This window comes from Nerophis lumbriciformis, linkage group LG06, assembly GCF_033978685.3.
Source record: "Nerophis lumbriciformis linkage group LG06, RoL_Nlum_v2.1, whole genome shotgun sequence".
Classification (NCBI taxonomy): Eukaryota; Metazoa; Chordata; class Actinopteri; order Syngnathiformes; family Syngnathidae; genus Nerophis; species Nerophis lumbriciformis.
In genome coordinates this window covers 7,748,127-7,892,305 of record NC_084553.2, presented here as the reverse complement: position 1 = coordinate 7,892,305, position 144,179 = coordinate 7,748,127, and the positions used below count along the sequence as shown (strand labels likewise).

Below are 144,179 nucleotides of genomic sequence, written 5' to 3'. Positions count from 1 at the left end.
TTTGCCAAGTAAAATTCCGATTATTATGATGTTGCTAAAATTTCAAAGTTTTCTTATAAAATTGTGATTTTTTTACCCAGTACAATTGCGACTCTTTTCATAAAATTGCCCAAATTTTAAGCTTTTTTTGTAAAATTGCGACTGTTATTGAGTACAATTCCGACTTTATCTTATTGTTGCACACATGTTCAGTTTTTCTTGTAAAATCTTGACTCGTGTTGAGTCAAATTATAACTTTTATTATAATACTGCCAAAATTCCAAGTTTTTCTTGTGAAATTCCAACTCATTTTTCACAACAAGCTTTTTATATTTGCATAGTATGTATATGTTATTAATGTTGTAAATACACATCTTTATATATCTAGAAAGGCTGGTCCTAAAGAGGGAGGCATTTTTCAGAGGTCTCAAGAAGGTAACAAATACAGGAATGTGTGTGTGTGTGTGTGTGTGTGTGTGTGTGTTCTTGTATTTCTGCCTTTCTTGAGACATGAAGAAGGAAAATTAGCTTTCATATGAGGAGGTGTGAACAAGTGATGACATAAATCATGGTCCCAATAACATCGCATCTAATAGAGAATGTCTCATTTGCACCCCTGCTGGTGAAATACATCAAAATGAGGGTGGTCCCAAAAAAGGAGGGATTTTTAAAATTGACTCTGTGTCAGTTTTAGAAGTGCTCCCCCTCTGGTCAACATATGAAATAATTTTTTTGTAAAAATTTGAAGTGCTCCCCCTTTTGGTCAACATATGAAATAACAAGTGTGTGTAAGAAATTGAAATGCGCCCCCTTAAAACAAATACAATAAATATGCATATAGAGACATACTGTAATAACTTGAAGTAAATAATGAAGAATAAAAAACGATTACAAATAAAAATAAATAGATAAAAATGAAAAAATTAACTAAAAGCAGTCTTTTTCTCACAATGTGTCGACTTTTTTCTTATAAAATTGGGAACAATTTCTCGTATTCTTTCTGTTTCTGGAATATTTTCTCGTAAAATAATTACTTTTTTTAATTCTGACTTTTATCACAATATTGCCAATTTTTTGTTGTTTTTGTAAAATATGACATTTTTTTTAGTACAATTACGACTTTTGTCATCATTTTGCCGAGTAAAATTACGATTATTATAACATCGCTAAAATTTCAACGTTTTCTTAAAAAAAATTGAGACTTTTTTTCGAGTAAAATTGCGACTCTTTTCATAAAATTGCCCAAATTTTAAGCTTTTCTTGTAAAATTGCGACTGTTATTGAGTAAAATTCCAACTTTTATCTTATTATTGCACAAATGTTCAGTTTTTCTTGAATCATCTTTTTATTTTTTATTTTTCAAAACCTTTACTTATAATATTCAACATTTACATACAAAGAAATAATAATAATCAAAACAAAACAGTGCCAGGGTTTTTTTTTCTGTTTCTGTAATATTGAAAAAATAAAAATAAAAGAATATGTAAAATTATTACTTTTTAATGCAAAATGGTGACAGTTGTCATATAAAATTCTGACTTTTATCACAATATTGCCAATGTTTCTGTTTTTGTAAAATTTTAAATTTTTTGAGTAAAATTATGACTTTTGTCATTTTGCCAAGTAAAATTTCCGATTACTATTCTAATATTGCCAACATTTTAAAGTTTTCTTATAAAAATGTGACTTTTGTCGAGTAAAATTACAAATGTTTTTATAAAATTGCCAACATTTTAAGATTTTCTTGTAAAATTGCGACTGTTATTGAGGAAAATTCCAACTTTTATCTCATTATTGCACAAATGTTCAGTTTTTCTTGTAGAACTTTTGACTTGCGTTGAGTAAAATTACGACTTTTATTATAATACTGCCAAAATTCCAAGTTTTTCTTGTGAAATTCCAACTCATTTTTCACAACAAGCTTTTTATATTTGCATAGTATGTATATGTTATTAATGTTGTAAATACACATCTTTATATATCTAGAAAGGCTGGTCCTAAAGAGGGAGGCATTTTTCGGAGGTCTCAAGAAGGTAACAAATACAAGAATGTGTGTGTGTGTGTGTGTGTGTGTGTTCTTGTATTTCTACCTTTCTTGAGACATGAAGAAGGAAAAGTACCTTCCATATGAGGAGGTGTGAACAAGTGATGACATAAATTATGGTTCCAATAACATTGCATCTAATAGACAATGTCTCATTTGCACCCCTGCTGGTGAAATATATCAAAATGAAGGTGGTCCCAAAAAGGAGGAATTTTTTCAAATTGACCGTGTGTCGGTTTTAGAAGTGCTCCGCCTCTGGTCAACATATGAAACAACAAGTGTGTGTAAGAAATTGAAATGCGCACCCTTAAAACAAATAAAATAAATATGCATATAGAGGTTATTATTTACTGTAATAACTTGAAGTAAATAATGAAGAATAAAAACCGATTACAAACAAAAAAATAAAAATTTACTAAAATCAGCCTTTTTCTCACAATGTGTCGACTTTTTTCTTATAAAATTGGGAACATTTTCTCATATTCTTTCTGTTTCTGTAATATTTTCTCGTAAATTTATTACTTTTTTTTTTAATGTAAAATCGTTACTTTTTAATGCAAAATGGTGACATGTGTCATATGAAATTCTGACTTTTATCACAATATTGCCCATTTTTTTTGGTGTTTTTGTAAAATAGTGACATTTTTGGAGTAAAATTATGACTTTTGTCATCATTTTGCCAAGTAAAATTCCGATTATTATGATATTGCTAAAATTTCAAAGTTTTCTTATAAAATTGTGATTTTTTTACCCAGTACAATTGCGACTCTTTTCATAAAATTGCCCAAATTTTAAGCTTTTTTTGTAAAATTGCGACTGTTTTTGAGTACAATTCCGACTTTATCTTATTATTGCACACATGTTCAGTTTTTCTTGTAAAATCTTGACTTGTGTTGAGTCAAATTATAACTTTTATTATAATACTGCCAAAATTCTACGTTTTTCTTGTGAAATTGTGACCTTTTTCTTGTGAAATTCCAACAACAAGCTTTTTATATTTGCATAGTATGTATATATTATTAATGTTGTAAATACACATCGTTATATATCTAGAAAGGCTGGTCCTAAAGAGGGAGGCATTTTTCAGAGGTCTCAAGAAGAAGGGATTTTTCAAATTGACCGTGTGTCGGTTTTAGAAGTGCTCCGCCTCTGGTCAACATATGAAACAACAAGTGTGTGTAAGAAATTGAAATGCGCCCCCTTAAAACAAATAAAATAAATATGCATATAGAGGTTATTATTTACTGTAATAACTTGAAGTAAATAATGAAGAATAAAAACCGATTACAAACAAAAAATAAAAATTGATTAAAATCAGCCTTTTTCTCACAATGTGTCGACTTTTTTCTTATAAAATTGGGAACAATTTCTCATATTCTTTCTGTTTCTGTAATATTTTCTCGTAAATTTATTACTTTTTTTTTAATGTAAAATCGTTACTTTTTAATGCAAAATGGTGACATGTGTCATATAAAATTCTGACTTTTATCACAATATTGCCAATTTTTTTTGGTGTTTTTGTAAAATAGTGACATTTTTGGAGTAAAATTATGACTTTTGTCATCATTTTGCCAAGTAAAATTTCCAATTATTATAATATTGCTAAAATGTCAAAGTTTTCTTATAAGATTGTGACTTTTTTACCGAGTAGAATTGCGACTCTTTTCATAAAATTGCCCAAATTTTAAGCTTTTTTTGTAAAATTTCGACTGTTATTGGGTACAATTCCGACTTTTATCTTATTATTGCTCACATGTTCAGTTTTTCTTGTAAAATCTTGACTCGTGTTGAGTCAAATTATAACTTTTATTATAATACTGCCAAAATTCTATGTTTTTCTTGTGAAATTGTGACCTTTTTCTTGTGAAATTCCAACAACAAGCTTTTTATATTTGCATAGTATATATATGTTATTAATGTTGTAAATACACATCGTTATATATCTAGAAAGGGTGGTCCTAAAGAGGGAGGCATTTTTCAGAGGTCTCAAGAAGAAGGGATTTTTCAAATTGACCGTGTGTCGGTTTTAGAAGTGCTCCGCCTCTGGTCAACATATGAAACAACAAGTGTGCGTAAGAAATTGAAATGCGCCCCCTTAAAACAAATAAAATAAATATGCAATTAGAGGTTATTATTTACTGTAATAACTTGAAGTAAATAATGAAGAATAAAAACCGATTACAAACAAAAAAATAAAAATTGACTAAAATTAGCCTTTTTCTCACAATGTGTCGACTTTTTTCTTATAAAATTGGGAACAATTTCTCATATTCTTTCTGTTTCTGGAATATTTTCTCGTAAAATTATTACTTTTTTTTCAAATGTAAAATCGTTACTTTTTAATTCCAAATGTGTCATATAAAATTCAGACTTTTATCACAATATTGCCAATTTTTTTTGGTGTTTTTGTAAAATAGTGACATTTTTGCAGTAAAATTATGACTTTTGTCATCATTTTGCCAAGTAAAATTCCGATTATTATGATGTTGCTAAAATTTCAAAGTTTTCTTATAAAATTGTGATTTTTTTACCCAGTACAATTGCGACTCTTTTCATAAAATTGCCCAAATTTTAAGCTTTTTTTGTAAAATTGCGACTGTTATTGAGTACAATTCCGACTTTATCTTATTGTTGCACACATGTTCAGTTTTTCTTGTAAAATCTTGACTCGTGTTGAGTCAAATTATAACTTTTATTATAATACTGCCAAAATTCCAAGTTTTTCTTGTGAAATTCCAACTCATTTTTCACAACAAGCTTTTTATATTTGCATAGTATGTATATGTTATTAATGTTGTAAATACACATCTTTATATATCTAGAAAGGCTGGTCCTAAAGAGGGAGGCATTTTTCGGAGGTCTCAAGAAGGTAACAAATACAAGAATGTGTGTGTGTGTGTGTGTGTGTGTGTTCTTGTATTTCTACCTTTCTTGAGACATGAAGAAGGAAAAGTACCTTCCATATGAGGAGGTGTGAACAAGTGATGACATAAATTATGGTTCCAATAACATTGCATCTAATAGACAATGTCTCATTTGCACCCCTGCTGGTGAAATATATCAAAATGAAGGTGGTCCCAAAAAGGAGGAATTTTTTCAAATTGACCGTGTGTCGGTTTTAGAAGTGCTCCGCCTCTGGTCAACATATGAAACAACAAGTGTGTGTAAGAAATTGAAATGCGCACCCTTAAAACAAATAAAATAAATATGCATATAGAGGTTATTATTTACTGTAATAACTTGAAGTAAATAATGAAGAATAAAAACCGATTACAAACAAAAAAATAAAAATTTACTAAAATCAGCCTTTTTCTCACAATGTGTCGACTTTTTTCTTATAAAATTGGGAACATTTTCTCATATTCTTTCTGTTTCTGTAATATTTTCTCGTAAATTTATTACTTTTTTTTTTAATGTAAAATCGTTACTTTTTAATGCAAAATGGTGACATGTGTCATATGAAATTCTGACTTTTATCACAATATTGCCCATTTTTTTTGGTGTTTTTGTAAAATAGTGACATTTTTGGAGTAAAATTATGACTTTTGTCATCATTTTGCCAAGTAAAATTCCGATTATTATGATATTGCTAAAATTTCAAAGTTTTCTTATAAAATTGTGATTTTTTTACCCAGTACAATTGCGACTCTTTTCATAAAATTGCCCAAATTTTAAGCTTTTTTTGTAAAATTGCGACTGTTTTTGAGTACAATTCCGACTTTATCTTATTATTGCACACATGTTCAGTTTTTCTTGTAAAATCTTGACTTGTGTTGAGTCAAATTATAACTTTTATTATAATACTGCCAAAATTCTACGTTTTTCTTGTGAAATTGTGACCTTTTTCTTGTGAAATTCCAACAACAAGCTTTTTATATTTGCATAGTATGTATATATTATTAATGTTGTAAATACACATCGTTATATATCTAGAAAGGCTGGTCCTAAAGAGGGAGGCATTTTTCAGAGGTCTCAAGAAGAAGGGATTTTTCAAATTGACCGTGTGTCGGTTTTAGAAGTGCTCCGCCTCTGGTCAACATATGAAACAACAAGTGTGTGTAAGAAATTGAAATGCGCCCCCTTAAAACAAATAAAATAAATATGCATATAGAGGTTATTATTTACTGTAATAACTTGAAGTAAATAATGAAGAATAAAAACCGATTACAAACAAAAAATAAAAATTGATTAAAATCAGCCTTTTTCTCACAATGTGTCGACTTTTTTCTTATAAAATTGGGAACAATTTCTCATATTCTTTCTGTTTCTGTAATATTTTCTCGTAAATTTATTACTTTTTTTTTAATGTAAAATCGTTACTTTTTAATGCAAAATGGTGACATGTGTCATATAAAATTCTGACTTTTATCACAATATTGCCAATTTTTTTTGGTGTTTTTGTAAAATAGTGACATTTTTGGAGTAAAATTATGACTTTTGTCATCATTTTGCCAAGTAAAATTTCCAATTATTATAATATTGCTAAAATGTCAAAGTTTTCTTATAAGATTGTGACTTTTTTACCGAGTAGAATTGCGACTCTTTTCATAAAATTGCCCAAATTTTAAGCTTTTTTTGTAAAATTTCGACTGTTATTGGGTACAATTCCGACTTTTATCTTATTATTGCTCACATGTTCAGTTTTTCTTGTAAAATCTTGACTCGTGTTGAGTCAAATTATAACTTTTATTATAATACTGCCAAAATTCTATGTTTTTCTTGTGAAATTGTGACCTTTTTCTTGTGAAATTCCAACAACAAGCTTTTTATATTTGCATAGTATATATATGTTATTAATGTTGTAAATACACATCGTTATATATCTAGAAAGGGTGGTCCTAAAGAGGGAGGCATTTTTCAGAGGTCTCAAGAAGAAGGGATTTTTCAAATTGACCGTGTGTCGGTTTTAGAAGTGCTCCGCCTCTGGTCAACATATGAAACAACAAGTGTGCGTAAGAAATTGAAATGCGCCCCCTTAAAACAAATAAAATAAATATGCAATTAGAGGTTATTATTTACTGTAATAACTTGAAGTAAATAATGAAGAATAAAAACCGATTACAAACAAAAAAATAAAAATTGACTAAAATTAGCCTTTTTCTCACAATGTGTCGACTTTTTTCTTATAAAATTGGGAACAATTTCTCATATTCTTTCTGTTTCTGGAATATTTTCTCGTAAAATTATTACTTTTTTTTCAAATGTAAAATCGTTACTTTTTAATTCCAAATGTGTCATATAAAATTCAGACTTTTATCACAATATTGCCAATTTTTTTTGGTGTTTTTGTAAAATAGTGACATTTTTGCAGTAAAATTATGACTTTTGTCATCATTTTGCCAAGTAAAATTCCGATTATTATGATGTTGCTAAAATTTCAAAGTTTTCTTATAAAATTGTGATTTTTTTACCCAGTACAATTGCGACTCTTTTCATAAAATTGCCCAAATTTTAAGCTTTTTTTGTAAAATTGCGACTGTTATTGAGTACAATTCCGACTTTATCTTATTGTTGCACACATGTTCAGTTTTTCTTGTAAAATCTTGACTCGTGTTGAGTCAAATTATAACTTTTATTATAATACTGCCAAAATTCCAAGTTTTTCTTGTGAAATTCCAACTCATTTTTCACAACAAGCTTTTTATATTTGCATAGTATGTATATGTTATTAATGTTGTAAATACACATCTTTATATATCTAGAAAGGCTGGTCCTAAAGAGGGAGGCATTTTTCAGAGGTCTCAAGAAGGTAACAAATACAGGAATGTGTGTGTGTGTGTGTGTGTGTGTGTGTGTGTTCTTGTATTTCTGCCTTTCTTGAGACATGAAGAAGGAAAATTAGCTTTCATATGAGGAGGTGTGAACAAGTGATGACATAAATCATGGTCCCAATAACATCGCATCTAATAGAGAATGTCTCATTTGCACCCCTGCTGGTGAAATACATCAAAATGAGGGTGGTCCCAAAAAAGGAGGGATTTTTAAAATTGACTCTGTGTCAGTTTTAGAAGTGCTCCCCCTCTGGTCAACATATGAAATAATTTTTTTGTAAAAATTTGAAGTGCTCCCCCTTTTGGTCAACATATGAAATAACAAGTGTGTGTAAGAAATTGAAATGCGCCCCCTTAAAACAAATACAATAAATATGCATATAGAGACATACTGTAATAACTTGAAGTAAATAATGAAGAATAAAAAACGATTACAAATAAAAATAAATAGATAAAAATGAAAAAATTAACTAAAAGCAGTCTTTTTCTCACAATGTGTCGACTTTTTTCTTATAAAATTGGGAACAATTTCTCGTATTCTTTCTGTTTCTGGAATATTTTCTCGTAAAATAATTACTTTTTTTAATTCTGACTTTTATCACAATATTGCCAATTTTTTGTTGTTTTTGTAAAATATGACATTTTTTTTAGTACAATTACGACTTTTGTCATCATTTTGCCGAGTAAAATTACGATTATTATAACATCGCTAAAATTTCAACGTTTTCTTAAAAAAAATTGAGACTTTTTTTCGAGTAAAATTGCGACTCTTTTCATAAAATTGCCCAAATTTTAAGCTTTTCTTGTAAAATTGCGACTGTTATTGAGTAAAATTCCAACTTTTATCTTATTATTGCACAAATGTTCAGTTTTTCTTGAATCATCTTTTTATTTTTTATTTTTCAAAACCTTTACTTATAATATTCAACATTTACATACAAAGAAATAATAATAATCAAAACAAAACAGTGCCAGGGTTTTTTTTTCTGTTTCTGTAATATTGAAAAAATAAAAATAAAAGAATATGTAAAATTATTACTTTTTAATGCAAAATGGTGACAGTTGTCATATAAAATTCTGACTTTTATCACAATATTGCCAATGTTTCTGTTTTTGTAAAATTTTAAATTTTTTGAGTAAAATTATGACTTTTGTCATTTTGCCAAGTAAAATTTCCGATTACTATTCTAATATTGCCAACATTTTAAAGTTTTCTTATAAAAATGTGACTTTTGTCGAGTAAAATTACAAATGTTTTTATAAAATTGCCAACATTTTAAGATTTTCTTGTAAAATTGCGACTGTTATTGAGGAAAATTCCAACTTTTATCTCATTATTGCACAAATGTTCAGTTTTTCTTGTAGAACTTTTGACTTGCGTTGAGTAAAATTACGACTTTTATTATAATACTGCCAAAATTCCAAGTTTTTCTTGTGAAATTCCAACTCATTTTTCACAACAAGCTTTTTATATTTGCATAGTATGTATATGTTATTAATGTTGTAAATACACATCTTTATATATCTAGAAAGGCTGGTCCTAAAGAGGGAGGCATTTTTCGGAGGTCTCAAGAAGGTAACAAATACAAGAATGTGTGTGTGTGTGTGTGTGTGTGTGTTCTTGTATTTCTACCTTTCTTGAGACATGAAGAAGGAAAAGTACCTTCCATATGAGGAGGTGTGAACAAGTGATGACATAAATTATGGTTCCAATAACATTGCATCTAATAGACAATGTCTCATTTGCACCCCTGCTGGTGAAATATATCAAAATGAAGGTGGTCCCAAAAAGGAGGAATTTTTTCAAATTGACCGTGTGTCGGTTTTAGAAGTGCTCCGCCTCTGGTCAACATATGAAACAACAAGTGTGTGTAAGAAATTGAAATGCGCACCCTTAAAACAAATAAAATAAATATGCATATAGAGGTTATTATTTACTGTAATAACTTGAAGTAAATAATGAAGAATAAAAACCGATTACAAACAAAAAAATAAAAATTTACTAAAATCAGCCTTTTTCTCACAATGTGTCGACTTTTTTCTTATAAAATTGGGAACATTTTCTCATATTCTTTCTGTTTCTGTAATATTTTCTCGTAAATTTATTACTTTTTTTTTTAATGTAAAATCGTTACTTTTTAATGCAAAATGGTGACATGTGTCATATGAAATTCTGACTTTTATCACAATATTGCCCATTTTTTTTGGTGTTTTTGTAAAATAGTGACATTTTTGGAGTAAAATTATGACTTTTGTCATCATTTTGCCAAGTAAAATTCCGATTATTATGATATTGCTAAAATTTCAAAGTTTTCTTATAAAATTGTGATTTTTTTACCCAGTACAATTGCGACTCTTTTCATAAAATTGCCCAAATTTTAAGCTTTTTTTGTAAAATTGCGACTGTTTTTGAGTACAATTCCGACTTTATCTTATTATTGCACACATGTTCAGTTTTTCTTGTAAAATCTTGACTTGTGTTGAGTCAAATTATAACTTTTATTATAATACTGCCAAAATTCTACGTTTTTCTTGTGAAATTGTGACCTTTTTCTTGTGAAATTCCAACAACAAGCTTTTTATATTTGCATAGTATGTATATATTATTAATGTTGTAAATACACATCGTTATATATCTAGAAAGGCTGGTCCTAAAGAGGGAGGCATTTTTCAGAGGTCTCAAGAAGAAGGGATTTTTCAAATTGACCGTGTGTCGGTTTTAGAAGTGCTCCGCCTCTGGTCAACATATGAAACAACAAGTGTGTGTAAGAAATTGAAATGCGCCCCCTTAAAACAAATAAAATAAATATGCATATAGAGGTTATTATTTACTGTAATAACTTGAAGTAAATAATGAAGAATAAAAACCGATTACAAACAAAAAATAAAAATTGATTAAAATCAGCCTTTTTCTCACAATGTGTCGACTTTTTTCTTATAAAATTGGGAACAATTTCTCATATTCTTTCTGTTTCTGTAATATTTTCTCGTAAATTTATTACTTTTTTTTTAATGTAAAATCGTTACTTTTTAATGCAAAATGGTGACATGTGTCATATAAAATTCTGACTTTTATCACAATATTGCCAATTTTTTTTGGTGTTTTTGTAAAATAGTGACATTTTTGGAGTAAAATTATGACTTTTGTCATCATTTTGCCAAGTAAAATTTCCAATTATTATAATATTGCTAAAATGTCAAAGTTTTCTTATAAGATTGTGACTTTTTTACCGAGTAGAATTGCGACTCTTTTCATAAAATTGCCCAAATTTTAAGCTTTTTTTGTAAAATTTCGACTGTTATTGGGTACAATTCCGACTTTTATCTTATTATTGCTCACATGTTCAGTTTTTCTTGTAAAATCTTGACTCGTGTTGAGTCAAATTATAACTTTTATTATAATACTGCCAAAATTCTATGTTTTTCTTGTGAAATTGTGACCTTTTTCTTGTGAAATTCCAACAACAAGCTTTTTATATTTGCATAGTATATATATGTTATTAATGTTGTAAATACACATCGTTATATATCTAGAAAGGGTGGTCCTAAAGAGGGAGGCATTTTTCAGAGGTCTCAAGAAGAAGGGATTTTTCAAATTGACCGTGTGTCGGTTTTAGAAGTGCTCCGCCTCTGGTCAACATATGAAACAACAAGTGTGCGTAAGAAATTGAAATGCGCCCCCTTAAAACAAATAAAATAAATATGCAATTAGAGGTTATTATTTACTGTAATAACTTGAAGTAAATAATGAAGAATAAAAACCGATTACAAACAAAAAAATAAAAATTGACTAAAATTAGCCTTTTTCTCACAATGTGTCGACTTTTTTCTTATAAAATTGGGAACAATTTCTCATATTCTTTCTGTTTCTGGAATATTTTCTCGTAAAATTATTACTTTTTTTTCAAATGTAAAATCGTTACTTTTTAATTCCAAATGTGTCATATAAAATTCAGACTTTTATCACAATATTGCCAATTTTTTTTGGTGTTTTTGTAAAATAGTGACATTTTTGCAGTAAAATTATGACTTTTGTCATCATTTTGCCAAGTAAAATTCCGATTATTATGATGTTGCTAAAATTTCAAAGTTTTCTTATAAAATTGTGATTTTTTTACCCAGTACAATTGCGACTCTTTTCATAAAATTGCCCAAATTTTAAGCTTTTTTTGTAAAATTGCGACTGTTATTGAGTACAATTCCGACTTTATCTTATTGTTGCACACATGTTCAGTTTTTCTTGTAAAATCTTGACTCGTGTTGAGTCAAATTATAACTTTTATTATAATACTGCCAAAATTCTACGTTTTTCTTGTGAAATTGTGACCTTTTTCTTGTGAAATTCCAACAACAAGCTTTTTATATTTGCATAGTATGTATATATTATTAATGTTGTAAATACACATCGTTATATATCTAGAAAGGCTGGTCCTAAAGAGGGAGGCATTTTTCAGAGGTCTCAAGAAGAAGGGATTTTTCAAATTGACCGTGTGTCGGTTTTAGAAGTGCTCCGCCTCTGGTCAACATATGAAACAACAAGTGTGTGTAAGAAATTGAAATGCGCCCCCTTAAAACAAATAAAATAAATATGCATATAGAGGTTATTATTTACTGTAATAACTTGAAGTAAATAATGAAGAATAAAAACCGATTACAAACAAAAAAATAAAAATGTACTAAAATCAGCCTTTTTCTCACAATGTGTCGACTTTTTTCTTGTAAAATTGGGAACAATTTCTCATATTCTTTCTGTTTCTGTAATATTTTCTCGTAAAATAATTACTTTTTTTTAAAATGTAAAATCGTTACTTTTTAATGCAAAATGGTGACATATGTCATATACAATTCGGACTTTTATCACAATATTGCCAATTTTTTTTGGGTGTTTTTGTAAAATAATGACATTTTTGGAGTAAAATTATGACTTTTGTCATCATTTTGCCAAGTAAAATTTCCAATTATTATAATATTGCTAAAATGTCAAAGTTTTCTTATAAGATTGTGACTTTTTTACCGAGTAGAATTGCGACTCTTTTCATAAAATTGCCCAAATTTTAAGCTTTTTTTTGTAAAATTGCGACTGTTATTGAGTACAATTCCGACTTTTATCTTATTATTGCTCACATGTTCAGTTTTTCTTGTAAAATCTTGACTCGTGTTGAGTCAAATTATAACTTTTATTATAATACTGCCAAAATTCTACGTTTTTCTTGTGAAATTGTGACCTTTTTCTTGTGAAATTCCGACAACAAGCTTTTTATATTTGCATAGTATGTATATATTATTAATGTTGTAAATACACATCTTTATATATCTAAAAAGGGTGGTCCTAAAGAGGGAGGCATTTTTCGGCGGTCTCAAGAAGGTAACAAATACAAGAGTGTGTGTGTGTGTGTGTGTGTGTGTGTGAGAGACGGTTATCTGTGTCTTGACATAGGGAAATTGGAGGAGCAGGTGGAACGCTGCCGACGTTTCCTTCAGGGCTGGGAATAAATCAATAACGACACACAAAGGTCAGCATGTTGTGAGGCTTTCATTATCCTCATCTTCCCCCTTCTGGTGTGGCCTTAGGTGAGGGTCAGGCGGTTTAATTTGCCATCGGGGGGCTTTCTACTCCTCATTATGCAGAATTAAGTCAACACTCGGGGCGGGGAAGCGCACGCCCACTGCAATGTCGGCAGTTTAGAATAATACGTTAGGTTTATAGAATACTAAGGCTGGGCGATAAAACGGTATCAATACATACTGTATCACGATAGACACGATATCAATAAAGACGGAGGAAGTTACGAAGCAAGGTTAGTGGCATGAAAAAAAAGGCACTCGCCCTCTGGTTGCCAAGCAACGCAGGAAGTGATCACTGATCAATAAGAGCGATGCAACTACAACTACATCATGAAGAGGGCCTCGGTTCCAAGAGCCCAAGGGCTCAGGGGACGGACATTGAAATGTCCATGTTTCGTCAGGTTATACTCCTTTGAGACTGCGTTTACTTAAATGCAAAGTAAACACGGTCAATAACTTCATTATCCTGGAGGGGGGTGGGGGGGGGGGGGGGGGGGGGGGGTTTGGTGGTAGCAGGGGTGAATAATGTAGCCCGGAAGAGTCAGGGCTGCATGGGATTCTGGGTATTTGTTCTGTAAGCTGCTGAGCCGCATCAGAGTGATCAAAGAGCCGCATGCGGCTCCGGAGCCGCGGGTTGCCGACCCCTGACTTAGACAAACTTTAATGATCCACAAGGGAAATTGTGCCACACAGTAGGTCAGTTACAAAGGATGAGGATGGAAAGGATAACGCACACAAGGGCACAAAAAAAAAGCGAAAACAAAAGGTGTAAAGTACACTAAAAATGTACCATAGTAGCAATATAAATATGTAATATTTACATATCATATATACAGTATATAATATATATATATATATATATATATATATATATATATATATATATATATATATATATATATATATATATAAATAAAACAAATCCCAATTACCATGTACAATATTACAGTATATAAACATTACATGTTGTTATGAATGTTGCTAAATTACATTACAGCACAGGTGTCAAACTTAAGGCCCCAGGGCCAGTTCTGGCCCGCTACATCATTCTATGTGGCCCGTGAAAGCCTGGAAAAAATTTGTTTCAATATATATATATATATATATATATATATATATATATATATATATATGTATATATATATATATATATATATATATTTTACTGAATGCATTAGGTCTTTCAATTTTGACAGATAAAAATGCATATTTTAAACTTTAATATTATCTGATCATGCCAATTATATGATTATATACTGTATTGCAAAACTATTTTTGTGAGATAAAAACAAATAGTTAAATATCTGCTTGTCACCTTTATTTATGATTTTAAAGCAAAATTCAGTTTGTTAAAATACAGTGTTTTAAAATTAAGTGTGTAAAAAAATCCGTTTTTTAAAATAGTATTTGTTAAAACATAGTTTTTTTTAAATTAGGTGTGTAAAAATTCAATTTTGACAGAAAAAAATGCATATTTTAAACTTTAATATTATCTGATCATGCCAATTATATGATATTATATACTGTATTGCAAAACTATTTTTGTGAGATAAAAACAAATAGTTAAATATCTGCTTGTCACCTTTATTTATGATTTTAAAGCAAAATTCAGGTTGTTAAAATACAGTGTTTTAAAATTAAGTGTGGAAAAAAATCAGTTTTTTAAAATAGTATTTGTTAAAACATATATTTTTTTAAATTAGGTGTGTAAAAATTCAATTTTGACAGAAAAAAAATGCATATTTTCAACTTTAATATTATCTGATCATGCCAATTATATGATTATATACTGTAGTGCAAAACTATTTAGTGAGATAAAAACAAGTAGTTAAATATCTGCTTGTCACCTTTATATATGATTATAAAGCAAAATTCAGTTTGTTAAAATACAGTGTTTTAAAATTAAGTGTGTAAAAAAATAAGTTTTTTAAAATAGTATTTGTTAAAACATAGTTTTTTTTAAATTAGGTGTGTAAAAATTCAATTTTGACAGAAAAAAAATGCATATTTTAAACTTTAATATTATCTGATCATGCCAATTATATGATTATATACTGTATTGCAAAACTATTTTTGTGAGATAAAAACAAATAGTTAAATATCTGCTTGTCACCTTTATTTATGATTTTAAAGCAAAATTCAGGTTGTTAAAATACAGTGTTTTAAAATTAAGTGTGTAAAAAATCAGTTTTTTAAAATAGTATTTGTTAAAAAAAAAAAAAATTTTTAATTAGGTGTGTAAAAATTCAGTTTCTTAAAATAAAGTCTTTTAAAATTAAGTGTGTAAAAATTCAGTTTGTTAAAAATACAGTGTTTGTTAAAACACAAGTGTTTTCAAATTTAGTGCATCAAAATTCAGTTTGTGAAAATACAGTGTTTTAAAATTAAGTGTGGAAAAAATCAGTTTGTTAAAATAGTGTTTGTTAAAACATAGTTTTTTTTAAATTAGGTGTGTAAAAATTCAGTTTCTTAAAATAAAGTGTTTTAAAATTAAGTGTGTAAAAATTCAGTTTCTTAAAATTAAGTGTTTCAAAATTAAGTGTGTAAAAAATCAGTTTGTTAAAATAGTGTTTGTTAAAACATAGTTTTTTTAAATAAAGTGTGTAAAAATTTAGTTTGTTAAAATAAAGTGTTTTAAAATTAAGTTAGTAAAAAATCAGTTTGTTAAAATACAGTGTTTGTTTAAACATAGTGTTTTAAAATTAAGTGAGCAAAAATTCAGTGTATTAAAATGCAGTGCTTTAAAATTAAGTGTAAAAATTCAGTTCTTGAAAATACAGTGTTTTAAAATTAAGTGTGTAAAAAAAATCAGATTGTTAAAATACAGTTTTTGTTCAAACATAGTGTTTTAAAATTAAGTGAGCAAAAATTCAGTGTATTAAAATGCAGTGCTTTAAAATTAAGTGTGTAAAAATTCAGTTTGTGAAAATACAGTGTTTTAAAATTAAGTGTGTAAAAAAAATCAGATTGTTAAAATACAGTGTTTGTTTAAACATAGTGTTTTAAAATTAAGTGAGCAAAAATTCAGTGTATTAAAATGCAGTGCTTTAAAATTAAGTGTGTAAAAATTCAGTTTGTGAAAATACAGTGTTTTAAAATTAAGTGTGTAAAAAATCAGTTTGTTAAAATAGTGTTTGTTAAAACATAGTTTTTTTTAAATTAGGTGTGTAAAAATTCAGTTTGTTAAAATAAAGTGTTTCAAAATTAAGTGTGTAAAAAATCAGTTTGTTAAAATAGTGTTTGTTAAAACATTTTTTTTTGTTAAATTAAGTGTGTAAAAATTTAGTTTGTTAAAATAAAGTGTTTTAAAATTAAGTTAGTAAAAATTCAGTTTGTTAAAATACAGTGTTTTATTATATGATATTATATACTGTTTTGCAAAACTACTTTTGTGAGATAAAAACAAATAGTTAAATATCTGCTTGTCACCTTTATTTATGATTTTAAAGCAAAATTCAGTTTGTTAAAATACAGTGTTTTAAAATTAAGTGTGTAAAAAATCAGTTTTTTAAAATAGTATTTGTTAAAACATAGTTTTTTTTAATTAGGTGTGTAAAAATTCTATTTTGACAGAAAAAAAATGCATATTTTAAACTTTAATATTATCTGATCATGCCAATTATATGATTATATACTGTATTGCAAAACTATTTTTGTGAGATAAAAACAAATAGTTAAATATCTGCTTGTCACCTTTATTTATGATTTTAAAGCAAAATTCAGTTTGTTAAAATACAGTGTTTTAAAATTTAGTGTGTAAAAATGCAGTTTGTTAAAATACAGTGTTTTAAAATTAAGTGTCTAAAAAAATCATTTTGTTAAAATAATGTTTGTTAAAACACAGTCTTTTAAAAATTAACTGTGTAAAAATTCAGTTTGTTAAAATAAAGTGTTTTAAAATCAAGTGTGTAAAAATTAAGTTTGTTAAAATTCAGTGTTTGTTAAAACATAAGTGTTTTAAAATGGAGTGCACCAAAATTAAGTTTGTTAAAATACAGTGTTTTAAAATTAAGTGTGTAAAAAAATCAGTTTGTTAAAATAGTATTTGTTAAAACATAGTTTTTTTTAAATTAGGTGTGTAAAAATTCAGTTTCTTAAAATAAAGTGTTTCAAAATTAAGTGTGTAAAAAATCAGTTTGTTAAAATAGTGTTTGTTAAAACATAGTTTTTTTTAAATTAAGTGTGTAAAAATTTAGTTTGTTAAAATATATTGTTTTAAAATTAAGTGTGTAAAAATTCAGTTTGTGAATATACAGTGTTTTGAAATTAAGTGTGTAAAAAAAAAATCAGATTGTTAAAATACAGTTTTTGTTCAAACATAGTGTTTTAAAATTAAGTGAGCAAAAATTCAGTGTATTAAAATGCAGTGCTTTAAAATTAAGTGTGTAAAAATTCAGTTTGTGAAAATACAGTGTTTTAAAATTAAGTGTGTAAAAAAAAAATCAGATTGTTAAAATACAGTTTTTGTTCAAACATAGTGTTTTAAAATTAAGTGAGCAAAAATTCAGTGTATTAAAATGCAGTGCTTTAAAATTAAGTGTGTAAAAATTCAGTTTGTTAAAATACAGTGTTTTAAAATTAAGTGTGTAAAACATCAGTTTGTTAAAATAGTGTTTGTTAAAACATAGTTTTTTTAAATTAGGTGTGTAAAAATTCAGTTTCTTAAATTTAAGTGTTTCAAAATTAAGTGTGTAAAAAATCAGTTTGTTAAAATAGTGTTTGTCAAAACATAGTTTTTTTAAATTAAGTGTGTAAAAATTTGGTTTGTTAAAATAAAGTGTTAAGTTAGTAAAAAATCAGTTTGTTAAAATACAGTGTTTGTTTAAACATAGTTTTTTAAAATTAAGTGAGCAAAAATGTAGGGTATTAAAATGCAGTGTTTTAAAATTAAGTGTGTAAAAATTCAGTTTGTTAAAATACATTGTTTTAAAATTAAGTGTGTAAAAAATCAGATTGTTAAAATACAGTGTTTGTTTAAACATAGTGTTTTAAAATTAAGTGAGCAAAAATTCAGTGTATTAAAATGCAGTGCTTTAAAATTAAGTGTGTAAAAATTCAGTTTGTGAATATACAGTGTTTTAAAATTAAGTGTGTAAAAAAAATCAGATTGTTAAAATACAGTTTTTGTTCAAACATAGTGTTTTAAAATTAAGTGAGCAAAAATTCAGTGTATTAAAATGCAGTGCTTTAAAATTAAGTGTGTAAAAATTCAGTTTGTTAAAATACAGTGTTTCAAAATTAAGTGTGTAAAACATCAGTTTGTTAAAATAGTGTTTGTTAAAACATAGTTTTTTTAAATTAGGTGTGTAAAAATTCAGTTTCTTAAATTTAAGTGTTTCAAAATTAAGTGTGTAAAAAATCAGTTTGTTAAAATAGTGTTTGTCAAAACATAGTTTTTTTAAATTAAGTGTGTAAAGATTTGGTTTGTTAAAATAAAGTGTTAAGTTAGTAAAAAATCAGTTTGTTAAAATACAGTGTTTGTTTAAACATAGTTTTTTAAAATTAAGTGAGCAAAAATGTAGGGTATTAAAATGCAGTGTTTTAAAATTAAGTGTGTAAAAATTCAGTTTGTTAAAATACATTGTTTTAAAATTAAGTGTGTAAAAAATCAGATTGTTAAAATACAGTGTTTGTTTAAACATAGTGTTTTAAAATTAAGTGAGCAAAAATTCAGTGTATTAAAATGCAGTGCTTTAAAATTAAGTGTGTAAAAATTCAGTTTGTGAATATACAGTGTTTTAAAATTAAGTGTGTAAAAAAAATCAGATTGTTAAAATACAGTTTTTGTTCAAACATAGTGTTTTAAAATTAAGTGAGCAAAAATTCAGTGTATTAAAATGCAGTGCTTTAAAATTAAGTGTGTAAAAATTCAGTTTGTGAAAATACAGTGTTTTAAAATTAAGTGTGTAAAAAAAAAATCAGATTGTTAAAATACAGTTTTTGTTCAAACATAGTGTTTTAAAATTAAGTGAGCAAAAATTCAGTGTATTAAAATGCAGTGCTTTAAAATTAAGTGTGTAAAAAATCAGTTTGTTAAAACAGTGTTTGTTAAAACATAGTTTTTTTTAAATTAGGTGTGTAAAAATTCAGTTTGTTAAAATAAAGTGTTTCAAAATTAAGTGTGTAAAAAATCAGTTTGTTAAAATAGTGTTTGTTAAAACATAGTTTTTTTTAAATTAAGTGTGTAAAAATTTAGTTTGTTAAAATAAAGTGTTTTAAAATTAAGTTAGTAAAAAATCAGTTTGTTAAAATACAGTGTTTGTTTAAACATAGTTTTTTAAAATTAAGTGAGCAAAAATGTAGTGTTTTAAAATTAAGTGTGTAAAAATTCAGTTTGTTAAAATACATTGTTTTAAAATTAAGTGTGTAAAAAATCAGATTGTTAAAATACAGTGTTTGTTTGAACATAGTGTTTTAAAATTAAGTGAGCAAAAATTCAGTGTATTAAAATGCAGTGCTTTAAAATTAAGTGTGTAAAAATTCAGTTTGTGAAAATACAGTGTTTTAAAATTAAGTGTGTAAAAAATCAGATTGTTAAAATACAGTGTTTGTTCAAACATAGTGTTTTAAAATTAAGTGAGCAAAAATTCAGTGTATTAAAATGCAGTGCTTTAAAATTAAGTGTGTAAAAATTCAGTTTGTTAAAATACAGTGTTTTAAAATTAAGTGTGTAAAAAATCAGTTTGTTAAAATAGTGTTTGTTAAAACATAGTTGTTTTTAAATTAGGTGTGTAAAAATTCAGTTTGTTAAAATAAAGTGTTTCAAAAATAAGTGTGTAAAAAATCAGTTTGTTAAAATAGTGTTTGTTAAAACATAGTTTTTTTTAATTAAGTGTGTAAAAATGTAGTTTGTTAAAATAAAGTGTTTTAAAATTAAGTTAGTAAAAAATCAGTTTGTTAAAATACAGTGTTTGTTTAAACATAGTTTTTTAAAATTAAGTGAGCAAAAATGTAGTGTATTAAAATGCAGTGTTTAAAAATTAAGTGTGTAAAAATTCAGTTTGTTAAAATACATTGTTTTAAAATTAAGTGTGTAAAAAATCAGATTGTTAAAATACAGTGTTTGTTTAAACATAGTTTTTTAAAATTAAGTGAGCAAAAATTCAGTGTATTAAAATGCAGTGCTTTAAAATTAAGTGTGTAAAAATGCAGCTTGTGAAAATACAGTGTTTTAAAATTAAGTGTGTAAAAAAAAATCAGATTGTTAAAATACAGTTTTTGTTCAAACATAGTGTTTTAAAATTAAAGTGAGCAAAAATTCAGTGTATTAAAATGCAGTGCTTTAAAATTAAGTGTGTAAAAATTCAGTTTGTGAAAATACAGTGTTTTAAAATTAAGTGTGTAAAAAAAAAATCAGATTGTTAAAATACAGTTTTTGTTCAAACATAGTGTTTTAAAATTAAGTGAGCAAAAAATTCAGTGTATTAAAATGCAGTGCTTTAAAATTAAGTGTAAAAATTCAGTTTGTGAAAATACAGTGTTTTAAAATTAAGTGTGTAAAAAAAAATCAGATTGTTAAAATACAGTTTTTGTTTAAACATAGTGTTTTAAAATTAAGTGAGTAAAAATGCAGTGCTTTAAAATTAAGTGTGTAAAAATTCAGTTTGTGAAAATACAGTGTTTTAAAAAATTTTACTGTATTGCAAAACTATTTTTGTGAGCTAAAAACAAATAGTAAATATATGCTTGTCACCTTTATTTATGATTTTAAAGCAAGTTATACATAAAAAAAATCTAATAATCAAATGCATATGCATTTCGATTAATCACAGGTTATTACCCGCATCCATAATGTAAATTAATTAAAAAAACGGCCCTCTGAAAGCAGCATTCCTGCGATGTGGCCCTCAATGAAAATGAGTTTGACACCCCTGTAATACAGTGTGTATACAAAACGATGTTTTAGGATGGTTTTAGAGTGCGGTGTTAGCTGACTCTTGCTAATGTTTATTTAGGAGTTAGACTGCATTAAAAAAAGAAAAACATGTGTTCTTGCCACACATAAGGATCAGAAAATGTGCAGTTTTACGGGGGCCAAGCATCAATTAAATTGAACCGAAAGTAATTGAAAAAAGAACTGCGTGCATCTTCACTGAGTTACAATCTTTGATGGTGCCCTTGTGTCGCTGTGCGGAAAACCACAAGCTGGTTTCTGATACATGAAAGACAAGTTTACCCTTTTCAAGTTGTAACCTTTCAAAATCAACCCACAATCATTGACAAAAATACACCCAAAAAGGTGTGAAAGCTGAAAAAAAGTCACCTCAATGAGACAAAAAGCATTTTTTTTGACACGGGAAAACACCTCATGCAAATTACTGTAAGGTCTATAATGAAAGTAGAAGGAAATCAGACCAAGAGTCGGCTAGAGGTTGTTTGTAGCTTCTAGTTGGCGTAAATAAACTTTGTTTTGATCAAGAAAATTATGCAGCTTATTCCAAAATGATCGTGTAATTGTGCTGTGGAATAATGTTGTGAATGACATCTGCTGGGTCAAAACATGCTCTCTTCCTAACAGCTATTTACTTACGAACAAAGTCAAAGAGATATCTTTCAAAAATAATTCATGGTTATTGCCCTGTAAAGACTGTGATGGTTAGATACAAACCCCGTTTCCATATGAGTTGGGAAATTGTGTTAGATGTAAATATACCGTATTTTCCGCACTATAAGGCGCACCTAAAAACCACAAATTTTCTCAAAAGCTGACAGTGCGCCTTATAACCCGGTGCGCTTTATATATGGATAAATATTAAGATTCATTTTCATAAAGTTTCGGTCTCGCAACTTCGGTAAACAGCCGCCATCTTTTTTCCCGGTAGAACAGGAAGCGCTTCTTCTTCTACGCAAGCAACCGCCAAGGTAAGCACCCGCCCCCATAGAACAGGAAGCGCTTCTTCTTCTACTGTAAGCAACCACCCGCCCGCGTAGAAGAAGAAAAAGCGCGCGGATATCACCGTACGTTTCATTTCCTTTGTGTGTTTACATCTGTAAAGACCACAAAATGTCTCCTACTAAGCGACCGGGATCCGGTTCATGAAAAGACGCAATCTCTCCATCCGCACACGGATTACTATTTCACAGCAAATGATATTCCTGTGAACCGCACTGTGGATACAACGGGAGCACGTACGGTGAATATTCGCACCACAGGGAATGAGAAGTCATCCTTCACTGTGGTTCTAGCTTGCCATGCTAATGGCCAGAAACTTCCACCCATGGTGATATTCAAAAGGAAGACCTTGCCAAAAGAGACCTTTCCAGCCGGCGTCATCATAAAAGCTAACTCGAAGGGATGGATGAAGAAAAGATGAGCGAGTGGTTAAGGGAAGTTTAAGTTTACGCGAAGAGGCCGGGTGGCTTTTTTCACGCAGCTTCGTCCATGTTGATATACGTATGTTTGTGATTGCACATTTGCGTACATTTTGGGAGTGAACAGAGTTGTTAGAACGCTGGTTTTTAATATATTATTAAAGTTTGACTGACCTATCTGACTGTTTTTTTGACATTCCTTTAGCGCAGTTAGATGCGGCTTACAACACGGGGCCGGCTTATAGGTGGACAAAGTTTTGAAATATGCCGTTCATTGAAGGCGCGGCTTATAACCCAGGGCGCCTTATGGTGCGGGAAATACGGTAAACGGAATACAATGATTTGCAAATCCTTTTCAAGCCATATTCAGTTGAATGCGCTACAAAGACAACATATTTGATGTTCAAACTCATAAACTTTATTTTTTTTTTGCAAATAATAATTAACTTTCATGGCCAAGGTAGTTGGGAAAGGGCATGTTCACCACTGTGTTACATGGCCTTTCCTTTTAACGACACTCAGTAAACGTTTGGGAACTGAGGAGACACATTTTTGAAGCTTCTCAGGTGGAATTCTTTCCCATTCTTGCTTGATGTACAGCTTAAGTTGTTCAACAGTCCGTTGTGCTATTTTAGGCTTCATAATGCGCCACACATTTTCAATGGGAGACAGGTCTGGACTACAGGCAGGCCAGTCTAGGACCCGCACTCTTTTACTATGATGTAACACGTGGCTTGGCATTGTCTTGCTGAAATAAGCAGGGGCGTCCATGGTAACGTTGCTTGGATGGCAACATATGTTGCTCCAAAACCTGTATGTACCTTTCGGCATTAATGGTGCCTTCACAGATGTGTAAGTTACCCATGTCTTGGCCACTAATACACCCCCATACCATCACACATGCTGGTTTTTACACTTTGCGCCTATAACAATCCAGGTGGTTCTTTTCCTCTTTGGTCCGGAGGACACGACGTCCACAGTTTGCAAAAACACTTTGAAATGTGGACTCGTCAGACCACAGAACACTTTTCCACTTTGTATCAGTCCATCTTAGATGAGCTCAGGCCCAGCGAAGCCGACGGCGTTTCTGGGTGTTGTTGATAAACGGTTTTCGCCTCGCATAGGAGAGTTTTAACTTGCACTTACAGATGCAGCGACCAACTGTAGTTACTGACAGTGGGTTTCTGAAGTGTTCCTGAGCCCATGTGGTGATATCCTTTACACACTGATGTCGCTTCTTGGTGCAGTACAGCCTGAGGGATCGAAGGTCACGGGCTTAGCTGCTTACGTGCAGTGATTTCTCCAGATTCTCTGAACCCTTTGATGATATTACGGAGCGTAGATGGTGAAATCACTAAATTCCTTGCAATAGCTGGTTGAGAAAGGCTTTTCTTAAACTGTTCAACAATTTGCTCACAAATTTGTTGACAAAGTGGTGACCCTCGCCCTATCCTTGTTTGTGAATGACTGAGCATTTCATGGAATCTACTTTTATACCCAATCATGGCACCCACCTGTTCCCAATTAGCCTGTTCACCTGTGGGATGTTCCAAATAAGTGTTTGATGAGCATTCCTCAACTTTATCAGTATTTATTGCCACCTTTCCCAACTTCTTTGTCACGTGTTGCTGCCATCAAATTCTAAAGTTAATGATTATTTGCAAAAAAAAAAAAAGTTTATGAGTTTGAACATCAAATATGTTGTCTTTATAGCATATTCAACTGAATATGGGTTGAAAAGGATTCGCAAATCATTGTATTACGTTTATATTTACATCTAACACAATTTCCCAACTCATATGGAAACAGGGTTTATAAACAAGAAGGACATTGATGTTACTCCCTCTTTAGGACCACCCTTTCTGGATATATAAAGATGTGTATTTACAACATTAATAATATATACATACTATGCAAATATAAAAAAGCTTGTTGTGAAAAATGAGATTGGAATTTCACAAGAAAAAGGTCACAATTTCACAAGAAAAACTTTGAATTCTGGCGGTATTATAATAAAAGTCGTAATTTTACTCAATGCAAGTCAAAAATTTACAAGAAAAACTGAGCATTTGTGCAAAATTATGATCAAAGTTGGAATGTTACTCAATAAAAGTCACAATTTTATAAGAAAACTTTAAAATGTTGGCAATATTAGAATAGTAATCGGAAATTTTACTTGGCAAAATGATGACAAAAGTCATCATTTTACTCCAAAAATTTCACATTTTACAAGAACAGAAAAATTGGCAATATTGTGATAAAAGTCAGAATTTTATATGACAACTGTCACCATTTTGCATTAAAAAGTAATAATTTTACATACATTTAAAAACGTTTTTTTTTGCAATATTACAGAAACAGAAATAACCCCCTGGTGCTGTTTTGTACTGTTTCTGTACTTTTTTTTTTTTATTATTATTGTTTCTTTGATTGTATGTAAATGTTGATTATAAAGGTTTTGAAAAAATAAAAATAAAAACAAAAAAAGATGATTCTTGTATTTTACTCGACAAAAGTCACAATTTTTTAAGAAAACTTTAAAATGTTGGCGATATTATAATAGTAATCGGAAATTTTACTTGGCAAAATTATGACAAAAGTCATCATTTTACTCCAAAAATGTCACTATTTTACAAAAACAAAAAAATTGGCAATATTGTGATAAAAGTCAGAATTTTATGTGACAAATGTTACCATTTTGCATAAAAAAGTAATAATTTTACATTAAAATGTAAAAATTTTTATGAGAAAATATTGCTATATTACAGAAACAGAAAAACCCCCATGGCGGTTTTGTACTGTTTTTGTACTTGTTTTGATTATTATTATTATTTATTTGATTGTATGTAAATGTTGAATATTATAAATAAAGGTTTTGAAAAATAAAAAAAAGATGCCTCTTGTATTTCTTACCTTCTTGAGACCTCCAAAAAAATGCTTACCTCTTTAGGACCACCCTTTCTAGATATATAAATATTTGTATTTATAACATTAATAATATATACATACTATGCAAATATAAAAAAGCTTGTTGTGAAAAATGAGATTGGAATTTCACAAGAAAAAGGTCACAATTTCACAAGAAAAACTTCGAATTTTGGCGGTATTATAATAAAAGTCGTAATTTTACTCAATGCAAGTAAAATATTTACAAGAAAAACTGAACATTTGTGCAAAATTATGATCAAAGTTGGAATTTTACTCAATAACAGTCGCAATTTTACACGAAAAGCTTAAAATGTTGGCAATTTTATGAAAACATTTGTAATTTTACTCGATAAAAGTCACAATTTTATAAGAAAACTTTAAAATGTTGGCGATATTAGAATAGTAATCAGAAATTTTACTTGACAAAAGTCATAATTTTACTCCAAAAATTTCACATTTTACAAGAACAGAAAAATTGGCAATATTGTGATAAAAGTCAGAATTTTATATGACAACTGTCACCATTTTGCATTAAAAAGTAATAATTTTACATACATTTAATTTTTTTTTTTTTTTTTTGCAATATTACAGAAACAGAAAGAACCCCCTGGTGCTGTTTTGTACTGTTTCTGTACTTTTTTTAAAATTATTATTGTTTCTTTGATTGTATGTAAATGTTGAATATTATAAAGGTTTTGAAAAAGTAAAAATAAAAACAAAAAAAGATGATTCTTGTATTTTACTCGACAAAAGTCACAATTTTATAAGAAAACTTTAAAATGTTGGCGATATAATAGTAATCGGAAATTTTACTTGGCAAAATTATGACAAAAGTCATCATTTTACTCCAAAAATGTCACTATTTTACAAAAACAAAAAAATTGGCAATATTGTGATAAAAGTCAGAATTTTATGTGACAAATGTTACCATTTTGCATAAAAAAGTAATAATTTTACATTAAAATTTTTATTTTTTTTATGAGAAAATATTGCTATATTACAGAAACAGAAAAACCCCCATGGCGGTTTTGTACTGTTTTTGTACTTGTTTTGATTATTATTATTATTTATTTGATTGTATGTAAATGTTGAATATTATAAATAAAGGTTTTGAAAAATAAAAAAAAGATGCCTCTTGTATTTCTTACCTTCTTGAGACCTCCAAAAAAATGCCTACCTCTTTAGGACCACCCTTTCTAGATATATAAATATTTGTATTTACAACAGTAATAATATATACATACTATGCAAATATAAAAAAGCTTGTTGTGAAAAATTAGTTGGAATTTCACAAGAAAAAGGAGAAATAAAAACTTGGAATTTTGGCAGTATTATAATAAAAGTCGTAATTTTACTCAACGCAAGTCAAAATTTTACAAGACAAACTGAACATTTGTGCAATATTTTAATAAAAGTTGGAATTTTACTCAATAACAGTCGCAATTTTACAAGAAAATCTTAAAATGTTGGCAATTTTATAAAAACATTTGTAATTTTACTCGACAAAAGTCACAATTTTATAAGAAAACTTTAAAATGTTGGCAATATTAGAATAGTAATCGGAAATTTTACTTGGCAAAATGATGACAAAAGTCATAATTTTACTCCATAAATTTAACATTTTACAAGAACAGAAAAATTGGCAATATTGTGATAAAAGTCAGAATTTTATATGACAACTGTCACCATTTTGCATTAAAAAGTAATAATTTTACATACATTTAAAAACATTTTTTTTTGCAATATTACAGAAACAGAAAGAACCCCCTGGTGCTGTTTTGTACAGTTTCTGTACTTTTTTTTTAAATTATTATTGTTTCTTTGATTGTATGTAAATGTTGAATATTATAAAGGTTTTGAAAAAATAAAAATAAAAACAAAAAAAGATGATTCTTGTATTTTACTCGACAAAAGTCACAATTTTAGAAGAAAACTTTAAAATGTTGGCGATATTATAATAGTAATCGGAAATTTTACTTGGCAAAATTATGACAAAAGTCATCATTTTACTCCAAAAATGTCACTATTTTACAAAAACAAAAAAATTGGCAATATTGTGATAAAAGTCAGAATTTTATGTGACAAATGTTACCATTTTGCATAAAAAAGTAATAATTTTACATTAACATTTTTATTTTTTTATGAGATAATATTGCTATATTACAGAAACAGAAAAACCCCCATGGCGGTTTTGTACTGTTTTTGTACTTGTTTTGATTATTATTATTATTTATTTGATTGTATGTAAATGTTGAATATTATAAATAAAGGTTTTGAAAAATAAAAAAAAGATGCCTCTTGTATTTCTTACCTTCTTGAGACCTCCAAAAAAATGCCTACCTCTTTAGGACCACCCTTTCTAGATATATAAATATTTGTATTTACAACAGTAATAATATATACATACTATGCAAATATAAAAAAGCTTGTTGTGAAAAATGAGTTGGAATTTCACAAGAAATAGGAGAAATAAAAACTTGGAATTTTGGCAGTATTATAATAAAAGTCGTAATTTTACTCAACGCAAGTCAAAATTTTACAAGACAAACTGAACATTTGTGCAATATTTTAATAAAAGTTGGAATTTTACTCAATAACAGTCGCAATTTTACAAGAAAATCTTAAAATGTTGGCAATTTTATAAAAACATTTGTAATTTTACTCGACAAAAGTCACAATTTTATAAGAAAACTTTAAAATGTTGGCAATATTAGAATAGTAATCGGACATTTTACTTGGCAAAATGACAAAAGTCATAATTTTACTCCAAAAATTTCACATTTTACAAGAACAGAAAAATTGGCAATATTGTGATAAAAGTCAGAATTTTATATGACAACTGTCACCATTTTGCATTAAAAAGTAATAATTTTACATACATTTAATTTTTTTAATTTTTTTTTTGCAATATTACAGAAACAGAAAGAACCCCCTGGTGCTGTTTTGTACTGTTTCTGTACTTTTTTTTAAATTATTATTATTGTTTCTTTGATTGTATGTAAATGTTGAATATTAAAAAGGTTTTGAAAAAGTAAAAATAAAAACAAAAAAAGATGATTCTTGTATTTTTCTCGACAAAAGTCACAATTTTAGAAGAAAACTTTAAAATGTTGGCGATATTATAATAGTAATCGGAAATTTTACTTGGCAAAATTATGACAAAAGTCCATCATTTTACTCCACAAATGTCACTATTTTACAAAAACAGAAATATTGGCAATATTGTGATAAAAGTCAGAGTTTTATGTGACAAATGTCACCATTTTGCATAAAAAAGTAATAATTTTACATTAATTTTTTTTTAATTTTTTTATGAGAAAATATTGCTGTATTACAGAAACAGAAAAACCCCCATGGCGGTTTTGTACTGTTTTTGTACTTGTTTTGATTATTATTATTATTTATTTGATTGTATGTAAATGTTGAATATTATAAGTAAAGGTTTTGAAAAAAAAAATAAAAAAAAATAAAAAGATGATTCTTGTATTTTACTCGACAAAAGTCACAATTTTATAAGAAAACTTTAAAATGTTGGCAATATTAGAATAGTAATCTGAAATTTTACTTGGCAAAAGTCATAATTTTACTCCAAAAATGTCACATTTTACAAGAACAGAAAAATTGGCAATATTGTGATAAAAGTCAGAATTTTATGTGACAACTGTCACCATTTTGCATTAAAAAGTAATAATTTTACATCCATTTTTTTGTGATTTTTTCAATATTACAGAAACAGAAAAAAACCATGGCGCTGTTTTGTTTTAATTATTATTATTTATTTGATTGTATGTAAATGTTGAATATTATAAGTAAAGGTTTTGAAAAAAAAAAAAAATAATAATAATAAGATGATTCTTGTATTTTACTCGACAAAAGTCACAATTTTATAAGAAAACCTTAAAATGTTGGCAATATTAGAATAGTAATCGGACATTTTACTTGGCAAAATGACAAAAGTCATAATTTTACTCCAAAAATGTAATATTTTACAAGAACAGAAAAATTGGCAATATTGTGATAAAAGTCAGTATTTTATATGACAACTGTCACCATTTTGCATTAAAAAGTAATAATTTTACATACATTTTATTTTTTTTATTTTTTCAATATTACAGAAAACCCTGGCACTGTTTTGTTTTGATTATTATTATTTATTTGATTGTATGTAAATGTTGAATATTATAAGTAAAGGTTTTGAAAAATAAAAAATAAAAAAATAAAAAGATGATTCTTGTATTTTACTCGACAAAAGTCACAATTTTATAAGAAAACTTTAAAATGTTGGCAATATTAGCATAGTAATCGGAAATTTTACTTGGCAAAATGACAAAAGTCATCATTTTACTCCAAAAATGTCACTATTTTACAAAAACAGAAAAATTGGCAATATTGTGATAAAAGTCAGAATTTTATATGACAACTGTCACCATTTTGCATTAAAAAGTAATAATTTTACATAAATTTTTTTTAAACTTTTTTCAATATTACAGAAACAGAAAAAAACCCTGGCACTGTTTTGTTTTGATTATTATTATTTCTTTGATTGTATGTAAATGTTGAATATTATAAGTAAAGGTTTTGAAAAATAAAAAATAAAAAATAAAAAAATTAAAAGATGATTCTTGTATTTTACCCGACAAAAGTCACAATTTTATAAGAAAACTTTAAAATGTTGGCGATATTAGAATAGCAATCGGACATTTTACTTGGCAAAATGACAAAAGTCATAATTTTACTCCAAAAATTTCACATTTTACAAGAACAGAAAAATTGGCAATATTGTGATAAAAGTCAGAATTTTATATGACAACTGTCACCATTTTGCATTAAAAAGTAATAATTTTACATATATATATATATTTTTTTTCAATATTACAGAAACAGAAAAAAACCCTGGCGCTGTTTTGTTTTGATTATTATTATTTATTTGATTGTATGTAAATGTTGAATATTATAAGTAAAGGTTTTGAAAAATAAAAAATAAAAAAATAAAAAGATGATTCTTGTATTTTACTCGACAAAAGTCACAATTTTATAAGAAAACTTTAAAATGTTGGCAATATTAGAATAGTAATCTGAAATTTTACTTGGCAAAATGATGACAAAAGTCATCATTTTACTCCAAAAATTTCACATTTTACAAGAACAGAAAAATTGGCAATATTGTGATAAAAGTCAGAATTTTATATACCATACCATACCAACTTTATTTATAAAGCCCTTTAAAAACAAGCACAGTTGAAAAACAAAGGGCTGTACACCACAAAGAAATAGAGGCAAAGGACAGACTAAAAAATAACATTTAAAACAGAAATAAAAATACACAATTAAAAAGCAAATATAAATTACCCTAAGAACAGTTTGTTAGATAAAAACAGTTTAAAAGTTAAAAACAGTTCAAAAAGTTAAAAGCTAAAAACAGTTCAAAGTCTCATGCTGGGTTAAAAGCCAGTGAATAAAAATGGGTTTTAAGAAGGGTCTTGAAAATAGCCAAAGAAGGGGCCTGTCTCACATGGAGAGGGAGATCGTTCCAGAGTTTGGGACCCGCAACAGAGAAAGCTCTGTCCCCTCTGAGCTTGCGCTTTGTTTTGGGTACCTCCAGGATCAGCTGATCAGCTGACCTGAGGGACCGGGTGGGGGCATACAGATGGAGCAGCTCAGAGAGGTAAGGTGGGGCAAGACCACGTAAGGATTTAAAAACGAGTAAGATAATCTTAAAATGGACTCTAAAAGACACAGGCAGCCAGTGGAGGGAGGCTAAAACAGGAGTAATGTGCTCTCTTTTTCTTGTGTTAGTTAAAAGTCGGGCAGCTGCATTTTGGACCAGCTGCAGACGTGAGAGGGAGGACTGACTAATTCCAAAATATAAAGAGTTACAGTAATCCAGCCGAGATGTAATAAAGGCATGGATTACTGTCTCTAACTGTTGCCTAGAAAGAAGGTTTTTAACCTTGGCCAGCTGACGTAAATAAAAAAAGCTGGCTTTCACCACTGTGCCAATCTGACGGTCCAATTTAAAATCACAGTCAATACGAAAGCCCAGGTTGGTGACCATGGGCTTAACGTGCAAAGCCAAAGGGCCAAAGTCAACAGGGGGGAGCTCACAGGTACCACTAGGTCCAAACACTATTACTTCTGTCTTCTTTTCATTAAAATTTAAGAAGTTTAGGGCCATCCAGGCCTTGATATCCTCAAGACAGGCAAGTAATGGCTGTATTGAAGAGGCATGATTTCTCTTTAATGGAAAATACATTTGTGTGTCATCGGCATAACAATGAAAAGAAATATCATGCTTTCTTAGGATTGAGCCCAGGGGAAGTAAATAAATAGAAAAGAGAAGTGGTCCCAAAACTGAGCCTTGTGGGACCCCACATGTCAAGGGAGCAACGGAGGATTCAGATCCAGCAACATTCACAGAGAAGGTCCTGTTAGTCAAATAGGACTTCAGCCAACTCAAAGCAGTACCACAGATGCCCACTTGATGCTGCAGGCGTCTAATTAAAATATTATGGTCCACCGTATCAAATGCTGCTGTTAGATCCAGTAAAACTAAAATTACATGATCACCTAAATCTGTTGCTCGAAGGATGTCATTAAAAACCCTTAATAAAGCTGACTCGGTACTATGGAGGGGTTTAAACCCAGACTGAAAGACTTCTAAAATATCACAGTCCTCTAAAAAAGTGTTTAACTGGGTAAAAACAATCTTCTCCAAAATCTTTGAGAGGAAAGGCAGCTTAGAAATAGGTCTAAAATGGGCTAAAACTGAACTGTCCAGACCAGGTTTCTTTAAAAGCGGTTGAACCACGGCGTGTTTAAAACTGGTAGGAACTACTCCAGAAAACAGACTGCTATTTAAAATATTAAGAACAGGCTGCCCTATGCAAGAAAACACTTCATTAAAAAAGGTAGGAGGGACAGCATCATGGGGGGAACCTGAGGGCTTCATATGATGAGTTAACTCTTGTAACTGCCGCAGAGTCACTTGCTCAAACTCATTCAAAACAGCAGAGTAGTTAAAGGGGACAGAAGGGTCAGAGGTCGGAACAGAAATGAGAGCCCTTGTTGTGGCAATCTTATCAATAAAATACTCTAAAAAGGCATTACACAATTCAGAGGAGGGTTCCAAACATGTAGGCTGAGGGGCATTAAGAACAGAGTCAATGGTTTTGAATAAAACACGAGGGTCAAGACTATTTGAGGCAATAATATTTGCCAAATGTTCTCTTTTTGCCTCTTTTACTGTGCTCTGATATCCATGCCAACAGTCTTTTAAAATCTGGAGTGACACCTGAAGCTTGTCCTTCTTCCACCTGCGTTCAGCTTTGCGGCACTCACGTCTGATCGCACGTGTTCTCTCATTAAACCAGGGTTCTGATTTAGTTTTATATGACAACTGTCACCATTTTGCATTAAAAAGTAATAATTTTACATATATATATATATTTTTTTTCAATATTACAGAAACAGAAAAAAAACCCTGGCGCTGTTTTGTTTTGATTATTATTATTTCTTTGATTGTATGTAAATGTTGAATATTATAAGTAAAGGTTTTGAAAAATAAAAAATACAAAAAAAAAAAGATGATTCTTGTATTTTACTCGACAAAAGTCACAATTTTATAAGAAAACTTTAAAATGTTGGCAATATTAGAATAGTAATCGGACATTTTACTTGGCAAAATGACAAAAGTCATAATTTTACTCCAAAAATGTCACATTTTACAAGAACAGAAAAATTGGCAATATTGTGATAAAAGTCAGAATTTTATGTGACAACTGTCACCATTTTGCATTAAAAAGTAATAATTTTACATAATTTTTTTTATTTTAATTTTTTCAATATTACAGAAACAGAAAAAAAACACTGGCGCTGTTTTGTTTTGATTATTATTATTTCTTTGATTGTATGTAAATGTTGACTATTATAAGTAAAGGTTTTGAAAAATAAAAAATAAAAAGATGATTCTTGTATTTTACTCGACAAAAGTCACAATTTTATAAGAAAACTTTTAAATGTTGGCAATATTAGAATAGTAATCGGACATTTTACTTGGCAAAATGACAAAAGTCATAATTTTACTCCAAAAATTTCACATTTTACAAGAACAGAAAAATTGGCAATATTGTGATAAAAGTCAGAATTTTATACGACAACTGTCACCATTTTGCATTAAAAAGTAATAATTTTACATACATTTTTTTTTTAATTTTCAATATTACAGAAACAGAAAAACACTGGCACTGTTTTGTTTTGATTATTATTATTTCTTTGATTGTATGTAAATGTTGAATATTATAAGTAAAGGTTTTGAAAAATAAAAAATAAAAAGATGATTCTTGTATTTTACTCGACAAAAGTCACAATTTTATAAGAAAACTTTTAAAATGTTGGCAATATTAGAATAGTAATCGGACATTTTACTTGGCAAAATGACAAAAGTCATAATTTTACTCCAAAAATTTCACATTTTACAAGAACAGAAAAATTGGCAATATTGTGATAAAAGTCAGAATTTTATATGACAACTGTCACCATTTTGCATTAAAAAGTAATAATTTTACATACATTTTTTTTTTTTTTAAATTTCAATATTACAGAAACAGAAAAAAACCCTGGCGCTGTTTTGTTTTGATTATTATTATTTCTTTGATTGTATGTAAATGTTGATTATTATAAGTAAAGGTTTTGAAAAATAAGAAATAAAAAAATAAAAAGATGATTCTTGTATTTTACCCGACAAAAGTCACAATTTTATAAGAAAACTTTAAAATGTTGGCAATATTAGAATAGTAATCGGACATTTTACTTGGCAAAATGACAAAAGTCATAATTTTACTCCAAAAATGTCACATTTTACAAGAACAGAAAAATTGGCAATATTGTGATAAAAGTCAGAATTTTATGTGACAACTGTCACCATTTTGCATTAAAAAGTAATAATTTTACATAATTTTTTTTATTTTAATTTTTTCAATATTACAGAAACAGAAAAAAAACACTGGCGCTGTTTTGTTTTGATTATTATTATTTCTTTGATTGTATGTAAATGTTGACTATTATAAGTAAAGGTTTTGAAAAATAAAAAATAAAAAGATGATTCTTGTATTTTACTCGACAAAAGTCACAATTTTATAAGAAAACTTTTAAATGTTGGCAATATTAGAATAGTAATCGGACATTTTACTTGGCAAAATGACAAAAGTCATAATTTTACTCCAAAAATTTCACATTTTACAAGAACAGAAAAATTGGCAATATTGTGATAAAAGTCAGAATTTTATACGACAACTGTCACCATTTTGCATTAAAAAGTAATAATTTTACATACATTTTTTTTTTAATTTTCAATATTACAGAAACAGAAAAACACTGGCACTGTTTTGTTTTGATTATTATTATTTCTTTGATTGTATGTAAATGTTGAATATTATAAGTAAAGGTTTTGAAAAATAAAAAATAAAAAGATGATTCTTGTATTTTACTCGACAAAAGTCACAATTTTATAAGAAAACTTTTAAAATGTTGGCAATATTAGAATAGTAATCGGACATTTTACTTGGCAAAATGACAAAAGTCATAATTTTACTCCAAAAATTTCACATTTTACAAGAACAGAAAAATTGGCAATATTGTGATAAAAGTCAGAATTTTATATGACAACTGTCACCATTTTGCATTAAAAAGTAATAATTTTACATACATTTTTTTTTTTTTTAAATTTCAATATTACAGAAACAGAAAAAAACCCTGGCGCTGTTTTGTTTTGATTATTATTATTTCTTTGATTGTATGTAAATGTTGATTATTATAAGTAAAGGTTTTGAAAAATAAGAAATAAAAAAATAAAAAGATGATTCTTGTATTTTACCCGACAAAAGTCACAATTTTATAAGAAAACTTTAAAATGTTGGCAATATTAGAATAGTAATCGGACATTTTACTTGGCAAAATGACAAAAGTCATAATTTTACTCCAAAAATTTCACATTTTACAAGAACAGAAAAATTGGCAATATTGTGATAAAAGTCAGAATTTTATATGACAACTGTCACCATTTTGCATTAAAAAGTCATAATTTTACATATTTTTATTTTTTCAATATTACACAAACAGAAAAAAACCCTGGCGCTGTTTTGTTTTGATTATTATTATTTCTTTGATTGTATGTAAATGTTGAATATTATAAGTAAAGGTTTTGAAAAAATAAAAAATAAAAAATAAAAAGATGATTCTTGTATTTTACTCGACAAAAGTCACAATTTTATAAGAAAACTTTAAAATGTTGGCAATATTAGAATAGTAATCGGAAATTTTACTTGGCAAAATGACAAAAGTCATAATTTTACTCCAAAAATTTCACATTTTACAAGAACAGAAACATTGGAAATATTGTGATAAAAGTCAGAATTTTATATGACAACTGTCACCATTTTGCATTAAAAAGTAATAATTTTACATACATTTTTTAAAAAACTTTTTTCAATATTACAGAAACAGAAAAAAAACACTGGCGCTGTTTTGTTTTGATAATTATTATTTCTTTGATTGTATGTAAATGTTGAATATTATAAGTAAAGGTTTTGAAAAAAAAAAATAAAAAAAATAAAAAGATGATTCTTGTATTTTACCCGACAAAAGTCACAATTTTATAAGAAAACTTTAAAATGTTGGCAATATTAGAATAGTAATCTGAAATTTTACTTGGCAAAATGACAAAAGTCATAATTTTACTCCAAAGATTTCACATTTTACAAGAACAGAAAAATTGGCAATATTGTGATAAAAGTCAGAATTTTGTACGACAACTGTCACCATTTTGCATTAAAAAGTAATAATTTTACATAATTTTTTTTTTTTAATTTTTTCAATATTACAAAAACAGAAAAAAAAACCCTGGCGCTGTTTTGTTTTGATTATTATTATTTATTTGATTGTATGTAAATGTTGAATATTATAAGTAAAGGTTTTGAAAAATAAAAAATAAAAAAATGATTCTTGTATTTTACTCGACAAAAGTCACAATTTTATAAGAAAACTTTAAAATGTTGGCAATATTAGAATAGTAATCGGACATTTTACTTGGCAAAATGACAAAAGTCATAATTTTACTCCAAAAATGTAATATTTTACAAGAACAGAAAAATTGGCAATATTGTGATAAAAGTCAGAATTTTATATGACAACTGTCACCATTTTGCATTAAAAAGTAATAATTTTACATAATTTTTTTTAATTTTTTTTTTTTCAATATTACAGAAACAGAAAAAAAAAACCTGGCGCTGTTTTGTTTTGATTATTATTATTTCTTTGATTGTATGTAAATGTTGAATATTATAAATAAAGGTTTTGAAAAATAAAAAAAATAAAAATAAAAAGATGATTCTTGTATTTTACTCGACAAAAGTCACAATTTTATAAGAAAACTTTAAAATGTTGGCAATATTAGAATAGTAATCGGACATTTTACTTGGCAAAATGACAAAAGTCATAATTTTACTCCAAAAATTTCACATTTTACAAGAACAGAAACATTGGCAATATTGTGATAAAAGTCAGAATTTTATATGACAACTGTCACCATTTTGCATTAAAAAGTAATAATTTTACATAATTTTTTTTAAAAAAATTTTCAATATTACAGAAACAGAAAAAAAACACTGGCACTGTTTTGTTTTGATTATTATTATTTCTTTGATTGTATGTAAATGTTGAATATTATAAGTAAAGGTTTTGAAAAATAAAAAATAAAAAAATAAAAAGATGATTCTTGTATTTTACTCGACAAAAGTCACAATTTTATAAGAAAACTTTAAAATGTTGGCAATATTAGAATAGTAATCGGAAATTTTACTTGACAAAAGTCATCATTTTACTCCAAAAAATTCACATTTTACAAGAACAGAAAAATTGGCAATATTGTGATAAAAGTCAGAATTTTATACGACAACTGTCACCATTTTGCATTAAAAAGTAATAATTTTACATAATTTTTTTTTTTAATTTTTTCAATATTACAGAAACAGAAAAAAACCCTGGCGCTGTTTTGTTCTGATTATTATTATTTCTTTGATTGTATGTAAATGTTGAATATTATAAGTAAAGGTTTTGAAAAATAAAAAATTAAAAAATTAAAAGATGATTCTTGTATTTTACTCGACAAAAGTCACAATTTTATAAGAAAACTTTAAAATGTTGGCAATATTAGAATAGTAATCTGAAATTTTACTTGGCAAAATGATGACAAAAGTCATAATTTTACTCCAAAAATTTCACATTTTACAAGAACAGAAACATTGGCAATATTGTGATAAAAGTCAGAATTTTATATGACAACTGTCACCATTTTGCATTAAAAAGTAATAATTTTACATAATTTTATTTTTTCAATATTACAGAAACAGAAAAAAAACACTGGCGCTGTTTTGTTTTGATTATTATTATTTCTTTGATTGTATGTAAATGTTGAATATTATAAGTAAAGGTTTTGAAAAATAAAAAATAAAAAAATAAAAAGATGATTCTTGTATTTTACTCGACAAAAGTCACAATTTTATAAGAAAACTTTAAAATGTTGGCAATATTAGAATAGTAATCGGACACTTTATTTGGCAAAATGACAAGTCATAATTTTACTCCAAAAATTTCACATTTTACAAGAACAGAAAAATTGGCAATATTGTGATAAAAGTCAGAATTTTATGTGACAGCTGTCACCATTTTGCATTAAAAAGTAATAATTTTACATTTTTTTTTTTTAAATTTTTTCAATATTACAGAAACAGAAAAAAACCCTGGCGCTGTTTTGTTTTGATTATTATTATTTCTTTGATTGTATGTAAATGTTGAATATTATAAGTAAAGGTTTTGAAAAATAAAAAAAATAAAAATAAAAAGATGATTCTTGTATTTTACCCGACAAAAGTCACAATTTTATAAGAAAACTTTAAAATGTTGGCAATATTAGAATAGTAATCGGACATTTTACTTGGCAAAATGACAAAAGTCATAATTTTACTCCAAAAATTTCACATTTTACAAGAACAGAAAAATTGGCAATATTGTGATAAAAGTCAGAATTTTATATGACAACTGTCACCATTTTGCATTAAAAAGTAATAATTTTACATACTTTTTTTTTCTTTTTTTTTTTCAATATTACAGAAACAGAAAAAAAACCCTGGCGCTGTTTTGTTTTGATTATTATTATTTCTTTGATTGTATGTAAATGTTGAATATTATAAGTAAAGGTTATGAAAAATAAAAAATAAAAAAATAAAAAGATGATTCTTGTATTTTACTCGACAAAAGTCACAATTTTATAAGAAAACTTTAAAATGTTGGCAATATTAGAATAGTAATCTGAAATTTTACTTGGCAAAAGTCATAATTTTACTCCAAAAATTTTACATTTTACAAGAACAGAAACATTGGCAATATTGTGATAAAAGTCAGAATTTTATATGACAACTGTCACCATTTTGCATTAAAAAGTAATAATTTTACATAATTTTTTTTTTTAATTTTTTCAATATTACAGAAACAGAAAAAAACCCTGGCGCTGTTTTGTTTTGATTATTATTATTTATTTGATTGTATGTAAATGTTGAATATTATAAGTAAGGGTTTTGAAAAATAAAAAAAAAATAAATAAAAAGATGATTCTTGTGTTTTACCCGACAAAAGTCACAATTTTATAAGAAAACTTTAAAATGTTGGCAATATTAGAATAGTAATCTGAAATTTTACTTGGCAAAAGTCATAATTTTACTCCAAAAATTTCACATTTTACAAGAACAGAAAAATTGGCAATATTGTGATAAAAGTCAGAATTTTATATGACAACTGTCACCATTTTGCATTAAAAAGTAATAATTTTACATACATTTTTTTTTTAATTTTTTCAATATTACAGAAACAGAAAAAAACCCTGGCGCTGTTTTGTTTTGATTATTATTATTTCTTTGATTGTATGTAAATGTTGAATATAATAAGTAAAGGTTTTGAAAAATAAAAAATAAAAAAATAAAAAGATGATTCTTGTATTTTACTCGACAAAAGTCACAATTTTATAAGAAAACTTTAAAATGTTGGCAATATTATAATAGTAATCTGAAATTTTACTTGGCAAAATGATGACAAAAGTCATCATTTTACTCGAAAAATGTCACTATTTTACAAAAACAGAAAAATTGGCAATATTGTGATAAAAGTCAGAATTTTATGTGACAAATGTCACCATTTTGCATTAAAAAGTAATAATTTTACATACATTTTTTTTTTTTAATTTTCAATATTACAGAAACAGAAAAAAACCCTGGCGCTGTTTTGTTTTGATTATTATTATTTCTTTGATTGTATGTAAATGTTGAATATTATAAGTAAAGGTTTTGAAAAATAAAAAATAAAAAAATAAAAAGATGATTCTTGTATTTTACTCGACAAAAGTCACAATTTTATAAGAAAACTTTAAAATGTTGGCAATATTAGAATAGTAATCTCAAATTTTACTTGGCAAAAGTCATTTTACTCCAAAAATTTCACATTTTACAAGAACAGAAACATTGGCAATATTGTGATAAAAGTCAGAATTTTATATGACAACTGTCACCATTTTGCATTAAAAAGTAATAATTTTACATACATTTTTTTTTTTTAAATTTTTTCAATATTACAGAAACAGAAAAAAAAACCCTGGCGCTGTTTTGTTTTGATTATTATTATTTATTTGATTGTATGTAAATGTTGAATATTATAAGTAAAGGTTTTGAAAAATAAAAAATAAAAAAATAAAAAGATGATCCTTGTATTTTACCCGACAAAAGTCACAATTTTATAAGAAAACTTTAAAATGTTGGCAATATTAGAATAGTAATCGGACATTTTACTTGGCAAAATGACAAAAGTCAGAATTTTACTCCAAAAATTTCACATTTTACAAGAACAGAAACATTGGCAATATTGTGATAAAAGTCAGAATTTTATATGACAACTATCACCATTTTGCATTAAAAAGTAATAATTTTACATAATTTTTTTTTTTTAATTTTTTCAATATTACAGAAACAGAAAAAAAACACTGGCACTGTTTTGTTTTGATTATTATTATTTCTTTAATTGTATGTAAATGTTGAATATTATAAGTAAAGGTTTTGAAAAATAAAAAATAAAAAGATGATTCTTGTATTTTACTCGACAAAAGTCACAATTTTAGAAGAAAACTTTAAAATGTTGGCGATATAATAGTAATCGGAAATTTTACTTGGCAAAATGACAAAAGTCATAATTTTACTCCAAAAATTTCACATTTTACAAGAACAGAAAAATTGGCAATATTGTGATAAAAGTCAGAATTTTATATGACAACTGTCACCATTTTGCATTAAAAAGTAATAATTTTACATACATTTTATTTTTTATTTTTTCAATATTACAGAAACAGAAAAAAACCCTGGCGCTGTTTTGTTTTGATTATTATTATTTCTTTGATTGTATGTAAATGTTGATTATAAGTAAAGGTTTTGAAAAATAAAAAAATAAAAAATTAAAAGATGATTCTTGTATTTTACTCGACAAAAGTCACAATTTTATAAGAAAACTTTAAAATGTTGGCAATATTAGAATAGCAATCTGAAATTTTACTTGGCAAAAGTCATAATTTTACTCCAAAAATGTCATATTTTCCAACAATAGAAAAATTGGCAAAAAGTCAGAATTGTATATGACAACTGTCAGCATTTTGCATTAAAAAGTAATAATTTTACATACTTTATTTATTTTTTATTTTTTCAATATTACAGAAACAGAAAAAAAAAACCTGGCGCTGTTTTGTTTTGATTATTATTATTTCTTTGATTGTATGTAAATGTTGAATATTATAAGTAAAGGTTTTGAAAAATAAAAAATAAAAAAATAAAAAGACGATTCTTGTATTTTACTCGACAAAAGTCACAATTTTATAAGAAAACTTTAAAATGTTGGCAATATTAGAATAGTAATCTGAAATTTTACTTGGCAAAATGATGACAAAAGTCATAATTTTACTCCAAAAATTTCACATTTTACAAGAACAGAAACATTGGCAATATTGTGATAAAAGTCAGAATTTTATATGACAACTGTCACCATTTTGCATTAAAAAGTAATAATTTTACATACATTTTTTAATTTTTTTTTTCAATATTACAGAAACAGAAAAAAAACCCTGGCGCTGTTTTGTTTTGATTATTATTATTTCTTTGATTGTATGTAAATGTTGAATATTATAAGTAAAGGTTTTGAAAAATAAAAAATAAAAAGATGATTCTTGTATTTTACTCGACAAAAGTCACAATTTTATAACAAAACTTTAAAATGTTGGCAATATTAGAATAGTAATCTGAAATTTTACTTGGCAAAATGATGACAAAAGTCATAATTTTACTCCAAAAATTTCACATTTTACAAGAACAGAAACATTGGCAATATTGTGATAAAAGTCAGAATTTTATATGACAACTGTCACCATTTTGCATTAAAAAGTAATAATTTTACATAAATTTTATTTTTTATTTTTTCAATATTACAGAAACAGAAAAAAAACCTGGCGCTGTTTTGTTTTGATTATTATTATTTCTTTGATTGTATGTAAATGTTGAATATTATAAGTAAAGGTTTTGAAAAATAAAAAATAAAAAAATAAAAAGATGATTCTTGTATTTTACTCGACAAAAGTCACAATTTTATAAGAAAACTTTAAAATGTTGGCAATATTAGAATAGTAATCTGAAATTTTACTTGGCAAAATGATGACAAAAGTCATCATTTTACTCCAAAAATTTCACATTTTACAAGAACAGAAAAATTGGCAATATTGTGATAAAAGTCAGAATTTTATATGACAACTGTCACCATTTTGCATTAAAAAGTAATAATTTTACATACTTTTTTTTTTCTTTTTTTTTTTTCAATATTACAGAAACAGAAAAAAACCCTGGCGCTGTTTTGTTTTGATTATTATTATTTCTTTGATTGTATGTAAATGTTGAATATTATAAGTAAAGGTTTTGAAAAATAAAAAATAAAAAAATGATTCTTGTATTTTACTCGACAAAAGTCACAATTTTATAAGAAAACTTTAAAATGTTGGCAATATTAGAATAGTAATCGGACATTTTACTTGGCAAAATGACAAAAGTCATAATTTTACTCCAAAAATTTCACATTTTACAAGAACAGAAACATTGGCAATATTGTGATAAAAGTCAGAATTTTATATGACAACTGTCACCATTTTGCATTAAAAAGTAATAATTTTACACAATTTTTTTTTTTAAATTTTTTTCAATATTACAGAAACAGAAAAAAACCCTGGCGCTGTTTTGTTTTGATTATTATTATTTCTTTGATTGTATGTAAATGTTGAATATTATAAGTAAAGGTTTTGAAAAATAAAAAATAAAAAAATAAAAAGATGATTCTTGTATTTTACCCGACAAAAGTCACAATTTTATAAGAAAACTTTAAAATGTTGGCAATATTAGAATAGTAATCAGACATTTTACTTGGCAAAATGACAAAAGTCAGAATTTTACTCCAAAAATTTCACATTTTACAAGAACAGAAACATTGGCAATATTGTGATAAAAGTCAGAATTTTATATGACAACTGTCACCATTTTGCATTAAAAAGTAATAATTTTACATAATTTTATTCTTTTATTTTTTCAATATTACAGAAACAGAAAAAAAACCTGGCGCTGTTTTGTTTTGATTATTATTATTTCTTTGATTGTATGTAAATGTTGAATATTATAAGTAAAGGTTTTGAAAAAAATAAAAAATAAAAATAAAAAGATGATTCTTGTATTTTACTCGACAAAAGTCACAATTTTATAAGAAAACTTTAAAATGTTGGCAATATTAGAATAGTAATCTGAAATTTTACTTGGCAAAATGATGACAAAAGTCATAATTTTACTCCAAAAATTTCACATTTTACAAGAACAGAAAAATTGGCAATATTGTGATAAAAGTCAGAATTGTATATGACAACTGTCACCATTTTGCATTAAAAAGTAATAATTTTACATACATTTTTTTTTTTAATTTTTTCAATATTACAGAAACAGAAAAAAACCCTGGCGCTGTTTTGTTTTGATTATTATTATTTATTTGATTGTATGTAAATGTTGAATATTATAAATAAAGGTTATGAAAAATAAAAAAAATAAAAATAAAAAGATGATTCTTGTATTTTACCCGACAAAAGTCACAATTTTATAAGAAAACTTTAAAATGTTGGCGATATTAGAATAGTAATCGGAAATTCTACTTGGCAAAAGTCATAATTTTACTCCAAAAATGTCATATTTTCCAACAATAGAAAAATTGGCAAAAAGTCAGAATTGTATATGACAACTGTCAGCATTTTGCATTAAAAAGTAATAATTTTACATACTTTATTTATTTTTTATTTTTTCAATATTACAGAAACAGAAAAAAAAAACCTGGCGCTGTTTTGTTTTGATTATTATTATTTCTTTGATTGTATGTAAATGTTGAATATTATAAGTAAAGGTTTTGAAAAATAAAAAATAAAAAAATAAAAAGATGATTCTTGTATTTTACTCGACAAAAGTCACAATTTTATAAGAAAACTTTAAAATGTTGGCAATATTAGAATAGTAATCTGAAATTTTACTTGGCAAAGTCATAATTTTACTCCAAAAATGTCATATTTTTCAACAATAGAAAAATTGGCAAAAAGTCAGAATTGTATATGACAACTGTCAGCATTTTGCATTAAAAAGTAATAATTTTACATACATTTTTTTTTTTTAATTTTTTCAATATTACAGAAACAGAAAAAAACCCTGGCGCTGTTTTGTTTTGATTACTATTATTTCTTTGATTGTATGTAAATGTTGAGTATTATAAGTAAAGGTTTTGAAAAATAAAAAAATAAAAAATAAAAAGATGATTCTTGTATTTTACTCGACAAAAGTCACAATTTTATAAGAAAACTTTAAAATGTTGGCAATATTAGAATAGTAATCGGACATTTTACTTGGCAAAATGACAAAAGTCATAATTTTACTCCAAAAATGTCACTATTTTACAAAAACAGAAAAATTGGCAATATTGTGATAAAAGTCAGAATTTTATATGACAACTGTCACCATTTTGCATTAAAAAGTAATAATTTTACATAATTTTTTTTTTTAATTTTTCAATATTACAGAAACAGAAAAAAAACCTGGCGCTGTTTTGTTTTGATTATTATTATTTCTTTGATTGTATGTAAATGTTGAATATTATATTATAAAGGTTTTGAAAAAATAAAAATAAAACAAAAAAAGTTGATTCTTGTATTTTACTCGACAAAAGTAACAATTTTTTAAGAAAACTTTAAAATGTTGGCGATATTAGAATAGTAATCTGAAATTTTACTTAGAAAAAGTCATAATTTTACTCCAAAAATGTCATATTTTCCAACAATAGAAAAATTGGCAAATAGTCAGAATTGTATATGACAACTGTCAGCATTTTGCATTAAAAAGTAATAATTTTCCATAAAAAATAAATAATTTAATGAGAAATTATTGCAATATTACAGAAACAGAAAGAACCCCCTGGCCCTGTTTTGATTATTATTATCTATTTGATTGTATGTAAATGTTGAATATTATAATTAAAGATTTTCAAAATAAAATAAAAAAAATTCATTAAAAATAAAAAGTTTGCGTAAATAGTAGTAAAAAAAAAAAAAAAAAAGTCTTACCTGGGGTTCTTACACACTCAGCTCTTCAACTTGGAGACCCTCCAACACTTTGGGATGTACAAAAATCCCCAAAAAATTACAAATTGATCCCGTCAAACAAGGGAAACGTATGCCGAAAAGGAGCAGGTCTTGTCGTGAAAGTGGAGATGATTTAGTCCATCCGACAAGCCGGAGCAGGTTGCTCGGGTTGGAAGGGAAGGAGAACCGCGCACAAACACAAGTCACGTTCACCTGTTGGTTTCTTCTTACGTTATAAACTATAGTTTTAAAAAAATGGAGCTAGTGAGTTCTCCCAGCATGGAAGGTGTGGCGAAGTGAACACCAAGTGGACCAAGCGCAGAGTGACGACTCTCCTCAGTGACACTCTCGTTAGCAGCGGCGGGTAGAATCAAGTTGGAGCTGCTCACTTGGTAGCGCTCGTGTTTCCGGTAAGAGCTTTCACAATAAAGCCCGTTCTAGGAAGAGCATCGTCACATTGTTGAAATGATCAGACATGTTTACAATTTCGCTTCCACTTTTATTATGTGTCAAATTATATACATCAATACGGCATTTAGAATGATGTACAAGGCAGACATTGAATGACAAAAGACACCGACGTTCGTTGGTTACTTTATTTTGAAGGTGGCACCTACTGCCGGTTTTGTTCTGTTGTTAAGCTTTGTTTGACTAAAGTCAATGTATTTATATGTATTTTTTTTTTTCAAATTAAGTGTGTAAAAATTCCGTTTATTAAAATAAAATGTTTTAAAATAAAGTGTGTAAAAATTCAGTTTGTTAAAATACAATGTTTTGAAATTAAGTCTGTAAAATGTTTGTTTGTTGAAACATATATATGTAATTATGATATTGATTATACAAATATGAAAATTAAATTCAAATGTAACAAAGTTACAAAACGGCCTGTTATACATTGTTTTGAAATTAAGTCTGTAAAAATGTTGTTTGTTAAAACATATATATGTAATTATATATGTAATTATGATATCGATTAAACAAATATAAAATAAATTAAATGCAATTACATTAAAATGTAACAAAGTTACAAAACGGTCTGTTATACATTTTGATTAATTTGTAGTTTATAGTTACATTGTTTGTGATTGTTTTGCTATGCATCTGCTTTTGGGCATCATCATTTCTATGGAGGTTAATTAGTGTCCTTATCAGAAAGTTTGTTTTTGGACAATTAATTTATGTTACATAATTTTTTGCGTTTGAAGTTTGTGAACTTATTATTAAAATTTTTTTTACATCAAATTATGCTGACAATTTAATTAAAAAAAAATATTATAAGCAAAATTTTAGCGTTTTAAAAATTCACTTTGTTAAATTATACTGTTTTAAAATTTAGCATATACAAATTAAATTGGTTAAAATTCATTTTTTAAATTCAGTGTAAAAAATGAATTTTTTAAAATACTGTGTTTTAAAATTCAGCATGTAAACATATTTTTGTTAAAATACAGTGTTTAAGTGTAGTGTTTTAAAATTCAGTTTGTTGAAATACAGTATTTTAAAATGTAGTGTTTAAAAATGTGGTTTGTTAAAATACAGTGTTTTAAAATTCAGTGTGTAAAAATATTTTTAGTTAAAATACAATGTTTTCAAATTCAGCATGTAAACATATTTTTTGTTAAAATAGTGTTTAAGTGTAGTATTTTAAAATTCAGCATGTAAAAATTCAGTTTGTTGAAAACAGTATTTTAAAAATAAGTGCAAAAATGCAGTTTTGTTTTTGGACAATGAATTTGTTACATAATTTTTTGCGTTTGAAGTTTGTGAACTTTTTTTCTTTTTTTTCCATCAAATTATGCTGACAATTTAATCGAAAAAAAAATATTATAAGCAAAATGTTAGCGTTTTAAAAATTCAGTTTGTTAAATTATACTGTTTTAAAATTTAGCATGTACAAATTAAATTGGTTAAAATTCATTTTTTAAATTCAGTGTAAAAAATTAATTTGTTAAAATACTGTGTTTTAAAATTCAGCATGTAAACATATTTTTGTTAAAATACAGTGTTTAAGTGTAGTGTTTTAAAATTCAGTTTGTTGAAATACAGTATTTTAAAATGTAGTGTTTAAAAATGTGGTTTGTTAAAATACAGTGTTTTAAAATTCAGTGTGTAAAAATATTTTTAGTCAAAATACAATGTTTTCAAATTCAGCATGTAAAAATATTTTTTGTTAAAATACATGTTTTGAAATGTAGTGTTTTCACTACAAAATTCAGCATGTAAACATATTTTTGTTAAAATAGTGTTTAAGTGTAGTATTCTAAAATTCAGCATGTAAAAATTCAGTTTGTTGAAAACAGTATTTTAAAATTAAGTGTGCAAAAATTCAGTTTGTTAAAATACAGTGTTTTAAAATTCAGTGTGTAAAAATATGTTTTGTTAAAATGCAAATGTTTTAAAATTCAGCATGTAAAAATATGTTTTGTTTAAAGTACAGTGTTTTTAAAATTCAGCATGTAAAAATATTTTTTCTAATAATACAGTGTTTTAAAGTGTAGTGATTTAGAATTCAGTTAAAATAGTGTTTTAGAATTTAGTGTGCAAAAACTCGGTTTGTTAAAATACAGTGTTTTAAAATTAAGTGTGCAAAAATTCAGTTTGTTAAAATACAGTGTTTTAAAATTCAGTGTGTAAAAATATGTTTTGTTAAAATACAAATGTTTTAAAATTCAGCATGTAAAAAGTTTTTGTTTAAAGTACAGTGTTTTAAAACTCAGCATGTAAAAATATTTTTTGTAAAAATACAGTGTTTTAAAATGTAGTGATTTAGAATTCAGTTAAAATAGTGTTTTAAAATTTAGTGCGCAAAAACTCAGTTTGTTAAAATACAGCGTTGGTTTAAAAATAGTGTTTTAAAATTAAGTAAGCAAAAATTCAGTTTATTAAAATACAGTGTTTTAAAATTTAGTGTGTAAAAGTACAGTGTTTTAAAATTTAGTGTGTAAAAATTCAGTTTATTAAAATACATTGTTTTAAAATTAACTGTGTAAAAAAATCAGTTTGTTAAAATACAGTGTTTTAAAATTCAGTGTGTACAAATATGTTTTGTTAAAGTACAGTGTTTTGAAATTCAGCATGCAAAATGTATTTTCGTAAAAATACAGTGTTTTAAATTGTAGTGATTTAGATTTCAGTTAAAATAGTGTTTTAAAATTCAGTGCGCAAAAATTCTGTTTATTAAAATACACCGTTTGTTTAAACAAAGTGTTTTAAAATACAGTGTTTAAAAATTCAGTTTATTAAAATACAGTGTTTAAAAATTCACTGTGTAAAAATATGTTTTGTTAAAATACAATGTTTTAAAATCCAGCATGTAAAAGTATTTTTTGTTTAAAGTACAGCTTTTTAAAATTCAGCATGTAAAAATATTTTTTGTAAAAACATTTTTTGTAAAAATACAGTGTTTTAAAATGTAGTGATTTAGAATTCAGTTAAAATAGTCTTTTAAAATTTAGTGCGCAAAAACTCAGTTTGTTAAAATACAGCGTTGGTTTAAAAATAGTGTTTTAAAATTAAGTAAGCAAAAATTCAGTTTATTAAAATACAGTGTTTTAAAATTTAGTGTGAAAAAATACAGTGTTTTAAAATTTAGTGTGTAAAAATTCAGTTTATTAAAATACATTGTTTTAAAATTAACTGTGTAAAAAATCAGTTTGTTAAAATACAGTGTTCTAAAATTCAGTGTGTACAAATATGTTTTGTTAAAGTACAGTGTTTTAAAATTCAGCATGTAAAATGTATTTTCGTAAAAATACAGTTTTTAAAATGTAGTGATTTAGATTTCAGTTAAAATAGTGTTTTAAAATTTAGTGCGCAAAAATTATGTTTATTAAAATACACCGTTTGTTTAAACAAAGTGTTTTAAAATACAGTGTTTAAAATTTCAGTTTATTAAAATACAGTGTTTAAAAATTCACTGTGTAAAAATGTTTTGTTAAAATACAATGTTTTAAAATTCAGCATGTAAAAATATTTTTTGTTTAAAGTACAGTGTTTTAAAATTCAGCATGTAAAAATATTTTTTGTAAAAATACAGTGTTTTAAAATGTAGTGATTTAGAATTCAGTTAAAATAGTGTTTTAGAATTTAGTGCGCAAAAATTCAGTTTGTTAAAATACAGTGTTTTAAAATTAAGTTTGTACAAATTGAGTTTATTAAAATACATTGTTTTAAAATTTAGTGTGTAAAAATTCAGTTTATCAAAATACATTGTTTTAAAATGAAGTGTGTTATAATTCAGTTTGTTAAAATACAGTATTTTAAACTAAAGTGTAAAAAAAAATTCAGTGTGTAAAATTCAGTTTGTTAAAATAAAATGTTTTAAAATTCAGCATGAAAAAAATGTTTTTGTTAAAGTACCGTGTTTTAAAATTCAGCATGTAAAAATATTTTTTGTAAAAATACAGTGTTTTAAAATGTGATTTAGAATTCAGTTAAAACAGTGTTTTAAAATGTAGTGTGTAAAAATTCAGTTTATTAAAATACATTGTTTTAAAATTAAGTGTGTAAAAATTCAGTTTGTTAAAAGACAGCGTTTATTCAAACATAGTGTTTTAAAATTAAGTAAGCAAAAATTCAGTTTATTAAAATACATTGTTTTAAGATTCAGTGTGTAAAATTCAGTGCAGAAAAATTAAGTGTCGAAATGATATATTATTGTCATAATATTTGTGTCACATGACTGCAAACTTGACACCTAATTGGCTGGTTCTGAGACAAGACTGTTTGCCTCAGTTGTAATTTACTGGAAGTGAGTCATGAGTTTTGAAGCAACACATTTTTTTTTTAACACTGAATAAAAAAAAATTAAAAAAATTGACACCTGTGTCATGTGACGTCATGGTCGGTGCTGTAAAAGTCTTTCCAGGCTGTAAAGGTCGTTTAATATCAGGTTGCTCCACACTAGAACACCTGGCTTCTTGTCGCTTTGTGGGCTTTTGTGGGCGTGGCCTAGTCTGCTGTGGGCCAATAAAGGGCCCACTGTCTGGGTGATAACACAAAAACACACACAACACACACACACACACACTAACAATGGAGCGTGAGAAAGAAAGAAGTGGGAGAAAACAAAAACGAAAGGAGTCGAGCCTCAGACTTTGCGGTCCACTTATGTTATCATCTACGACTGTATCGCAACCGCGGCAGACTTTTAATAGATGAGCCATCAACAATGCGAGGTGCAGCCGAGCACCGAGGTGTGACCTGGACCAGCAATACCTGCATTCCTTCTTCTGCAATGGCTGAATGATCCGCAGCTCAATCGCAGCACATTCCCCCAAAAATAGGAAATAATACTGAATACCGTAATGACGTTTTAGTCTTTTTATAACACACACACTTGAGAGTAAAAGCACTTTTAATGAACTCTAACTAATAATAGTAATAAGTGATTATAATTATAAAAAATAAACATCACCAGAAGCCTCCTTATTGTCTATATTTATATATATATACACACATATGTATATATACATATGTACTGTATATAAATATATATATGTATATATATAAATAAATAAATATATATATATATATATATATATATATATATATATATATATATATATATATATATATATATATATATATATATACATATATATATATATACATATATATATATATATATATATACGTATATATATATATACATATAAATATATATATATACACATATGTATGTATGTATGTATGTATGTATATATATATATATATATATATATATATATTCCACCTCAACATTATTTTTTTTAAATTGAATTGCTATAATTATTTTTTTACATTTAGAACAAGTTTGTTTTGATGTTTTAAGCTTTATTTTTTGCACTTTTTAGTGAAAAACAGACTCCGCCTACAAACTATTTTTTGGCGTATTTTGAGTATATATATATGTATATATATATATATATATATATATATATATATACATACATACATACATACATTTAGTGGTGGAATATATATATATATACATATATATATATATATATATATATATATATATATATATATATAAATGACTCTAGAGTATACGGTTGCATATATATATATATATATATATATATATATATATATATATATATATATATATATATATATATATATATATATATATATATTCCACCTCATTATTTTTTTTAATTGAATTGCTATAATTATTTTTTTACATTTAGGACAAGTTTGTTTTGATGTTTTAAGCTTTATTTTTTGCACTTTTTAGTGAAAAACAGACTCCGCCTACAAACTATATATATATATATATATATATATATATATATATATATATATATATATATATATATATATATATATATATATATATATATATATATATATATATATATATATTCCACCTCAACATTATTTTTTAAATTTAATTTCTATAATTAATTTTTTACATTTAGAACAAGTTTGTTTTGATGTTTTAAGCTTTATTTTTTGCACTTTTTAGTGAAAAACAGACTCCGCCTACACTCTTTTTTGGCGTATTTTGAGTGTTTTCAAGCAGATTTTCACAATTTTTTTCCCATTAAACATCAAACGCCAAAGAAAGGTGGAAAAATGTGAGGTTTTTCAGAAGTTAGCTTTGATGTTTTGCGCTTTTTCGTGAGAAAACAGACTTTGCCTACAAACTATTTTCTGGTGTGTTTTGAGTGTCTGCTCTTCTGAAACACGCATTTATGTTCCGACACATTAACCGCCGCATGTTAAGAGCATTTTTTTGAACCGTCGAGTGATTTATAAGCTCTCATTTTTGTTCTTAAATGAAACACAACAGGAGATTATCATCACACTTCAACATCTCTAACATGTATAGCCCGGCTCTTTACTAGGTCGGCATTGCAAATTAAAATATGTCCACCTTTACACCTCAGAGTCATGTAACTTGGTACTTGACGCACGCTAACTGTGGAAACGCGCCTTGGTATATGACTCTGAGGCGTCCGCAAGTAAAGTTAACTAAAAAACGCTAGCATGCTCACAATTAGCGAATGCCAAGTTAAATGGTATGACTCTGAGGGGTACAATGGCAAATTTGGCTAAACAAAGTTAGTAAAGTTAGCATGTTAGTATGCCTTCATTGGCATGTTGACAGTTAGCATATATCGGGTGCCAATTTATATGACTCTGGGGCAAACAGTTGTAAAATTAGCCAACAAAAAGTTAGCATGCTAATAGGTAGCATGTACCAAGTACCACGTTATATGACTCTGCGGTATATAAAAAAATCTGGCTAAAAAATTAGCATTCAAACGTTCAGCATGTCAAGTACCAAGTTAAATGACTCTGGAGTATACGGTTGCAAAATTAGCCATAAAAGGTTGGCATGCTAACAGGTAGCATGTGCCCAGCACCAAGTTATATGACTCTGGGACTTTGGGTTATACAGTTGCAAAATTAGCCAATAAAGTTAGCATGCTAACAGATACCAAGTTAAATGAGTCTGGGACTTTGGGTTGTACAGTTGCAAAATTAGCCAATAAAGTTAGCATGCTAACAGATACCAAGTTAAATGAGTCTGGGACTTTGGGTTATACAGTTGCAAAATTAGCCAATAAAGTTAGCATGCTAACAGATACCAAGTTAAATGAGTCTGGGACTTTGGGTTGTACAGTTGCAAAATTAGCCAATATAGTTAGCATGCTAACAGATACCAAGTTAAATTAGTCTGGGACTTTGGGTTGTACAGTTGCAAAATTAGCCAATATAGTTAGCATGCTAACAGATACCAAGTTAAATGAGTCTGGGACTTTGGGTTGTACAGTTGCAAAATTAGCCAATAAAGTTAGCATGCTAACCGGTAGCATGTACCAAGTACCACGTTATATGACTCTGCGGTGTTTAAACATTTGGCTAAAAAGTTAGCATTCTAACATTTAGCATATGTCAAGCACCAAGTTACAGTATATGATTCTGGAGTATACGGTTGCAAAATTTAGGCAAAAAAGTTAGCATCATGCTTTTTAGCATTCACACAATAGGGATTACTGTATATATTTAGGCAAAAAAGTTAGCATCATGCTTTTTAGCATTCACACAATAGGGATTACTGTACGGTATATATTATTGTTAATGTTAGCATGCTAATGTTCCCGTGCAAACAGTTAGCCCGTGTCAAGTAGCATACGAACAGTTCGCATATGTCCAGCACCAAATAATGACGGTTGTAAAATATACAAAACAAAGTTAGCACGCTAATGTTAGCATGTGTCACCAGACCAAGTTATATGACTCGAGGTAAAAATAGCGAAAAAAAAGTTAGCATGCTAATGTTAGCAAGCTATAATGCTATAGTTAGCATATAAACAGTTAACATATGTCGTGTACTAAGTTAAAGGCGTACACACACCTGTCAAATTAGGTTAAAAAAAAGTGTAGAAATAGCTACAAAAATAAAAAAATAGAAATAGAAATAGAAACTTTTTTTATTGTGTCGACTGGAAAGACACGCCGCAATATGTATTCAACTTTTTTTTAATTTTTATCAAGCATGAAATGACGTGAATGTTGTTGTCTTTTTAACTGAAGAGCAAACAATTCAATAAATAATCAACACATTAATTTAAAAATATATATGTATATTTTTCAAACAAATATTTTTCAACTGTTGCATTTAACACATTTGAAATATATGTATTATAAATAATAAAGGTTAACATATGGGGCGGTATGGCTGGGCCAGCAACTTGAGGGTTCCAGGTTCGATCCCCGCTTCCGCCATCCTAGTCACTGCCGTTGTGTCCTTGGGCAAGGCACTAAGCCCACCTGCTCCTGGTGCCACCCACACTGGTTTAAATGTAAATATATTGGCTTTCACTATGTAAAAGTGCTTTGAGTCACTAGAGAAAAGCGCTATATAAATATAATTCACTTCACATGCTAACTTTTTTTTTTGCCAAATTTTGCAACCGTAAAGTTGTTGAATTGAGAAATGGTATGTTAAAATAGTGTTTTAAAATTTAGTGCGCAAAAAACTCAACATGTTAAAATACAGTGTTTTAAAATTCAGCGTGTAAAAATATTTTTTGTAAAAATACAGTGTTTTAAAATTCAGCATGTAAAAATATTTTTTGTAAAAATACAGTGTTTTAAAATGTAGTGATTTAGAATTCAGTTGAAATAGTGTTTTAAAATTTAGTGCGCAAAAATTCAGTTTGTTAAAATACAGCGTTTGTTTGAACATAGTGTTTTAAAATTAAATAATCAAAAATGCAGTTTATTAAAATACAGTGTTTTAAAATTCAGTGTGTAAAAATATGTTTTGTTGAAATACAATGTTTTAAAATTCAGCATGTACATTTTTTTTGTTAAAGTACAGTGTTTTAAAATTCAGCATGTAAAAATATTTTTTGTAAAAATACAGTGTTTTAAAATGTAGTGATTTACAATTCAGATAAAATACAGTGTTTTGAAATTTAGTGTGCAAAAATTCAGTTTGTTAAAATACACTATTTGGTTTCAACATAGTGTTTTAAAATTAAGAAAGCAAAAATTCAGTTTATTAAAATACAGTGTTTTGAAATTTAGTGTGTAAAAATTCTGTTTATTAAAATACATTGTTTTAAAATTCAGCATGTAAAAATATTTTTTGTTAAAGTACAGTGTTTTAAAATGTAGTGATTTAGAATTCAGTTAAAATAGTGTTTTAAAATTTGAAAAATGGTAGTTTGAATATCCAGGATGAGTGGAATGTTTTGAAGGTGGAATGGTTTGAATCGGTCGAAAAATGTGGAAGTTTGAAAAATGGTCAATTCATTTTGAATGGGAAAAATGGCCCGGAAATCCTGGAGTTCTGGGAAATCTGGAAATTTTCGGAATTTGTCGAGGAAAAGCTTGCGATTCCTGAAAAGGCTGAACAGTTTGAAGTTGGAACGGTTTGAATCGGTTGAAAAATGTGGAAAAGGTGGAAGTTTGAAAAATGGTCAATTCATTTTGAATGGGAAAAATGGCCCTGGAATTCTGGGAAATCTGGGAATTTTCGGAATTTGTCAAGGGAAAGCTTGCCATTCCAGAATAGGCTGAACAGTTTGAAGTTGGAACAGTTTGAATCGGTTGAAAAATGTGAAAAAGGTGGAAGTTTGAAAAATGGTCAATTCATTTTGAATGGGAAAAATGGGCCCAGAAAACCTGGAATTCTGGGAAATCTCGGAATTTGTCAAGGGAAAAGCTTTCAATTCCCGAACAGGCTGAACAGTTTGAAGTTGGAACAGTTTGAATCGGTTGAAAAACGTGAAAGTTTGAAAAATGGTCAATTAATTTTGAATGGGAAAAAAGTCCCGGAAAACCAGGAATTCCGGGAAATCTGGGAATTTTCTAAATTTGTCAAGGGAAAGCTTGCGATTCCCAAAAAGGCTAAACAGTTTGAAGTTGGAACAGTTTGAATCGGTTGAAAAATGTGGAAAAGGTGGCAGTTTGGAAAATGGTCAATTCATTTTCAATGGGAAAAATGTCCCGGAAAATTTGATCCCGGAAAACTTGAAATTCTGGGAAATCTCGGAATTTGTCAAGGGAAAGCTTGCCATTCCCGAATAGGCTGAACAGTTTGAAGTTGGAACAGTTTGAATCGTTTGAAAAATGTGAAAAAGGTGGAAGTTTGAAAAATGGTCAATTCATTTTGAATGGGAAAAATGGCCCGGAAATCCTGGAATTCGGGAAATCTCGGAATTTGTCAAGGGAAAAGCTTTCAATTCCCGAAAAGGCTGAACAGTTTGAATCGGTTGAAAAATGTGGAAGTTTGAAAAATGGTCAATTCATTTTGAATGGGAAAAAAGTCCCGGAAAACCTGGAATTCTGGGAAATCTGGGAATTTTCGAAATTTGTCAAGGGAAAGCTTGCGATTCCCAAAAAGGCTAAACAGTTTGAAGTTGGAACAGTTTGAATCGTTTGAAAAATGTGGAAAAGGTGGCAGTTTGAAAAATGGTCAATTCATTTTCAATGGGAAAAATGTCCTGGAAAATTTGATCTCAGAAAACTTGAAATTCTGGGTAATCTCGGAATTTGTCAAGGGAAAGCTTGCGATTCCCGAAAAGGCTGAACAGTTTGAAGTTGGAACGGTTTGAATCGGTTGAAAAATGTGGAAAAGGTGGAAGTTTGAAAAATGGTCAATTCATTTTGAATGGGAAAAATGGCCCGGAAATCCTGGAATTCGGGAAATCTCGGAATTTGTCAAGGGAAAAGCTTTCAATTCCCGAAAAGGTTGAACAGTTTGAAGTTGGAACAGTTTGAATCGGTTGAAAAATGTGGAAGTTTGAAAAATGGTCAATTAATTTTGAATGGGAAAAAAGTCCCGAAAAACCTGGAATTCTGGGTAATCTGGGAATTTTCGGAATTTGTCAAGGGTAAGCTTGCGATTTCCGAATAGGCGGGACAGTTTGAAGTTGGAACGGTTTGAATCGGTTGAAAAATGTGGAAGTTTGAAAAATGGTCAATTCATTTTGAATGGGAAAAATGTCCCGGAAAATTTGATCCCGGAAAACTTGAAATTCTGGGAAATCTCGGAATTTGTCAAGGGAAAGCTTGCCATTCCCGAATAGGCTGAACAGTTTGGAGTTGGAACAGTTTGAATCGGTTGAAAAATGTGAAAAAGGTGGAAGTTTGAAAAATGGTCAATTCATTTTGAATGGGAAAAATGGCCCGAAAAACCTGGAATTCTGGGAAATCTCGGAATTTGTCAAGGGAAAAGCTTTCAATTCCCGAAAAGGTTGAACAGTTTGAAGTTGGAACAGTTTGAATCGGTTGAAAAATGTGGAAGTTTGAAAAATGGTCAATTAATTTTGAATGTGAAAAAAGTCCCGGAAAACCTGGAATTCTGGGTAATCTGGGAATTTTCGGAATTTGTCAAGGGAAAGCTTGCGATTTCCGAATAGGCGGGACAGTTTGAAGTTGGAACGGTTTGAATCGGTTGAAAAATGTGGAAGTTTGAAAAATGGTCAATTCATTTTGAATGGGAAAAATGTCCCGGAAAATTTGATCCCGGAAAACTTGAAATTCTGGGAAATCTCTGAATTTGTCAAGGGAAAGCTTGCCATTCCAGAATAGGCTGAACAGTTTGAAGTTGGAACAGTTTGAATCGGTTGAAAAATGTGGAAAAGGTGGAAGTTTGAAAAATGGTCAATTCATTTTGAATGGGAAAAATGGCCCGGAAAACCTGGAATTCTGGGAAATCTCGGAATTTGTCAAGGGAAAAGCTTTAAATTCCCGAAAAGGCTGAACAGTTTGAAGTTGGAACAGTTTGAAAAATGTGGAAGTTTGAAAAATGGTCAATTAATTTTGAATGGGAAAAATGGCCCGAAAAACCTGGAATTCTGGGAAATCTTGGAATTTGTCAAGGAAAAAGCTTTCAATTCCCGAAAAGGCTGAACAGTTTGAAGTTGGAACAGTTTGAATCGGTTGAAAAACGTGAAAGTTTGAAAAATGGTCAATTAATTTTGAATGGGAAAAAAGTCCCAGAAAACCAGGAATTCTGGGAAATCTGGGAAATTTCTAAATTTGTCAAGGGAAAGCTTGCGATTCCCAAAAAGGCTAAACAGTTTGAAGTTGGAACAGTTTGAATCGTTTGAAAAATGTGGAAAAGGTGGCAGTTTGAAAAATGGTCAATTCATTTTCAATGGGAAAAATGTCCCGGAAAATTTGATCTCAGAAAACTTGAAATTCTGGGAAATCTCGGAATTTGTCAAGGGAAAGCTTGCCATTCCCGAATAGGCTGAACAGTTTGAAGTTGGAACAGTTTGAATCGGTTGAAAAATGTGAAAAAGGTGGAAGTTTGAAAAATGGTCAATTCATTTTGAATGGGAAAAATGGCCCGGAAAACCTGGAATTCTGGGAAATCTCAGAATTTGTCAAGGGAAAAGCTTTCAATTCCCGAAAAGGTTGAACAGTTTGAAGTTGGAACAGTTTGAATCGGTTGAAAAATGTGGAAGTTTGAAAAATGGTCAATTCATTTTGAATGGGAAAAATGGCCCGGAAATCCTGGAATTCTGGGAAATCTGGGAATTTTCGGAGTTTGTCAAGGGAAAGCTTGCGATTCCCGAAAAGGCTGAACAGTTTGAAGTTGGAACGGTTTGAATCGGTTGAAAAATGTGGAAAAGGTGGAAGTTTGAAAAATGGTCAATTCATTTTGAATGGGAAAAATGGCCCGGAAATCCTGGAATTCTGGGAAATCTGGGAATTTTCGGAATTTGTCAAGGGAAAGCTTGCCATTCCCGAATAGGCTGAACAGTTTGAAGTTGGAACAGTTTGAATCCGTTGAAAAATGTGAAAAAGTTGGAAGTTTGAAAAATGGTCAATTCATTTTTAATGGGAAAAATGGCCCGGAAAATTTGATCCCGGAAAACTTGAAATTCTGGGAAATCTCAGAATTTGTCAAGGGAAAGCTTGCCATTCCCGAATAGGCTGAACATTTTGAAGTTGGAACAGTTTGAATCGGTTGAAAAATGTGAAAAAGGTGGAAGTTTGAAAAATGGTCAATTCATTTTTAATGGGAAAAATGGCCCGGAAAACCTGGAATTCTGGGAAATCTCGGAATTTGTCAAGGGAAAGCTTGCCATTCCCGAATAGGCTGAACAGTTTGAAGTTGGAACAGTTTGAATCGGTTGAAAAATGTGAAAAAGGTGGAAGTTTGAAAAATGGTCAATTCATTTTGAATGGGAAAAATGGCCCGGAAAACCTGGAATTCTGGGAAATCTCGGAATTTGTCAAGGGAAAGGCTTTCAATTCCCGAAAAGGCTGAACAGTTTGAAGTTGGAACAGTTTAAATCGGTTGAAAAATGTGAAAGTTTGAAAAATGGTCAATTCATTTTGAATGGGAAAAATGTCCCGGAAAATTTGATCCCGGAAAACTTGAAATTCTGGGAAATCTCGGAATTTGTCAAGGAAAAGCTTGCCATTCCAGAATAGGCTGTACAGTTTGAAGTTGGAACAGTTTGAATCGGTTGAAAAATGTGGAAAAGGTGGAAGTTTGAAAAATGGTCAATTCATTTTTAATGGGAAAAATGGCCCGGAAAACCTGGAATTCTGGGAAATCTCGGAATTTGTCAAGGGAAAAGCTTTCAATTCCCGAAAAGGCTGAACAGTTTGAAGTTGGAACAGTTTGAATTGGTTGAAAAATGTGGAAGTTTGAAAAATGGTCAATTAATTTTGAATGGGAAAAAAGTCCCGGAAAACCTGGAATTCTGGGAAATCTGGGAATTTTTGGAATTTGTCAAGGGAAAGCTTGCGATTCCCAAAAAGGCTAAACAGTTTGAAGTTGGAACAGTTTGAATCGTTTGAAAAATGTGGAAAAGGTGGCAGTTTGAAAAATGGTCAATTCATTCTGAATTTGTCAAGTTGTTGAAGAATAAATAGATACATTTTGGTGTAGAAAACCATATGAGAGGTCCTCACACTTGACTAATAATACATGATAAAGCATTTATCCGAGTGCCTTGTGTTTCCTTTCACAACACACTTCCTAATCAGAAACCACAACTCTTTTTTTTTTGTTTTGTTACGCCTTCAAAGTGTCAAAAAAAGGGGAAACGGCAAAACCGCAAAGCGACAAAAAGATGAAAATGATGCAGGTTTCATGTGATTAATAACCTTAATAACGCTTCTTTTTCTCAAGCTTTTCACAGAGCATTGATCCCGTTTCCTCTTTCTGTGGGAAACACGCTGGAATCGGCATTAATTTTTGTTTTGTTTTCCAGAAAAGTGTCAAAAAAGTGAAAAAAACATCAACAAAACCTGTCAATTTTGGCCCTTAAACACGCTGAATTTGGGATATGATAGAAACACAGGAGGGAGACATTAAGAGCTGATGCAGCGGCGCTACTTCTACATACAGCTACACAACTAAAACACAACACATTAATATAATAGGATTTTTTTAAATCAATATGATTAAAATACAAACTAGTGTTGTCTTGACAACTTTTTCATTGATCCGATATCATATCAGCGGGAAATATCCATACTTGCATCATATTGTTCTGTATATTGAACAGTATTTTGTATATTGTACAGGATTGCTTATTATTTTTTATTGGATAGTAGTCTATTTCAATTCTTAGGTTTTATCTTTATTACTTCTTGTGTAATGTACTTTTTATCCCATATTTGTTCCCACTACCGCACCTTAAGTTGGAGTCCTTAATCTCGTTATATGCAAATAAATGACAATTAAAGCTGCAAGCAGCGATGGACGGCACCGACTTTGAGGGTTCATAGAATCCAAACCGGAGCAGTAATTAAAACTCTTTCATCAACTTTTAATCAGAAGGGTTCAATCTCTCTCCTGTGCTAATCAGAAGCCGACACGACAAACGCGCTCAGAGGAGATAATGTTTGAAAAAAGGTGACTGTTTTTACACAACTTTTGTTTTGAAGGGGGAATTGCAAACTTCCTGTTGATTTTTGGGGGTTGTCAGTGTATGAAATATAGGTCTAAGTGAGACCTGACAAATGCGCTCAGAGGAGATAATGTTTGAAAAAAGATGACTGTTTTTACACAACTTTTGTTTTGAAGGGGGAATTGCAAACTTCCTGTTGATTTTTGCTGGGGGTTGTCAGTGTATGAAATATAGGTCTAAGTGAGACCTACATAGAGGTTTTTGTTTCATGTCTGTACGACATTCCTATTGGGAGTTACAGGCAGTTTTGTCTGTGTTTTCTTCCTAGGGGGCGCTAGAGCGCAATTTTGAGTTTTGGGGTTTTTTTTTTTTTTGATTGGATCGCAATTTTTGCCAGTCCTGATGTGTGTGTTTAATTTGGTGAGTTTTGAAGCATGTCAAGGGGGTCAAATTACAGCTCAAAGAGGCGGCGGTATAATAATAAAACGCTAGAAATACAATAGGGTCCCTAATAAAGTCCATTCTATTCTATTCTATTCTATTTTGTAGCGTTATAATGAGAAACAATAACCTATACATTATCAACCGTCCGGAATGGACTTAGGCTGTCTTTAAGTTGAATTGGAGTGGTAATAGTTTTTTTTGGTGACAATAATTCATGAAGCTAGTAAGTTGAATGATGCGGACACGTTTGATACTGGATACCTTTTTAATACGCTTCAGCCTTGGAGACTTTGTATGTGTAAATGAATATTTGACACTTGTTTGTATTAAAAAAATGTGCTGTTTTACACTAAATAGTTTAATTATTATTACGTATGCTTAGCCAGTGTGCTATTGTGTGCTTGGTTGTTGTGGAACCGCTAGCTCCTAGTAGCCTACCATGTTTACCTTTTGTAAAAGACTAGTAAAAATAGAAAAGACCAACCTTGTGTGCTTATTGGATGACATTAATAATAATAATAATAATGTATTTTCATTTGACTATTATTATGTATTTGTATTAATTTGTTTCATGTAACCTTTGTTTTGTTGCTTCCTTCTTCTTTTCACACCTTCTGCCACACCAACGTCTTCTCCACCACACCCTCACACATTTTGCTGCTTTCCCACGGCTTAGTGATGAAAATATTGACCCCAAGATACTGTAGTTTACTTTCATATTGTACTGCTTAGTGATGAAAATATTGACCCCAAGATACTGCAGTTTACTTTCATGTTGGTATTACTGTACATGGAGCATTGTTACTCTCCATGGTTGTGTCTTTGTCTGGAACACACACACACACACACACACACACACACACACACACACACACACACACACACACACACACACACACACACACACACACACACACACACACACACACACACACACACACACACACACGCACGTCGTTATGCATTATTAAAAGATGCTTCAGCAGTAAAGGGCGCCCGCTGTGTCGCCGTGGCAACGGCGCCTGAGAGCAGCTGTGACAGAGTGATGGTACATCTGTCAGTCAAGGAGACCAGGCCCCGCCCACATTAGGATTCTGGTGGCCTCATTGGTTATTGATCACATGCGCTTTAATCACCTTTGATTTTCTTGCAGCTTTCATCTATCATCCAACCGTCCATCATCCGTCCATAACCCATCTATTCATCATTCATTCATCTAGAGATCACCAAGTAATTAATTAACATACATCATCATCATTCATTCATCTATATATTATTCATCATCCATTTTCTATCCACTAAGCCATCATTCATCCACCCATCTATCATTCATCCATCCACCACCTATCATTTATCCATCATTTATTCATCCATCATCTATCATTAATTCATCCATCATCTATCATCCACCCATCTATAATGAATCCATCATTCATCCGTCCATAATCTATCATCCATCCATCTATCATTTATCCATCCATCATCTATCATTTATCCATTCATCATCTATCATCCACCATCTATTATTTATCCATCCATCTATCATTTAACTATCATTCATCCATCCATCATCTATCATCCACCCATCTATCATTTAACCATCATTCATCCATCCATCATCTATCATCCACCCATCTATCATTCAACCATCATTCATCATCCATCCATCATCATCCACCTATCTTTCATTTATCCATCCATCCATCATCTATCATCCACCCCTCTATCATTTATCCAACATTCATCCACCCATCATCTATCAACCACCCATCTATCATTTAACCATCATCCATCCAGCCATCATCTATCCATAATTTATTCATCCATCCATTCATCCACCCATCTATCATTCATCCATCCACCATCTATCATTTATCATCATTCATCATCTATCATCCACCCATCTATCATTAATCCATCATCCATCCATCATCTATCATCCACCCATTGATAATTAATCCATCATTCATCCGTCCATAATCTATCATCCATCCATCTATCGTTTATCGTTCATTTATCCACCCATCATCTATTATCCACCATCTATTATTTATCCATCCATCATCCATCCATCTATCATTTAACCATCATTCATCCATCCATCATCTATCATACACCCATCTATCATTTAACCATCATTCATCCATCCATCATCTATCATCCACCCATCTATCATTTAACCATCATTCATCCATCATCTATAATCCACCTATCTATCATTTATCCATCCATCCATCCATCCATCCATCCATCCATCCATCCATCATCTATCAACCACCCATCTATCATTTATCCATCATCCATCCAGCCATCATCTATCCATAATTTATTCATCCATCCATTCATCCACCCATCTATCATTCATCCATCCACCATCTATCATTTATCATCATTCATCATCTATCATCCACCCATCTATCATTAATCCATCATCCATCCATCATCTATCATCCACCCATTTATAATTAATCCATCATTCATCCGTCCATAATCTATCATCCATCCATCTATCATTTATCGTTCATTTATCCACCCATCATCTATTATTTATCCATCCATCATCCATCCATCTATCATTTAACCATCATTCATCCATCCATCATCTATCATCCACCCATCTATCATTTATCCATCCATCCATCCATCCATCATCTATCATCCACCCCTCTATCATTTATCCAACATTCATCCACCCATCATCTATCAACCACCCATCTATCATTTATCCATCATCCATCGAGCCATCATCTATCCATAATTTATTCATCCATCCATTCATCCACCCATCTATCATTCATCCATCCACCATCTATCATTTATCATCATTCATCTATCCATCATCAATCATCCACCCATCTATCATTAATCCATCATTCATCCATCCATCATCTATCATCCACCCATATATCATTCATCCATCCATCATCTATCATCCACCCATCATTTATCCATCTTTCATCCATCCATCATCTATCATCTACCCATCTATTATTTATCCATCATCATCCATCATCCATCCATCTATCTATCATTTAACCATCAATCATCCATCCATCATCTATCATTTAACATCAATCATTCATCCATCATCTATCATCCACCCATCTATCATTTATCAATCATCATCAATCATCCACCATCTACCATTTATCCATCCATCTATCATCCACCCATCCATCATATATCATCCACACATCTATCATTTAGCCATCCTTCATCTATCATCCACCCATCTATCATTTCACCATAAATCATCCATCCATCATCTATCATCTACACATCTATCATTTAGCCATCCATCATCTATCATCCACCATCTATCATTTAACCATCATTCATCCATCCATCATCTATCATCCACCCATCTATCATTTAACCATCATTCATCCATCCATCATCTATCATCCACCCATCTATCATTTATCCAACATTCATCCATCCATCATCTATCATCTACACATCTATCATTTAGCCATCCATCATCTATCATCCACCATCTATCATTTAACCATCATTCATCCATCCATCATCTATCATCCACCCATCTATCATTTAACCATCATTCATCCATCCATCATCTATCATCCACCCATCTATCATTTATCCAACATTCATCCATCCATCATCTATCATCCACCCATCTATCATTTATCCATCCATCCATCCATCCATCCATCCATCCATCATCTATCATCCACCCCTCTATCATTTATCCAACATTCATCCACCCATCATCTATCAACCACCCATCTATCATTTATCCATCATCCATCCAGCCATCATCTATCCATAATTTATTCATCCATCCATTCATCCACCCATCTATCATTCATCCATCCACCATCTATCATTTATCATCATTCATCTATCCATCATCAATCATCCACCCATCTATCATTAATCCATCATTCATCCATCCATCATCCACCCATATATCATTCATCCATCCATCATCTATCATCCACCCATCATTTATCCATCTTTCATCCATCCATCATCTATCATCTACCCATCTATTATTTATCCATCATCATCCATCATCCATCCATCTATCTATCATTTAAACATCAATCATCCATCCATCATCTATCATTTAACATCAATCATTCATCCATCATCTATCATCCACCCATCTATCATTTATCAATCATCATCAATCATCCACCATCTACCATTTATCCATCCATCTATCATCCACCCATCCACCCATCCATCATATATCATCCACACATCTATCATTTAGCCATCCTTCATCTATCATCCACCCATCTATCATTTCACCATAAATCATCCATCCATCATCTATCATCTACACATCTATCATTTAGCCATCCATCATCTATCATCCACCATCTATCATTTAACCATCATTCATCCATCCATCATCTATCATCCACCCATCTATCATTTATCCAACATTCATCCATCCATCATCTATCATCCACACATCTATCATTTAGCCATCGTTCATCCATCCATCATGTATCATCCACCATTTATCATTTAACCATCATTCATTCATCCATCATGTATCATCCACCCATCTATCATTTATCCAAACCATTATCTATCATCCACCCATCTATCATTTATTCATCATCCATCCATCTCATCCATCATTTATTCATCCACCCATTTATCATTCATCCATCCACCATCTATCATCACTATGGATTGGACTCTCACAATATTATGTCAGACCCACTCGACATCCAATGCATTCGGAGGGGGGTGGGGGGTGTGGGGGGTTACCCACATATGCGGTCCTCTCCAAGGTTTCTCATAGTCATTCACATCGACGTCCCACTGGGGTGAGTTTTTCCTTGCCTTTATGTGGGCTCTGTACCGAGGATGTCGTTGTGGCTTGTGCAGCCCTTTGAGACACTTGTGATTTAGGGTTATATAAATAAACATTGATTGATTGATTGATTGATTTATCCATCATTCATCCACCCATATATCATTAAACCATCATTCATCCATCCATCATCTATCATCCACCCATCTATCATTAATGCATCATTCATCCGTCCATAATCTATCATCCACCCATCTATCATTTATCCATCTTTCATCCATCCATCATCAATTATTTATCCATCCATCATGTATCATCCACCTATCTATCATTTAGCCATCATTCATCCATCCATCATCTATCATCCACCCATCTATCATTTAACCATCATTCATCCATCATCTATCATCCACCCATCTATCATTCAACCATCATTCATTATCCATCCATCATCCACCTATCTATCATTTATCCATCCATCCATCATCTATCATCCAGCCCTCTATCATTTATCCAACATTCATCCATCCATCATCTATCAACCACCCATCTATCATTTATCCATCATCCATCCAGCCATCATCTATCCATAATTTATTCATCCATCCATTCATCCACCCATCTATCATTCATCCATCCACCATCTATCATTTATCATCATTCATCTATCCATCATCTATCATCCACCCATCTATCATTAATCCATCATTCATCCATCCAACATCTATCATCCACCCATATATCATTCATCCACCCATCTATCATCAATCAATCATCTATCATCATTTATCCATCTTTCATCCATCCATCATCTACCCATCTATTATTTATCCATCATCATCAATCATCCACCATCAATCATCCATCCATCATCTATCATCCACCCATCTATCATTTAACCATCAATCATCCATCCATCATCTATCATCCACCCATCTACCATTTATCCATCCATCATCTATCATCCACCCATCCATCCATCATCCACACATCTATCATTTAGCCATCCTTCATCCATCCATCATCTATCATCCACCCATCTATCATTTATCCATCATCATCCACCATCTACCATTTATCCATCCATCATCTATCATCCACCATTTATCCATCCATCATCTATTATCCACCCATCCATCCATCATCTATCATCCACACATCTATCATTTAGCCATCCTTCATCCATCCATCATCTATCATCCACCCATCTATCATTTCACCATAAATCATCCATCCATCATCTATCATCCACACATCTATCATTTAGCCATCCACCATCTATCATTTAACCATCATTCATCCATCCATCATCTATCATCCACCCATCTATCATTTATCCAACCATTATCTATCATCCACCCATCTATCATTTATCCATCATCCATCCATCATTTATTCATCCATCCATCCACCCATTTATCATTCATCTATCCACCATCTATCATTTATCCATAATTCATCCACCCATCTATCATTAAACCATCATTCATCCATCCATCATCTATCATCCACCCATCTATAATTAATGCATCATTCATCCGTCCATAATCTATCATCCACCCATCTATCATTTATCCATCTTTCATCCATCCATCATCAATCATCCACCATCTATTATTTATCCATCCATCATGTATCATGCACCTATCTATCATTTAGCCATCATTCATCCATCCACCATCTATCATTTAACCATCATTCATCCATCCATCATCTATCATCCACCCATCTATCATTTAACCATCATTCATCCATCCATCATCCACCCATCTATCATTTAGCCATCAATCATCCATCCATCATCTACCCATCTATCATTTAACCATCATTCATCCATCCATCATCCACCCATCTATCATTTAGCCATCATTCATCCATCCATCATCCACCCAGCTATCATTTAACCATCTTTCATCCATCCATCATCAATCATCCACCATCTATTATTTATCCATCCATCATCTATCATCCACCCATTTATCATTTAACCATCATTCATCCCTCCATCATCTATCATCCACCCATCTATCATTCATCCATCCATCATCCACCCATCTATCATTTAGCCATCAATCATCCATCCATCATCTACCCATCTATCATTTAACCATCATTCATCCATCCATCATCCACCCATCTATCATTTAGCCATCATTCATCCATCCATCATCCACCCAGCTATCATTTAACCATCTTTCATCCATCCATCCATCATCAATCATCCACCATCTATTATTTACCCATCCATCATGTATCATCCACCTATCTATCATTTAGCCATCATTCATCCATCCACCATCTATCATCCACCCATTTATCATTTAACCATCATTCATCCCTCCATCATCTATCATCCACCCATCTATCATTCATCCATCCATCATCCACCCATCTATCATTTAGCCATCATTCATCCATCCATCATCTATCATCCACCCATTTATCATTTAACCATCATTCATCCATCCATCATCTATCATCCACCCATCTATCATTTAAACATCATTCATCCATCCATCATCTATCATCCACCCATCTATCATTTAACCATCAATCATTCATCCATCATCTATCATCCACCCGTCTATCATTTATCCATCCATCATCTATCATCCACCCATCCATCTATCATCTATCATCCACACATGTATCATTTAGCCATCCTTCATCCATCCATCATCTATCATCCACCCATCTATCATTTCACCATAAATCATCCATCCATCATCTATCATCCACAAATCTATCATTTAGCCATCCATCATCTATCATCCACCATCTATCATTTAACCATCATTCATCCATCCATCATCCATCATCCACCCATCTATCATTTATCCAACCATTATCTATCATCCACCCATCTATCATTTATCCAACATTCATCCATCCATCATTTATCATCCACACATCTATCATTTAGCCATCGTTCATCCATCCATCATCTATCATCCACCATCTATCATTTAACCATCATTCATCCATCCATCATCTATCATCCACCCATCTATCATTTATCCAACCATTATCTATCATCCACCCATCTATCATTTATCCATCTCCATCCATCATTTATTCATCCATCCATCAATTCATCCACCCATTTATCATTCATCCATCCACCATCTATCATTTATCCATCATTCATTCATCCATCATCTATCATCAAACCATCATTCATCCATCCATCATCTATCATCCACCCATCTATAATTAATGCATCATTCATCCATCCACCATCTATCATTTATCCATCATTCATTCATCCATCATCTATCATCAAACCATCATTCATCCATCCATCATCTATCATCCACCCATCTATCATTAATGCATCATTCATCCGTCCATAATCCATCATCCACCCATCTATCATTTATCCATCTTTCATCCATCCATCATCAATCATCCACCATCTATTATTTATCCATCATGTATCATCCACCTATCTATCATTTAGCCATCATTCATCTATCCATCATCTATCATCCACCCATTTATCATTTAACCATCATTCATCCATCCATCATCTATCATCCACCCATCTATCATTTAACCATCATTCATCCATCCATCATCTATCATCCATCCATCTATCATTTAACCATCATTCATCCACCCATGTATCCATTCATCATTTATCATCCACCCATCTATCATTTATCCAACATTCATCCATCCATCATCCACCCATCTATCATTTAACCATCATCCACCCATCTATCATGTATCCATTCATCATCTATCATCCACCCATCTATCATTTATCCAACATTCATCCATCCAACATTCATCATCCACCCATCCATCCATTCCTCTATCAATCATTCATCTATCATCCACCAATCAATGCATTTATCCTTATAATTTCCCATCATTCATTCATCATCCACCCATTCCTCTATCAATCATTCATCCATCCATCCATCCATCGTCTATTCATCATCCACCAATTAATCAATTTATCCATATATTTATCCATCATTCATTCATCATCCACCCATTCCTCTATCAATCATCCATCCATCCACCATCCACCAATCAATCCATATATTTATCTATAATTCATTCATCATCCACCCATCCATTTCTCTATCAATCATCCACCAATCAATGCATTTATCCATCACTCATTCATCATCCACCCATCCATCATATATCCATTCCTCTGTCACTCATATATGCATCATCCATCCTCACACAGTCAAGAACCCTATGGGTTTTGAAGAACATCACCAGTCCAGCTCAAAGAAGTTGGACACGACAAGAATCCTGTTGTTTTTGTTTTTAGACCCCCGACAGTGCAACTTGTACTTGTGTGGCGTGTCAGAGCAAGACCACGACTGATGTTGAGGCCGTGCGTGCAGGGACACGTCTGCACGCCGGCCTGCGACTTGATTGCAGACTTTGCACAACACAAAAAGCATCCAGCCCGTTCCTTCCTTCGCCGCCATTCCAACGCCGCTGAGTCACCCGCCCCTGATTGACTTTCCTCTGCGGGACCAGCGGATATAGCCAAAACACCCGCATGGCTTTGAACGCCTCATTTCAGCAACCTTGTAAGTGCCTTGTATTGTAACATACGTTTATTATATGTTGACTAGTACAACATCAATGCATCTATAATATCATGTGATTGGATTACTGTTATATAACTCAAAATGATAAACATTTGTAAAAAAGGAGTATAATCGTTTTTTAATAGTGTCTTTATTTACAGGATTCAACTTACTTTACATTCTCTGTTAGGTAACTACAGTATTTGAAAGATTTACTGTACAAGCCAGCAGAAAGGAGCAGTGGAAAGAAAAAGACGGAATATTAGTAAGACTATTTTTGTTACTGTGGCGCCCTCTGGCGTCCTTTTCCCGACATTACTAAGAGACTAATTCAAGAAAAACCCACCATTTGCCATCAGAAGTGATATTTTTTTCTAAGGCTCTTTTTTTTAAACGGTATTGAGTTGAAGTGGGTCACTAAAGTAAAAAAAAAATAAAAAATACTGTACAGAATAAATCTGCATTCTTCTCCTCTTGGCCGAAACCTTTAACCCAAGATATCGGATACAATCAATGCATTTATCCTTATAATTTCCCTTCATTCATTCATTCATCCGCCCATCCCTCTATCAATCATCCATCGTCTATCCTTCATCCACCAATTAATCCATTTATCCATCATTCATTCATCCGCCCATCCCTCTATCAATCATCCATCGTCTATCCTTCATCCACCAATTAATCCATTTATCCATTATTCATTCGTCATCCACTCATCCATTCCTATATCAATCATTCATCCATCATCCATCAATCAATGCATTTATCCTTATAATTTCCCATCATTCATTCATCATCCACCTATTCCTCTATCAATCATCCATCCATCCACCCATCTGTCGTCTATCCATTGGCCACCAATTAACCTATTTTTATCATTCATTCATAAACCCATCCCTCTATCAACCATCCATCCATCATCTATCCTTCATCCACCAATATTCATTTATCCATCATTCATTCATCATCCACCCATTACTCTATCAACCATTCATCCATCATCCATCAATCAATGCATTTATCCTTATAATTTCCCATCATCCATTCCTCTATCAATCATTCATCATCATCCATCAATCAATGCATTTATCCTGATAATTTCCCATCATTCATTCATCATCCACCTATTCCTCTATCAATCATCCATCCATCCACCCACCCACCCATCCGTCGTCTATCCATTAGCCACCAATTAACCTATTTTTATCATTCATTCATCCGCCCATCCCTCTATCAATCATCCATCCATCGTCCATCGTCTATCCTTCATCCACCAATTAATCCATTTATCCATCATTCATTCGTCATCCACCCATTACTCTATCAACCATTCATCCATCATCCATCAATCAATGCATTTATCCTTATAATTTCCCATCATCCATTCCTCTATCAATCATTCATCATCATCCATCAATCAATGCATTTATCCTGATAATTTCCCATCATTCATTCATCATCCACCTATTCCTCTATCAATCATCCATCCATCCACCCACCCACCCATCCGTCGTCTATCCATTAGCCACCAATTAACCTATTTTTATCATTCATTCATCCGCCCATCCCTCTATCAATCATCCATCCATCGTCCATCGTCTATCCTTCATCCACCAATTAATCCATTTATCCATCATTCATTCGTCATCCACCCATCCATTCCTATATCAATCATTCATCCATCATCCATCAATCAATGCATTTATCCTTATAATTTCCCATCATTCATTCATCATCCACCTATTCCTCTATCAATCATCCATCCATCCACCCATCCGTCGTCTATCCATTAGCCACCAATTAACCTATTTTTATCATTCATTCATCCACCCATCCCTCTATCAACCATCCATCCATCATCTATCCTTCATCCACCAATATTCATTTATCCATCATTCATTCATCATCCACCCATTACTCTATCAACCATTCATCCATCAATCAATGCATTTATCCTTATAATTTCCCATCATTCATTCATCATCCACCCATCCATCCATTCCTCTATCAATCATTCATCCATCATCCATCAATCGATGCATTTATCCTTATAATTTCCCATCATTCATTCATCATCCACCTATTCCTCTATCAATCATCCATCCATCCACCCATCCGTCGTCTATCCATTAGCCACCAATTAACCTATTTTTTTATCATTCATTCATCCACCCATCCCTCTATCAACCATCCATCCATCATCTATCCTTCATCCACCAATATTCATTTATCCATCATTCATTCATCATCCACCCATTACTCTATCAACCATTCATCCATCATCCATCAATCAATGCATTTATCCTTATAATTTCCCATCATTCATTCATCATCCACCCATCCATCCATTCCTCTATCAATCATTCATCCATCATCCATCAATCAATGCATTTATCCTGATAATTTCCCATCATTCATTCATCATTCACCTATTCCTCTATCAATCATCCATCCATCCACCCATCCGTCGTCTATCCATTAGCCACCAATTAACCTATTTTTATCATTCATTCATCCGCCCATCCCTCTATCAATCATCCATCCATCGTCCATCGTCTATCCTTCATCCACCAATTAATCCATTTATCCATTATTCATTAGTCATCCACTCATCCATTCCTATATCAATCATTCATCCATCATCCATCAATCAATGCATTTATCCTTATAATTTCCCATCATTCATTCATCATCCACCTATTCCTCTATCAATCATCCATCCATCCATCCACCCATCCGTCGTCTATCCATTAGCCACCAATTAACCTATTTTTATCATTCATTCATCCACCCATCCCTATATCAACCATCCATCCATCATCTATCCTTCATCCACCAATATTAATTTATCCATCATTCATTCATCATCCACCCAATTACTCTATCAACCATTCATCCATCATCCATCAATCAATGCATTTATCCTTATAATTTCCCATCATTCATTCATCATCCACCCATCCATCCATTCCTCTATCAATCATTCATCCATCCATCCGTCGTCTATCCATTACCTTTTAACCCAAGATATCGGATACAATCTGTTGAATATTAGAGAAGCCCGTGTCAAACTGTGGTTTGCTCACAAAACGATGTCCGTGAGGGGGGTGCTTGAGAAAAGAATACAAGTCTTCAGCTAGGTGACTTGCTCAGAGTGGTTTGTGCGAATAAATAAATATTATCAGGTTAGCCAATGTATTTAAATTTAGGGGGGGGGGGGCGTGAAAAAAAATTATGTCCCCAAGGGGGGGACGTGGAAAAAAAAATTGTCCCCAAGGGGGGGGCTTGAAAAAACAAATTGAGAAAAAAAGTGTGTTTTGATGGCGTTATCTGCAGGAAGAAGAACAAAAAAAGTGCTGCAGCTGTGAATAATATCTTGCATGTCGATTCACTCAACATTGTGCAGCAGGAAGAGGCTTTGACTAGACGTGATGTGGTGTAACAGCTGGATGTAAAATTAGTTTCATTTTGATGTATTTTGTCTCCATGTATGTACGATAACCCCTGAAGATGCAGGAGATCTCATTCATGGAAGTTTTTATGTGGGCGAATGTTTGAAGAGAAAAAAAAAAAAAAAAAAGGTATTCACGTCTAGCGGTCGTCAGCCTGGAGCATCTCCTCGATCTCCAGGTCCCACTGGTTGTCTCTGCCGTCCGCCTCCGTCATCACTTCGTACTCCTGCAGCTCCTGCTGGAGCTCCTTCTCCCAGTCGGCGTGCTCCTCTGGGGGGGGGGAGAGAGAGGGTGAGGACGGCTCGTGACCAGCCGGGAGGAATTAAAAGCTGATGCTGACCGTCGGGGGGGCTGTCCTTGTTGTCCAGCACCAGCTGCTCCATCTCCTTCCTCAGGTCCTCGCGGTCGATGGCCGCCGAGTCGAACGCGTCGCTCACGAACTCGGAGACGCCGGGGCTGGTGGATATCTCCTCGTCTTCCTCGTGAGAAGGCTGAGGGACAAGCAGGAGCAGGAAGAGCACATTTTGTTTTGGTCTGCAACCTGGAAACCATTCTTTACAAAACATTTTATTACTTTGCCTCACCGCCTGCACATGGTAACACATTATGTGTGATGTAATAATGTGTTACCGTGTGCATGTATGATGTAATAATGTGTTACCGTGTGCATGTGTAATGTAATAATGTGTTAGTGTGTGCATGTGTGATGTAATAATGTGCTACAGTGTGCATGTATGATGTAATAATGTGCTACAGTGTGCATGTATGATGTAATAATGTGTTAGTGTGTGCATGTATGATGTAATAATGTGTTAAAGTGTGCATGTGTGATGTAATAGTGTGTTAAAGTGTGCATGTGTGATGTAATAATGTGTTAAAGTGTGCATGTGTGATGTAATAGTGTGTTAAAGTGTGCATGTGTGATGTAATGTGTTACCATGTGCATGTATGATGTAATAATGTGTTACCTTGTGCATGTATGATGTAATGTGTTCAAGTGTGCATGTGTAATTTAATAACGTGTTACAGTGTGCATGTATGATGTAATGTGTTACCGTGTGCATGTATGATGTAATAATGTGTTACCTTGTGCATGTATGATGTAATAATGTGTTACCTTGTGCATGTATGATGTAATAATATGTTACCGTGTGCATGTGTGATGTAATGTGTTCAAGTGTGCATGTGTAATTTAATAACGTGTTACAGTGTGCATGTATGATGTAATGTGTTACCATGTGCATGTATGATGTAATAATGTGTTACCTTGTGCATGTATGATGTAATGTGTTCAAGTGTGCATGTGTAATTTAATAATGTGTTACAGTGTGCATGTATGATGTAATAATGTGTTATCTTGTGCATGTGTGATGTAATAATATGTTACCGTGTGCATGTATGATGTAATAATGTGTTACCGTGTGCATGTATGATGTAATGATGTGTTACAGTGTGTATGTGTGATGTAATAATGTGTTACAGTGTGTATGTGTGATGTAATAATGTGCTATCTTGTGCATGTATGATGTAATAATGTGATACTGTGTGCATGTGTGATGTAATGTGTTACCTTGTGTATGTGTGATATATTGATGTATTACCTTGTGCATGTATGATGTCATAATGTTAAATTGTGCATGTATGATGTAATAATGTGTTAGTGTGCATGTGTGATGTAATGTGTTACCATGTGCATGTATGATGTAATAAGGTGTTACAGTGTGCATGTATGATGTAATAATGTTAAATTGTGCATGTATGATGTAATAATGTGTTACAGTGTGCATGTGTGATGTAATAAAGTGTTACAGTGTGCATGTATGATGTAATAATGTGTTACCATGTGCATGTATGATGTAATAATGTGTTACAGTGTGCATGTGTGATGCAATAATGTGTTAGTGTGTATGTGTGATGTAATAATGTGTTACCGTGTGCATGTATGATGTAATAATGTGTTACCTTGTACATGTGTGATGTAATGATGTGTTAGTGTGCATTTAAAGTGTGCATGTGTGATGTAATAATATGTTACCTTATGCATGTGTGATGTAATATTGTGTTACCGTTTGCATGTATGATGTAATAATGTGTTACAGAGTGCATGTATGATGTAATAATGTTCAATTGTGCATGTATGATGTGTTAAAGTGTGCACGTGTGATGTAATAATGTGTTAGTGTGCATGTATGATGTAATAATGTGTCAAAGTGTGCATGTGTGATGTAATAATGTGTTACAGTGTGCATGTGTGATGTAATAATGTGTTAAAGTGTGCATGTGTGATGTAATAATGTGTTACAGTGTGCATGTGTGATGTAATAATGTGTTACAGTGTGCATGTATGATGTAATAATGTGTTAAAGTGTGCATGTATGATGTAATAATGTTCAATTGTGCATGTATGATGTGTTAAAGTGTGCACATGTGATGTAATAATGTGTTAAAGTGTGCATGTATGATGTAATAATGTGTTACAGTGTGCATGTGTGATGTAATAATGTGTTACAGTGTGCATGTATGATGTAATAATGTGTTACCTTGTGCATGTATGATGTAATAATGTGTTACAGTGTGCATGTGTGATGCAATAATGTGTGTTACCTTCTGCATGTCGCCGATGGACACAGGTGGAGTTTTTGGCCTGACGTTGTCTGTCGGGACAGTCCAGAGTGACAAAGTGACCCACATGCAAATACTGTACCTAATAAATAGACTAATCCTACCTCTCAGGACCACGTCGTCAGGGGAGACGGCGGGCCCTCTGTCCTCGCCATCCTTCTGCTGTTGTGCCGCCAGCGCCGTCAGCTGCGCCGACTGCTTGACCAGAGACACGCGGTAGAAGTAGTTCCTCCAGAAGACGTCCTCCTTCACGCTGTCCGAGAGAGGCGGGGGTCAGTCACGCGGTCACGAGCGCCGGCGGGTGCACTCACAGTTTGGGCACCAGGTCGAAGCGCATGCGGTTGAGGAGCTGGTCTTCCTCCAGCATGACGGCGGCCAGCGGGTACATGTGCTCCATGTCGAAGTGGAACTGCACGCCGGCCGGGGGGTCGCGCAGGAAGTTCCGCTTGTCCTGACATGGGAAAGAACAGCGTGGCTTCATGGGGGCTTCAGATCCAACTTAATAAATGATGTCTCTCACGGCCGACAGAGCGAGGATCTGCTGCTGGATGGTCTCCTCCTCGTTGTAGCCCACCCATGGAGGGACTGCGGCCTCTGGAGAAACATCTAGAAATTGAACACCGTTCTTATTCAAATGTTTTCTGTGGGTCAATACCTGATCTTTTGGCCTTGTTCTCCTGGACAAACTTCTCCTGCTCCTTCTGGAAGTCTCCTAAAAAGGTCTGCAAGTCAAGTAAACAACAACAAAGCATCAATGACATCATCCCATGTCCTCATTTTTGGCAAACAGGCCGTGATGTCATGTCTGTGTAATCATGTTTTGTTTTAAGTCATGTTTTGTTCAGTTATAGGACTCTTTAGTTTCTGTCTTTTCACTCCCTTGTCTTGTTTCCATGATTACCCATTAGTTTCACCTGTTCCACGTTTGGACTCATTGTGCACTCTTGTTTGTCACCATAGCAACCATTAGTTTTCACCTGTCACGTCACGCACCTGTTTCACGTTTTGAGTCACGCACCTGCTTTCACTAATGATGTCCATAGTATTTAAGTTCATTCATTTTCTGTTGTTCGTCCTGACGACATCACCACATTTATGCTCTGTCCATTTTTTCATGTCCATCGTTCACGCTGCTCCTTTTTTGTCCATGCCAAGTAAGTTTTCTTTATTCAAGCCATAGTTTGCAAGTTTTGTTTAATTGTTCATAGTTTATTCTCCGCCACTGTGCGCGCTTTTTGTTTGATCCTTTTTTTTGTATTTATAGTTAATAAATAAATCATGTACCTTCATTCCCGTCTCGCCCGTGCCAACTTTCCGTTGCATCCCGGAAAAGCAAACTCCCAAGATCAAGTCATGACACGTGACACAAAACTACTGAACTTTTATCTGCTTTGATTCCGAGCTCAAGTTCCTGGAACGGCTAGCATTCTTTTGACTTTTTGTTGAAAGTCACTTGCTAAGATCGCAAGTTGGTGTTTTAGGACTTGCTTTGGAATGTGTGGTTGCTTATTTGGGCTTGCTTTTGAATGGGTGGTTGCTTATTTGGGCTTTGTTTGGACATGTGGTTGCCTATTTGCATTTGCTTTTGAACGTGTGGTTGCTTATTTGGGCTTGCTTCTGAACGCATGGTTGCTTATTGGGGCTTGCGTTGGAACCTTTGTTTACTTATTTGGGCTCGCGTTTGAACGTGTGGTTGCCTATTTGGGCTTGCTTTTGAACGCGTGGTTGCTTATTTGGGCTTGCTTTTGAACGTGTGGTTGCTTATTTGGGCTTGCTTTTAAACTTGTGGTTGCTTATTTGGGCTTGCTTTTAAATGTGTGGTTGCTTATTTGGGCTTGCGTTGGAACCTGTGTTTACTTATTTGGGCTTTCTTTTGAACGTGTGGTTGCCTAAATGGGCTTGCTTGTCAACATGTGGTTGCTTATTTGGGCTTGCTTTTGAACGTGTTATTTCTTTTTTGGGCTTGCTTTTAAACGCTTGATTGCCTATTTGGGCTTGCTTTGGAATGTGTGGTTGCTTATTTGGGCTTGCATTGGAACCTGTGTTTACTTATTTGGGCTTGCTTTTAAATGTGTGGTTGCTTATTTGGGCTTGCGTTGGCACCTGTGTTTACTTATTTGGGCTTGCGTTTGAACATGTGGTTGCCTATTTGGGCTTGCTTTTGAACGTGTGGTTGCCTATTTGGGCTTGCTTTGGAATGTGTGGTTGCCTATTTGGGCTTGCTTTTGAATGGGTGGTTGCTTGTTTGGGCTTTGTTTGAACATGTGGTTGCCTATTTGCATTTGCTTTTGAATGTGTGGTTGCTTATTTGGACTTAGTTTGGAACGTGTTGTTGCTTATTTGGGCTTGCGTTGGAACCTGTGTTTACTTATTTGGGCTTGCGTTTGAACATGTGGTTGCCTATTTGGGCTTGCTTTTGAACGTGTGGTTGCCTATTTGGGCTTGCTTTGGAATGTGTGGTTGCCTATTTGGGCTTGCTTTTGAATGGGTGGTTGCTTGTTTGGGCTTTGTTTGAACATGTGGTTGCCTATTTGCATTTGCTTTTGAATGTGTGGTTGTTTATTTAGACTTAGTTTGGAACGTGTTGTTGCTTATTTGGGCTTGCGTTGGAACCTGTGTTTACTTATTTGGGCTTGCGTTGGAACCTGTGTTTACTTATTTGGGCTTGTGTTTGAACGTGGCGGTATAGCTCGGTTGGTAGAGCGGCCGTGCCAGCAATTTGAGGGTTGCAGGTTCTATCCCCGCTTCCGCCATCCTCGTCACTGCCGTTGTGTCCTTGGGCTAGACACTTTATCCACCTGCTCCCAGTGGTTTAAATGTAACTTAGATATTGGGTTTCACAATGTCAAGCGCTTTGAGTCACTTGAGAAAAAGCACTATATAAAATGTAATTCACTTCACAACGTTGTGGTTGCCTATTTGGGCTTGCTTTTGAACGTGTGGTTGCCTATTTGGGCTTGCTTTTCAACATGTGATTGCTTATTTGGGCTTGCTTTTAAACGCTTGGTTGCCTATTTGGGCTTGCTTTGGAATGTGCGGTTGCTTATTTGGGCTTGCTTTTGAATGGGTGGTTGCTTATTTGGTCTTTGTTTGAACATGTGGTTGCCTATTTGCATTTGCGTTTGAATGTGTGGTTGCTTATTTGGGCTTAGTTTTGAACGTGTTGTTTCTTGTTTGGGCTTGCTTTTAAACGCGTGGTTGCTTATTGGGGCTTGCTTTTAAGCGTGTGGTTGCTTATTTGGGCTTGCGTTGGAACCTGTGTTTACTCATTTGGGCTTGCGTTTGAACGTGTGGTTGCCTATTTGGGCTTGCTTTTGAACGTGTGGTTGCCTATTTGGGCTTGCTTTTGAACGTGTGGTTGCATTTGGGCTTGCTTTTGCACGTGTTATTGCTTTTTGGGGCTTGCTTTTAAACGCTTGGTTACCTATTTGGGCTTGCTTTTGAATGTGTGGTTGCTTATTTGGGTTTGTTTTTCAACATTTGGTTGCTTATTTGGGCTTGCTTTTGAAGGTGTTATTGCTTTTTTGGGCTTGCTTTTAAACGCTTGGTTGCCTATTTGGGCTTGCTTTTGAACGTGTGGTTGCTTATTTGGGTTTGCTTTTCAACATTTGGTTGCTTATTTGGGCTTGCTTTTGAAGGTGTTATTGCTTTTTTGGGGCTTGCTTTTAAACGCTTGGTTGCCTATTTGGGCTCGCTTTTGAACGTGTGGTTGCCTATTAGGGCTTGCTTGTCAACATGTGGCTGCTTATTTGGGCTTGCTTTTGAACGTGTTGTTGCTTTTTTGGGCTTGCTTTTAAACGCTTGGTTGCCTATTTGGGCTTGCTTTTGAACATGTGGTTGCTTATTAGCGTGTGGTTTGATTGACTGACTGAAAGTTTTATTAGTAGATTGCACAGTACAGTACATATTCCGTACAATTGACCACTAAATGGTAACATCCGAATACGTTTTTCAACTTGTTTAAGTCGGGGTCCACGTTAATCAATTCATGGTTGCATATTTTTTGTTCTTTGGTTGGTTGGTTAAAGTTAATTTCTAACATGTACACAATTTTAGCATTATATCCCTAAATCCCTAAAATAGGTCTTTGAGAAATGTTGTTCTTAAACAATTTGCTCACTCTGTTGTTGACAAAGTGGTGACTCTCGCCCCATCCTTGTTTGTGAATGACGCATTTCATGGAAGCTGCTTTTATACCCAATCATGGCACCCACCTGTTCCCAATTAGCCCGTTCACCTGTGGGATGTTCCAAATAAGTGTTTGATGAGCATTTCTCAACTTTCTCAGTCTTTTTTGCCACCTGTGCCAGCTTTTTTGAAACATGTTGCAGGCATCACATTCCAAATGAGCTAATATTTGCAAAAAACAACAAAGTTTTCCAGTTGGAACGTTAAATATCTTGTCTTTGCAGTCTATTCAATTGAATATAAGTTGAAAAGGATTTGCAAATCATTGTATTGTGTTTTTATTTACCATTTACACAACGTGACAACTTCACTGCTTTTGGGTTTTGTATTTCATTATTATGTACATACTGTTGTTGTTGTGAAGGACAACGCACCTTGTCGATGATGCCGTCAATCTTTCCCTCTTCCACGCTCTTTTTGATGGTCTGTGAGGTCTCCGCCACCGAGTCGGTGATCTTCCTGGTCACGCTGGACGCAAAGCTGAAAATGTAGTCTTGAAGAAGGGAAGGAGAAGGTTTAATCGCTGCATTTATACTCCATGCACGTTCATTACAATGCAATACTATTGGGCAAATACATTGTCAAAGAACTCCACGCCTCCATTCAATTAAACGCAAAGTCTCCGAATAATTACAAAAAAAAATTGTGGCTGTAGGCAACCTCCCGATGTACTGTTTTTTTTTACTTATGTGAGGTATCATGAGTGGTTTGCATGCACTTCAACATATAAATGTTGCTTTCATTATTAGGAAATAACAGCACTTGCTTCCAATTTTAGTAAAATTTTTTTTTTTATTAATTAATTGTCATTGCTAGGAAATAGCACTTGCTTCCAATTCTAGTGAATATTTATCTTAAATTAATTGTATTAATTAAAAAAACAATGTTTCAAACATCCTGACTCCTTGCTTATCATTTCACAAACTTCCCAAAAGCAGACAGCACATTAGGTGCCACACCAGGGGAGCAAACACCCTGGGCCACTGCTACACAGTTATACAGGACTCTTATCATTCTGGTCCCCATGCAGCTTTAGAACTCTCTGATCACTGTTTAGCCTTTAGTAAGGACTGTGAAGAGATGATCAAAAGGTATCAAAGCAGCAGATCCTGGCCTGCTTTTCTTCTTCTGATGGAAGGGTCTTTGAAGATGCATCAGAAAGTCATGACGAACTCACTGACACTGTGACATCATACATCAATGTCTACTGTGGACTCGTACAGGTTCCTGGGATCTACAATCTCACGAGACCCGAAGTGGACCTCCCACTTAGACAGAAAGAAGGCACAGCAAAGGAGCTGCTAATTACCGTAAATTCTGGACTATAAGCGGCTACTTTTTACCTACGCTTTGAACCCCGCGGCTTATGAACCGGCGCGGCTAATTTTATGGATATTGCTTTGCTGACGGCCATAATGCACAGTTAAAAAAACCAAGCAAAAACACTGAATAGGTGTGTTCAACCCGAATTAAAAGTGCCGTCCCGTCATCTAGCCGTCTAGTGTTCTACTCGTATGGATTCTTCATTCATCACTGCAAGCAACATTTGTATTTTTTACAATATAACTATAACAATTCTTACTTACTAAACCGTCCCATGTGTGATGACCGTAGGAGTGTTTTCATACACAGTAGGGATGTCCCGATCCGATATTTGGATCGGATCGGCCGCCGATATTTGCAAAAAAAATGCGTATCGGCAAGGCATGGGAAAATGCCGATCCAGATCCAGTTAAAAAAAAAACATCTGCTCCGTGTTTTCCAAAGCACCTATTTAAATAGTACATTCCACTTTTCTGCTGCTCCCTATAATTTCCGTTCCGCATTTTCCAGCACACCTTCAACACATCCACAGGTCTGTGGATTCTAACGCAGTTGCCTTTAGCTGCTGGCATTACACGACAGGCTCTTCTCACTCTTTTCTGTGTCTCCCTCTCACAGACAGCAAGCGCACCTTCTTACACACGTCACATACTGTCACGTCATACGTCACATACGTATACGTCCTCTTCCAGCAGAGAGCGAGGTAGCGGCATGGCTATCGTTAGCTGTGATGCTAGCGCAGCCGCTAAGGTGCGCGCCTGCTCAAGCGTCCTCTGCGCACGGCAAATCTATGCCACGCACAAAATCAAATAAAAAAAACAAGCGCATAACAATTTTCGACACACGGACACGACAGAGAAAACAGTTTTCGTCATCATTGTTCAAATATTGTGACGTCTGTCGAGACGCTTATCTCCATTCGGTGCCACACGCCCACACCATCAAAATGCAGAGGCAAAAATTTCCAGATCAACACCGTATGAAAAAATTAGTGATTTTTTTAGTTGTGATTTCCTTCTCTGCATGAAAGTTTAAAAGTAGCATACATTAATGCAGTATGAAGAAGACTGTTTTAATGTAGACATGCAAGCCTTAAAAGAAAATGTTGAAAATCAAGACTACATTTCCTGCAAATGGATGCATTTCTACCCTATATTTTAACTTTAGATTTATTCTCATATCAAACTCTTTTGGCTGTCTTTTTGACACTTACATCCGACGCCCCCCTCCACACCCTGGATTATAAATAATGTAAATAATTCAATGTGATGACTGTATTATGATGATAGTATATATCTGATAGTATATATCTGCATCATGAATCAATTTAAGTGGACCCCGACTTAAACAAGTTGAAAAACTTATTGGGGTGTTACCATTTAGTGGTCAATTGTACGGAATATGTACTTCACTGTGCAACCTACTAATAAAAGTCTCAATCAATCAAAACACACAGAATCATCATACTGCTGTGATTATATGCATCAAGTGTTCATTCAAGGCTAAGGCAAAATATCGAGATATATATCGTGTATCGCAATATGGCCTTAAAATATCGCAATATTAAAAAAAGGCCATATCGCCCAGCCCTAGTTTCAATGATGCCATTTCTGTTTGTCATGTATCATTTTGTCTATTTTGTGTTTATCCTTGAATAAACAGGTCAGTTTCTTGTTACCAACCATTGTGTATTATTCAAACTTCCCTAATTCAGCTGGCTAGTTGTTATCAAGAGTACTAAAACCCTTTTCAACATGATTCTGACAACTAAGTAGGCTAAATAACTTTAACTTTAATACATGCTCGGATAGGCCAGTATCGGTCAGCATCGGTATCGGTCAGTATCGGTATCAAATCGGAAGTGCAAAAACAATATCGGTATCGGATCGGAAGTGCAAAAACCTGTATCGGGACATCCCTAATACACAGTCGTGCTCATAAGTTTACATACCCTGGGAGAATTGATGATTTCTTGGCCATTCTTCAGAGAATATGAATGATAACACAAAAACCTTTCTTCCACTCCTGCTTAATGGTTGTGTGAAGCTATTTATTAGCAAACAACTGTGTTTACTCTTTTTAAATCAAAATGACAAAAGAAAGTACCCAAATGACCCTGATCAAAAGTTTACATACCCCAGTGACTTTGATCTGATAACATGCACAAAAGTTGACTTAAACAGGTTTGAATGGCTAATCAAGGTTCCAATCCTCACCTGTGACCTGTTTGTTTGTAATTAATGTGTGTGTATAAAAGGTCAGTGAGTTTCTGGGCTTCTGACAGACCATTGCATCTTTCATCCAGTGCTGCACACATGTTTCTGGATTCTGAGTCATGGGGAAGGCAAAAATAATTGTCAAATTATCTGCGAGAAAAGGTCATTGAACTGCATAAAACAGGAAAGGGGTATAAAAAGATACCCAAGGAATTGAGAATGCCAATCAGCAGTGTTCAAACGCTGATTACGGAGTATAAAATTAGGGATTCGGGTAGACCAGCAAAGATTTCCGCAACAACTGCCCGGAAAATTGTTTGAGATGCAAAGAAAAATCCACAAATAACTTTGGAAAATTGTGGTGTGGCTGTTTCAAGATGCACAATTAGGAGGCACTTGAAGAAAAAATGGGCTGCATGGTCGAGTCGTCAGAAGAAAGCCATTTCTGCGCAAATGTCACAAAGGATCCCGCTTACATTACGCCAAACAGCATAGAGACAAGCCTCAAAACTTCTGGAACAGGAAAGGGGTATACAGGAAAGGGGTATAAAAAGATATCCAAAGAATTGAGAATGCCAATCAGCAGTGTTCAAACGCTGATTACAAAGTGGAAAATGAGGGATTCAGGTAGACCAGCAAAGATTTCCGCAACAACTGCCAGGAAAATTGTTCGAGATGCAAAGAAAAATCCACAAATAACTTCAGCTGAAATACGGGACTCTCTGAAAAATGGTGGTGTTGCTGTTTCAAGATGCACAATTAGGAGGCACTTGAAGAAAAATGGGCTGCATGGTCGAGTCGTCAGAAGAAAGCCATTTCTGCGCAAATGTCACAAAGGATCCCGCTTACATTACACCAAACAGCATAGAGACAAGCCTCAAAACTTCTGGAACAGGAAAGGGGTATACAGGAAAGGGGTATAAAAAGATATCCAAAGAATTGAGAATGCCAATCAGCAGTGTTCAAACGCTGATTACAAAGTGGAAAATGAGGGATTCAGGTAGACCAGCAAAGATTTCCGCAACAACTGCCAGGAAAATTGTTCGAAATGCAAAGAAAAATCCACAAATAACTTCAGCTGAAATACAGGACTCTCTGAAAAATGGTGGTGTGGCTGTTTCAAGATGCACAATAAGGAGGCACTTGAAGAAAAATGGGCTGCATGGTCGAGTCGCCAGAAGAAAGCCATTTCTGCGCAAATGTCACAAAGTATCCCGCTTACATTACGCCAAACAGCACAGAGACAAGCCTCAAAACTTCTGGAACAAAGTAGTTTGGAGTGATGGCTTTCTTCTGGCGACTCGACCATGGTCATGAGCTTTGGGTCATGACCGAAAGGACAAGATCACGGGTACAGGCGGCCGAAATGAGTTTCCTCCGCCGGGTGGCGGGTCTCTCCCTTAGAGATAGGGCGAGAAGCTCTGTCATCCGGGAGGAGCTCAGAGTAAAGCCGCTGCTCCTCCACATGGAGAGGAGCCAGATGAGGTGGTTCGAGCATTTTTTCCCAGGACATGTTGGGTAGACTATGTCTCCCGGCTGGCCTGGGAACGCCTCGAGATCCAACGGGAGGAGCTGGACTAAGTGGCTGGGGAGAGGAAAGTCTGGGATTCTCTGCTTAGGCTGCTGCCCCCGCGACCCGACCTCAAGATAAGCGGAAGAAGATGGATTGATTTACCATGTAACGTGGACCCCGACTTACACAAGTTGAAAAACTTATTGGGGTGTTACCATTTAGTGGTCAATTGTACGGAATATGTACTGTACTGTGCAATCTACCAATAAAAGTTGCAATCAATCAATGGATGGATGGATAAATGAATACAATAAAAAAGAACCCCGGTTTTAAAAGCCCATAACTTTCTTACTAATAATCACAGAAAAATGATACTTATATCACTAGAATCGTCTTTATAAAGCCTGTCTGATAGTATATACATTATTTCTTATTTGTATTTTACACCATACTTGCCAACCTTGAGACCTCCGATTTCGGGAGGTGGGGCGGAGGGCGTGGTTAAGATATATATATATAAGAAATACTTGACTTTCAGTGAATTCTAGCTATATATATAGATGTATTTTATTACATATATATATATATATATATATATATATATATATATATATATATATATATATATATATATATAAAATAAATACTTGAATTTCAGTGTTCATTTATTTACACATATACACACACATAACACTCATCTACTCATTGTTGAGTTAAGGGTTGAATTGTCCATCCTTGTTCTATTCTCTGTCACTATTTCAGAACACACACATTATACAAATATGCATTATAAAATCAATAAGAAAACGGGAGCTCTAATTTGGGAGTCTGAATTAGGATCAGAAGTTCCTATACAAACATTGCGCACTCACGTCGCCTTTTTGTATTGATTACTGCAGCTGTGCACTGGATTCATTCACAAATACAAACTACAACTCACAAACACTTTAGAGTTAGGCTCCACCATCCGAATGTGTACTTAAACTTATAAAGATCACATGGATATTATTCAGTGAGTTGATTCACCAAAACTAACCTGTTATACAGGAGGAAAAAGCACACAGGACGTTTCAATTGTTCACAGACTGGTCGCGCTCATCAGAATGATAAGACACTTCCGGTCTGCAGGTGATAGCATTCAATTGGGAAGAAACGCCCTACTGCCCCCCTACTGACCAATGTGAAAACTGATAAATGTGTAATGACAGCTCCAAAAAACGAATTCAAACCACAAAATAAAATAAATAAATCAACACAAAAATGTGACACATTATGGGTGGGTCACATATGCATGTACAGTAGATGGCAGTATTGTCCTGTTTAAAAGTGTCACAACATTGCTGTTTACGGCAGACGAACTGCTTTACGGTAGACGGAAGACTTGACTGCTGTTGTTGTGTGTTGTTGCCGCGCTGGGAGGACGTTAATGAAACTGCCTAACAATAAACCCACATAAGAAACCCAAGAACTCGCCCTCGATCATTAGCTGTTTATATTGTGGGCTATCAACACGTCACTCAGGTCCGCATGGAGATGGAGGGGGCGTGGCCTCCAGCTCCGCCTGGATTTCGGGAGAAAATGTGTCCCGGGAGGTTTTCGGGAGAGGCGCTGAATTTCGGGAGTCTCCCGGAAAATCCGGGAGGGTTGGCAAGTATGTTTTACACGCATACCACCCCCTGTACCAAAGTCGTGTTTCAACCGAGCACGACGGTGTACCTTGTGTTGGCTTTAATTGCCTCTCAAAAAACGTCAACTTTAACGTGTCATTGACTAAATTAAAGTTATTGATCTCAATCAACATGATGTGAGTGACGATGACGTCATCCCAGAAACAAACAGACTGGGTGTTGTTGAGCCTTGTTAATGCCTAATAACCACAGTACGCAAGGTTTGGACTTTAAATCGACATGAATCAGTTATTTGAAGAGATTTAATCAGATAATAAGTGCCTCACCGCCCAGTCCTTTGTTGTTTTCGTCCTGCTCGTCTCCTTCGTCTTGTTGGCCAACTGCTGATTGCGGTTTGTTTACCTCATTTTGGGCTTCTACCACCTTTTCCTCCTCCTGCTTCTCCGCCTCAGCCGGGTTCTCCAACCCCAGCCAGGACCCGAAACCTCGCAGCATTTTTTTAAACCGCGATAAAAATGAAAAATAAAACAAATAAATCCAAGAAACCTTAGCTTGAGTCGCAGATTAAGCTAAAAAAAAAATGCAACCAGGAAGTAGAGTGGCAGGATTTCTTCTTCGCGTGTTGTATCGATGTGGGGATTCTACCGCCATCTAGAGATTTAACAGCAGAATGCATTTTAGGACTTGCACTGTGGCAATAGTACCGGCAGGTGGCAGCACCGAGCGAGCAAGAAACGAGAGAAGAACACAGCGAGGATGACGTCATAGCGGAAGTTAAAGCGGGCCGTTTGTTTTCGTTTGTTAACGTTTTGGTTTTGGCGACAATTGTTCACAAAAAATATAAAACTCGCTTTAGTTTCGTGGCGATCACAAGGTGTCGTTTTCTCCAGGACATGTCTGAATTAGAAACACAGAAGACCTTTTGATTAAAAAAAAAAAAAATGCCACCAAAGTCCATCTAAAGGAAGCTCAGATTGAGATTTAAAAGTGAGTATATTTTTCAATATGTGCTGTAGATCAAAGCATGCCGGGGACATTTTGATATGTTTCATTTTCACTTTTTTAACCCCGAGGGGGTCTCAAGTCATGCTTATGTTAAAAATAAGTCTTATATATTTTTTTACAATTTTAATTCAATGCTTAAATCTCTAGATCAACTTCCGGTCTGTCTGTTGTTTTATAGTTTTAATTATTTTTAATTCGCTTTTTGTCAAAACCATGTTTTCCCAAAGGGCTCATAAAGTGTTAAAAATTAGTCATATGTTATTTTTTTTTTAAACTTTCAAAGCTTAATTATCTAAGTAGTCCCCAAACTACGGCCTGTGTGCCGGATACAGCCCGCCAGCATCCAAAGTCCGGCCCACAGGAAGTCCCAAGTTCAAAACATTTTTATTTATTTATTTTTTTCAATCATTATTTTTTTTTAAATCTGTCGCTTCTAATACATTTTCTACTGCTTGCTACTCTCGGGGTCTCCAAGTGCGCGCACTTTCAGTCAATTGCGTGAGGGGGAAAAAAATAAAAAATAAAAATAAAAAACATAAAATATATATATATATATATATATAGTCAAGGTTTCTGTGATTTATCCGTTATGCTGTACTCAATACCGGAGTAGAGCGGAATATACGTTAGGTCAGGAAAAAACACAGGCTATATCATCCCTACAAGCCTGTTTCGCAGGTTTCCCTGCTCTTCAGGGGATTTGATTGATTATATTATTTATTTTTTATTTGCTTTTTGTCAAAACCATGTTTTCCAAAAGGACTCATGAAGTGTTAAAAATGAGAAAAATTATTTATTATTTTTTACATTTATTTATTATATAAAATCCCCTGAAAAGGGAACCCTGCAAAACAGGCTTGTAGGGATGATATAGCCTCTGTTTTTCTTGACCTAACGTATATATATATATATGTGTATGTACATATATATGTAAATAAATATATATATGTAAATATATGTCTATATGTAAATATATATCTATATGTAAATATATATATATATATATATATATATATATATGTAAATATATATATATGTAGGTAAAAAACAAATGTATATATATATATATATATATATATATTAGGGGTGTGGGAAAAAATCGATTCGAATTCGAATCGTGATTCTCACTGTGCGATTCAGAATCGATTCTCTTTTTTTTTTAAATCGATTTTTTTGTTTTGTTTATTTATTTAAAACATTTTTTTATTTTTTTTTATTTTTTTAATTAATCAATCCAACAAAACAATACACAGCAATACCATAACAATGCAATCCAATTCCAAAACCAAACCCGACCCAGCAACACTCGGAACTGCAATAAACAGAGCAATTGAGAGGAGACACAAACACGACACAGAACAAACCGAAAGTAGTGAAACAAAAATGAATATTATCAACAACAGTATCAATATTAGTTACAATTTCAACATAGCAGTGATTAAAAATCCCTCATTGACATTATCATTAGACATTTATAAAAATAAAAATAAAGAACAATAATGTCACAGTGGCTTACACTTGCATCGCATCTCATAAGCTTGACAACACACTGTGTCCAATATTTTCACAAAGATAAAATAAGTCATATTTTTGCTTCATTTAATAGTTAAAACAAATGTACATTATTGCAATCAGTTGATAAAACATTGTCCTTTACAATTATAAAAGCTTTTTACTCTGCTTGCATGTCAGCAGACTGGGGTAGATCCTGCTGAAATCCTATGTATTGAATGAAGAGAATCTTTTTGAATCGGGAAAAAAAATAGTTTTTGAATCGAGAATCGTGTTGAATTGAGAAAAAAAAAAAAAATCGATTTTGAATCTAATCGTGACCCCAAGAATTGATATTGAATCGAATCGTGGGACACCCAAAGATTCACAGCCCTAATATATATATATATATATATATATGTATGTGTGGGGAAAAAAAAATCACAAGACTGTTTCATCTCTACAGGCCTGTTTCATGAGGGGGGTACCCTCAATCGTCAGGAGATTTTAATGGGAGCATTCGCATACCATGGTTTATATAGGGCACAGAGTGGGTGGGTACAGGCTGGCCTAGGGGCGTGGTGATTGGTTCATGTGTTACCTAGGAGGTGTTTCCGTCTATGGCGGCATGTTGTTACAATTTCGCTGCGCTTGTTGAGGGATGACAGGTCTGGACGGTAGATAATAAACAGTTTCTCTTTCAAGCATAGGTTGCATCTTTTATTACCACTATTGTAAGGTGTGCTGGATGCAAGAATTTGCCATGTTATTGAATATTCAACATTATTGTCTTTGAGGTCCCAAATGTGTTTGCTGAGTTCTGTGGTATTTCGCAGGTTTTTGTTCCTGAAAGAAGCCTTGTGGTTGTTCCATCTGGTTTTGAATTCACCCTCGGTTAATCCTACATATGTGTCGGATGTGTTAATGTCCTTGCGTATTACCTTAGATTGGTAGACAACTGATGTTTGTAAGCATCCCCCGTTGAGGGGGCAATCAGGTTTCTTTCGACAGTTACATGCTTTGTTGGTTTTGGAGTCGTTCTGACTGGGGGTCGACGGCTCATTTGCAATTGTTTTGTTGTGGTTTGAGATGATTTGTCGTATATTGTTCATGCAGCTGTAGCTCAATTTGATGTTGTTCTTGTTGAATACTTTTCTTAGGTTGTTGTCTTTGGGAAAGTGTTTGTCTATCAGGTTGAGGAATTTGTGTCCAATGTTCGTTGAGACGTTTTTGCTGTATGGGGGGTTGTACCAGATGATGCCGTTTCGTTTTCTGTTCTTTTTTGGCTGGTTTCCTGGCGTGGGTTCATAGGTGAGGGTGAAATTGTATCCGCTTTCATCAAGGGCTTTTTGGTACGGGGGGGTTGCTTGGTCAAATTCAGCTTTGCTAGATGACAGCATCGATAGCCTTTTATTGATTCCGGTAGGTATTCTTTTCGTGGTGGTGGGTGGGTGGTTGCTGTCATGGTGCACGTATTGGAGTGTTGTGTTGGGTTTCGTGAATGGTTGGTAGCTGTTATTTCTCAGGTTGAAAGTGACGTCAAGAAAGTTGACGGTTTGCTTGTTGGCTTCAATCGTGATCCGTAGGCCGTTCTCTTTGAAAATTTGGCATATGCGCTTCTTGGTATTCTCGCTGCTCCTTGGCGAGGCGCGACACACTGCCAGTCCGTCATCACGGTAAATACCAAGGTTCAGATTGAGGCTAGCGAGCTGGGAGAGGAGGAAACTCCCAACGAGTGATGCAACGGGGGATGCTTACAAACATCAGTTGTCTACCAATCTAAGGTAATACGCAAGGACATTAACACATCCGACACATATGTAGGATTAACCGAGGGTGAATTCAAAACCAGATGGAACAACCACAAGGCTTCTTTCAGGAACAAAAACCTGCGAAATACCACAGAACTCAGCAAACACATTTGGGACCTCAAAGACAATAATGTTGAATATTCAATAACATGGCAAATTCTTGCATCCAGCACACCTTACAATAGTGGTAATAAAAGATGCAACCTATGCTTGAAAGAGAAACTGTTTATTATCTACCGTCCAGACCTGTCATCCCTCAACAAGCGCAGCGAAATTGTAACAACATGCCGCCATAGACGGAAACACCTCCTAGGTAACACATGAACCAATCACCACGCCCCTAGGCCAGCCTGTACCCACCCACTCTGTGCCCTATATAAACCATGGTATGCGAATGCTCCCATTAAAATCTCCTGACGATTGAGGGTACCCCCCCTCATGAAACAGGCCTGTAGAGATGAAATAGTCTTGTGATTTTTTTTCCCCCACACATACATATATTGCGCTCTACTACGGTATCGAGCACTATTTTTTGGATAACCTTATTAAGACATATATATATATATATATATATATATATATATATATATATATATATATATATATATATATATATATATATATGTGTATTTTATATATATATATATATATATATATATATATATATATATATATATATATATACACATGTGTATATATATACATATATATATATATATATATATATATATATATATATATATATATATATATATGTATACATGTGTATATATATATATATATATATATATATATATACATATATATATATATATATATATATATATATACACATGTGTATATATATATATATATATATATATATATATATATATATATATATATATGTATATATATATATATATATATATATATATATATATATACACACACATATATACAGCCCGGCCCCCGGCCAATTTTTTTAAACTAATGCGGCCCCTGAGTCAAAAAGTTTGGAGACCCCTGATCTAAATCAACCTCAGATCTATTCGTCGATTATTAGTTTTTATTTTTATTTAATTTTTTTTTTTTTAATGTTTATGCCCTTTTTGTCAAAGAAAACTGTTTTTAAATGAATTTTTTCATAGAATTTTTTTTGGGAGAAACGTAATTTCGTTCCCGGGAATGTAAATGCTCATTAAAAATGATAATACGTCTCTCTGACCTTTGACCTTACATAGCAAACACAATAAATATGAAATAATTCCATCCATCCATCCATCCATCTTCTTCCGCTTATCCGAGGTCGGGTCGCGGGGGCAGCAGCCTAAGCAGGGAAGCCCAGGCTTCCCTCTCCCCAGCCACTTCGTCCAGCTCCTCCCGGGGGATCCCGAGGCGTTCCCAGGCCAGCCGGGAGACATAGTCTTCCCAACGTGTCCTGGGTCTTCCTCGTGGCCTCCTACCGGTCGGACATGCCCTAAACACCTCCTTAGGGAGGCGCTCGGGTGGCATCCTGACCAGATGCCCGAACCACCTCATCTGGCTCCTCTCGATGCGGAGGAGCAGCGGCTTTACTTTGAGCTCCCCCCGGATGACAGAGCTTCTCACCCTATCTCTAAGGGAGAGCCCCGCCACCCGGCGGAGGAAACTCATTTCGGCCGCTTGTACCCGTGATCTTGTCCTTTCGGTCATAACCCAAAGCTCATGACCATAGGTGAGGATGGGAACGTAGATCGACCGGTAAATTGAGAGCTTTGCCTTCCGGCTCAGCTCCTTCTTCACCACAACGGATCGATACAGCGTCCGCATTACTGAAGACGCCGCACCGATCCGCCTGTCGATCTCATGATCCACTCTTCCCTCACTCGTGAACAAGACTCCGAGGTACTTGAACTCCTCCACTTGGGGCAAGATCTCCTCCCCAACCCGGAGATGGCACTCCACCCTTTTCCGGGCGAGAACCATGGACTCGGACTTGGAGGTGCTGATTCTCATCCCAGTCGCTTCACACTCAGCTGCGAACCGATCCAGTGAGAGCTGAAGATCCTGGCCAGATGAAGCCATCAGGACCAAATCATCTGCAAAAAGCAGAGACCTAATCCTGCAGCCACCAAACCGGATCCCCTCAACGCCTTGACTGCGCCTAGAAATTCTGTCCATAAAAGTTATGAACAGAATCGGTGACAAAGGGCAGCCTTGGCGGAGTCCAACCCTCACCGGAAACGTGTCCGACTTACTGCCGGCAATGCGAACCAAGCTCTGACACTGATCATACAGGGAGCGGACCGCCACAATCAGACAGTCCGAAACCCCATACTCTCTGAGCACTCCCCACAGGACTTCCCGAGGGACACGGTCGAATGCCTTCTCCAAGTCCACAAAGCACATGTAGACTGGTTGGGCAAACTCCCATGCACCCTCAAGGACCCTGCCGAGAGTATAGAGCTGGTCCACAGTTCCACGACCAGGACGAAAACCACACTGTTCCTCCTGAATCCGAGGTTCGACTATCCGGCGTAGCCTCCTCTCCAGTACACCTGAATAGACCTTACCGGGAAGGCTGAGGAGTGTGATCCCACGATAGTTAGAACACACCCTCCGGTTCCCCTTTTTAAAGAGAGGAACCACCACCCCGGTCTGCCAATCCAGAGGTACTTCCCCCGATGTCCACGCGATGCTGCAGAGTCTTGTCAACCAAGACAGCCCTACAGCATCCAGAGCCTTAAGGAACTCCGGGCGGATCTCATCCACCCCCGGGGCCTTGCCACCGAGGAGCTTTTTAACTACCTCAGCAACCTCAGCCCCAGAAATAGGAGAGCCCACCACAGATTCCTCAGGCACTGCTTCCTCATAGGAAGACGTGTTGGTGGGATTGAGGAGGTCTTCGAAGTATTCCCTCCACCGATCCACAACTTCCGCAGTCGAGGTCAGCAGAACACCATCCGCACCATACACGGTGTTGGTAGTGCACTGCTTCCCCTTCCTGAGGCGGTGGATGGTGGTCCAGAATCGCTTCGAAGCCGTCCGGAAGTCGTTTTCCATGGCTTCCCCGAACTCCTACCATGTCCGAGTTTTTGCCTCCGCGACCGCTGAAGCCGCACACCGCTTGGCCTGTCGGTACCTGTCCGCTGCCTCAGGAGTCCTATGAGCCAAAAGAACCCGATAGGACTCCTTCTTCAGCTTGACGGCATCCCTCACCGCCGGTGTCCACCAACGGGTTCTAGGATTACCGCCACGACAGGCACCAACTACCTTGCGGCCACAGCTCCAATCAGCCGCCTCGACAATAGAGGTGCGGAACATGGTCCACTCGGACTCAATGTCCAGCACCTCCCTCGTGACATGTTCAAAGTTCTTCCGGAGGTGGGAATTGAAACTCTCTCTGACAGGAGACTCTGCCAGACGTTCCCAGCAAACCCTCACAATGCGTTTGGGCCTGCCAGGTCTGTCCGGCATCCTCCCCCACCATCGCAGCCAACTCACCACCAGGTGGTGATCGGTAGAAAGCTCCGCCCCTCTCTTCACCCGAGTGTCCAAAACATGAGGCCGCAAATCCGATGACACAACTACAAAGTCGATCATAGAACTGCGGCCTAGGGTGTCCTGGTGCCAAGTGCACATATGGACACCCTTATGCTTGAACATGGTGTTCGTTATGGACAATCCGTGACGGGTACAAAAGTCCAATAACAAAACACCACTTGGGTTCAGATCCGGGCGGCCATTCTTCCCAATCACGCCTCTCCAGGTTTCACTGTCGTTGCCAATATGAGCGTTGAAGTCCCCCAGTAGAACGAGGGAATCACCCGGGGGAGCACTCTCAAGTACTCCCTCGAGTGAATCCAAATAGTGAAATAATTTCCCCCCAAAATATTTCAAAGTGGAACTTTTTGATGCAAGTTAATTGGAGCTTGGAATAGGTAAATGATTCATAACAACATTGATTTTGATTCATTATTATGTTTTGAGCAATGACGCTTTTAAAGAAAAAAATGCAACATATATCCTCTATTTAAAAAATATTTTTCAATAATATTTTTAGAATGTGCCACTGGACTTAAAAAAAAAAACAGCTGCGGCCTGCAAATGGCCCCCGGGCCGCACTTTGTTTATATTTGTTCGATGCATTGTGTCAACATTTAGGGGGCGTGTCAGACTTTGACTTTCTCCTTCTTTGATTGGCTGCCATTAAATTGAGTGTTTTGTTGCTGCAGGTGAACGATGAAGACTTTGATGGTGTTCGATTTCGACCACACGGTGGTCGATGACAACAGCGACACTTGGGTGATCAGGTAAAAAAATAAACAGGGGCGTCCAAACTTTAATATAAACAATCAATATATGCTGAACTACATGTCAAATCTTAATTAGCATGCTCACTTTTTTAGCAAATGATGTCATATGACTAGGTACTTGACATATGCTAACTGTTAGCATTATAAAATTAGCATGTTAGCATGCTGACATTGGTGTGCTAACTTTATTAGCCGATTTTGCAGCTGAACGCTTCAGAATCATATAACTTGGGACTTGACATGCTAACTGTTAGCATGATAAAATTAGCATGTTCGCATGCTGACAATGGTGTGCTAACATTAGCCGATTTTGCAGTCGAACGCTTCAGAGTATATAACTTGGTACTTGACATATGCTAACTGTTAGCATTATAAAATTAGCATGTTAGCATGCTGACATTGGTGTGCTAACTTTATTAGCCGATTTTGCAGCCGAACGCTTCAGAGTATATAACTTGGTGCTTGACATATGCTAACTGTTAGCATTATAAAATTAGCATGTTAGCATGCTGACATTGGTGTGCTAACTTTATTAGCCGATTTTGCAGCCGAACGCTTCAGTCATATAACTTGGTACTTGACATATGCTAACTGTTAGCATTATAAAATTAGCATGTTAGCATGCTGACAATGGTGTGCTAACATTATTAGCCAATTTTGCAGCCGAATGCTTCAGAGTCATATAACTTAGTACTTGACATATGCTAACTGTTAGCATTATAAAATTAGCATGTTAGCATGCTGACATTGGTGTGCTAACTTTCTTAGCCGATTTTGCAGCCGAACGCTTCAGAGTCATATAACTTGGTACTTGACGTATGCTAACTGTTAGCATTATAAAATTAGCATGCCGACATTGGTGTGCTAACTTTATTAGCCGATTTTGCAGCCGAATCCTTCAGAGTCATATAACTTGGTACTTGACATATGCTAACTGTTAGCATTATAAAATTAGCATGTTAGCATGCTGACATTGGTGTGCTAACTTTATTAGCCGATTTTGCAGCCGAATGCTTCAGAGTCATATAACTTGGTACTTGACATATGCTAACTGTTAGCATTATGAAATTAGCATGTTAGAATGCCGACAATGGTGTGCTAACATTATTAGCCGATTTTGCAGCCGAACGCTTCAGAGTCATATAACTTAGTACTTGACATATGCTAACTGTTAGCATTATAAAATTAGCATGCCGACATTGGTGTGCTAACTTTATTAGCCGATTTTGCAGCCGGACGCTTCAGTCATATAACTTGGTACTTGACATATGCTAACTGTTAGCATTATGAAATTAGCATTTTAGCATGCTGACATTGGTGTGCTAACTTTATTAGCCGATTTTGCAGCCGAATGCTTCAGAGTCATATAACTTGGTACTTGACTTATGCTAACTGTTAGCATTATGAAATTAGCATGTTAGAATGCCGACAATGGTTTGCTAACATTATTAGCCGATTTTGCAGCCGAATGCTTCAGAGTCATATAACTTGGTACTTGACATATGCTAACTGTTAGCATGATAAAATTAGCATGTTAGCATGCCGACATTGGTGTGCCAACATTATTAGCCGATTTTTGCAGCCGAACGCTTCAGAGTCATATAACTTAGTACTTGACATATGCTAACTGTTAGCATTATAAAATTAGCATGCCGACATTGGTGTGCTAACTTTATTAGCCGATTTTGCAGCCGGACGCTTCAGTCATATAACTTGGTACTTGACATATGCTAACTGTTAGCATTATAAAATTAGCATTTTAGCATGCTGACATTGGTGTGCTAACTTTATTAGCCGATTTTGCAGCCGAATGCTTCAGAGTCATATAACTTGGTACTTGACCTATGATAACTGTTAGCATTATAAAATTAGCATTTTAGCATGCTGACTTTGGTGTGCTAACTTTATTAGCCGATTTTGCAGCCGAATGCTTCAGAGTCATATAACTTGGTACTTGACATATGCTAACTGTTAGCATTATAAAATTAGCATGTTAGCATGCTGACATTGGTATGCTAACTTTATTAGCCGATTTTGCAGCCGAATGCTTCAGAGTCATATAACTTGGTACTTGACATATGCTAACTGTTAGCATTATGAAATTAGCATGTTAGAATGCCGACAATGGTGTGCTAACATTATTAGCCGATTTTGCAGCCGAATGCTTCAGAGTCATATAACTTGGTACTTGACATATGCTAACTGTTAGCATGATAAAATTAGCATGTTAGCATGCCGACATTGGTGTGCCAACATTATTAGCCGATTTTTGCAGCCGAACGCTTCAGAGTCATAACTTAGTACTTGACATATGCTAACTGTTAGCATTATAAAATTAGCATGCCGACATTGGTGTGCTAACTTTATTAGCCGATTTTGCAGCCGGACCCTTCAGTCATATAACTTGGTACTTGACATATGTTAACTGTTAGCATTATAAAATTAGCATTTTAGCATGCTGACATTGGTGTGCTAACTTTATTAGCCGATTTTGCAGCCGAATGCTTCAGAGTCATATAACTTGGTACTTGACATATGCTAACTGTTAGCATTATAAAATTAGCATGTTAGCATGCTGACATTGGTGTGCTAACTTTATTAGCCGATTTTGCAGCCGAACGCTTCAGTCATATAACTTGGTATTTGACATATGCTAACTGTTAGCATTATAAAATTAGCATGTTAGCATGCTGACATTGGTGTGCTAACTTTGTTAAACGATTTTGCAGCCGAATGCTTCAGTGTCATATAACTTGGTACTTGACATATGCTAACTGTTAGCATTGTGAAATTAGCATGTTAGCATGCTAACATTGGTGTGCTAACTTTATTAGCCGATTTTGCAGCCGAACGTTTCAGGGTCATATAACTTGGTACTTGACGTATGCTAACTGTTAGCATTATAAAATTAGCATGTCAGCATGCTGACATTGGTGTGCTAACTTTGTTAGCCGATTTTGCAGCCGAACACTTCAGACTCATATAACTTAGCACTTGACATATGCTAACTGTTAGCATTATAAAATTAGCATGTTAGCATGCTGACATTGGTGTGCTAACTTTCTTAGCCGATTTTGGAGCTGAACGCTTCAGAGTCATATAACTTGGTACTTGACATATGCTAACTGTTAGCATTATGAAATTAGCATGTTAGAATGCCGACAATGGTGTGCTATCATTATTAGCCGATTTTGCAGCCGAACGCTTCAGAGTCATATAACTTAGTACTTGACATATGCTAATTGTTAGCATTCTAAAATTAGCATGTCAGCATGCTGGCATTGGCGTGCTAACTTTATTAGCCGATTTTGCAGCCGAACATTTCAGAGTCATATAACTTGGTACTTGACGTATGCTAACTGTTAGCATTATAAAATTAGCATGTCAGCATGCTGACATTGGTGTGCTAACTTTGTTAGCCGATTTTGCAGCCGAACACTTCAGACTCATATAACTTAGTACTTGACATATGCTAACTGTTAGCATTATAAAATTAGCATGTTAGCATGCTGACATTGGTGTGCTAACTTTCTGAGCCGATTTTGCAGCCGAACGCTTCAGAGTCATATAACTTAGTACTTGACATATGCTAACTGGTAGCATTATAGAATTAGCATGTTTGCATGCTGACATTGGTGTGCTAACATTATTAGCCCATTTTGCAGCCGAACGTTTCAGAGTCATATAACTTGGTACTTGATACATGCTGACTGTTTGCATGACAGTTAGCATTTTTATCATACTAACATTAGCATGCTAACTTTTGTAGCCAATTTTGCATCCGAGCACCTCAGAGTCATATAACTTGGTACTTAACACATGCTAACTGATGACACACTAACGTCAGCATTCTAGCATACTAACATTAACATGCTAACCTTTTAGCCAATTTTGCAGCCCAACGCCTCAGTTTTATAACTTGGTACTTGACAAATGCTAACTGTTAGCATTCTAAAATTAGCGTGTTAGCATGCTGACATTGGTGTGCTAACATTATTAGCCGATTTTTGCAGCCGAATGCTTGAGTCATATCACTTGGTACTTGATACACGTTAACTGTTCGCATGACAGTTAGCATTTTTTTATCATACTAACATTAGCATGCTAACTTTTGTAGCCAATTTTGCATCCGAGCACCTCAGAGTCATATAACCTGGTACTTAACACATGCTAACTGATAACACGCTAACGTCAGCATTCTAGCATACTAACATTAACATGCTAACCTTTTAGCCAATTTTGCAGCCGAACGCCTCAGTTTTATAACTTGGTATTTGACAAATGCTAACTGTTAGCATTCTTAAATTAGCGTGTTAGCATGCTGACATTGGTGTGCTAACATTATTAGCCTATTTTTGCAGCCGAACGCTTCAGAGTCATATCACTTGATACTTGATACACGTTAACTGTTCGCATGACAGTTAGCATTTTTTATCATACTAACATTAGCATGCTAACTTTTATAGCCAATTTTGCATCCGAACACCTCTGAGTCATATAACCTGGTACTTAACACATGCTAACTGATAACACGCTAACGTCAGAATTCTAGCATACTAACATTAACATGCTAACCTTTTAGCCAATTTTGCAGCCGAACGCCTCAGTTTTGTAACTTGGTATTTGACAAATGCTAACTGTTAGCATTCTTAAATTAGCGTGGTAGCATGCTGACATTTTCATAGCCAAACACCTCATAGAGTCATACAATTTGGTACTTGACACATGTTGACTGTTAGTATGCAACATAACAACATTGATTTTGATTCATTAGCATTCTACTAACATTAGCATGCTAACTCTTGTAGCCAAATTTACAGCCCAACATCTTCGAGTCATACAACTTGGTACTTGACACATGCTAACTGATAACAAACTAACAATAGCATTCTAGCATACTAACATTAACATGCTAACCTTTAAGCCAATTTTGCAGCCCAACGCCTCAGTTTTATAACTTGGTACTTGACAAATGCTAACTGTTAGCATTATAAAATTAGCATGCTGACAATGGTGTGCTAACATTATTAGCCGATTTTGCAGCCGAACGTTTCGGAGTCATATAACTTGGTACTTGACACATGTTGACTGTTTGCATGACAGTTAGCATTTTTATCATACTAACATTAGCATGCTAACTTTTGTAGCCAATTTTGCATCCGAACGCCTCAGAATCAAGTAACTTGGTACTTGACACATGCTAACTGATAACATGCTAACATTAGCATTCTAGTATGCTAACTTTTTTTTGGCCATTTTTACAACATGCTAACGTTATTAGCATGCCAACCTTTTTAGCTAATTTTTGCATGCATACACTTCATTACCATATGACTTGGTGCTTGACATTTTCTAACTGTTGGCATGGTTAACATTGGTGTGGCTAACTTTATTAGACAATCTTGTAACCGAACGCCTCAGAATCAAGTAACTTGGTACTTGACACATGCTAACTGATAACATGCTAAAATTAGTGTCAGGTTCAAACACTGATGACATCTATTAAACAAGACAAGAAGCAAAGAATCAAACAGAGACATAATTCAATTTGGACTCAATATTGAGGAGAGTCGTCTGTACACTGTACCCTTGTACAGTATCTTAGCACGCTCTGCCAAAAGATTGCATGCCTCCTCCTTTTATTTTGTACCCTCAACGACCACATGGCCACCTTTGTTTCAAAGGACAAAGGTCGCAAAAAGTTCACAGAAAAGGTCGTAAACAATTTACAGGAAAGGTCAGTTCAAAAAGAGTTCGTCTGGAAATTGGGCAGATCCTTTGTTGTTGTTGTTGCCATTTTTACAGCATGCTAACTTTGTAAGCTAATTTTACATGCATATGCTTCATAGTCACATGAGTTGGTATTTGATGCATTCTAACTGTTAGCATGTCATATTAGCATTTTAAGTTCGGCTTGAGCATTTCAGCATTCACAAATTGCATATCCTATATTTTGTGTGTGTTTAGATGCCTTCCGGATCAGAGTTTGCCCGACAAGGTGAAGCATTCTTACAGGAAAGGCCACTGGACTGAGTTCATGGCGACAGTCATGAACTACATAGGTTTGTACTATACTGTACTACATGTTTACTGCATAGTACTGCTTGACTTACTGTTATAGCATCTTGTACATTTACATGTACATTGTGTTTTATATCAGTCGATATAAGTAACTCTTGATCATTTTTAGCATTAGTGAAATATCTAAACATATAACAATGAAGTGTATACCTGAATTAGCTTAAAAAGCTACCACGCTAATGTTGGTATGCTAAAATGCTAACTAACACGCGTCAAGTATCAAAATATTACCTCCAAAATTAGCTCAAAACTAACTAAATTAACTAAGTATTTGACGCTGAGGTATGTACCTGCAAAATTAGCAGTAGTAGCTGAAAAAATGTGTTTAAAATGATAGGATGCTAACGTTAGCATGCATCAAGTACCAAAATATTACCTACAAAATGAGCTCAAAACTAACTAAATTAACTAAATATTTGACGCTGGGGTATGTACCTGCAAAATTAGCAGTAGTATCTGAAAAAATGTGTTTAAAATGATAGGATGCTAACATTAGCATGCATCAAGTACCAAAATATTACCTACAAAATGAGCTCAAAACTAACTAAATTAACTAAATATTTGACGCTGAGGTATGTACCTGCAAAATTAGCCGTAGAATCTGAAAAATGTGTTTAAAATGCTAACTAGGATGTGAACGTTAGCATGCATCAAGTACCAAAATATTACCTACAAAATTAGAGCAGACCCAACAAAGCAACCAAGAGAGCCGACTAAAAACTATTTAAATTAACTGCATATTTGACACTGAGGTATGTACCTGCAAAATTAGCAGTAGTATCTGAAAAAATGTGTTTAAAATGATAGGATGCTAACGTTAGCATGCATCAAGTACCAAAATATTACCTACAAAATTAGCTAAAAAACTAACTAAATTAACAAAATATTTGACGCTGACGTATGTACCTGCAAAATTAGCAGTAGTATCTGATAATGTGTTTAAAATGCTAGGATGCTAACGTTAGCATGCATCAAGTACCAAAATATTACCTACAAAATTAGCTAAAAAACTAACTAAATTAACTAAATATTTGACACTGAGGTATGTACCTGCAAAATTAGCCGTAGAATCTGAAAAATGTGTTTAAAATGCTAACTAGGATGTGAACGTTAGCATGCATCAAGTACCAAAATATTACCTACAAAATTAGAGCAGACCCAACAAAGCAACCAAGAGAGCCGACTAAAAACTAACTAAATATTTGACGCTGAGGTATGTACCTGCAAAATTAGTAGTATCTGAAAAAGTGTGTTTAAAATGCTAGGATGCTAACGTTAGCATGTGTAGATACCAAAGAATTAGCAAAAGAGCTAGCATGCTAATATTAGAATGCTAACGATTGTGCTGCTAAAAAAATTGTGTAAAATGCTAACTAGGATGTGAACGTTAGCATGCATCAAGTACCAAAATATTACCTACAAAATGAGCTAAAAACTAAACTAAATATTTGACGCTGAGGTATGTAACTGCAAAATTAGCCGTAGTATCTGAAAATGTGTTTAAAATGCTAACTAGGATGTGAACGTTATCATGCATCAAGTACCAAAATTTTACCTACAAAATTAGCTAAAAACTAACTAAATTAACTAAATATTTGACGCTGAGGTATGTACCTGCAAAATTAGTAGTAGTATCTGAAAATGTGTTTAAAATGCTAACTAGGATGTGAACGTTATCATGCATCAAGTACCAAAATTTTACCTAAAAAATTAGCTAAAAAACTAACTAAATTAACTAAATATTTGACGCTGAGGTATGTACCTGCAAAATTAGCCGTAGAATCTGAAAAATGTGTTTAAAATGCTAACTAGGATGTAAACGTTAGCATGCATCAAGTACCAAAATATTACCTACAAAATTAGAGCAGACCCAACAAAGCAACCAAGAGAGCCGACTAAAAACTAACTAAATTAACTAAATATTTGACGCTGAGGTATGTACCTGCAAAATTAGTAGTATCTGAAAAAGTGTTTAAAATGCTAGGATGCTAACATTAGCATGCGTAGGTACCAAAGAATTAGCAAAAGAGCTAGCATGCTAATATTAGAATGCTAACGATTGTGCTGCTAAAAAATTTGTGTAAAATGCTAAGTAGGATGTGAATGTTAGCATGCATCAAGTACCAAAATATTACCTACAAAAAGAGCTAAAAACTAACTAAATAAACTAAATATTTGACGCTGAGGTATGTACCTGCAAAATTAGCAGTAGAATCTGAAAAATGTGTTTAAAATGCTAACTAGGATGTGAACGTTACCATGCATCAAGTACCAAAATTCTACCTACAAAATTAGCTAAAAACTCACTAAATTAACAAAATATTTGACGCTGAGGTATGTACCTGCAAAATTAGTAGTAGTATCTGAAAATGTTTAAAATGCTAACTCGGAAGTGAACGTTAGCATGCATCAAGTACCAAAATTCTACCTACAAAATTAGCTAAAAACTCACTAAATTAACTAAATATTCGACACTGAGTACCTGCAAAATTAGCAGTAGTATCTGAAAAAATTTGTTTAAAATGCTAGGATGCTAGCGTTAGCATGCGTCAAGTACCAAAATATTACCTACAAAATTAGGTAAAAACTAACTAAATTAGCTAAATATTTGACGCTTTAAAATGCTAACTAAGATGTGAACGTTAGCATACATCAAGTACCAAAATATTACCTACAAAATTAGAGCAGACCCAACAAAGCAACCAAGAGAGCCGACTAAAAACGAACTAAGTTAACTAAATATTTGACACTGAGGTATGTACCTGCAAAATTAGCAGTAGTATCTCGAAAAAATGTGTTTAAAATGCCAGGATGCTAACGTTAACATGCATCAAGTACCAAAATTTTACCTACAAAATTAGCTAAAAACTAACTAAATTAACTAAATATTTGACGCTGAGGTATGTACCTGCAAAATTAGCAGTAGTATCTGAAAAAAATGTGTATAAAATGCTAGGGATGCTAACATTAGCATGCATCAAGTACCAAAGTATTGCCTACAAAATTTGCTAAAAACTAACTAAATAAACTAAATATTTGACGCTGAGGTATGTACCTGCAAAATTAGCCGTAGAATCTGAAAAATGTGTTTAAAATGCTAACTCGGAAGTGAACGTTAGCGTGCATCAAGTACCAAAATTCTACCTACATAATTAGCTAAAAACTCACTAAATTAACTAAATATTCGACACGGAGTACCTGCAAAATTAGCAGTAGTATCTGAAAAAATGTGTTTAAAATGCTAGGATGCTAGCGTTAGCATGCATCAAGTACCAAAATATTACCTACAAAATTAGGTAAAAACTAACTAAATTAACTAAATATTTGACGCTTTAAAATGCTAACTAGGATGTGAACGTTAGCATTCATCAAGTACCAAAAACTATTACCTACAAAATTAGAGCAGACCCAACAAAGCAACCAAGAGAGCCGACTAAAAACGAACTAAATTGACAAAATATTTGACACTGAGGTATGTACCTGCAAAATTAGCAGTAGTATCTGGAAAAAATGTGTTTAAAATGCTAGGCTGCTAACGTTAGCATGCATCAAGTACCAAAATATTACCTACAAAATTAAGTAAAAACTAACTAAATTAACTAAATATTTGACGCTTTAAAATGCTAACTAGGATGTGAACGTTAGCATTCATCAAGTACCAAAATATTACCTACAAAATTAGAGCAGACCCAACAAAGCAACCAAGAGAGCCGACTAAAAACGAACTAAATTAACAAAATATTTGACACTGCGGTATGTACCTGCAAAATTAGCAGTAGTATCTGGAAAAAATGTGTTTAAAATGCTAGGATGCTAACGTTAGCATGCATCAAGTACCAAAATATGACCTACAAAATTAGGTAAAAACTAACTAAATTAACTAAATATTTGACGCTTTAAAATGCTAACTAGGATGTGAACGTTAGCATGCATCAAGTACCAAAATATTACCTACAAAATTAGAGCAGACCCAACAAAGCAACCAAGAGAGCCGACTAAAAACGAACTAAATTAACAAAATATTTGACGCTGAGGTATGTACCTGCAAAATTAACAGTAGTATCTGAAAAATTGTGTTTAAAATGCTAGGATGCTAACGTTAACATGCATCAAGTACCAAAATTTTACCTACAAAATTAGCTAAAAACTAACTAAATTAACTAAATATTTGACGCTGAGGTATGTACCTGCAAAATTAGCAGTAGTATCTGAAAAAAATGTGTATAAAATGCTAGGGATGCTAACATTAGCATGCATCAAGTACCAAAGTATTGCCTACAAAATTTGCTAAAAACTAACTAAATAAACTAAATATTTGACGCTGAGGTATGTACCTGCAAAATTAGCCGTAGAATCTGAAAAATGTGTTTAAAATGCTAACTCGGAAGTGAACGTTAGCGTGCATCAAGTACCAAAATTCTACCTACATAATTAGCTAAAAACTCACTAAATTAACTAAATATTCGACACGGAGTACCTGCAAAATTAGCAGTAGTATCTGAAAAAATGTGTTTAAAATGCTAGGATGCTAGCGTTAGCATGCATCAAGTACCAAAATATTACCTACAAAATTAGGTAAAAACTAACTAAATTAACTAAATATTTGACGCTTTAAAATGCTAACTAGGATGTGAACGTTAGCATTCATCAAGTACCAAAAACTATTACCTACAAAATTAGAGCAGACCCAACAAAGCAACCAAGAGAGCCGACTAAAAACGAACTAAATTGACAAAATATTTGACACTGAGGTATGTACCTGCAAAATTAGCAGTAGTATCTGGAAAAAATGTGTTTAAAATGCTAGGCTGCTAACGTTAGCATGCATCAAGTACCAAAATATTACCTACAAAATTAAGTAAAAACTAACTAAATTAACTAAATATTTGACGCTTTAAAATGCTAACTAGGATGTGAACGTTAGCATTCATCAAGTACCAAAATATTACCTACAAAATTAGAGCAGACCCAACAAAGCAACCAAGAGAGCCGACTAAAAACGAACTAAATTAACAAAATATTTGACACTGCGGTATGTACCTGCAAAATTAGCAGTAGTATCTGGAAAAAATGTGTTTAAAATGCTAGGATGCTAACGTTAGCATGCATCAAGTACCAAAATATGACCTACAAAATTAGGTAAAAACTAACTAAATTAACTAAATATTTGACGCTTTAAAATGCTAACTAGGATGTGAACGTTAGCATGCATCAAGTACCAAAATATTACCTACAAAATTAGAGCAGACCCAACAAAGCAACCAAGAGAGCCGACTAAAAACGAACTAAATTAACAAAATATTTGACGCTGAGGTATGTACCTGCAAAATTAACAGTAGTATCTGAAAAATTGTGTTTAAAATGCTAGGATGCTAACATTAGCATGCATCAAGTACCAAAATATTACCTACAAAATTAGGTAAAAACTAACTAAATTTGCTAAATATTTGACGCTTTAAAATGCTAACCAGGATGTGAACGTTAGCATGCATCAAGTACCAAAATATTACCTACAAAATTAGAGCAGACCCAACAAAGCAACCAAGAGAGCCGACTAAAAACGAACTAAATTATCAAAATATTTGACACTGAGGTATGTACCTGCAAAATTAGCAGTAGTATCTGGAAAAAATGTGTTTAACATGCTAGGATGCTAATGTTAGCATGCATCAAGTACCAAAAAATTACCTACAAAATTAGGTAAAAACTAACTAAATTAACTAAATATTTGACGCTTTAAAATGCTAACTAGGATGTGAACGTTAGCATGCATTAAGTACCAAAATATTACCTACAAAATTAGAGCAGACCCAACAAAGCAACCAAGAGAGCCGACTAAAAACAAACTAAATTAACTAAATATTTGACGCTTTAAAATGCTAACTAGGATGTGAACGTTAGCATGCATCAAGTACCAAAATATTACCTACAAAATTAGAGTAGACCCAACAAAGCAACCAAGAAAGCCGACTAAAAACGAACTAAATTAACAAAATATTTGACGCTGAGGTATGTACCTACAAAATTAGCAGTAGTATCTGGAAAAAATGTGTTTAAAATGCTAGGCTGCTAACGTTAGCATGCATCAAGTACCAAAATATTACCTACAAAATTAGGTAAAAACTAACTAAATTAACTAAATATTTGACGCTTTAAAATGCTAACTAGGATGTGAACGTTAGCATGCATCAAGTACCAAAATATTACCTACACAATTAGAGCAGACCCAACAAAGCAACCAAGAGAGCCGGCTAAAAACGAACTAAATTAACAATTTAACAATTAGCATGCATCAAGTACCAAAATATTTCTGACGTTTATACCTACCAAATTAGCTAAAAAAATCTAACCTACTAACGTTAGCGTACTAACAGGTATCATTTGTCAAGTAACAAAATATTGACACTCAGACATACCTCCAAAATTGGCAGAAACACTAACATGCTGAAATGTTAGCCGTAACACACATCCAACACCAACATATAATATTCTGAGGTGTGTATCTGAAAATTGTGTTTAAAATGCTAACTAACCAAAATATTACCTACAATATTATCTAAAAACTAACTAAATTAACTTAATTTTCGACGCTGAGGTATGTACCTGCAAAGTTAGCAGTAGTATCTGAAAAAATTGTTTAAAATGCTAGGACGCTAACATTAGCATGCATCAAGTACCAAAATATTACCTACAAAATTAGCTAAAAATAAACTAAATTAACTAAATATTCGACGCTGAGGTATGTACCTGCAAAATTAGCAGTAATATCTGAAAAAAATTGTTTAAAATGCTATGATGCTAATTTTAGCATGCATCAAGTACCAAAATATTACCTACAAAATTAGCTAAAAACTAACTAAATAACTAAATATTTGACGCTGAGGTATGTACCTGCAAAATTAGCAGTAGTATCTGAAAAAAATGTGTTTAAAATGCTAGGATGCTAACATTAGCATGCATCAAGTACCAAAATATTGCCTACAAAATTAGCTAAAAACTAACTAAATTAACTAAATATTTGACGCTGAGGTATGTACCTGCAAAATTAGCCGTAGTATCTGAAAATGTGTTTAAAATGCTAACTAGGATGTGAACGTTAGCATGCATCAAGTACCAAAATTTTACCTACAAAATTAGCTAAAAACTAACTAAATAACTAAATATTTGACGCTGAGGTATGTACCTGCAAAATTAGCAGTAGTATCTGAAAATGTGTTTAAAATGCTAACTGGGATGTGAACGTTAGCATGCATCAAGTACCAAAATATTACCTACAAAATTAGCTAAAATCTAACTAAATTAACTAAATATTTGACGCTGAGGTATGTACCTGCAAAATTAGCCGTAGTATCTGAAAATGTGTTTAAAATGCTAACTAGGATGTGAACGTTAGCATGCATCAAGTACCAAAATTTTACCTACAAAATTAGCTAAAAACTAACTAAATAACTAAATATTTGACGCTGAGGTATGTACCTGCAAAATTAGCAGTAGTATCTGAAAATGTGTTTAAAATGCTAACTAGGATGTGAACGTTAGCATGCATCAAGTACCAAAATTTTACCTACAAAATTAGCTAAAAACTAACTAAATAACTAAATTTTTGACGCTGAGGTATGTACCTGCAAAATTAGCAGTAGTATCTGAATTTTTTTTTTTCTAAAAACTAACTAAATTAACTAAATATTTGATGCTGAGGTATGTACCTACAAAATTAGCTAAAAACTAACTAAATTAACTAAATATTTGACGCTTAGGTATGTACCTGCAAAATTAGCCGTAGTATCTGAAAATGTGTTTAAAATGCTAAATAGGATGTGAACGTTAGCATGCTTCAAGTACCAAAATTCTACCTACAAAATTAGCTAAAAACTCACTAAATTAACTAAATATTCGAAGCTGAGTACCTGCAAAATTAGCAGTAGTATCTGAAAAAATGTGTTTAAAATGCCAGGATGCTAACGTTAGCATGCATCAAGTACCAAAATATTACCTACAAATTAGGTAAAAACTAACTAAATATTTGACGCTTTAAAATGCTAACTAGGATGTGAACGTTAGCATGCATCAAGTACCAAAATATTACCTACAAAATTAGAGCAGACCCAACAAAGCAACCAAGAGAGCCGACTAAAAACGAACTAAATTATCAAAATATTTGACGCTGAGGTATGTACCTGCAAAATTAGCAGTAGTATCTGAAAAAAATGTGTTTAAAATGCTAGGCTGCTAACGTTAGCATGCATCAAGTACCAAAATATTACCTACAAAATTAGGTAAAAACTAACTAAATTAACTAAATATTTGACGCTTTAAAATGCTAACTAGGATGTGAACGTTAGCATGCATCAAGTACCAAAATATTACCTACAAAATTAGAGCAGACCCAACAAAGCAACCAAGAGAGCCGACTAAAAACGAACTAAATTAACAAAATATTTGACGCTGAGGTATGTACCTGCAAAATTAACAGTAGTATCTGAAAAATTGTGTTTAAAATGCTAGGATGCTAACATTAGCATGCATCAAGTACCAAAATATTACCTACAAAATTAGGTAAAAACTAACTAAATTTGCTAAATATTTGACGCTTAGGTATGTACCTGCAAAATTAGCCGTAGTATCTGAAAATGTGTTTAAAATGCTAAATAGGATGTGAACGTTAGCATGCATCAAGTACCAAAATTCTACCTACAAAATTAGCTAAAAACTCACTAAATTAACTAAATATTCGAAGCTGAGTACCTGCAAAATTAGCAGTAGTATCTGAAAAAATGTGTTTAAAATGCCAGGATGCTAACGTTAGCATGCATCAAGTACCAAAATATTACCTACAAATTAGTTAAAAACTAACTAAATATTTGACGCTTTAAAATGCTAACTAGGATGTGAACGTTAGCATGCATCAAGTACCAAAATATTACCTACAAAATTAGAGCAGACCCAACAAAGCAACCAAGAGAGCCGACTAAAAACGAACTAAATTAACAAAATATTTGACGCTGAGGTATGTACCTGCAAAATTAACAGTAGTATCTGAAAAATTGTGTTTAAAATGCTAGGATGCTAACATTAGCATGCATCAAGTACCAAAATATTACCTACAAAATTAGGTAAAAACTAACTAAATTTGCTAAATATTTGACGCTTTAAAATGCTAACCAGGATGTGAACGTTAGCATGCATCAAGTACCAAAATATTACCTACAAAATTAGAGCAGACCCAACAAAGCAACCAAGAGAGCCGACTAAAAACGAACTAAATCAACAAAATATTTGACACTGAGGTATGTACCTGCAAAATTAGCAGTAGTATCTGAAAAAAATGTGTTAAATATGTTAGGATGCTAACGTTAGCATGCATCAAGTACCAAAATATTACCTACAAAATTAGGTAAAAACTAACTAAATTAACTAAACATTTGACGCTTTAAAATGCTAACTAGGATGTGAACGTTAGCATTCATCAAGTACCAAAATATTACCTACAAAATTAGAGCAGACCCAACAAAGCAACCAAGAGAGCCGACTAAAAACGAACTAAATTAACAAAATATTTGACACTGAGGTATGTACCTGCAAAATTAGCAGTAGTATCTGGAAAAAATGTGTTTAAAATGCTAGGATGCTAACGTTAGCATGCGTAGATACCAAAGAATAAGCAAAAGAGCTAGCATGCTAATATTAGAATGCTAACGATTGTGCTGCTAAAAAATTTGTGTAAAATGCTAACTAGGATGTGAACGTTAGCATGCTTCAAGTACCAAAATATTACCTACGAAATTAGCTAAAAACTAACTAAATTTAGCTAAATATTTGACGCTGAGGTATGTAACTGCAAAATTAGCAGTAGAATCTGAAAAATGTGTTTAAAATGCTAACTAGGATGTGAACGTTAGCATGCATCAAGTACCAAAATTCTACTTACAAAATTAGCTAAAAACTCACTAAATTAACTAAATATTCGACGCTGAGTAACTGCAAAATTAGCAGTAGTATCTGAAAAAATGTGTTTAAAATGCCAGGATGCTAACGTTAGCATGCATCAAGTACCAAAATATTACCTACAAATTAGGTAAAAACTAACTAAATATTTGACGCTTTAAAATGCTAACTAGGATGTGAACGTTAGCATGCATCAAGTACCAAAATATTACCTACAAAATGAGCTAAAAACTAACTAAATAAACTAAGTATTTGACGCTGAGGTATGTAACTGCAAAATTAGCAGTAGAATCTGAAAAATGTGTTTAAAATGCTAACTAGGATGTGAACGTTAGCATGCATCAAGTACCAAAATATTACCTACAAAATTAGGTAAAAACTAACTAAATTAACTAAATATTTGACGCTTTAAAATGCTAACTAGGATGTGAACGTTAGCATGCATCAAGTACCAAAATATCACCTACAAAATTAGAGCAGGCCCAACAAAGCAACCAAGAGAGCCGACTAAAAACTCACTAAATTAACTGAATATTTGATGCTGAGGTATGTACCTGCAAAATTAGCAGTAGTATCTGAAAAAAATGTGTTTAAAATGCTAGGATGCTAACGTTAGCATGCATCAAGTACCAAAATATTACCTACAAAATTAGGTAAAAACTAACTAAATTAACTAAATATTTGACGCTTTAAAATGCTAACTAGGATGTGAACGTTAGCATGCATCAAGTACCAAAATATTACCTACAAAATTAGAGCAGACCCAACAAAGCAACCAAGAGAGCCGACTAAAAACAAACTAAATTAACAATTTAACAATTAGCATGTATCAAGTACCAAAATATGACTGACGTTTATACCTACCAAATTAGCTAAAAAAAATCAAACCTACTAACGTTAGCATACTAACAGGTATCATTTGTCAAGTAACAAAATATTGACACTCAGACATACCTCCAAAATTGGCAGAAACGCTAACATGCTAAAATGTTAGCCGTAACACACATCCAACACCAACATATAATATTCTGAGGTGTGTATCTGAAAAATGTGTTTAAAATGCTAACTAACCAAAATATTACCTACAAAATTATCTAAAAACGAACTAAATTAACAAAATACTTGACGCTGAGGTATGTACCTACAAAATTAGCAGTAGCATTTGAAAAAAATGTGTTTAAAATGCTAGGATGCTAACGTTAGCATGCATCAAGTACCAAAATATTGCCTACAAAATTAGCTAAAATCTAACTAAATTAACTAAATATTTGACATTGAGGTATGTACCTGCAAAATTAGCAGTAGTATCTGAAAAAATGTGTTTAAAATGATAGGATGCTAACGTTAGCATGCATCAAGTACCAAAATATTACCTACAAAATGAGCTCAAAACTAACTAAATTAACTAAATATTTGACGCTGAGGTATGTACCTGCAAAATTAGCCGTAGTATCTGAAAATGTGTTTAAAATGCTAACTAGGATGTGAACGTTAGCATGCATCAAGTACCAAAATTTTACCTACAAAATTAGCTAAAAACTAACTAAATAACTAAATATTTGACGCTGAGATATGTACCTGCAAAATTAGCAGTAGTATCTGAAAAAAATTGTTTAAAATGCTAGGATGCTAACATTAGCATGCATCAAGTACCAAAATATTGCCTACAAAATTAGCTAAAAACTAACTAAATTAACTAAATATTTGACGCTGAGGTATGTACCTGCAAAATTAGCACTAGTATCTGAAAATGTGTTTAAAATGCTAACTAGGATGTGAACGTTAGCATGCATAAAGTACCAAAATTCTACCTACGAAATAGGCTAAAAACTCACTAAATTAACTAAATATTCGACGCTGAGTACCTGCAAAATTAGCAGTAGTATCTGAAAAAAATGTGTTTAAAATGCCAGGATGCTAACGTTAGCATGCGTCAAGTACCAAAATATTACCTACAAATTAGGTAAAAGCTAACTAAATATTTGACGCTTTAAAATGCTAACTAGGATGTGAACGTTAGCATGCATCAAGTACCAAAAACTATTACCTACAAAATTAGAGCAGACCCAACAAAGCAACCAAGACAGCCGACTAAAAACGAACTAAATTAACAAAATATTTGACACTGAGGTATGTACCTGAAAAATTAGCAGTAGTATCTGAAAAAAATGTGTTTAAAATGCTAGGCTGCTAACGTTAGCATGCATCAAGTACCAAAATATTACCTACAAAATTAGGTAAAAACTAACTAATATAACTAAATATTTGACGCTTTAAAATGCTAACTAGGATGTGAACGTTAGCATGCATCAAGTACCAAAATATCACCTACAAAATTAGAGCAGGCCCAACAAAGCAACCAAGAGAGCCGACTAAAAACTCACTAAATTAACTGAATATTTGATGCTGAGGTATGTACCTGCAAAATTAGCAGTAGTATCTGAAAAAAATGTGTTTAAAATGCTAGGATGCTAACGTTAGCATGCATCAAGTACCAAAATATTACCTACAAAATTAGGTAAAAACTAACTAAATTAACTAAATATTTGACGCTTTAAAATGCTAACTAGGATGTGAACGTTAGCATGCATCAAGTACCAAAATATTACCTACAAAATTAGAGCAGACCCAACAAAGCAACCAAGAGAGCCGACTAAAAACGAACTAAATTAACAAAATATTTGACACTGAGGTATGTACCTGCAAAATTAGCAGTAGTATCTGAAAAAAATTTGTTAAATATGTTAGGATGCTAACGTTAGCATGCATCAAGTACCAAAATATTACCTACAAAATTAGGTAAAAACTAACTAAATTAACTAAACATTTGACGCTTTAAAATGCTATAACTAGGATGTGAACGTTAGCATGCATCAAGTACCAAAATATTACCGACAAAATTAGAGCAGACCCAACAAAGCAACCCAGAGAGCCGACTAAAAACGAACTAAATGAACTAAATATTTGACGCTGAGGTATGTACCTGCAAAATTAACAGTATCTGAAAAAGTGTGTTTAAAATGCTAGGATGCTAACGTTAGCATGCTTGGGAACCAAAGAATTAGCAAAAGAGCTAGCATGCTAATATTAGAATGCTAACGATTGTGCTGCTAAAAAATTTGTGTAAAATGCTAACTAGGATGTGAACATTAGCATGCATCAAGTACCAAAATATTGCCTACAAAATTAGCTAAAAACTAACTAAATTAACTAAATATTTGACGCTGAGGTATGTACCTGCAAAATTAGCAGTAGTATCTGAAAATGTTTTTAAAATGATAACTAGGATGTGAACGTTAGCATGCATAAAGTACCAAAATATTACCTACAAAATTAGCTAAAAACTGACTAAATTAACTAAATATTTGACGCTCAGGTATGTACCTGCAAAATTAGCCGTAGAATCTGAAAAATGTGTTTAAAATGCTAACTCGGAAGTGAACGTTAGCATGCATCAAGTACCAAAATTCTACCTACATAATTAGCTAAAAACTCACTAAATTAACTAAATATTCGACGATGAGTACCTGCAAAATTAGCAGTAGTATCGGAAAAAATGTGTTTAACATGCTAGAATGCTAGCGTTAGCATGCATCAAGTACCAAAAATATTACCAACAAAATTAGGTAAAACTAACTAAATTAACTAAATATTTGACGCTGAGGTATGTACCTGCAAAATTAGCCGTAGTATCTGAAAATGTGTTTAAAATGCTAACTAGGATGTGAACGTTAGCATGCATAAAGTACCAAAATATTACCTACAAAACGCAAAGCAACCAAGAGAGCCGATTAAAAACGAACTAAATTAACAAAATATTTGACGCTGAGGTATGTACCTGCAAAATTAGCAGTAGTATCTGGAAAAAATGTGTTTAACATGCTAGGATGCTAACGTTAGCATGCATCAAGTACCAAAAAATTACCTACAAAATTAGGTAAAAACTAACTAAATTAACTAAATATTTGACGCTTTAAAATGCTAACTAGGATGTGAACGTTAGCATGCATTAAGTACCAAACTATTACCTACAAAATTAGAGCAGACCCAACAAAGCAACCAAGAGAGCCGACTAAAAACGAACTAAATTAACAAAATATTTGACGCTGAGGTATGTACCTGCAAAATTAACAGTATCTGAAAAAGTGTGTTTAAAATGCTAGGATGCTAACGTTAGCATGCTTGGGAACCAAAGAATTAGCAAAAGAGCTAGCATGCTAATATTAGAATGCTAACGATTGTGCTGCTAAAAAATTTGTGTAAAATGCTAACTAGGATGTGAACATTAGCATGCATCAAGTACCAAAATATTGCCTACAAAATTAGCTAAAAACTAACTAAATTAACTAAATATTTGACGCTGAGGTATGTACCTGCAAAATTAGCAGTAGTATCTGAAAATGTTTTTAAAATGATAACTAGGATGTGAACGTTAGCATGCATAAAGTACCAAAATATTACCTACAAAATTAGCTAAAAACTGACTAAATTAACTAAATATTTGACGCTCAGGTATGTACCTGCAAAATTAGCAGTAGTATCTGAAAATGTGTTTAAAATGCTAACTCGGAAGTGAACGTTAGCATGCATCAAGTACCAAATTTCTACCTACAAAATTAGCTAAAAACTCACTAAATTAACTAAATATTCGACGCTGAGTAACTGCAAAATTAGCAGTAGTATCTGAAAAAATGTGTTTAAAATGCCAGGATGCTAACGTTAGCATGCATCAAGTACCAAAATATTACCTACAAATTAGGTAAAAACTAACTAAATATTTGGCGCTTTAAAATGCTAACTAGGATGTGAACGTTAGCATGCATCAAGTACCAAAATATTACCTACAAAATTAGAGCAGACCCAACAAAGCAACCAAGAGAGCCGACTAAAAACGAACTAAATTAACAAAATATTTGACGCTGAGGTATGTACCTGCAAAATTAGCAGTAGTATCTGAAAATTTTTTGTTTAAAATGCTAGGCTGCTAACGTTAGCATGCATCAAGTACCAAAATATTACCTACAAAATTAGGTAAAAACTAATTTAACTAAATATTTGACGCTTTAAAATGCTAACTAGGATGTGAACGTTAGCATTGATCAAGTACCAAAATATTACCTACAAAATTAGAGCAGACCCAACAAAGCAACCAAGAGAGCCGACTAAAAACAAACTAAATTAACTAAATATTTGACGCTTTAAAATGCTAACTAGGATGTGAACGTTAGCATGCATCAAGTACCAAAATATTACCTACAAAATTAGAGCAGACCCAACAAAGCAACCAAGAAAGCCGACTAAAAACGAACTAAATTAACAAAATATTTGACGCTGAGGTATGTACCTGCAAAATTAGCAGTAGTATCTGAAAAAAAATTGTTTAAAATGCTAGGCTGCTAACGTTAGCATGCATCAAGTACCAAAATATTTCCTACAAAATTAGGTAAAAACTAACTAATTTAACTAAATATTTGACGCTTTAAAATGCTAACTAGGATGTGAACGTTAGCATTCATCAAGTACCAAAATATTACCTACAAAATTAGAGCAGACCCAACAAAGCAACCAAGAGAGCCGACTAAAAACGAACTAAATTAACAAAATATTTGACGCTGAGGTATGTACCTGCAAAATTAGCAGTAGTATCTGAAAAAAATGTGTTTAAAATGCTAGGCTGCTAACGTTAGCATGCATCAAGTACCAAAATATTACCTACAAAATTAGGTAAAAACTAACTAAATTAACTAAATATTTGACGCTTTAAAATGCTAACTAGGATGTGAACGTTAGCATTCATCAAGTACCAAAATATTACCTACAAAATTAGAGCAGACCCAACAAAGCAACCAAGAGAGCCGACTAAAAACGAACTAAATTAACAAAATATTTGACACTGAGGTATGTACCTGCAAAATTAGCAGTAGTATCTGGAAAAAATGTGTTTAAAATGCTAGGATGCTAACGTTAGCATGCATCAAGTTCCAAAATATGACCTACAAAATTAGGTAAAAACTAACTAAATTAACTAAATATTTGACGCTTTAAAATGCTAACTAGGATGTGAACGTTAGCATGCATCAAGTACCAAAATATTACCTACAAAATTAGAGCAGACCCAACAAAGCAACCAAGAGAGCCGACTAAAAACAAACTAAATTAACTAAATATTTGACGCTGAGGTATGTACCTGCAAAATTAGCAGTAGTATCTGAAAAAAAATTGTTTAAAATGCTAGGCTGCTAACGTTAGCATGCATCAAGTACCAAAATATTACCTACAAAATTAGGTAAAAACTAACTAATTTAACTAAATATTTGACGCTTTAAAATGCTAACTAGGATGTGAACGTTAGCATGCATCAAGTACCAAAATATTACCGACAAAATTAGAGCAGACCCAACAAAGCAACCCAGAGAGCCGACTAAAAACGAACTAAATGAACTAAATATTTGACGCTGAGATATGTACCTGCAAAATTAACAGTATCTGAAAAAGTGTGTTTAAAATGCTAGGATGCTAACGTTAGCATGCTTGGGAACCAAAGAATTAGCAAAAGAGCTAGCATGCTAATATTAGAATGCTAACGATTGTGCTGCTAAAAAATTTGTGTAAAATGCTAACTAGGATGTGAACATTAGCATGCATCAAGTACCAAAATATTACCTACAAAATGAGCTAAAAACTAACTAAATAACTAAATATTTGACGCTGAGGTATGTACCTGCACAATTAGCAGTACCGGTAGTACTGAAAAAAATTGTTTAAAATGCTAACTAGGATGTGAACGTTAGCATGCATCAAGTACCAAAATTTTACCTACAAAATTAGCTAAAAACTAACTAAATAACTAAATATTTGACGCTGAGGTATGTACCTGCACAATTAGCAGTAGTATCTGAAAAAAATTGTTTAAAATGCTAGGATGCTAACAATAGCATGCATCAAGTACCAAAATATTGCCTACAAAATTAGGTAAAAACGAACTAAATTAACTAAATATTTGACGCTGAGGTATGTACCTGCAAAATTAGCAGTAGTATCTGAAAATGTGTTTAAAATGCTAACTAGGATGTGAACGTTAGCATGTATAAAGTACCAAAATTTTACCTACAAAATTAGCTAAAAAACTAACTAAATAACTAAATATTTGACGCTCAGGTATGTACCTGCAAAATTAGCAGTAGTATCTGAATTTTTTCTTCTTCTAAAAACTAACTAAATTAACTAAATATTTGATGCTGAGGTACGTACCTGCAAAATTAGCAGTAGTATCTGAAAAATGTGTTTAAAATGCTAGGATGCTAATGTTAACATGCATCAAGTACCAAAATATTACCTACAAAATTAGCTAAAAACTAACTAAATTAACTAAATATTTGACGCTGAGGTATGTACCTGCAAAATTAGCCGTAGTATCTGAATATGTGTTTAAAATGCTAACTAGGATGTGAACGTTATCATGCATCAAGTACCAAAATTTTCCTTACAAAATTAGCTAAAAACTAACTAAATATTTGACGCTGAGGTATGTACCTGCAAAATTAGCAGTAGTATCTGAAAAAATTTGTTTAAAATGCTAGGATGCTAACATTAGCATGCATCAAGTACCAAAATAATACCTACAAAATTAGCTCAAAACTAACTAAATTAACTAAATATTTGACGCTGAGGTATGTACCAGCAAAATTAGCAGTAGTATCTGTAAAAATGTGTTTAAAATGCTAGGATACTAACATTAGCATGCATCAAGTACCAAAATATTACGTACAAAATTAGCTAAAAACTAACTAAATTAACTAAATATTTGACGCTGAGGTATGTACCTGCAAAATTAGCAGTAGTATCTGAAAAAATGTGTTTAAAATGATAGGATGCTAATGTTAGCATGCATCAAGTACCAAAATATTACCTACAAAATTAGCTAAAAAACTAACTAAATTAACTAAATATTTGACGCTGAGGTATGTACCTGCAAAATTAGCCGTAGAATCTGAAAAATGCTAACTAGGATGTGAACGTTAGCATGCAGCAAGTACCAAAATATTACCTCCAAAATTAGAGCAGACCCAACAAAGCAACCAAGAGAGCCGACTAAAAACTAACTAAATGAACTAAATATTTGACGCTTTAAAATGCTAACTAGGATGTGAACGTTAGCATTCATCAAGTACCAAAATATTACCTACAAAATTAGAGCAGACCCAACAAAGCAACCAAGAGAGCCGACTAAAAACGAACTAAATTAACAAAATATTTGACGCTGAGGTATGTACCTGCAAAATTAGCAGTAGTATCTGAAAAAAAATTGTTTAAAATGCTAGGCTGCTAACGTTAGCATGCATCAAGTACCAAAATATTTCCTACAAAATTAGGTAAAAACTAACTAATTTAACTAAATATTTGACGCTTTAAAATGCTAACTAGGATGTGAACGTTAGCATTCATCAAGTACCAAAATATTACCTACAAAATTAGAGCAGACCCAACAAAGCAACCAAGAGAGCCGACTAAAAACGAACTAAATTAACTAAATATTTGACGCTGAGGTATGTACCTGCAAAATTAGCAGTAGTATCTGAAAAAAATGTGTTTAAAATGCTAGGATGCTAACGTTAGCATGCGTAGGTACCAAAAATTTTTGCAAAAAGAGCTAGCATGCTAATATCAGAATGCTAACGATTGTGCCGCTAAGAAATTTGCTATTGGCCACAAATGGCCGCACTTTGGACAACCTTGACCAACGTCAAAAGACACGTCATCGAGCGGCGTTTTGAGCACACCCACAGGGGGCGCCACCCATATCGTTTAGTAAACAAACGGACGCTGTGTGGCTTCAGGGGAGCAGGAAGTGAGCGCGGACAAGATCCGCAGCGTGATGGAGGACATCCCCTTCACGCCGGGGATGAGCGAGCTGCTGACGTTCATAGCGGAGCACAAAAGGTGGGTGGACTGCATCGTCATCTCCGACGCCAACACGCTCTTCATCGACTGGATCCTGCGGGCGGCGGGCCTGGTGGCGGCGGTGGACCAGGTGTTCACCAACCCCGCCAGCGTCAACGAGCGGGGGCGGGTGGAGCTGCGCTGCCACCACGCCCACGACTGCGCCCGCTGCCCCGTCAACCTGTGCAAGAGGAGGGTCCTGGAGGTCTACCTGGCCGAGCGCGCCCAGTACCGCCGCGTCTTCTACGTGGGCGACGGCGGCAACGACCTCTGCCCCACTTCCTGCCTGCGCCGCGGCGACGTGGTGATGCCCAGGAAGGGCTACACGCTGGATAAGCTGCTGGCCAAGCAGGACACGGACGCCCGGGTGGTCTCCTGGAGCAGCGGCGCCGAGATCCTGCAGGAGCTGAAAGCCAGCTTGACGTCCTAACTCCTTTGAAATGGTTTTACTTTCGCTTTACAGAATGAAACTGTTTTTAATAACGGGAATCGGGGAGGAGTTTGGAAAAGTGACACTCCAAAAAAAACCCACACGAGTCAGCAAAAACAACAAAATAAAGCTCGCTCTGGGTCGTATTTGAACCTTCTTTTCATACACGGAAAAACAAAACCCCAAAATCAGTGAAGTTGTCACGTTGTGAACATGAAATATCTTGTCTTTGCAGTCTTTTTAATTGAATATAAGTTGAAAAGGATTAACAAATCATTGTATTGTGTTTTTATTTACCATTTACACAACGTGACAACTTCACTGCTTTTGGGATCTGTAGAAAAAAAAATGGTTTATTTGAATTTCGTTTTAAAATACAAAAAAAAAAAGATAATGGAAAACAGCCTTTTTTTCTTTTTTTGGTGTTAAGAAGCAATAGCTGAATAAAAAAAGAAAACGGTATTTTAATTTTATATTTCATAAACGAAAAATAAAGTTCTCAGTAAAGAGAACCTGTGTGAAGCCCCTCCACCCCCGAACTATTATAGTTTTTAAGTGATTAACATTTTATGTTTTTATGTTATTAATGTGTAATTAAAGTGTTATTAACCATAACTAACCCCCCCTCCCAACTATTTCAAAATCTCCCCAAACTTTGTCTAAATCACACATTTGTTTGTGCTGATTTTTTTTGTGGTCTATTACAGGTTTTAGGTTGTTAACATTTTATGGTTTTATGTTATTAATGTGTAATTAATGTGTTATTAATCATAAATAGCCGCCCCCAACTATGTCAAAATCTCCCCAAACTTTTGTCTAAATCACCCATTTGTTTGTGCTGATTTTTTTTTGTGGTCTATTACAGTTTTTAGGTTAACATTTTATGGTTTTATGTTATTAATGTGTAATTAACTTGTTATTAATCATAACTAACCCCAAAACTATGTCACAATCTCCCCAAACTTTGTCTAAATCCCCCATTTGTTTGTGCTGTTTTTTTGGTCTATTACAGTTTTTAGGTTATTAACATTTTATTGTGTTAAGTTATTAACGTGTATTTAACTTGTTAGTAATCATAACTAGCTGCCCCAACTATGTCAAAATCTCCCCAAAATTTGTCTAAATCACCCATTTGTTTGTGCAGATTTTTTTTTGGTCTGTTACAGTTTTAAAGTTATTAACATTTTATGGTTTTATGTTATTAATGTGTAATTAATGTGTTATTAATCATAACAAACCCCCCCCCCAACCCAACTATGTCAAAATCTCCCCAAACTTTTGTCTAAATTACCCATTTGTTTGTGCTGATTTTTTTTTTGTGGTCTATTACAGTTTTTAGGTTATTAACATTTTATGGTTTTATGTTATTAATGTGTAATTAACTTATTATTAATCATAACTAACCCCAAAACTATGTCACAATCTCCCCAAACTTTGTCTAAATCACACATTTGTTTGTGCTGTTTTTTTTTGGTCTATTACAGTTTTTAGGTTATTAACATTTTATTGTGTTAAGTTATTAATGTGTAATTAACTTGTTAGTAATCATAACTAGCCGCCCCAACTATGTCAAAATCTCCCCAAACTTTGTCTAAATCACACATTTGTTTGTGCAGATTTTTTTTTTTGGTCTATTACAGTTTTTAGGTTATTAACATTTTATGGTTTTATGTTATTAATGTGTAATTAATGTGTTATTAATCATAACTAACCCACTCCAACACAACTATGTCAAAATCTCCCCAAACTTTGTCTAAATCACCCATTTGTTTGTGCAGATTTTTTTTGTTGGTCTATTACAGTTTTTAGGTTATTAACATTTTATGGTTTTATGTTATTAATGTGTAATTAATGTGTTATTAATCATAACTAACACCCCCCAACCCAACTATGTCAAAATCTCCCCAAACTTTGTCTAAATCACCCATTTGTTTGTGCAGATTTTTTTTGTGGTCTATTACAGTTTTAAAGTTATTAACATTTTATGGTTTTATGTTATTAACGTGTAATTAACTTGTTATTAATCATAACTAACCCCAAAACTATGTCACAATCTCCCCAAACTTTGTCTAAATCACCCATTTGTTTGTGCTGTTTTTTTGGTCTATTACAGTTTTTAGGTTATTAACATTTTATAGTTTTATGTTATTAATGGGTAATCAACTGGTTATTAATCATAACTAGCCCCCCCCCCCCCACCCCCAAACTATGTCACAATCTCCCCAAACTTTGTCTAAATCACACATTTGTTTGTGCTGGTTTTTTGGTCTATTACAGTTACTAGGTTATTAACATTTTATTGTTATGTTATTAACGTGTAATTAATGTGTTATTAATCATAACTAACCCCCCCTCCCAACTATGTCAAAATCTCCCCAAACTTTGTCTAAATCACACATTTGTTTGTGCAGATTTTTTTTTTTGGTCTGTTACAGTTTTAAAGCTATTAACATTTTATGGTTTTATGTTATTAATGTGTAATTAATGTGTTATTAATCATAACTAACCCCCCCCCCAACCCAACTATGTCAAAATCTCCCCAAACGTTTGTCTAAATCACCCATTTGTTTGTGCTGATTTTTTTTTGTGGTCTATTACAGTTTTAAAGTTATTAACATTTTATGGTTTTATGTTATTAATGTGTAATTAATGTGTTATTAATCATAACTAACCCCCCCAACCCAACTATGTCAAAATCTCCCCAAACTTTTTGTCTAAATTACCCATTTGTTTGTGCAGATTTTTTTTTGGTCTATTACAGTTTTTAGGTTATTAACATATTATAGTTTTATGTTATTAATGTGTAATCAACTGGTTATTAATCATAACTAGCCCCCTCCCCACCCCCAAACTATGTCACAATCTCTCCAAACTTTGTCTAAATCACACATTTGTTTGTGCTGATTTTTTTTTGTGGTCTATTACAGTTTTAAAGTTATTAACATTTTATGGTTTTATGTTATTAATGTGTAATTAATGTGTTATTAATCATAACTAACCCCCCCAACCCAACTATGTCAAAATCTCCCCAAACTTTTTGTCTAAATTACCCATTTGTTTGTGCAGATTTTTTTTTGGTCTATTACAGTTTTTAGGTTATTAACATATTATAGTTTTATGTTATTAATGTGTAATCAACTGGTTATTAATCATAACTAGCCCCCTCCCCACCCCCAAACTATGTCACAATCTCTCCAAACTTTGTCTAAATCACACATTTGTTTGTGCTGATTTTTTGGTCTATTACAGTTACTAGGTTATTAACATTTTATTGTTATGTTATTAACGTGTAATTAATGTGTTATTAATCATAACTAACCCCCCCAACCCAACTTTGTCAAAATCTCCCCAAACTTTGTCTAAATCACCCATTTGTTTGTGCTGATTTTTTTTGGTCTATTACAGTTTTTAGGTTATTAATATGTTATAGTTTTATGTTATTAATGTGTAATTAACTTGTTATTAATCATAATTAGCCCCCCCCCCCAAACTATATTAAAATCTCCCCAAACTTGCCCCACCATTTGTGCTACGCTTGTGCCACAAAAATGTTTGTTTGTGCCACAAAAATGTTTGTTTTTAAGTTAATGTTTTATTATTATTTTTATGTTATTTATGTTAATAACAACAAAACAACGTTTAAAAAAACGTGACGGCACATATTAAAATATGCTAACCCCCAAACTATGTCACAATCTCCCCAAACTTTGTCTAAATCACACATTTGTGTGTGCTGTTTTTTTGGTCTATTACAGTTACTAGGTTATTAACATTTTATTGTTATGTTATTAACGTGTAATTAATGTGTTATTAATCATAAATAGCCGCCCCCAACTATGTCAAAATCTCCCCAAACTTTTGTCTAAATCACCCATTTTGTGCTGAATTATTTTTTTGGTCTATTACAGTTTTTAGGTTATTAAAATGTTATGGTTTTATGTTATTAATGTGTAATTAACTTGTTATTAATCATAACTAGCCGCCACCCCCAAATTATGTTAAAATCTCCCCAAACTTGCCCCAACCATTTGTGCTACGCTTGTGCTACAAAAATGTTTGTTTGTGCCACGTTTGGGGCAGATTTGGACATAGTTAGGGTTTAGTCATGTTAACAACATGTTAATTACACGTTAATAACGTAAAACCATAAAATGCTAACAACATGCTAATACTTTACGCTAGTGTATTAGCTAATTTTGTTAGCATGCACTTCCCAATGATGTATATTGTTACTCGGAGCCATATCAACATGCTAACTTAACATGCTAATATTAGCATGCTAACACTTTACTTTAATTTTGTTGGTATACAACGCTAGTGTATTAGCTAATTTTGTTGGTATACACTTAACAACAAATTATTTATATTGTTTCTTGGAGCCATATTGCATTCATGCTGTTCCCATGTTAGCATGCTAACTTAACATACTTATATTAGCATGCTAACTTAACATACTTATATTAGCATGCTAAAACTTTACGCTAGTGTATTAGCTAATTTTGTTGGTATACACTTAACAACAAATTATTTATATTGTTACTTGGAGCCATATTGCATGCATGCTGTTCCCACGTTAGCATGCTAACTTAACATACTTATATTAGCATACTAAAATGTTATGCTAGTATATTAGCTATTTTTGTTGGTATACACTTCCCAAATATGTATTTTGTTACTCCGAGCCATATTGCATGCATGCTGTTCCCATGCTAGCGTGCTAACGTAACATGCTAACACTTTATGCTAGTGTATTAGCTAATTTTGTTGGTATACACTTAACAAATTATGTATTTTGTTACTTGGAGCCATATCGCATGCATGCTGTTCCCATGTCAGCGTGCTAACTTAACATGCTAATATTAGCATGCTAAAACTTTACGCTAGTATATTAGCTAATTTTGTTGGTATACACTTAACAAATTATGTATATTGTTATTTGGAGCCATATTGCATGCATGCTGTTCCCACGTTAGCATGCTAACTTAACATACTTATATTAGCATGCTAACTTAACATACTTATATTAGCATGCTAAAACTTTACGCTAGTGTATTAGCTAATTTTGTTGGTATACACTTAACAAGTTATGTATTTTGTTACTTGGAGCCATATCGCATGCATGCATGTCAGCGTGCTAACTTAACATGCTAATATTAGCATGCTAAAACTTTACGCTAGTGTATTAGCTAATTTTGTTGGTATACACTTAACAGCAAATTATTTATAATGTTACTTGGAGCCATATTGCATGCATGCTGTTCCCATGTTAGCATGCTAACTTAACATACTTATATTAGCATGCTAACTTAACATACTTATATTAGCATGCTAAAACTACGCTAGTGTATTAGCTAATTTTGTCGGTATACACTTAACAACAAATTATGTATATTGTTACTTGGAGCCATATCGCATGCATGCCGTTCCCATGTTAGCGTGCTAACGTAACATGCTAATACTTTACGCTAGTGTATTAGCTAATTTTGTTGGTATACACTTAACAAATTATGTATTTTGTTACTTGGAGCCATATCGCATGCATGCTGTTCCCATGTCAGCGTGCTAACTTAACATGCTAATATTTGCATGCTAAAACTTTACGCTAGTATATTAGCTAATTTTGTTGGTATACACTTAACAAATTATGTATATTGTTATTTGGAGCCATATTGCATGCATGCTGTTCCCACGTTAGCATGCTAACTTAACATACTTATATTAGCATGCTAACTTAACATACTTATATTAGCATGCTAAAACTTTACGCTAGTGTATTAGCTAATTTTGTTGGTATACACTTAACAAGTTATGTATTTTGTTACTTGGAGCCATATCGCATGCATGCATGTCAGCGTGCTAACTTAACATGCTAATATTAGCATGCTAAAACTTTACGCTAGTGTATTAGCTAATTTTGTTGGTATACACTTAACAGCAAATTATTTATAATGTTACTTGGAGCCATATTGCATGCATGCTGTTCCCATGTTAGCATGCTAACTTAACATACTTATATTAGCATGCTAACTTAACATACTTATATTAGCATGCTAAAACTACGCTAGTGTATTAGCTAATTTTGTTGGTATACACTTAACAACAAATTATTTTATATTGTTACTTGGAGCCATATCGCATGCATGCTGTTCCCATGTTAGCATGCTAACTTAACATGCTAATACTTTACGCTAGTGTATTAGCTATTTTTGTTGGTATACACTTAACAAATTATGTATTTTGTTACTTGGAGCCATAGCGCATGCATGCTGTTCCCATGTCAGCGTGCTAACTTAACATGCTAATATTAGCATGCTAAAACTTAACGCTAGTATATTAGCTAATTTTGTTGGTATACACTTAACAAATTATGTATATTGTTATTTGGAGCCATATTGCATGCATGCTGTTCCCACGTTAGCATGCTAACTTAACATACTTATATTAGCATGCTAACTTAACATACTTATATTAGCATGCTAAAACTTTACGCTAGTGTATTAGCTAACTTTTTTGGTATACACTTAACAAATGACGTATTTTGTTACTTGCAGCCATATCGCATGCATGCTGTTCCCATGTCAGCGTGCTAACTTAACATGCTAATATTAGCATGCTAAAACTTTACGCTTGTGTATTAGCTAATTTTGTTGGTATACACTTAACAAATTATGTATTTTGTTATTTGGAGCCATATTGCATGCATGCTGTTCCCACGTTAACATGCTAACTTAACATACTTATATTAGCATGCTAACTTAACATACTTATATTAGCATGCTAAAACTTTACGCTAATGTATTTGCTAACTTTGTTGGTATACACTTAACAAATGATGTATATTGTTACTTGGAGTCATATTGCATGCATGCTGTTCCAATGTCAGCGTGCTAACTTAACATGCTAATATTAGCACGCTAACACTTTATGCGATTGTATCGATATCAGCCTTAGTTATCACACTTTTCAAGAAAAGGAGAAAGCCAAAGAAATAGACCTTAAGTGAGTATTTTCCTGCGTGCTTTGTTAGCACTTTGGCACGCTTCCATCCAACTTTTTGTTAGCACTTTGGCAGACTTCCATCCAACAAAAGACGCCTCGGCCAGGCTGGCTTCTGTTGACTCGCTCGCGTCGCTCCTCCGTTGGCTGGCTCTCGCCGTGGCGTTCGGAGGGAGTCGGCGCCGCCAAGAGCGAGGCGGCCCAGCTGGCGCCGAGCGCCAACTCTAAACAGAAACAACCGGCCGCGCTCTTTTCGCTAAGTCGGCGTAATTGTTTTACCGCTCGGGTCGTCTGGCGCTTTGAAAGTTTTGTCTGCGCCGCCTGAAAAGTCAAATTTTTGTGTCGCGCACGGCGGGAAGGAGGTGATGGACGACTTTATGGCGAACACGCTGAGCGGTGTTACGTTCAAATACGTCACGAAGCAGAACTTAATTCATATCTTGTGGTGAATATTTACTAGAGGTGGGAATCTATGCCAGAAAACGATTCGATTCCGATTCGATTCTCGTTTCAAACCAATTTTAGCTAGGTATCATTTAGTCGGGCTGTGAATCTTTGGGCACCACATGATTTGATTTGATTCTTTGCATCTCATGACCGAGGGTACACTGTGGACTACCTTGAGCTCGGAATGCAGGGAGTAGCAATACTCCTTTTTCTTAACTTATCCTGTCTCTTCTCAGAGTAGAACAATTGACTTGTGTATTACAGTCGGGCTGTGAATCTTTGGGCGCCACATGATTTGATTTGATTCTTTGGGGGTAATGACTCGATTCAGATTCGATTCTCCATACAAACACATTCTCGATTCAAACCGATTCTCGCTCCCTGTGAATCTTTGAATCACATGATTCAATTCGATTCAATTCTTGTTGATAAGGGTTAGATTCAGAATCGATTCTTGATTCAAACCAATTTTATCTAAGTATTATTTGGTCGAGCTGTGAATCTTTGGCCACCACATGATTTGATTCGATTCTTTGGTGGTAATGACTCGATTCAGAATCGATTCTCAATTCAAACAGATTCTTGATTCAAACCGATTCTCGCGAACTATTATTTGGTAGGGCTGTGAATCTTTGAATCACACGATTCAATTCGATTCAATTCTTGGTGATAACGATTAGATTCAGAACCGATTTTTGATTCAAACCGATTTCAGATAAGTAATATTTGGTAGGGCTGTGAATCTTTGAATCACATGATTCAATTCGATTCAATTCTTGTTGATAAGGGTTAGATTCAGAATCGATTCCTGATTCAAACCAATTTTAGCTAAGTATTATTTGGTCGGGCTGTGAATCTTTGGCCACCACATGATTTGATTTGATTCTTTGGTGGTAATGACTCGATTCAGAATCGATTCTCAATTCAAACAGATTTTTGATTCAAACCGATTCTCGCGAACTATTATTTGGTAGGGCTGTGAATCTTTGAATCACATGATTCAATTCGATATGATTCTAGGAGGCAACGAGTCGATTCAGAATCGATTCTCGTTTCAAACCGATTCTTGATTCAAACCGATTATTGCTATCTATAATTTGGTAGGGCTTCGAATCTTTGGGAACCACGTGATTAAATTCTTCGGGGTAACGAATCGATTCAGAATCGATTCTCAATTCAAACAAGATTTTTGATTAAAACCGATTCTCGCTAACTATTATTTGGTAGGGCTGTGAATCTTTGAATCACATTATTCAATTTGATTCAATTCTTGTTGATAACGATTAGATTCAGAATCGATTCTTGATTCTAACCGATTTCAGATAAGTAATATTTGACAGGGCTGTGAATCTTTGGGCACCACATGATTCAATTCGATATGATTCTAGGAGGCAACGAGTCGATTCAGAATCGATTCTCGTTTCAAACCGATTCTTGATTCAAACCGATTCTTGCTAACTATAATTTGGTAGGGCTTCGAATCTTTGGGAACCACGTGATAACATTTTTGGGGGTAAAGAATGGATTCAGAATCGATTCTCCATTCAAACAGATTTTTGATTCAAACCGATTCTCGCTAACTATTATTTGGTAGGGCTGTGAATCTTTGAATCACACGATTCAATTCGATATGATTCTAGGAGGCAACGAATCGATTCAGAATCGATTCTCGTTTCAAACCGATTCTTGATTCAAACCGATTATTGCTATCTATAATTTGGTAGGGCTTCGAATCTTTGGGAACCACGTGATTAAATTCTTGGGGGTAACGAATCGATTCATAATCGACTCTCCATTCAAACAAGATTCTTGATTCAAACCGATTCTCGCTAACTATTATTTGGTAGGGCTGTGAATCTTTGGGCACCACATGATTTGATTCGATTCTTTGGTGGTAATGACTCGATTCAGAATTGATTCTCAATTCAAACAGATTCTTGATTCAAACCGATTCTCGTGGACTATTATTTGGTAGGGCTGCGAATCTTTGAATCACATGATTCAATTCGATATGATTCTAGGAGGCAACGAGTCGATTCAGAATCGATTCTCGTTTCAAACCGATTCTTGATTAAAACCGATTCTCGCTAACTATAATTTGGTAGGGCTTCGAATCTTTGGGAACCACATGATTAAATTCTTGGGGGTAACGAATCGATTCAGAATCGATTCTCCATTCAAACAGATTCTTGATTTCAAACCGATTCTCGCTAACTATTATTTGGTAGGGCTGTGAATCTTTGGGTACCACATGATTTGATTCGATTATTTGGTGGTAATGACTCGATTCAGAATCGATTCTCAATTCAAACAGATTCTTGATTCAAACCGATTCTCGCGAACTATTATTTGGTAGGGCTGTGAATCTTTGAATCACATGATTCAATTCGATATGATTCTAAGAGGGTAACGAGTCGATTCAGAATCGATTCTCGTTTCAAACCGATTCTTGATTCAAACCGATTCTCGCTAACTATAATTTGGTTAGGCTTAGAATCTTTGAGAACCACGTGATTAAATTCTTGGGGGTAACGAATCGATTCAGAATTGATTCTCAATTCAAACAAGATTTTTGATTCAAACCGATTCTTGCTAACTATTATTTGGTAGGGCTGTGAATCTTTGAATCACATGATTCAATTCGATTCAATTCTTGGTGATAACGATTAGATTCAGAATCGATTCTTGATTCAAACTGATTTCAGATAAGTAATATTTGACAGGGCTGTGAATCTTTGGGCACCACATGATTCAATTCGATATGATTCTAGGAGGCAACGAGTCCATTCAGAATCGATTCTCGTTTCCAACCGATTCTTGATTCAAAACGATTCTCGCTAACTATTATTTGGTAGGGCTGTGAATCTTTGAATCACATGATTCAATTTGATTCAATTCTTGTTCATAACGGTTAGATTCAGAATCGATTCTTGATTCAAACCAATTCTAGCTAAGTAATATTTGGTAGGGCTGTGAATCTTTGGGCACCACATGATTCAATTCTTGGAGGCAATGAGTCGATTCAGAATCGATTGTTGTTTCAAACCAATTCTTCACTCAAACCGATTCTCGCTAACTATTATTTGGTAGGGCTGTGCATCTTTGGGAACCACATGATTCAATTCTTGGTGGTAACGAATCGATTCAGAATCGATCCTCCATTCAAACCGATTCTTGATTCAAACCGATTCTCGCTAACTATTATTTGGTAGGGCTGTGCATCTTTGGGCGCCACATGATTTGATTCGATTCTTGGGGTTAATGACTCGATTCAGATTCGATTCTCAATTCAAACCGATTCTCAATTCAAACCGATTCTCGCTAACTAATATTTGGTAGGTCTGTGTTTCTTTGAACCACATGATTCAATTCGATTAAATTCTTGTTGATAACGATGAGATTCAGAATCGATTCTTGATTCAAACCAATTCTAGCGAAGTAATATTTGGTAGGGCTGTGAATCTTTGGGAACCACATGATTAAATTCAGTTCGATTCTTGGGGGTAACGATTCGATTCAGAATCGATTCTCCATTCAAACAGAGTCTTGATTCAAACCGATTCTTGCTAACTATTATTTGGTAGGGCTGTGAATCTTTGGGAATCACATGATTCAATTTGATTCAATTCTTGGTGATAACAATTAGATTCAGAATCAATTCTTGATTCAAACCAATTCTAGCGAAGTAATATTTGGTAGGGCTGTGAATCTTTGGGAACCACATGATTAAATTCAGTTCGATTCTTGGGGGTAACGATTCGATTCAGAATCGATTCTCCATTCAAACAGAGTCTTGATTCAAACCGATTCTTGCTAACTATTATTTGGTAGGGCTGTGAATCTTTGGGAATCACATGATTCAATTCGATTCAATTCTTGGTGATAACAATTAGATTCAGAATCAATTCTTGATTCAAACCAATTCTAGCTAAGTAATATTTGGTAGGGCTGTGAATCTTTGGGCACCACATGATTCAATTCGATATGATTCTAGGAGGCAACGAGTCGATTCAGAATCGATTCTCGTTTCAAACCGATTCTTGATTCAAACCGATTCTCGCTAACTATAATTTGGTAGGGCTTCGAATCTTTGGGAACCACGTGATTAAATTCTTGGGGGTAACGAATCGATTCATAATCGACTCTCCATTCAAACAAGATTCTAGATTCAAACCGATTCTCGCTAACTATTATTTGGTAGGGCTGTGAATCTTTGAATCACATGATTCAATTTGATATGATTCTAGGAGGCAACGAGTCGATTCAGAATCGATTCTCGTTTCAAACCGATTCTTTATTCAAACCGATTCTCGCTAACTATTTGGTAGGGCTTCGAATCTTTGGGAACCACATGATTCAATTCTTGGTGATAATGATAAGATTCAGAATCGATTCTTGATTCAAACCAATTCTAACTATGTAATGGTAGGGCTGTGAATCTTTGGGCGTCACATGATTAAATTAAATTCGATTCTTGGGGGTAACGATTCGATTCAGAATCAATTCTCCATTCAAATAGATTCTTGATTCAAACCGATTCTTGCTAACTATTATTTGGTAGGGCTTCAAATTTTTGGGAACCGCATGATTCAATTCTTGGGGGTAACGAATCGATGCAGAATCGATTCTTCATTCAAACCGATTCTTGCAAAGTATTACTTGGTAGGGCTGTGAATCTTTGAGCGCCACATGATTCAATTCAATTTGATTCTTGGGGATAACGATTCGATTCAGAATCGATTCTCCATTCAAACCGATTCTAGCTAAGAATTATTTGGTAGGACTGTGCATCTTTGGGCAACACATGATTCGATTCAATTCGATTCTTGGGGATAATGATTCGATTCAGAATCGATTCTTGTTTCAAACCGATTCTTGATTCAAACCGATTCTCGCTAACTATTATTTGGTAGGGCTTTGAATCTTTGGGACCCACATGATTCAATTCTTGGGGGTAACGATTCCATTCAGAATCGATTCTCAATTCAAACCGATTCTAGTTAAGTATTGTTTGGTAACGTTGTGCATCTTGGGTCACCACACGATTTGATTCGATTAAATTCAGAATCGATTCTCGTTTCAAACGCATTCTTGATTCAAACCGATTCTCGGAAAGCATTATTTGGTAGGGCTGTGCATCTTTGGGCACCACATGATTCAATTCTTGGGGGTAATAATTCGGTTCAGAATTGATTCTCCATTCAAACAGAATTTTGATTCAAACCGATTCTTGCAAAGTATTACTTGGTAGGGCTGTGAATCTTTGAGCGCCACATGATTAAATTTAATTTGGTTCTTGGGGGTAACGATTCGATTCAGAATCGATTCTCCATTCAAACAGATTTTAGCTAAGTATTGTTTGTTGGGCTGTGCATCTTTGGATACCACACGATTCGATTCAATTCGATTCTTGGGGGTAGCGATTCGATTCAGAATCGATTCTCCATTCAAACCGATTCTCAAGACAAAAGCTGTCTTTGATCTTTTCAAGCAAAAGGACTACAGCTTGTAAACCCACTGTGTGCGATGGGATACGACATGGAGGTGTCGGTTTCTTTGATCTATTGGACTGGCACAGGAAGGGCCTCGAAATCTACGAGAGGAGGAAAACCTGACACCGCTCCAAGCACCTTTTCTTTGAACCGTTTATGGCCGAGTGCAGCAGCTGTTTATGACCCCCTCCCCTTAGAAGCAGCTGCAGCTATGTAATCAGAAAAATGCCCAAATAAATGAGGATGCGTGGAGCTTGTTCCTCAGAGCGGTGGGGTGACACTGTACGAGGGTGCAGGCCCACACGCGCTCTCATGAGCTAAATTGAATCTCGTCTTTGTTCGACTCCTTGCTTCTTGTCTTGTTTAACAGATAGTTCGGTGTTTGAACCTGACAGTTTACATTTAGAGCGGCCATCTTTAAAACCATTTCCAGTTGAAACTCCGACCAGGAACTCGGAAATTCCGACTTCCCGGTACAAATGGAACGCACCATTAGCATGATACCGCTAACGTGCTAGCTGAAGTCGTTTATTTAGCCACTTTTAAGCTTGAAAATGCTTAATTTAGGTCAAAAATGTTTTAGAATATGTCTTAAAAAGGACAACAATTTAATCTGTGAAAATTAGGGAGCCTTCTCGGTAAGGTCTATTCAGGTGTACTGATAGTCGAACCTCGGATTCAGGAGGAACAGTGTGGTTTTCGTCCTGGTCGTGGAACTGTGGACCAGCTCTATACTCTCGGCAGGGTCCTTGAGGGTGCATGGGAGTTTGCCCAACCAGTCTACATGTGCTTTGTGGACTTGGAGAAGGCATTCGACCGTGTGCCCTGGGAAGTCCTGTGGGGAGTGCTCAGAGAGTATGGGGTATCGGACTGTCTGATTGTGGCGGTCCGCTCCCTGTATGATCAGTGTCAGAGCTTGGTCCGCATTGCCGGCAGTAAGTCGGACACGTTTCCAGTGAGGGTTGGACTCCGCCAAGGCTGCCCTTTGTCACCCATTCTGTTCATAACTTTTATGGACAGAATTCCTAGGCGCAGTCAAGGCGTTGAGGGGATCTGGTTTGGTGGCTGCAGGATTAGGTCTCTGCTTTCTGCAGATGATGTGGTCCTGATGGCTTCATCTGGCCAGGATCTTCAGCTCTCACTGGATCGGTTCGCAGCCGAGTGTGAAGCGACTGGGATGTGAACCAGACGGTGCGGCGTCTTCAGTAATGCGGACGCTGTATCGATCCGTTGTGGTGAAGAAGGAGCTGAGCCGGAAGGCAAAGCTCTCAATATTACCGGTTGATCTACGTTCCCATCCTCACCTATGGTCATGAGCTTTGGGTTATGACCGAAAGGACAAGATCACGGGTACAAGCGGCCCAAATGAGTTTCCTCCGCCGGGTGGCGGGGCTGCAGGATTAGGTCTCTGCTTTTTGCAGATGATGTGGTCCTGATGGCTTCATCTGGCCAGGATCTTCAGCTCTCACTGGATCGGTTCGCTGCCGAGTGTGAAGCGACTGGGATGAGAATCAGCACCTCCAAGTCCGAGTTCATGGTTCTTGCCCGGAAAAGGGTGGAGTGCCATCTCCGGGTTGGGGAGGAGTCCCTGCCCCAAGTGGAGGAGTTCAAGTAATTTGGAGTCTTGTTCACGAGTGGGGGAAGAGTGGATCGTGAGATCGACAGGCGGCTCGGTGCGGCGTCTTCAGTAATGCGGACGCTGTATCGATCCGTTGTGGTGAAGAAGGAGCTGAGCCGGAAGGCAAAGCTCTCAATTTTACCGGTTGATCTACGTTCCCATCCTCAACTATGGTCATGAGCTTTGGGTTTTGACTGAAAGGACAAGATCACGGGTACAAGCGGCCCAAATGAGTTTCCTCCGCCGGGTGGCGGGGCTGCAGGATTAGGTCTCTGCTTTTTGCAGATGATGTGGTCCTGATGGCTTCATCTGGCCAGGATCTTCAGCTCTCACTGGATCAGTTCGCTGCCGAGTGTGAAGCGACTGGGATGAGAATCAGCACCTCCAAGTCCGAGTTCATGGTTCTTGCCCGGAAAAGGGTGGAGTGCCATCTCCGGGTTGGGGAGGAGTCCCTGCCCCAAGTGGAGGAGTTCAAGTACTTCGGAGTCTTGTTCACGAGTGGGGGAAGAGTGGATCGTGAGATCGATCCGGCGGCTCGGTGCGGCGTCTTCAGTAATGCGGACGCTGTATCGATCCGTTGTGGTGAAGAAGGAGCTGAGCCGGAAGGCAAAGCTCTCAATTTTACCGGTCGATCTACATTCCCATCCTCACCTATGGTCATGAGCTTTGGATTATGACTGAAAGGACAAGATCACGGGTACAAGCGACCCAAATGAGTTTCCTCCGCCGGGTGGCGGGGCTCTCCCTTAGAGATAGGGTGAGAAGCTCTGCCATCCGGGAGGAGCTCAAAGTAAAGCCGCTGCTCCTCCACATGGAGAGGAGCCAGATGAGGTGGTTCGGGCATCTGGTCAGGATGCCACCCGAACGCCTCCCTAGGGAGGTGTTTACGTCCGACCGGTAGGAGGCCACGGGGAAGACCCAGGACACGTTGGGAAGACTATGTCTCCCGGCTGGCCTGGGAACGCCTCGGGGTCCCACAGGAAGAGCTGGACGAAGTGGCTGGGGAGAGGAAAGTCTGGGCTTCCCTGCTTAGGACCTCGGATAAGCGGAAGAAGATGTATGGATGGATGGATGGTAACACCCGAATAAGTTTTGTCGTCATTCCATCTGGTCGTGTGCCGACTGATGTTCAAATGCGCCGCCGGTCGCCCGCCCGTCCGCCATCACGGCGTCTCTTCAATCTTCTGGAGTGTCTCAACAGCCGCTCGGCTTTTCCCCCCTGAGTGTTTGTCTGAGCTGTGGCGAGGAGCAAAGTGGGACCGCCGTGTCACGACTCCACGCTTTCTGGCGGCTCATCGATCCGCCGAGTCGGGACCGATTTTGGTGGACGCTTGCACTAAAAGAACGACGTACGTTCATTTTTGATCCAAGTGTTTTGTTACCTTTTATTATTCCCAGCATGCCTTGCGGCACAACGTCAATAGTCTAATTCATAGTTGTTGTTTATGACCTTTTTTGTAGTTTATTTGACATTTGAAGTTCTCTCTGACGTTTATATCGCGAGTTGGCAAGTCTTATGTTAGCATAACTTTAGCATGCTAGCATTTTCACTAATTTTGTTTTTGTTGGTTGTTAAACCTTTATTATATTAATTTTTTTTACTTGGCACTATACCGCATGCATGCTGTTCCCATGTTAGCGTGCTAACTTAACGTGCTAATATTAGCACGCTAACACTTTACGCTAGTGTATTAGCTTATTTTATTGGTATACACTTCCCAATTATGTATTTTGTTACTTGGAGCCATATTGCATGCATGCTGTTCCCATGTTAGCGTGCTAACTTAACATGCTAATGCTAGCATGCTAACATTTTACGCTAGTGTATTAGCTTATTTTGTTGGTATGCATTTCACAAATTATATATTTTTTTACTTGAACCATATCACATGCATATTGTTTCCATGTTAGCATGCTAATTTAACATGCTAATATTAGCATGCTAACACTTTACACTAGTGTTTAAGCTCATTTTGTTGGTATACACTTCCCAATTATGTATATTGTTACTTGGAGCCATACCGCATGCATGCTGTTCCCATGTTAGCGTGCTAACTTAACAGCTAATATTAGCATGCTAACACATTACGCTAGTGTTTAAGCTCATTTTGTTGGTATACATTTCCCAATTATGTATATTGTTACTTGGAGCCATATTGCATGCATGCTGTTCCCATGTTAGCGTGCTAACTTAACATGCTAATATTAGCACACTAACACTTTACGCTAGTGTATTAGCTTATTTTATTGGTATACACTTCCCAATTATGTATTTTGTTACTTGGAGCCATATTGCATGCATGCTGTTCCCATGTTAGCATGCTAACTTAACATGCTAATGCTAGCATGCTAACATTTTACGCTAGTGTATTAGCTTATTTTGTTGGTATACATTTCACAAATTATATATTTTGTTACTTGGAGCCATATCACATGCATACTGTTTCCATGTTAGCATGCTAACTTAACATGCTAATATTAGCACGCTAACACTTTACGCTAGTGTTTAAGCTCATTTGTTGGTATACGCTTCCCAAATATATATTGTTACTAGGAGCCATATTGCAGGTATGCTGTTCCCATGTTAGCGTGCTAACTTAACGTGCAAATATTAGCACGCTAACACTTTACGCTAATGTATTAGCTTATTTTGTTGGTATACACTTCTCAAATATGTATGTTGTTACTGGGAGACATTGCACGCATGCTGTTCCCATGTTAGCATGCTAACTTAACATGCTAATGTTAGCATGCTAACATTTTACGCTAGTGTATTAGCTTATTTTGTTGGTATGCATTTCACAAATTATATATTTTGTTACTTGAACCATATCACATGCATATTGTTTCCATGTTAGCATGCTAATTTAACATGCTAATATTAGCATGCTAACACTTTACGCTAGTATTTAAGCTCATTTGTTGGTATACACTTCCCAAATATATATTGCTACTAGGAGCCATATTGCATGCATGCTGTTCCCATGTTAGCGTGCTAACTTAACAGCTAATATTAGCATGCTAACACATTACGCTAATGTTTATGCTCATTTTGTTTGTATACACTTCCCAATTATGTATATTGTTACTTGGAGCCATACCGCATGCATGCTGTTCCCATGTTAGCGTGCTAACTTAACATGCTAATGCTAGCATGCTAACATTTTACGCTAGTGTATTAGCTTATTTTGTTGGTATACATTTCACAAATTATATATTTTGTTACTTGGAGCCATATCACATGCATACTGTTTCCATGTTAGCATGCTAACTTAACATGCTAATATTAGCACGCTAGCACTTTACGCTAGTGTTTAAGCTCATTTTGTTGGTACACACTTCCCAATTATGTATTTTGTTACTTGGAGCCATATTGCATGCATGCTGTTCCCATGTTAGCGTGCTAACTTAACGTGCTAATATTAGCACGCTAACACTTCACGCTAGTGTATTAGCTTATTTTATTGGTATACACTTCCCAATTATGTATTTTGTTACTTGGAGCCATATTGCATGCATGCTGTTCCCATGTTAGCGTGCTAACTTAACATGCTAATGCTAGCATGCTAACACATTACGCTAGTGGTTAAGCTCATTTGGTTGGTATACACTTCCCAAATTATTTATTTTGTTACTTGGAGCCATATCACATGCATACTGTTTCCATGTTAGCATGCTAACTTAACATGCTAATGTTAGCACGCTAACACTTTACGCTAGTGTTTAAGCTAATTTTGTTGGTATACACTTCCCAAATATATATTGTTACTAGGAGCCATATTGCAGGTATGCTGTTCCCATGTTAGTGTGCTAACTTAACGTGCTAATATTAGCACGCTAACACTTTACGCTAGTGTTTTAGCTTATTTTATTGGTATACACTTCCCAATTATGTATTTTGTTACTTGGAGCCATATTGCATGCATGCTATTCCCATGTTAGCGTGCTAACTTAACATGCTAATGCTAGCATGCTAACATTTTACGCTAGTGTATTAGCTTATTTTGTTGGTATACATTTCACAAATTATATATTTTGTTACTTGGAGCCATATCACATGCATACTGTTTCCATGTTAGCATGCTAATATTAGCACGCTAACACTTTACGCTAGTGTTTAAGCTCATTTTGTTGGTATACACTTCCCAAATATATATTGTTACTAGGAACCATATTACAGGTATGCTGTTCCCATGTTAGCGTGCTAACTTAACGTGCTAATATTAGCACGCTAACACTTTACGCTAGTGTATTAGCTTATTTTGTTGGTATACACTTCCCAATTATGTATTTTGTTACTTGGAGCCATATTGCATGCATGCTGTTCCCATGTTAGCGTGCTAACTTAACATGCTAATGCTAGCATGCTAACATTTTATGCTAGTGTATTAGCTTATTTTGATGGTATACATTTCACAAATTATTTATTTTGTTACTTGGAGCCATATCACATGCATACTGTTTCCATGTTAGCATGCTAACTTAGCATGCTAATATTAGCATGCTAACACCTTATGCAAAAAAAAAAAAAAAATATATATATATATATATATATATATATATATATATATATATATATATATATATATATAATATAATATATATATATATATATATATATATATATATATATATATATATATATATATATTTTTTTTTTTTTTTAATGCATGCATGTATTCTTTTACAACAACAGCATTTATAATGGATGAGGAGATAATAAATATTCAAAGAATCCTTCCTTGTATGCAGCGTTCTCCCACCTTATTTGCATATAAAAGTGAAGGAAGTGGCGACAAGAAGAGAACCTGAAGGCAACATTCCACCTCTTGGGAACCTTCTCCGGCATTTTGACCCAAACACAACATTGCGTCATAAAAAAAAAAACAATCAAAGCCGATGCTATGTTTACTACTTTAATGTACAATTAATTAATGCTTGCTCAGCAGTTTGCTCCTGAACGCCATCACAACATTCGTTGTAAAAAAAAAGTGACACCTTTTACCAGACCTGCACCAAAATGTAATGACTTTGAATAACCTGCCAACGGACTAAAATAAATACAAAATAAAAATAATATATGGCTTAACAGATTGTGTGCTTGTGTTATTTACAAACAAACAATCTCATAGTTTTTGAAGGTTTTTTAAAACTTTTTTAATCGTGGGTTTTTAAAATAAATAATTAACTAACTAAATAAATAAATATATATTTTAAGTTTTTGAACGTTCTTAATAATTTTTCTTGCAATTACACATTTTATTTGAAATAAAATGTTTGAATTTATAGTTTTTGAACGTTTTTAATATTTTTTTTTTTCGAGGTTACACATTTTATTTAAAACAAAATGTTAAAATGTATGGTTTTTGAACGTTTAAAAAAAAAAAGTTTCTTGTTAAAATTTTCATTTGAAATAAAATGTTAACATTTATAGTTTTTGAACGTTTTTAAATATTTTTTTCTTATAGTTAAACATTTTATTTCAAATATAATGTTTAAATGTATAGTTTTTGAAGGTTTTTAAAAACAATATTTTTCTCTTGTAGTTACACATTTTATTTGAAATAAAATGTAAAAATGTAGTTTTTTTTTTCTTGCAGTTACACATTTTATTTGAAATGAAATGTTAGAATTGATCATTTTAGAACGTTTTTTAATTTGTGTTTTCTTGTATTTAAACATTGTATTTCAAATATGTTTAACTCAATATTAACATTTCAAATAAAATGTTTAAATTTATGGTTTTTGAACTTTTTTTTTTAAATATTTTTTTCTTGTAATTAAACATTTTATTGCAAATAAAACACTTTATTTCAAATAAAAAGTTTGAGTGTATATTTTCTGAACCTTTTTTTTCAAATATTTTTTTCTTGCAGTTATACAAAAATAACTTTAAAAATTCTTAATTTAATTACATTAACATTGAAAATAAATACATGAAAAAAATTACACGGCTGAATGTAATGTGTAGGTTAAATAAAAATATAAATTTTTATGCAAAATTACTATCTAAAAAGTTTATTTTAAGTTTTCTAATACTTTTGTCTTGAAGGTAATTTGTTAAAAAATATAATTATTTTTAAATGTAATAATGCAATTATTTTACTCTACATTAATACACAACATTTATTGAGATGAATAAAAAAATCATGTAGATTAAACACTAGAAGCGTTATATCCAACATGGACCTGCAGGTGGCAGTAAATGTGCCCCAAAAACTACAATAGTTTGCGATAAAGTAAAATTTGAACTAAATTACTACTAAATAATCATATATTTTTCCTAAAAAAAACTTTCAATAAAATTAAAGTGCAAATGAAAATACAGTTTTTCCACTTTAGTCCTATTTTTCTTGCGCTTGAGAAAAATAACGACTAATAAAATATTCTGCAAAAGAAGGAACTCCAAAAAACTGATGAAAAATAAATGTACATAAGTGCAAAAAATTCCAGCTAAATTACTAATAAATAATAATATATTTTTCCTAAAAAAAAACTGTCAATAAAATTAAAGTGCAAATGAAAACACAGTTTTTCCACATTTTTTGTACTTAAGAAAAATAACGACTAATCAAATATTCTACAAAAGAAGGGACTCCAAAAAACGGATGAAAAATACATTTACATAAGGTGCAACAGATTCTACCTAAATTACTAATAAATAATAATATATTTTTCCTAAAAAAAACTGTCAATAAAATGTAAGTGCAAATGAAAATACAGTTTTTTCACTTTAGTCCTATTTTTGCGCTTAAAAAAAATAACGACTAATCAAATATTCTGCAAAGGAAGGGACTTCAAAAAACGGATGAACAACAAATTGCAACAAATTTTAACTAAATTACTAATAAATAATATATTTTTCCTAAAAAAAAAATCTATAAAATTGAAGTGCAAATGAAAATACAGTTTTTCCACTTTAGTCCTATTTTGTTTGCGCTTGAGAAAAATAACAACTAATCAAATATTCTGCAAAAGAAGGAACTCCAAATAACTGATGAAAAATAAATGTACATAAAGTGCAACAAATTCCAGCTAAATTACTAATAAATAATAATAAATTTTTCCTAAAAAAAACCTGTCATTAAAATTAAAGTGCAAATGAAAACACAGTTTTTCCACTTTTTTTGTACTTAAGAAAAATAACGACTAATCAAATATTCTGCAAAAGGAGGGACTCCAAAAAACGGATGAAAAATACATTTACATAAGGTGCAACAAATTCTAACTAAATTACTAATAATTAATAATATATTTTTCCTAAAAAAAACTGTCAATAAAATCTAAGTGCAAATGAAAATACAGTTTTTCCACTTCAGCCCTATTTTTTTGCGCTTAAGAAAAATAACGACTAATCAAATATTCTGCAAAAGAAGGTACTTCAAAAAAACGGATGCAAAATAAATTGCAACAAATTTAAACTAAATTACTACTAAATAATAATATATTTTTCCTAAAAAAAACTGTCAATAAAATCTAAGTGCAAATGAAAATACAGTTTTTCCACTTTAGTCCTATTTTTTTTTTGCGCTTGAGAAAAATAACGACTAATCAAATATTCTGCAAAAGAAGGAACTCCAAATAACTGATGAAAAATAAATGTACATAAAGTGCAACAAATTCCAGCTAAATTACAAATAAATAATAATATATTTTTCCCCCCAAAAAACTATCAATAAAATTAAAGTGCAAATGAAAACACAGTTTTTCCACTTTTTTTGTACTTAAGAAAAATAACGACTAATCAAATATTCTGCAAAAGGAGGGACTCCAAAAAATGGATGAAAAAAACATATACATAAGGTGCAACAAATTCTAACTAAATTACTAATAACTAATAATATATTTTTCCTAAAAAACAATCAATAAAATTGAAGTGCAAATGAAAATACAGTTTTTCCACTTTAGTAAAAAAAATTTGCGCTTGAGAAAAATAACGACTAATCAAATATTCTGCAAAAGAAGGCACTTCAAAAAACGGATAAAAAATAAATTGCAACAAATTTTAACTAAATTACTACTAAATAATAATACATTTTTCCTAAAAAAACCTGTCAATAAAATCTAAGTGCAAATGAAAATACAGTTTTTCCACTTTAGTCCTATTTTTTTGCGCTTAAGAAAAATAACAACTAATCAAATATTCTGCAAAAGAAGGGACTTCAAAAAACGGATGAAAAATAAATTGCAACAAATTT

The 144,179-nt window shown here is 33.3% G+C and overlaps 3 protein-coding genes across 8 annotated transcripts in view; 1 reads left to right on the top strand and 2 right to left on the bottom strand.

Annotated features, from left to right (window-relative positions):
* The window catches only part of adgrg1 (adhesion G protein-coupled receptor G1), a 155,242-nt gene extending 109,531 nt beyond the window's left edge, over nucleotides 1-45,711 (bottom strand). Inside the window, exon 1 of the mRNA XM_061963671.1 lies at nucleotides 45,362-45,711. The gene's annotated coding sequence lies outside the window, so the exon portion shown is untranslated. The remainder of the gene's footprint in view (nucleotides 1-45,361) is intronic.
* Nucleotides 45,712-71,458: 25,747 nt separating this feature from the next.
* Nucleotides 71,459-88,067, bottom strand: syap1 (synapse associated protein 1). Of its 5 annotated transcripts, none has more exons than XR_009815590.1 (10): nucleotides 87,775-88,067; nucleotides 81,143-81,261; nucleotides 77,236-77,302; nucleotides 77,101-77,174; nucleotides 76,892-77,031; nucleotides 76,685-76,833; nucleotides 76,563-76,612; nucleotides 74,299-74,449; nucleotides 71,819-74,228; nucleotides 71,459-71,630 (listed from the first exon to the last, which is right to left on the bottom strand). XR_009815590.1 is itself a non-coding variant. In XM_061963668.1 (10 exons), exons 1-9 carry the CDS (start codon nucleotides 87,941-87,943, stop codon nucleotides 74,098-74,100), a joined length of 1,050 nt encoding a protein of 349 aa, XP_061819652.1. In that variant the 5' UTR covers nucleotides 87,944-88,067; the 3' UTR covers nucleotides 71,459-73,836; nucleotides 74,096-74,097. The 5 variants fall into 5 exon arrangements, 2 of the variants coding, with proteins under 2 accessions (XP_061819652.1, XP_061819651.1); XR_009815591.1 differs by having other exon boundaries at nucleotides 71,459-71,970; nucleotides 72,418-74,228; XR_009815592.1 differs by having other exon boundaries at nucleotides 71,459-71,970; nucleotides 72,760-74,228.
* phospho2 (phosphatase, orphan 2) lies at nucleotides 87,675-121,635 on the top strand. 2 transcript variants are annotated; one of them, XM_061963670.1, is made up of 4 exons: nucleotides 87,675-87,840; nucleotides 95,952-96,029; nucleotides 102,000-102,094; nucleotides 120,896-121,635. In XM_061963670.1, exons 2-4 carry the CDS (start codon nucleotides 95,959-95,961, stop codon nucleotides 121,426-121,428), a joined length of 699 nt encoding a protein of 232 aa, XP_061819654.1. In that variant the 5' UTR covers nucleotides 87,675-87,840; nucleotides 95,952-95,958; the 3' UTR covers nucleotides 121,429-121,635. The 2 variants fall into 2 exon arrangements, with proteins under 2 accessions (XP_061819654.1, XP_061819653.1); XM_061963669.1 differs by lacking the exon at nucleotides 87,675-87,840 and adding an exon at nucleotides 88,174-88,435.
* The last annotated feature ends 22,544 nt before the right edge of the window (nucleotides 121,636-144,179 follow it).

Coding starts and splice junctions, on each gene's coding strand:
- syap1 (XM_061963667.1), bottom strand. CDS start 87,943: ATGCTGCGAGGTTTCGGGTCCTGGCTGGGGTTGGAGAACCCGGCTGAG. Junction 81,262..87,774: donor AAACAACAAAGGACTGGGCG/GTGAGGCACTTA, acceptor CCCTTCTTCAAG/ACTACATTTTCAGCTTTGCG. Junction 77,303..81,142: donor TTGACGGCATCATCGACAAG/GTGCGTTGTCCT, acceptor CTTGACTTGCAG/ACCTTTTTAGGAGACTTCCA.
- phospho2 (XM_061963670.1), top strand. CDS start 95,959: ATGAAGACTTTGATGGTGTTCGATTTCGACCACACGGTGGTCGATGAC. Junction 96,030..101,999: donor AGCGACACTTGGGTGATCAG/GTAAAAAAATAA, acceptor GTGTGTGTTTAG/ATGCCTTCCGGATCAGAGTT. Junction 102,095..120,895: donor GACAGTCATGAACTACATAG/GTTTGTACTATA, acceptor GTGTGGCTTCAG/GGGAGCAGGAAGTGAGCGCG.